This window comes from Leucoraja erinacea, chromosome 24 (assembly GCF_028641065.1).
Source record: "Leucoraja erinacea ecotype New England chromosome 24, Leri_hhj_1, whole genome shotgun sequence".
In the NCBI taxonomy this organism is placed as follows: Eukaryota; Metazoa; Chordata; class Chondrichthyes; order Rajiformes; family Rajidae; genus Leucoraja; species Leucoraja erinaceus.
Window position 1 is genome coordinate 19,474,521 of NC_073400.1, and position 142,839 is coordinate 19,617,359.

A 142,839-nucleotide genomic window follows, 5' to 3' on the forward strand; every position below is an offset into this window, starting at 1 on the left:
TACAGGGCGGACCACGTGAAGGTTGCAATCTCTCACCCCAAATGACCACTGTGCCCTGCCAATGGGAAACGGGCTGCCCTGTATATGGATGGGAGAGGTGGGTGAGAGTTAATGTTCCTGGGATGATTCATTTGTTTGTGTTTGTGGCTCTCTCTCTCTGGTTACTCTGCCACGTTTTGGAAGGAGTTTAATCATTTTTTTTCTTAGTTCTGTTATTTGATCTCCTCTTACAATGCTGATGTTGGCTTCACTCTGTGTCCCAGTTGGCTCAGCTCTCTGTGTGGTCAGTCTTGCGTGTATCGTTCCCCGGCTGTCTGTGGACTATGCGCAGGTGGCCAGACCTTGTTTAATCTCCTTCTTCTCTTCCCACAATGGTGTGGGCAATCTCCTGAGGACAGGTAGAGAGAGAAGGGGGTCAGATATAGGGGAGGAGTGGGGAATTTGAGAAAGAGAGAGAGGGGACAACACGACCAAAGCTGCCTTTGTGGCAGTTTACAAAGATACAGACATCAATTTTACAATAACGTCATCATCATCAACAATAAACTCAGCCTCCCATGGCGAAGGCCTCTAAAGTCCCCGTGGGCACCGCGTGTTCCATCTCCAGGGACACGCGGGCACGGACATAGGCACGGAAAAGGGGCAGGTAGCCGTCCCTGGTGTGGCCATCGACTACCAGCTGCCTGGACCCGCAAATGGCCATGTCTAAAATCAATATACAGCGCAAACAGGAAGTGTTGAAGATTATACTTTTAATTATATAGATAACTATACTAAGTGGGACCCGTTGGGTCACATGTTCACACGGGAGGGCTGGTCCACCAACACAACATTCCACCTCTCCACAAATTCCAAGATTGCTGGCCAGTTGGGGGGGGGGGGGGGGGGCTTTCTGCAGCACTGGCATGGGTGTTGTGGGCCAAAGGGACTGGTTTCCAGAGGGCTAATATGGATATTGTGGGCCAAATGGATTCTTGGGCTGGAAGCTCAGTCACTCAGGCCTGGCAGCTCAGTAACTCAGGCCTGGCAGCTCAGCAACTCAGGCCTGACAGGTCAGAAACGTCCAGAAATTCTGCCGAAAACAGACGAGAGACTGTTAGAGGGACGGGGGAGAGGGTTGGCAATCAATTTTAACCATTTTCATCTTTTTTTACAGTTGCAAAAGGCATAGTGTTGAAATAGGCACACAGTTGCAAAAGGCACAGTTTAAAATACATAAAGGGTACTCACAAGTCAGTATACTCAGTGTTCTGTACATTTCCAGCTCAGGCTGAGAGCCTTTCACTCCCCATCTTGTAGAGACGGAGCTTTTCATTTCAAACCAACCACATTTTCTTTTCAATTCAAACTAACCACCGTTCAAACTTGATTATCAAACGACAATAAGGGCACTCACAGGTCAGTAAAACGACACTCACAGTTTAGTAGACATGTGTTCAGTGTTATTCCCAGCTCAGACTGAGAGATGTGACCTCTCGTTCCCCCATCTTGCAGAGACTGAGGCACGTCCACACTTCCGGGTTTTATAGTCCCTCCCTACTCCCACTGAAAGTGGCATGACCTCCATGACGTGATTGACAGGAGAGAATCTCAACATTTTTTAAACATTAATAAGTTTTTTTTTCATCGATGGGAAAAATCCTCTGGTCCTGCGGAGTGGAGGGGGACTCTGAGTAAGATGGCCAAAAGTCACAGCCGTAAGTGGTAGTGTTTTTTGTAAAATCAATATGCGGTGCAAACAGGAATTGGTTAAGATCAGACTTTTAATTATATAGATATCACTAGCAAAGAAGGTTAAGAAAAATTCCATTTAATTTTATAAATGTGAGTGAGTGAGTGAGAGAGTATCCAGGTGGAATAGTTTGGCCCATGAAGGACCAAGGGAGCAATCTATGCATGGAACCAGAGTGTGAATGAAATCTTAAATTTATACATTAGAGATACAGTGCAGAAACAGGCTCTTCAGCTCACTTAGTCCGTGGCGACCATGTTCTGGGATCATTCTGGGTCTGGGTCTCTGGTGCTATAAGGTCGTAACTCTACCGCTACGCCACTGTGTTGCCCAAAATCCTTCCCATCTGCATTCACTAAGGACAAAGACGTACAGGTGGAGAATTCAGGAAGGGGATTGGGGTTATTCAAGAGTCAAGCGTGTTTTATTGTCATATGTCCCAGATAGAACCATGAAATTCTTACTTGCAGCAGCCCAGCAGAATGTGTGTGCATATACACATACTCACTTATACACAGATAATCTATATATATATATATATATATATACACACACACACACACACACAAACGTACATATAAACCAACAAATAATAATAGTGTCATAATAACAATAATAGTCTATGTAGTTCAGAGCTTATTTGGAGGTTGTAGTGTTTAATAGCCTAATGGCTGTTATTGCAGGACATGTATTCAGAATGTCACCAGAACGTGCGCCTAAGGTAGCAATGACATGGCAATGTGACAGAAGAATGAAAAGCGATTGACCAAAACACACATGGAGGCGAACATTCCAGAAGGATTTGGAAGCCCGGGACGCAAACCTATCGAGGGTGGAAGAGGTCGCACTTAACCGAACAGAATGGTGAAAGCTTGCTGCCCAATGCACTCAACGGAGTGGGAGGAACTGCGTCTAAGTCTGAGTTGTGGCTGTAGGGAAGAAGCTGTTCCTGAACCTGGACGTTACTGTTTTCAGGCTCCTGTACCCTCTTCCCAATGGCAGGGGTGAAATGAATGTGTGACCAGGGTGGTGTCAGTCTCTGATGATGCTGGCTACATTTTTGAGGCAGTTCTTATATGAATCCCTTTGATGATGGGCAGGTCAGAACCCGTCATGGACTGGGCAGCGTGCACAACTTTTTACAGTATCCTTCGCTCCTGGGCATTCAAGTTGCCGAACAAGGCTGAGATGCAACGTCAATATAGTCTATCTACTGTACACCTGTAGAAGTTCATCATAGTTTCATCATTAGAAAGGTGGACGTGATGGCTTAGCAGGCTGAGAGGTGGATAAATCCCCAGGGCCTGATGAGGTATATCCTATTTGTGGAAGGCAAGGGAGGAAATTGCTGGATCTCGACCAATAATTTCAAATCTTTTACCAGCCACAGGTGAGGCATGAGACAAACGACTACAGGACAATGAATATTAAACCTTCATTCAAAGGGACAGCAGGAATAAGTCTGGAAATTATCAGTCAGTGAGTCTATAATATCAATGGAAGGGTAGTCGCTAAAACAATTCCTATGGACAGGATTACGTTTGATTGAGATTTTTGAAGAAATAAGAAAAGGTGTTGATATGGACAGTGTGATTGATGTATAGGCAGGAACTGCAGATGCTGGTTTAAACCGAGGATACACACAAAATGCTGGAGTAACTCAGCGGGACAGGCAGCATCTCTGGAGAGAAGGAATGGATGCGATACGGGTCTGAAGTAGGGCCTCGATCAGAAACGTCAACCATTCCATCGCTCCAGTGTGATTGATGTCGTGTAGACAGACTTCAGCAAGGCCTTTGACAAGGTTCCATGTGGGATACTGCTGGTCAGCAAGGTAACAGCCCACAGGATCCAAAGCAAGTTTAATCCCACAAGTGTGTGATGCACTTTGGGCGGACTAACAAGGGTAGGACATACAGGGGGAGTAATGAGGAACAGAGGACCTTGGTATATTTCCAAAGCTGCCTGGAGGTGGCAGTACAGGGTTAAGAAAGGAGACTTGGGTGCTTAAGAGTAAAGGAGCAGGGAGGTTATGGTGCAACTTATACCACATTATTCAGGCCACATTTGGAATATCATGTACACTTCTGGTCTCCACATTTACAGGAAGGACGGGATTGCACCATGAAGTGAATACAGCAGAGACTCCCCTGGATGTTGCCTGGCATAGAACTGATGAAGAAAGAGAGGGTTTAGGGCTGAGGGGGAGGAGATATAAAACGTAGGAATTATGAGGGGAATAGAGGGGGCATGTAAAGTCCACAGCTGAAGAGTCTGTAGCCAGAAAGCATAGGTTCAGGGTAAGCGGAAGGAGAATTTTTTGTTTCACCAGGATGGTTGCAACCTGGAACACACTGAGTGAGAGGGTGGTGGAGGAGGACATTCTAAATGCACGTGAATGGCCCAGGGATGTATGGTTATGGACAGTGCAGGGTTAGAAAAGTGGAATGAGTAGTAATGGCTACTTGATAATCAGCATGGACACAGGAGGCAAAGATCCCATCCTGGGATACGGGTTACACATAGAGCATAGTTTCCTATGCACTGTTCCATCACATGATGGTCAGACACCCGGGGATCCACCACCCTCCCTAAACCTGATTCTCACTCTGACCAAATGTGGTCTGTTTACAGACGCCCCTCAGCCAGATCTCTGCCATGCCCTCACTGACCAGATTCCTGACCTCACACCTGTACACAACGCCACCGACCTCTGCTGTGTGATCAACCTCTACTGTCTCTCCGTGTCCCCGGGGGTGATGGGTGCTGTCTTTTCCCAGAGGTTCTCGTCCCCTCCAGTACCTGAAGCTGGTGGGGTCGCCGGAGGTCACGGAGGAGGTCAAGGCAAAGTTACAGATCTCAGTGATGTTCTGAGCCTTAATCTGTGTAACTGCCACGGGCTCTGAGGTTGGGGCGGAGAGAAGGAAGATGCGTAAAGGAGATCCTTGTGGACCCCACGATACCCAACACCCCCATCTCCAACATCCACGAGTGAACTTTAAACCAATCCCAGTTCATTTCCACCCACCAGTTTAACTCTTCCCTCACCCCCTTCAGTTCAGCCAGTTGTTTCTGGAGGAAGTCCACAGGTGTGACGTGCTCCCTTCCCGACCACTGCCCGCAATCATCCACAAACTCTACACCGTGCCCTGTTTATAGCTCTGTGAATCCAGGGAATCTCTCCAGTTCCATATCTTTTGTCACTCCTGTGAGTGGTCCAGGTGTCCCGTATACACCTGAGTGGGACCAAGCCCAGATTGGCCCTGAACCATCCTAGACTGGGTATTATGTAATAAGGAAGGATTAGTTAGCAATCTTGGGCAACAGTGACCATAATATGGTAGAATTCTGCATTAGGACGGAGAGTGACACGGTTAATTCAGAGACAAGGATCCTGAACTGAAAGAAGGATCTCGACCCGAAACGATGCCTACTTCCTTCGCTCCATAGATGCTGCCTCACCCGCTGAGTTTCTCCAGCATTTTTGTCTACCTTGAACTTAAAGAAAGGTAACTTTGATGGTGAGACAGAAATTGACAAGGATAGACTGGCAAATGATACTTAAAGGGTTAATGGTGGATTTAAAGATCACATGGATGAATTACAACAATTGTTCATCCATATCTGGCGTAAAAATAAAACAGGGAAGGCGGCTTAACCGTGGCTAACGAGGGAAATTAGGGATAATGTTAAATCCAAGGCAGAGGCATATAAATTGGCCAGAGGTGTGTCCCCTCCCATTGGTACGGAGCTTTTGAATTTTTCAGCTTGAAATTGTGCAATTTGGTGCATACTGTAGCGGGTCTTTTAATTTACACTTGAATGCAATATATATGCTTTAAATTGGATTAGCTATGAATAAGGTTAGACTAAATTACATTCCTAATGACATTCCACAATAGAGCCCAGGCTCTGATCAACAGGTGCAACACATGAATGATCTTAGTGTATTCATGTATGGAAATCAGATTATATTCAAACACTTGGCCCATGTTGACCAACCTGGGTCTCACTGCACACCTGGTACTACTCCTGACCCTGACTCCAGTTGCATACCTTCTCTCATTCCTGACCCTGAGTCAAGCCTTACACCTGGCCCCCCTATTCTACCCTGATCATAGCTGCTTGCCTGCTTAGGTTCCCAGTGCTGAACAACCATTGCAACAGAGTGGTTGGGAATGGAGCCACGCAACTGCTGATTCCCCAGCCCTGGTCCCCAGTGGCATTGCCTAGCACCCCTCACTCTGTTGGGATCTTCCTCCTTCCTCGTCTCCGTTCTTTAACTCAGGCGCCTCAGTGGGGAGGGATGTCAGGGTGAGCAGGAATTTCTAACCTCCTGCAGACAAGAGAGGAGTGTGTAGCCAGGACTGCAGCAGTCAGCAGTGTGAAAAAGAGAAATGCCCGACTGTAATGGGATCTGCCCTGTTGGACAGGACATAGAGACCCGGGCCCCAGTCTCAGAGGCCCTCAGTATATTGACTGGTGGCCCTCAGACACTCTCTCTCAGGGGGATACCTGTACACTGACTGCTGTCTCCCAGTCCCTATCTGAGATGGATATGTGTACACTAGATAGGGAACTTCTGATGGTTAGTGGAGATGTCTTCATGACAGACAAGATAGGCTGATATCCTGCCACACATTGTAAACATCCTTTAATTCTCCGAAAGAAGAATTGAGCAAGTAATGAGAAAAGGGGAAATAGAATGTGAGAAGAAGTTGCCAGAAAACAAACAGTGACAATGATTCAACAGATGACAACATAGAACAGTACAGCTCAGGAACAGGCCCTTCAGCCCACAATTGTTGTGCTTAACATGATACCAAGTGAAACTGATCTCATCTACTGGTACATGATCCATATCACTTTAGTCCTTGCATCTCCATGTACTAAATACCTCTTAAGCACCACTATTGTATCAGCCTCCACCACCCTGTGTCCTGCACATCTTCAACAAACTTTCCTCCTATTACCCTATAGCTATGCCCTCTAGTGCTGAACATTTCCATCCTGGGGAAAATCCTTGATAGGGGACGATCGGCCATGATCACAATGAATGGCAGTGCTGGCTCGAAGGGCCGAATGGCCTCCTCCTGCACCTATTTTCTATGGTTCAAAAAGGTTCTGACTGCCTACCCTTTCTAAGCTGGCCATAATTTTATACGCCTGTATAAAGTTTCCCCTCAACCTCCGATGTTCTTTTTACTGAAACTAGACTGGTGGGAAGCTTAGAAACGAGCAATTGACAACATCACCTACCTCAGGATTGTTCAAAATGCAGCTTCCTCAGCATGTTTCTCCTGCTACTCCTTCCATACAAGTCTTTCCCCAAAGGTCAAACCTAGTTGGGCCCTAAATCAAGCACCTATCTCCAAAGCATCTCAAAATGCCATATGGCCATAAATAGTGGATTTGCTTCCCATTTATGCTTACAGGCGGTTCACAACTCATTCTTAGTCACGTGTGTGACCAAATATATGAAAACTTATTTTGGAATACATCTCTTCTAATTCTGAAACCATTACAGGTATATTGTTTTGTACCGTATATAGGATTCATATTTTTTTCGAAGTTTATCAAGGGAAATTTTTGTTATGCTGACAATGTTTGGTTAGGGTCTGAGGTCAAATATGACTGGTCACATATGTGACCTCACGCAGGAGCATTTTTTTCATAACTCAGTTTTATCTTACAAACTGTGAATTTTAAAAAGCTAGAATGTTCATATCTTTAACAGACATGCATTATTGTTCTGTAGGTAGGGAAATAGTAATGAATGCGATTCATCTCTTCCAAGAATTATTTAATGTATTACTTTATGATGCCATTTGGTCACGTGTGTGACCTTTTGGTCCACTTGCCAAAGAATGGCCCAATACCCTGTGTCATCTCAGAGTATAATTGAATTGAATTGAATTGCATTGAATTGAATACATTTTATTCGCCAATTATGTATACATACAAGGAATTTGCCTTGGTACTTTGCTCGCAAATAACGACACGATGTACAGTAGACAATTAAAAATAAAACATAATTTAAACATGTGAAGAATGAAATAAAATACCAGAGGACAAGGAGGCTACAGACTTTTTGGCTGTTGAGTAGAGCGACTGCTCGTGGAAAAAAAAGCTGTTTTTATGTCTGGCTGTGGCGGCTTTGACAGTCCGGAGTCGCCTTCCAGAGGGAAGTGCTTCAAAGAGTTTTGTGGCCAGGGTGAGAGGGGTCAGGGATGATCAACCTTCTTGGCTGATCGAACAATGCGTTGCAGCCTCTGGATGTCGTGCTTGGTGGCCGAGCCAAACCAGACCATGATGGAGCAGGTGAGGACAGACTCTATGATGGCCGTATAAAACCGGACCATCATTGCCTGTTGCAGATTGTGTTTTCTCAGAAGCCGCAGGAAGTACATCCTCTGTTGGACCTTTTTGATGGTGGCCTCTCATTTAAGGTTCCTGGAGATGATTATTTCAAGGAACTTAAATGACTTCACAGATGTGACTGTGGTGTTGCTGATGGTGAGTGGGGGGAGGGGAGGGGGAGCGCTCCTAAAGTCTACAATCAATTCCACTGTCTTAAGAACATCAAGCTCCAGGTTGTTGCAATAAACAACAGGAATGCAGTAGTAGGCCATTCAGCCTTTCGAGCCAGCTCCGCAAACCTATCGAGGGTGGAAGAGGTCGCACTTAACCGAACAGAATGGTGAAAGCTTGCTGCCCAATGCACTCAACGGAGTGGGAGGAACTACGTCTAAGTCTAAGTTGTGGCTGTAGGGAAGAAGCTGTTCCTGAACCTGGACGTTACTGTTTTCAGGCTCCTGTACCTTCTTCCCAATGGCAGGGGTGAAATGAATGTGTGACCAGGGTGGTGTCAGTCTCTGATGATGCTGGCTACATTTTCGAGGCAGTTCTTATGTGAATCCCTTTGATGATGGGGAGGTCAGAACCCGTCATGGACTGGGCAGCGTGCACAACTTTTTACAGTATTCTTCGCTCCTGGGCATTCAAGTTGCCGAACAAGGCTGAGATGCAACGTCAATATAGTCTATCTACTGTACACCTGTAGACGTTCATCATCATTTCATCATTAGAAAGGTGGACGTGATGGCTTAGCAGGCTGAGAGGTGGATAAATCCCCAGGGCCTGATGAGGTATATCCTATTTGTTGAAGGCAAGGGAGGAAATTGCTGGATCTCGACAAATAATTTCAAATCTTTTACCGGCCACAGGTGAGGCATGAGACAAACGACTACAGGACAATGAATATTAAACCTTCATTCAAAGGGACAGCAGGAATAACTCTGGAAATTATCGGTCAGTGAGTCTATAATATCAATGGAAGGGTAGTCGCTAAAACAATTCCTATGGACAGGGTTAGGTTTGATTGAGTTTTTTGAAGAAATAAGAAAAGGTGTTGATATGGACAGTGTGATTGATGTATAGGCAGGAACTGCAGATGCTGGTTTAAACCGAGGATACACACAAAATGCTGGAGTAACTCAGCGGGACAGGCAGCATCTCTGGAGAGAAGGAATGGATGGCGTTACGGGTCTGAAGTAGGGCCTCGATCAGAAACGTCAACCATTCCATCGCTCCAGTGTGATTGATGGCATGTAGACAGACGTCGGCAAGGCCTTTGACAAGGTTCCATGTGGGATACTGCTGGTCAGCAAGGTAACAGCCCACAGGATCAAAAGCAAGTTTAATCCCACAAGTGTGTGATGCACTTTGGGCGGACTAACAAGGGTAGGACATACAGGGGGAGTAATGAGGAACAGAGGACCTTGGTATATTTCCAAAGTTGCCTGGAGGTGGCAGTACAGGGTTAAGAAAGGAGACTTGGGTGCTTAAGAGTAAAGGAGCAGGGAGGTTATGGTGCAACTTATACCACATTATTCAGGTCACATTTGGAATATCATGTACACTTCTGGTCTCCACATTTACAGGAAGGACGGGATTGCACCATGAAGTGAATACAGCAGAGACTCCCCTGGATGTTGCCTGGCATAGAACTGATGAAGAAAGAGAGGGATTGGGGCTGAGGGGGAGGAGATATAAAATATAGGAATTATGAGGGGAATAGAGAGGGCATGTAAAGTCCACAGCTGAAGAGTCTGTAGCCAGAAAGCATAGGTTCAGGGTAAGGGGAAGGAGAATTTTTTGTTTCACCAGGATGGTTGCAACCTGGAACACACTGAGTGAGAGGGTGGTGGAGGAGGACATTCTAAATGCACGTGAATGGCCCAGGGATGTATGGTTATGTACAGTGCAGGGTCAGCAAAGTGGAATGAGAAGTAATGGCTACTTGATAATCAGCATGGACACAGGAGGCAAAGATCCCATCCTGGGATACGGGTTACACATAGAGCATAGTTTCCTATGCACTGTTTCATCACATGATCCTCGGACACCCGGGGAACCACCTCCCTCCCTAAACCTGATCCTCACTCTGACCAAATGTGGTCTGTTTACAGACGCCCCTCAGCCAGATCTCTGCCATGCCCTCACTGACCAGATTCCTGACCTCACACCTGTACACAACGCCACCGACCTCTGCTGTGTGATCAACCTCTACTGTCTCTCCTTGTCCCCGGGGGTGATGGGTGCTGTCGTTTCCCAGAGGTTCTCGTCCCCTCCAGTAGCTGAAGCTGGTGGGGTCACCGGAGGTCACGGAGGAGGTCAAGGCAAAGTTACAGATCTCAGTGATGTTCTGAGCCTTAATCTGTGTAACTGCCACGGGCTCTGAGGTTGGGGCGGAGAGAAGGAAGATGCGTAAAGGAGATCCTTGTGGACCCCACGATACCCAACACCCCCATCTCCAACATCCATGAGTGAACTTTAAACCAATCCCAGTTCATTTCCACCCACCAGTTTAACTCTTCCCTCACCCCCTTCAGTTCAGCCAGTTGTTGCTGGAGGAAGTCCACACGTGTGACGTGCTCCCTTCCCGACCACTGCCCGCACTCATCCACAAACTCTACACCGTGCCCTGTTTATAGCTCTGTGAATCCAGGGAATCTCTCCAGTTCCATATCTTTTGTCACTCCTGTGAGTGGTCCAGGTGTCCCGTATACACCTGAGTGTGACCAAGCCCAGATTGGCCCTGAACCATCCTAGACTGGGTATTATGTAATAAGGAAGGATTAGTTAGCAATCTTGGGCAACAGTGACCATAATATGGTAGAATTCTGCATTAGGATGGAGAGTGACACGGTTAATTCAGAGACAAGGATCCTGAACTGAAAGAAGGATCTCGACCCAAAACGTTGCCTATTTCCTTCGCTCCGTAGATGCTGCCTCACCCGCTGAGTTTCTCCAGCATTTTTGTCTACCTTGAACTTAAAGAAAGGTAACTTTGATGGTGAGACAGGAATTGACTAGGATAGACTGGCAAATGATACTTAAAGGATTAATGGTGGATTTAAAGATCACATGGATGAATTACAACAATTGTTCATCCATATCTGGCGTAAAAATAAAACAGGGAAGGCGGCTTAGCTGTGGCTAACGAGGGAAATTAGGGATAATGTTAAATCCAAGGCAGAGGCATATAAATTGGCCAGAGGTGTGTCCCCTCCCATTGGTACGGAGCTTTTGAATTTTTCAGCTTGAAATTGTGCAATTTGGGGCATACTGTAGCGAGTCTTTTAACTTACACTTGAATGCAATATATATGCTTTAAATTGGATTAGCTATGAATAAGGTTAGACTAAATTACATTCCTAATGGCATTCCACAATAGAGCCCAGGCTCTGATCTACAGGTGCAACACATGAATGATCTTAGTATATTCATGTATGGAAATCAGATTATATTCAAACACTTGGCCCATGTTGACCAACCTGGGTCTCACTGCACACCTGGTACTACTCCTGACCCTGACTCCAGTTGCATACCTTCTCTCATTCCTGACCCTGAGTCAAGCCTTACACCTGGCCCCCCTATTCTACCCTGATCATAGCTGCTTGCCTGCTTAGGTTCCCAGTGCTGAACAACCATTGCAACAGAGTGGTTGGGAATGGAGCCACGCAACTGCTGATTCCCCAGCCCTGGTCCCCAGTAGCATTGCCTAGCACCCCTCACTCTGTTGGCATCTTCCTCCTTCCACGTCTCCGTTCTTTAACTCAGGCGCCTCAGTGGGGAGGGATGTCAGGGTGAGCAGGAATTTCTAACCTCCTGCAGACAAGAGAGGAGTGTGTAGCCAGGACTGCAGCAGTCAGCAGTGTGAAAAAGAGAAATGCCCGACTGTAATGGGATCTGCCCTGTTGGACAGGACATAGAGACCCGGGCCCCACTCTCAGAGGCCCTCAGTATATTGACTGGTGGCCCTCAGACACTCTCTCTCAGGGGGATACCTGTACACTGACTGCTGTCTCCCAGTCCCTATCTGAGATGGATATGTGTACACTAGATAGGGAACTTCTGATGGTTAGTGGAGATGTCTTCATGACAGACAAGACAGGCTGATATCCTGCCACACATTGTAAACATCCTTTAATTCTCCGAAAGAAGAATTGAGCAAGTAATGAGAAAAGGGGAAATAGAATGTGAGAAGAAGTTGCCAGAAAACAAACACTGACAATGATTCAACAGATGTGAACATAGAACAGTACAGCTCAGGAACAGGCCCTTCAGCCCACAATTGTTGTGCTTAACATGATACCAAGTGAAACTGATCTCGTCTACTGGTACACGACCCATATCACTTTAGTCCTTGCATCTCCATGTACTAAAAACCTCTTAAGCACCACTATTGTATCAGCGTCCCCCACCCTGTGTCCTGCACATCTTCAACAAACTTTCCCCCTATTACCCTATAGCTATGCCCTCTAGTGCTGAACATTTCCATCCTGGGGAAAATCCTTGATAGGGGACGATCAGCCATGATCACAATGAATGGCAGTGCTGGCTCGAAGGGCCGAATGGCCTCCTCCTGCACCTATTTTCTATGGTTCAAAAAGGTTCTGACTGCCTACCCTTTCTAAGCTGGCCATAATTTTATACGCCTCTATAAAGTTTCCCCTCAACCTCCGATGTTCTTTTTACTGAAACTAGACTGGGGGGAAGCTTAGAAACGAGCAATTGACAACATCACCTACCTCAGGATTGTTCACAATGCAGCTTCCTCAGCATGTTTCTCCTGCTACTCCCTCCATACAAGTCTTTCCCCAAAGGTCAAACCTAGCTGGGCCCTAAATCAAGCACCTATCTCCAAAGCATCTCAAAATGCCATATGGCCATAAATAGTGGATTTATTTCCCATTTTTGCTTACAGGCGGTTCACAACTCATTCTTAGTCACGTGTGTGACCAAATATATGAAAACGTATTTTGGAATACATCTCTTCTAATTCTGAAACCATTACAGGTATATTGTTTTGTACCGTATATAGGATTCATATTTTTTTCGAAGTTTATCAAGGGAAATTTTTGTTATGCTGACAATGTTTGGTTAGGGTCTGAGGTCAAATATGACTGGTCACATATGTGACCTCACGCAGGAGCATTTTTTTCATAACTCAGTTTTATCTTACAAACTGAATTTAAAAAAGCTAGAATGTTCATATCTTTAACAGACATGCATTATTGTTCTGTAGGTAGGGAAATAGTAATGAATGAGATTCATCTCTTCCAAGAATTATTTAATGTATTACTTTATGATGCCATCTGGTCACGTGTGTGACCTTTTGGTCCACTTGCCAAAGAATGGCCCAATACCCTGTGTCATCTCAGAGTATAATTGAATTGAATTGAATTGCATTGAATTGAATACATTTTATTAGCCAATTATGTATACATACAAGGAATTTGCCTTGGTACTTTGCTCACAAATAACGACACGATGTACAGTAGACAATTAAAAATAAAACATTATAATTTAAACATGTGAAGAATGAAATAAAATACCAGAGGACAAGGAGGCTACAGACTTTTTGGCTGTTGAGTAGAGCGACTGCTCGTGGGAAAAAAAGCTGTTTTTATGTCTGGCTGTGGCGGCTTTGACAGTCCGAAGTCGCCTTCCAGAGGGAAGTGCTTCAAAGAGTTTGTGGCCAGGGTGAGAGGGGTCAGGGATGATCAACCTTCTTGGCTGATCGAACAATGCGTTGCAGCCTCTGGATGTCGTGCTTGGTGGCCGAGCCAAACCAGACCATGATGGAGCAGGTGAGGACAGACTCTATGATGGCCGTATAAAACTGGACCATCATTGCCTGTTGCAGATTGTGTTTTCTCAGAAGCCGCAGGAAGTACATCCTCTGTTGGACCTTTTTGATGGTGGCCTCTCATTTAAGGTTCCTGGAGATGATTATTTCAAGGAACTTAAATGACTTCACAGATGTGACTGTGGTGTTGTTGATGGTGAGTGGGGGGAGGGGAGGGGAGCGCTCCTAAACTCTACAATCAAGTCCACTGTCTAAAGAACATTGAGCTCCAGGTTGTTGCAATAAACAACAGGAATGCAGTAGTAGGCCATTCAGCCTTTCGAGCCAGCTCCGCAAACCTATCGAGGGTGGAAGAGGTCGCACTTAACCGAACAGAATGGTGAAAGCTTGCTGCCCAATGCACTCAACGGAGTGGGAGGAACTACGTCTAAGTCTAAGTTGGGGCTGTAGGGAAGAAGCTGTTCCTGAACCTGGACATTACTGTTTTCAGGCTCCTGTACCCTCTTCCCAATGGCAGGGGTGAAATGAATGTGTGTGACCAGGGTGGTGTCAGTCTCTGATGATGCTGGCTACATTTTCGAGGCAGTTCTTATGTGAATCCCTTTGATGATGGGGAGGTCAGAACCCGTCATGGACTGGGCAGCGTGCACAACTTTTTACAGTATCCTTCGCTCCTGGGCATTCAAGTTGCCGAACAAGGCTGAGATGCAACGTCAATATAGTCTATCTATTGTACACCTGTAGAAGTTCATCATCATTTCATCATTAGAAAGGTGGACGTGATGGCTTAGCAGGCTGAGAGGTGGATAAATCCCCAGGGCCTGATGAGGTATATCCTATTTGTGGAAGGCAAGGGAGGAAATTGCTGGATCTCGACAAATAATTTCAAATCTTTTACCGGCCACAGGTGAGGCATGAGACAAACGACTACAGGACAATGAATATTAAACCTTCATTCAAAGGGACAGCAGGAATAAGTCTGGAAATTATCGGTCAGTGAGTCTATAATATCACTGGAAGGGTAGTCGCTAAAACAATTCCTATGGACAGGGTTAGGTTTGATTGAGTTTTTTGAAGAAATAAGAAAAGGTGTTGATATGGACAGTGTGATTGATGTATAGGCAGGAACTGCAGTTGCTGGTTTAAACCGAGGATACACACAAAATGCTGGAGTAACTCAGCGGGACAGGCAGCATCTCTGGAGAGAAGGAATGGATGCGATACGGGTCTGAAGTAGGGCCTCGATCAGAAACGTCAACCATTCCATCGCTCCAGTGTGATTGATGTCGTGTAGACAGACGTCAGCAAGGCCTTTGACAAGGTCCCACGTGGGACACTGCTGGTCAGCAAGGTAACAGCCCACAGGATCCAAAGCAAGTTTAATCCCACAAGTGTGTGATGCACTTTGGGCGGACTAACAAGGGTAGGACATACAGGGGGAGTAATGAGGAACAGAGGACCTTGGTATATTTCCAAAGCTGCCTGGAGGTGGCAGTACAGGGTTAAGAAAGGAGACTTGGGTGCTTAAGAGTAAAGGAGCAGGGAGGTTATGGTACAACTTATACCACATTATTCAGGTCACATTTGAAATATCATGTACACTTCTGGTCTCCACATTTACAGGAAGGACGGGATTGCACCATGAAGTGAATACAGCAGAGACTCCCCTGGATGTTGCCTGGCATAGAACTGATGAAGAAAGAGAGGGTTTGGGGCTGAGGGGGAGGAGATATAAAACATAGGAATTATGAGGGGAATAGAGAGGGCATGTAAAGTCCACAGCTGAAGAGTCTGTAGCCAGAAAGCATTGGTTCAGGGTAAGGGGAAGGAGAATTTTTTGTTTCACCAGGATGGTTGCAACGTGGAACACACTGAGTGAGAGGGTGGTGGAGGAGGACATTCTAAATGCACGTGAATGGCCCAGGGATGTATGGTTATGTACAGTGCAGGGTCAGCAAAGTGGAATGAGTAGTAATGGCTACTTGATAATCAGCATGGACACAGGAGGCAAAGATCCCATCCTGGGATACGGGTTACACATAGAGCATAGTTTCCTAGTTTGGGGCGGAGAGAAGGAAGATGCGTAAAGGAGATCCTTGTGGACCCCACGATACCCAACATCCCCATCCCCAACATCCACGAGTGAACTTTAAACCAATCCCAGTTCATTTCCACCCACCAGTTTAACTCTTCCCTCACCCCCTTCAGTTCAGCCAGTTGTTGCTGGAGGAAGTCCACACGTGTGGCGTGCTCCCTTCCCGACCGCTGCCCGCACTCATCCACAAACTCTACACCGTGCCCTGTTTATAGCTCTGTGAATCCAGGGAATCTCTCCAGTTCCATATCTTTTGTCACTCCTGTGAGTGGTCCCGTATACACCTGAGTGTGACCAAGCCCAGATTGGCCCTGAACCATCCTAGACTGGGTATTATGTAATAAGGAAGGATTAGTTAGCAATCTTGGGCAACAGTGACCATAATATGGTAGAATTCTGCATTAGGACGGAGAGTGACACGGTTAATTCAGAGACAAGGATCCTGAACTGAAAGAAGGATCTCAACCCGAAACGTTGCCTATTTCCTTCGCTCCGTAGATGCTGCCTCACCCGCTGAATTTCTCCAGCATTTTTGTCTACCTTGAACTTAAAGAAAGGTAACTTTGATGGTGAGACAGGAATTGACTAGGATAGACTGGCAAATGATACTTAAAGGGTTAATGGTGGATTTAAAGATCACATGGATGAATTACAACAATTGTTCATCCATATCTGGCGTAAAAATAAAACAGGGAAGGCAGCTTAACCGTGGCTAATGTGGGAAATTAGGGATAATATTAAATCGAAGGCAGAGGCATATAAATTTGCCAGAGGTGTGTCCCCTCCCATTGGTACGGAGCTTTTGAATTTTTCAGCTTGAAATTGTGCAATTTGGTGCATTCTGTAGCGAGTCTTTTAACTTACACTTGAATGCAATATATATGCTTTAAATTCGATTAGCTATGAATAAGGTTAGACTAAATTACATTCCTAATGACATTCCACAATAGAGCCCAGGCTCTGATCAACAGGTGCAACACATGAATGATCTTAGTGTATTCATGTATGGAAATCAGATTATATTCAAACACTTGGCCCATGTTGACCAACCTGGGTCTCACTGCACACCTGGTACTACTCCTGACCCTGACTCCAGTTGCATACCTTCTCTCATTCCTGACCCTGAGTCAAGCCTTACACCTGGCCCCACTAGTCTACCCTGATCATAGCTGCTTGCCTGCTTAGGTTCCCAGTGCTGAACAACCATTGCAACAGAGTGGTTGGGAATGGAGCCACGCAACTGCTGATTCCCCAGCCCTGGTCCCCAGTGGCATTGCCTAGCACCCCTCACTCTGTTGGCATCTTCCTCCTTCCTCGTCTCCGTTCTTTAACTCAGGCGCCTCAGTGGGGAGGGATGTCAGGGTGAGCAGGAATTTCTAACCTCCTGCAGACAAGAGAGGAGTGTGTAGCCAGGACTGCATCAGTCAGCAGTGTGAAAAAGAGAAATGCCTGACTGTAATGGGATCTGCCCTGTTGGACAGGACATAGAGACCCGGGCCCCAGTCTCAGAGGCCCTCAGTATATTGACTGGTGGCCCTCAGACACTCTCTCTCAGGGGGATACCTGTACACTGACTGCTGTCTCCCAGTCCCTATCTGAGATGGATATGTGTACACTAGATAGGAAACTTCTGATGGTTAGTGGAGATGTCTTCATGACAGACAAGACAGGCTGATATCCTGCCACATATTGTAAACATCCTTTAATTCTCCGAAAGAAGAATTGAGCAAGTAATGAGAAAAGGGGAAATAGAATGTGAGAAGAAGTTGCCAGAAAACAAACAGTGACAATGATTCAACAAATGTGAACATAGAACAGTACAGCTCAGGAACAGGCCCTTCAGCCCACAATTGTTGTGCTTAACATGATACCAAGTGAAACTGATCTCATCTACTGGTACACGATCCATATCACTTTAGTCCTTGCATCTCCATGTACTAAAAACCTCTTAAGCACCACTATTGTATCAGCCTCCACCACCCTGTGTCCTGCACATCTTCAACAAACGTTCCTCCTATTACCCTATAGCTATGCCCTCTAGTGCTGAACATTTCCATCCTGGGGAAAATCCTTGATAGGGGACGATCAGCCATGATCACAATGAATGGCAGTGCTGGCTCGAAGGGCCGAATGGCCTCCTCCTGCACCTATTTTTTATGGTTCAAAAAGGTTCTGACTGCCTACCCTTTCTAAGCTGGCCATAATTTTATACGCCTCTATAAAGTTTCCCCTCAACCTCCGATGTTCTAGAGAAAACAAACCACTTATCCAACCTCTCCCTGCAGCTGAAAGCCTCTAATCCAGGTAGTATTCTGCTAAACCTCCTCTGTATCCTCTTCAAAGTCTCCACTGTAATGAGACAACCAGAACTGAATGAAATACTCCGTGCGGCCTAACCAAAGCCTTATAGAGCTCCATCATGGCTTCTTGCCTCTTATAGTGAATGCCTCTGGCAATGAAGGCAAGCATACTGAATGCTTTCTTTACAACTCTATCTGTTTGTGCTGCCACCTCCTGTGAGCTATCAACTACGATCCTACTGCACATCAATGCTGTTTAGAGTCTTGTCATTAACTGTATATTTCTTCACTTACATTCAACCTCCCAAAGTGCAGCACTTCACATTTGCTTGGATTATACTCCATCTGCCATTTCTCCGCCCATTTCTGCAGTTGATATATATTGTGCCGTGTCTTCTGACAGCCTTCCCCCACCAATGGACTTGCATAGCATTGACCCTTAGGACGCATGTAATTGTCCTCCAAACCCCCCCCTATGACAAGAACATTGAGTTGTCTAGGTTCCGGTAACCTTTTAGTTTTTTAGTTCTGTTCCCCACCCTACTCTCACTCCTTACTATCCACCTAAGATGTTCATCTGGGAATGAAAGCTTGCTGACAGCGGCACGGTGGATACACCCCTCTCCCCAGGAGTCATGTCTGAAGATGACCCGATGCTCCAGACACCAGGAGTCCACCTGCAGCCAGGTCCTGAGGGCTGGCCTCTCTCACACCGTTATGCCAATTCCATATAGCTCTGGGGAGTCACCGTCAGCAAGCAGGTCCACAATCTCATCACCAGTGAGTTGAAGAAGAGTGTGCCACAAGCCAAATCCTGTGGCATTTGGATCTGTGGCATTGTTAATTCTGGCCAAATTGGAGAGGCTAGGACTTTAAAATGGGGTAAAAGCTTCAGGGCTGCTGGGAAATTTGGTCAATTTGGAATTGCTCTCTGCAGAGCTGGGACAAGCTGCGGGATGGTGCCAGTGTGTCTAGAGCCTAGATTACAATTTGCAAGAAATGAATAAGAACATCTGCAGACCCTGTCAATTAGGTGCAAAACGCATAAAATGGATTGGATGGCTGCAAACCAGACATACAGCTTGTAAATAATTGTAAATAATGTTGCAGAGTTCTACTTTGTTGATTGGATGAGGTATTGAGCCTTGTTTGGGTTCCTTGCAGATCAGGGTAAATGTTTCTAAGTTGGCTTCCTTGAGAAGTCCGGTGTGAATACAATGTATTGAGCTGCTGTATTATTGGGTTAGGGGAATGTCTGTTATGTATGGGGTTAATTGATATCTGTATTTGGATTATTAAGAGACCACCCTCATGTGGTTCGGCCCCTCGAGGTCCCGGGACCTATAAAGGTCCGCTACCATGAGATCTTCTGGGAGAGCGCTAGGGACTGCGTGACTTTCTGGAGTATCTCTGCCTGAGCGAGGCCTAGAGGACTTGATCAGGCAGATACGAAGATCGAACCGCGATGTGATAGATACAGTAGTTGAACTGTAATGCGCTTTTGCTAAAATAAAGATCAGTTGTTTCAAGTGCTTGATTCAGTGTTTTTACTGAAACTAGACTGGGGGGAAGCTTAGAAACCAGCAATTGACAACATCACCTACCTCAGGATTGTTCAAAATGCAGCTTCCTCAGCATGTTTCTCCTGCTACTCCCTCCATACAAGTCTTTCCCCAAAGGTCAAACCTAGTTGGGCCCTAAATCAAGCACCTATCTCCAAAGCATCTCAAAATGCCACATGGCCATAAATAGTGGATTTACTTCCCATTTATGCTTACAGGCGGTTCACAACTCATTCTTAGTCACGTGTGTGACCAAATATATGAAAACTTATTTTGGAATACATCTCTTCTAATTCTGAAACCATTACAGGTATATTGTTTTGTACCGTATATAGGATTCATATTTTTTTCGAAGTTTATCAAGGGAAATTTTTGTTATGCTGACAATGTTTGGTTAGGGTCAGAGGTCAAATATGACTGGACACACATGCGACCGCACGCAGGAGCATTTTTTTCATAACTCAGTTTTATCTTACAAACTGTGAATTTTAAAAAGCTAGAATGTTCATATCTTTAACAGACATGCATTATTGTTCTGTAGGTAGGGAAATAGTAATGAATGAGATTAATCTCTTCCAAGAATTATTTAATGTATTGCTCTATGATGCCATCTGGTCACGTGTGTGACCTTTTGGTCCACTTGCCAAAGAATGGCCCAATACCCTGTGTCATCTCAGAGTATAATTGAATTGAATTGAATTTAATTGAATTGAATACATTTTATTAGCCAATTATGTATACATACAAAGAATTTGCCTTGGAACTTTGCTCGCAAATAACGACACGATATACAGTAGACAATTAAAAATAAAACATTATAATTTAAACATGTGAAGAATGAAATAAAATACCAGAGCACAAGGAGGCTACAGACTTTTTGGCTGTTGAGTAGAGCGACTGCTCGTGGGAAAAAAAGCTGTTTTTATGTCTGGCTGTGGCGGCTTTGACAGTCCGGATTCGCCTTCCAGAGGGAAGTGCTTCAAAGAGTTTGTGGCCAGGGTGAGAGGGTTCAGGGATGATCAACCTTCTTGGCTGATCGAACAATGCGTTGCGGCCTCTGGATGTCGTGCTTGGTGGCCGAGCCAAACCAGACCATGATGGAGCAGGTGAGGACAGACTCTATGATGGCCGTATAAAACCGGACCATCATTGCCTGTTGCAGATTGTGTTTTCTCAGAAGCCGCAGGAAGTACATCCTCTGTTGGACCTTTTTGATGGTGGCCTCTCATTTAAGGTTCCTGGAGATTATTATTTCAAGGAACTTAAATGACTTCACAGATGTGACTGTGGTGTTGTTGATGGTGAGTGTGGGGGAGGGGAGGAGGAGCGCTCCTAAAAGTTAATTGGCTATATTTAAGAGGGAGTTAGATGTGGCCCTTGTGGCTAAGGGGATCAGGGGGTATGGAGAGAAGGCAGGTACGGGATACTGAGTTGGATGTTCTATGTTTCTATGATCAGCCATGATCATATTGAATGGCGGTGCAGGCTCGAAGGGCCGAATGGCACCTAATTTCTATGTTTCTATGTTTCTATGTTAAAGTCTACAATTAATTCCACTGTCTTAAGAACATTGAGCTCCAGGTTGTTTCAATAGACAACAGGAATGCAGGAGTAGGCCATTCAGCCTTTCGAGCCAGCTCCGCCATTCACAGTAATCATGGCTGATCATCCACAATCAGTACCCCGTTCCTGCCTTCTCCCAATATCCCCTGATTCCTTATCTTTAAGAGCTCTATCTAACTCTCTCTTGAAAGCATCCAGAGAATTAGCCTCCACAGCCTTCCAGAGAATTCCAGGCAGAGAGTTCCACAGATTCACAACCCTCTGTGCGAAAACGTTTTTCCTCATCTCCGTTCTAAATGGCTTTCCCCTTATTCTTAAACTGTGGCCCCTGGATCTAGACTCCTCCAAAATTGGGAACATGTTTCCTGTCTCTAGTGTGTCCAAACCCTTTATATGTTTCAATAAGAACCCCTCTCATCCTTCTAAACTCTGGAGTATACAATCCCAGCTGCTCCATTCTATCAACATATGATAGTCCTGTCATTCCGGGAATTAACCTCATGAACCCACGCTGCACTCCCTCAATAGCAAGAATGTCCTTCCTCAAATTAGAGGACTGGAACTGCACACAATACTCCAGGTGTGGTTTCACTACGGCCCTGTACAACTGCAGAAGGACCACTTTGCTTCTATACTCAACTCCTCTTGTGGTGAACTCCTCTTCTCCTGGTGCCATCTTACAATGACACCAGGACGCCAGTTGTGTCACTTCCTGTCTGTAGGCAGATTCCTCCCCATCCTGGATCAGTCCAATCAGGGTTGGCCATCCACAAACTGGAGAAGCTTGACAGAGGAGTTTGTGGAGGTGCAGTCGGTGGTGTAGAGAGTAAAGGAGAGGGGAGAGTATGCAGCCTTGCGGTGCTCCTATGCTGAGGGTCAGCAGGTCTGAGATGTGCTTTCCCAGCCTCACATTGCTGCTTCCTGTCTGTCAGGAAGTTGGCGATCCACTGACAGGGGTTCAGATGCAGTCAATTGGCAGAGTTTGGATTGCAGCTCTGGCACAATGGTGTTGATTGCAGAGCTAAAATCCACAAACAAAATCCTTGCATAGGTCCCCTGGTGGCCTTGGTGCTGGTGGATGGTGCTAAGTGCAGCCCTAGGTCGACTGTGTCATTCACTGATCTATTGCCAGTGTCACAGTGTCAAACAAGGGCCAGTGTCACCCTCCATACCTGGGACATCCTCCTCCCACACATTATTGCAGGACTGTGCGTATCACTGCTCGCCACTGGATGGTTCCCACCATAAAACCGCAGCCGGAACCAAAAGGTGGTGGTCTTCTCCCACTGCGGACCACCCCCACCCTGTTCCCCGACAGCTTCACTGTGATGGGTAAAGGGGGGAATAACAGCGCCACCTGCTGTCAAAGGGTAGGCAAAGTCCCTGTATTGTCAGATTTAAAGTAAATTCAGAGGTCTTGGCGCTGAAAAATGCTGTGACTGAGCTGTTGCCCTGCCCTCACACTGCCAACCCCCAGCCGATTATTGTGCTTCACTGCAGCATGCTCTGTCCGGCCCTGCTCCTGTCTCACTCTACCCAGCCCTCCAGTCCACCTCAGCTTTACTCTGCCAATTCCACCACCATCCTTACATCACCCAGTCACTTCCAATCTCACCCGCTCCTCCTTTAACTTCAGGTCATTTCTGGGTTTGTGGGCTGCCATGAAAAGGTAAGGGTGAGGATCAGAGCGAGAGGGGTTGGAGTCGGGGGGAGGGAGAATTCAATTTCATGGGGTTGTCAGCTACCCAAACAGAATATAGAGTGTTGTTCCACCACTCTGGACTGGAGGAGTCCATGTGACCCTCACACACATCTTTCTCTCCACTTCCCCCACACCCTGTCACCATTCCATTCCCCTCCTGCTTAATACCCATCCCTATTTCCTCCTACGCCCCTCCCCGTTCCCGTATAACAACTACCCCTCACTCCGGTTCCACGCTAGATTCTTCACCGTTCCTTAAACTCAGGGACCGGGTCTCCGTTCATCCGTACACAACTGTAGCCTCAACTTCCTCATTGGCAGACCACAATCATAATGAATTGGCAATAACACTTCCTCTTCAATAACCATCTTCACAGGGGCCTCAGGGCTGTGTGCTCAGTCTCCTGCTCTACTCACTCTACACCCATGACTGTGTAGCCAGACTCTGTTCCAACACAGTGTTTTCATTTGCAGATGACACCAGATATTGGATGAATAACGAGTAAAGATGATTCAGAGTACAGGAGGGAGATGCTGGCTAAAATAGGCACAAAATGCTGGAGTAATTCAGTGGGACAGGCAGCAACTCTGGAGAGAAAGACGGGTAACATTTGAGGTCAAGACCCTTCTTCAGACAGTCAGGAACAGGGGAATGGAGAGATATGGAAGGGTAAGGTGCAAAAATGACAGATCAAAGCAGACGATGATCAAGGAAATGTAGAATGGTTCATTGTTGGCTGAGGGGAAGGTGACAACGAGGTATACAAACAGCAGGAGGACTGAAATATCGGAGAACTAGGATGGGGCAGGGATGGAGGGAGAGAGAGAGAGAGAGAAAGCAAGGGCTACTTGAAGTTGGAGAAATGAATCTTCTTACCACTGGGTTGCGAGCTGCCCAAGCGAAATATGAGGTGCTCTTCCTCCAATTTGCGATGACCTCACTCTGACAGTGGAGGAGGCCCAGGACAGAAAGGTCAGTGTGGGAATGGGAGGGGGAGTTAAAGTGTTTAGCAAACTGCAGATCGTGTAGGCACAGGCACAATGAGCGAAGGTGTTCAGCTGAACGATCGCAGAGAGCCTGTTTTCTTCAAAGCATTGGTGGTGGAGAGAATCAACGACAAATTCCTGGGTGTGCACATCTCTCAAGATCTGTCCTAGGCTCCGCACATTGATGTAGTCATAAAGAAAACCCATCAATACCTCAACTTCCTGAGAAAATTGAGGAGATTCAGTATATAGAGAGAGTGCAGAGGAGATTTACTAGAATGTTGCCTGGGTTTCAACAACTAAGTTACAGAGATAGGTTGAATAAGTTAGGTCTTTATTCTCTGGAGCGCAGAAGGTTAAGGGGGGACTTGATAGAGGTCTTTAAAATGATGAGAGGGATAGACAGATTTGATGTGGACAAGCTTTTCCCTTTGAGAATAGGGAAAATTCAAACAAGAGGACATGACTTCAGAATTAAGGGACAGAAGTTTAGGGGTAACATGAGGGGGAACTTCTTTACTCAGAGAGTGGTAGCGGTGTGGAATGAGCTTCCAGTGGAAGTGGTGGAGGCAGGTTTATTGGTATCATTTAAAAATAAATTGGATAGGCATATGGATGAGAAGGGAATGGAGGGTTATGGTATGAGTGCAGGCAGGTGGGACTAAGGGGAAAAAAAATTTGTTCGGCACGGACTTGTAGGGCCGAGATGGCCTGTTTCCGTGCTGTAATTGTTATATGGTTATATGTTGACAAATACTCTCTTGAACTTCCAGAAGTGTATGATAGGGAGCAGATTGCCTGGTAGCAGTGTGGCCTGGTTCAGCAACTCGAAAGTCCAAGAATAAAGGAGATTGCAAATAGTGGTAAACACTGCCCGGTCCATAACAAGTACTAACCTTCCCATCATGGAAGGATCTATAGGAGGCGTTGCCTCTAAAGGCAGCTGGCATCATCAAAGATCCACACTATCTTGGCCATGCTCTAATTTCCTACTCCTAACACTGGGAAGAGGGTGTTGGAGACTGAAAATTATGGCCACCAGCTTTAAGAATAGCTTCTCCCCAAAAAACATCAAGCTCTTGAACACAACACAATTAACCTTAACCTCTCCTCACTTGAATCTACCTATCATTTGCCCCACTCCTTCCACTCACCTTTTACAATCTCCATTTCTAGACCATCAGTCCGAAGAAAAATCCCAACCCAAAACATAATCTGCCCATTTCTCTCCACTGATGCTGGCCTGCCTGTTGAGTTCCACTAACACACCATTTTGCTCAAGCTTCCAGCATGTGTTGTCTCTAGCAGTAGCGGACTGGGTCTAAAGATATTGGTTGCCAGGAGATGAATGGGGCCCACTTCATCAGGGGCCCACTTGCCATCGGGCAAGCTGACACCCTGTCCAGTCCGTCACTGGTCTCTTGTGTCACCAAAACCCTGGTCAGTTTAATAGAGCTAAACCACAAAGTCTGAGCCTTAACTTTAGAGCTGGGCCTCGAGTCGGCTTTACTGTAAGTTGTTCAAATACAGTGAGGTGCAGGTGCAGTGTAAATCTTGCTTGCAGCAGCATCACATGCGCATAGACCATGGCAGGGGAAGAGGTGATCAATAATGTTTCGTTGCTGAGGTAGGATCAGAGGTTGAAGTTTAGTGTGAGGCCACAAAGCTTGGGCCTGGGGTTTAGAGAGAGGCGACACACACCCTGTGCCTATTGAGTCAACCTCCAGCCTGGAGTGAAGCCTCTTGATAATAATGACACTTGACCACCAGACTATTGCACCGGCTACATTTATTGCACAGAATAAGCTCACATAAAACCGAGAATGAATGAAATGACAGTTGTTCATCAATCTATTCAACCAGGTGTGACCCACCTCCTGCCTCCACCATTCAAAGCGTTACTAACCCCACCCATATGATGTAAATATTATTTAACATGATCCCAGAGTCCCCAGTCCCCGCATTCCCTCCACCCAGTCATCGAGCAGAGCAGCTTCCTTCCACGCCTTTGTTGGAGGAATGAAAGAGGCTGAATGGCCTTACTGTCCCCAGGTGACAAACTCGAGGGGCTCAAGAGCCTCCAGCTGTAGGAGGAAGGACGAGCAATTCCCGCAGTCGCACAAAACACGTTGGTCTTGATGCTGAAGATTGGGTGATCATGAACAGTTACCCCACCCTCCCAGTCCCACCCCAACCCCTACACTCCCACCCCACCACCACTACATCCCCCCCCCCCCCCCCCCCCACCCCCCCCCCCCCCCCCCCCCCCGCCACACACACACACACATGATCTAGCCCCAGCGATTGGCAGCATCACTACTTCTTTCCAGGAGCCTGGCGCTGCAGAGATTCGTACGTATCAACATGGTGCTCTCCCAGACCCTGAGGGGGAGAGAGAGAAAGGTTAGATACAAACTGAGATGGGGGGGTGTGGGGGGGTTGGAGAGAGGGGGGGGGGGGGGGTAGGGGGAGGAGAGGAGAGAGAGGTGAGCAGAGAGAGGGGAATGGGGTTAGAGATCAACTGGGAAGCAGGGAGGAGGAGAGGCGGGGAGAGAGGGGTGGGGCGAGGGGAAGGCTGGGAAGGGAGAGGGTGAGAGGGAGGGGTGGGAGAGAGGGAGGTAGACAGAAGGATAGAGAGAGAGAAAAAAGAGTGAGAAAGAGAGAGAGTGGGAGGGGGGGGTAGTGTGGGAAAAAGTGGAAGAGAGTTCAGAGATGAGCACACAAAAATAGTGAAAGAAAACAGAGAGTGAAAGGGAGATCTAGAGAAACCAAGAAAGTGACGGTGGAAAACATGGATAGAGAGGAAAACAGTGAGAAGATACAACAGAAAGACACGAAAATGCGAGACAGGGAGAGGGGGGGGGGGTCAGAGAGTCGGACAGTAACAGTTAGCGGAGGTAGAGAGAGGGAGATTGACCGAGAGGCATACGCGGAGCAAAAAATACCGTGGCCATACCGTGTAAATGCTCTCTTCTTGCTGTGGGGAGAGAAGAAAGTGAGAAAAATAAATAAATAAGTGATTGCAACAACTGCACCATCTGCCACACACTCGCAGGGCATGCGGCCAGACACAGGGTGAAACTCCCATAGAAACATAGAAAATAGGTGCAGGAGTCGGCCATTCGGCCCTTCGAGCCTGCACCGCCATTCAATATGATCATGGCTGATCATCCAACTCAGTATCCTGTACCTGCCTTCTCTCCATACCCCCTGATCCATTTAGCCACAAGGGCCACATCTAACTCCCTCTTAAATATAGCCAATGAACTGGCCTCAACTACCTTCTGTGGCAGAGAATTCCAGAGATTCACCAGTCTCTGTGAAAAATGTTTTCCTCATCTCGGTCCTAAAAGATTTCCCCCTTATCCTTCAACTGTGACCCCTTGTTCTGGACTTCCCCAACATCGGGAACAATCTTCCTGCATCTAGCCTGTCCAACCCCTTAAGATTTTTGTAAGTTTCTATAAGATCCCCCCTCAATCTATGAAAGTCCTGACATCCCAGGAATCAGTCTGGTGAACCTTCTCTGTACTCCCTCTATGGCAAGAATGTCTTTCCTCAGATTAGGAGACCAAAACTGTACGTAATACTCCAGGTGTGATCTCACCAATGCCCTGTACAACTGCAGTAGAACCTCCCTGCTCCTATACTCAAATCCTTTTGCTATGAATGCTAACATACCATTCGCTTTCTTCACTGTCTGCTGCACCTGCATGCCTACTTTCAATGACTGGTGTACTATGACACCCAGGTCTCGTTGCATCTCCCCTTTTCCTAATCGGCCACCATTCAGATAATAGCCTACTTTCCTGTTTTTGCCACCAAAGTGGATAACCTCACATTTATCCACATTATACTGCATCTGTCATGCATTTGCCCACTCACCCAGCCTATCCAAGTCACCTTGCAGCCCCCTAGCATCTCCTCACAGCTAACACTGCCCCCCAGCTTCGGGTCATCCGCAAACTTGGAGGTGTTGCATTCAATTCCCTCGTCCAAATCATTAATATATATCGTAAATAGCTGGGGTCCCAGCACTGAGCCTTGCGGTACCCCACTAGTTACTGCCTGCCATTGTGAAAAGGACCCGTTTACTCTTACTCTTTGCTTCCTGTCTGCCAGCCAGTTCTCTATCCACATCAATACTGAACCCCCAATACCGTGTTTGTATACTAATCTCTTATGTAGGACCTTGTCGAAAGCCTTCTGAAAGTCCAGATATAACACATCCACTGGTTCTCCCTTATCCACTCTACTAGTTACATCCTCGAAAAATTCTATAAGATTCGTCAGACATGATTTACCCGTCATAAATCCATGCTGACTTTGTCCACTGATTTCACCACTTTCCAAATGTGCTGCTATCTCAACTTTAATCACTGATTCTAGCAGTTTCCCCACCGCCGACGTTAGACTAACTGGTCTGTAATTCCTCGGTACACTGACCCGTCATGTACGGCCGCCCGTCATTTGACCAGGACTCACCTTTTTTCTTCCTCCGCCAGACGGCTTTTCTCCCTTTATCTCCTCATAAATGTCCTTGCTTCCCATCTGCAGGTGCTGCCAGGGACAGATACCGGTTAAAGTCAGTGCAGGCGGCCCGTTCCCCGTCCGTCAAGTTAACCCTCTCCCTCTGCCCATCGGTCTGTGGCATTAACCCCCCCCCCCCCCCCCCCCCCCCACCCCCTTTGGGTTGAGGTGTCAGGCCCGCGATTGGGTGGGGGGGGGGGGGGGGAATTTTAGATTCATTTTTACTTGTGTTTTTAATTGTAAAGTAAAGACACAACGAAATGCATTTAGCATCTCCTTTGAAGAGCGACATAGCAAACGATTTTGAATTAAAAAAAAATAAAAAAAAAAAGAATCTGTTCCTAAATCCAGCCAGATGACAGCCCCCCCTCCCCCCCCTCTCCTCGGCCCAAGCTCTAGCCTCACCTCATAAGCCGCCGCCTTTTCCTTCTTTCGATTCAAGATCTGTCGATTGATTGAGAAAGGTTTACGTTAGCCTTCAGTGCGTGGGCAATTGTTGCAAGATGGCAGCGCCGTCCACCCCACGCCCGTTACTCATTGGATACAACGGTACAAACCACAGACCCATCCAAATTCTTTCATTCAATACCTATCCCAGCGCCCCGTGTCACTGACTGACCATCTCCGCTGATGTGAATCCTCCTCCATCACACTCCCTTAGCGACACCTCCCCTCCAGCACCCTGTATCATTAACTGTATCTTTACTTAATGTTACTCCATCCTCACATGATCCTTCAGCTAATCCTCTCCCCCAGCGCCCCGAGTCACTGACTATATCTCCAAGCGTTGACCAAGGTCCCTCACACTGTCCCCCATCCCTTCGCTCCGTATCAATGCCACACCAATATCTTCACTGATGTTTACAGCTGGGTGGAGTTGTTACAACAGGACGCTGTTGTTGAGGTGTTGTTGAGGCCGAGAGACAGTGTGAGAGAGCTGGATTAACATTACAGCCTTAGCTCCAGAGACTCGGATTCTATCTCATCGCTAGCTGTCCACTCACCTTCAGACGGCAGTACAGAGCCGTTAACACCGTCCCATAGATGAACAGAACGGCGTCCAGGACGTAACAGATCCCGGGCTCCTGCAGTCCAGCTGCTGAGAAAGAGGTGAGTGAGGATCAGAGGATGTCGAACACAGTAGGATCCAAATGAGAGGTACCGGGTAGCTTCCCGTCTCGTGGCGTACAAATTGACGCCAGGCATCAGCGGAGCGGTCCATTGGGAACAGCCCCATTGGGAGAGACCGTTGGTCGGTGAAGTGTAAAGTTTTTATATCTCCTTTTAATGTCTATTTGTAATTGTTTCATTTTATACGTAAGACAATCAGGGGCTGGTGTGTACGAGCAATTTACGTTTAGGTTAGCTACTGTCGGCATATTATATTATTTTGTCTATATATATTTTGCAGTATTATTTTGGACACTTGGGGGGGGGGGGGTTATTAATGCACAGAGGGCATTGTGGACAGGGAGGGGCAGAACAGGCACAGGGGTGGAGAGCATACAGTTTTCACCAGACCGGGACGAACAGCAAGCTACAACTTGTATGCTGAATAAGGAAAACCTGGTACATTCACCTCTTTGTTTGTACAACTACTTCAATAAAGAACCAATAAATAATGACTGGAAAATCTGTTCTATTTGGTCTGCATAAGATCATTCCTACTTACCTGTGTTAGTAATGGCAACGGGAAGTTGGACACTGGAAGAGTGGGAAAGTTGCCATTACATTTAAGCGAAAAACTAGCTCCGTGAAACTGGAGCAAGTGAAAACCTGGGAACAAGGATTGTTTTACTTCACCAGCCTGACGCCGCCATTCCCGATCAAACTGGTCACGGTCGCCACCTTCGCTAATCTGACTAACGGAGATTGGAAACCTCAAAAGCCGACGCGCAGGGAGAAGGAGCACGTACAGCATTAAGGTGTATTAGTGACGCTATATATAAGCTGTATTGGAAACCGGTTACTAAAATGGAGAATTGAGAAGTGACCTTGAGAATCAGAGCGATATCAGCCGTTTGAAATACCAGCCGCAGGCATACGGCTTTCACATCAAGGAAACTTAAAGGGATAGTGGACAAGTATGTCTAAAGCTCAGTTACAAGATGGCGATGTTGGAAAGGATTCTGAAAAGGAAAGAAGAGTTATTAAACACAATGACAAAGGCTGGGACTTGTTCGTGGAAAAGTGTCTGGAGACCAGATACTCGATGTGTAAACAAGCTAACAAGTTAATTGAAAAGTTGAACGAGCTCATGAAATCAAAGGAGAATGAAAATGAAGTACAATCTAACCTGGTTCAATTACTCAAGCTCTATGGTCAGTGAAAACCATCAGTTATTGGGAATGTACCACTGCCTGAAAAGGAGCCTGAAAGGTAAAATCAGTGGTTTGAACTGAAAATGGATTTTTTTTATGACTTTATACAAGATGTAAGGGTGTGGTTATCTGATATTGGACAGCAAGCTACACACCCCATAGCTGAAAGTGCCATGCAACAGTGTTGTAAACTCAGATGAAATTGGACCTGATGACAGCGTCTCAAAACCTAAATTATGCCACAAATCATGAGCATCTTCAATGGCCTCTGCTCTTATTAACGCTCAGGCAGATAGGGGCTGCTCTCTTGGACTGGGCTGCTGCCATATGGGGGGGGGGGGGGGGAGCACAAGTTTGAAGCACAAGAGGGACAGTTGAAAAGAGAGATGGGACAGTTGGAACTAGAGACCGAGCTGGCAGCAGCCAATGCAAGGATCAATATACTTTTTGCCAAGGGATCAAAAGAAACAGCTCGAGTATCTGATGGGATGAAATCTTACTTGAAAAAAAGGAACTGCTCAAAGTGATGCATCAGCTAAATTAAATCCACGTGCAAATGAATACTTACCTGATCAATTGCAACAAAGTCAAAATGTGTTGATGGGAACTGAATCCTCCTCCCAGCAACTGGTTGTTAGACCAAAACAAACAACTCGTGGAGCATCTGTTAGAGCTCACGGTAAGACCCATCTAACTCAATATTCTCTTCATGGGCAAAATGTACAGACATAACTGCTCTTCTGGCTCAACAAAATCTCTCTTCTACTTTAGAGACATTCCTGTTTATGATGGTGATCCTTTGCAGTGTGAAGTTTACATCGGGGCATTTGAGAGAGTAGTGAAAAGCAAAACTAATGATAAGAGTGGTTGGTTGCAATTTCTAGAGCAGTACACAAGAGGGTATGCAAAAGACCCTCTTTGAGTGGCCAACATTTTTGGATCATAGAAGCTAATCGAGCTTTTGCACAGAAAGCTTGATGGGAAGGCAGAAAATTACCGGACAAAAGACTAGTATTCTCTGGCGTACCATGAACCAGGTGAAGCCTGTGATCAGTCACCATATCTCAGGTTTGGAAATATCTAGTCTGGACAAAGACAATGTCATTCAACTATCTGGTGTGTTCACACACAAGACCTTGCCTGTTTCTCAGCTGAACATTCCCAGACGGGAAGAAGGATATCAAGATTCCTGAAATAGACTCATGGGGACAAATGCTTAAAAAGTATTGGAACCTTGGGAGCTGGCCAACAGCTAAGAGAATGGACCATGCGCTGTGAAGACCCCACTGGGGTGGGTCATCTATGGTCCCCTGAGAAGAGACAACAAAAGCAGGGATGAAAATGGCTGCGCTGCTGCTGCTGTCAATCGAGTATCCATTGTAAAGCTAGAGGTGCTACTTGTCAAGCAATATAATCATGACTTCAGTGAAAGAACCAGCAAGCAAGAAATATCCAGAGAAAATGTAAAGTCCTTGGATATTACGAACCTCTCATCAAAGATGATAGATGAATTGTCTAGACTTACCTTTCAAACAAGAGTCAGCATGCCAAATAACTATTGTATTGCAGAGCAGCTCATCCAGAGCCTGAAACGCAGATTAGAAACACAGAAACATAGCAAATAGGTGCAGGATTAGGCCATTCGGCCCTTCGAGCCTGCACCGCCATTCAATATGATCATGGCTGATCATCCAACTCAGTATCCCGTACCTGCCTTCCCTCCATACCCCCTGATCCCTTTAGCCACAAGGGCCACATCTAACTCGCTCTTAAATATAGTCAATGAACTGGCCTCAACTACCTTCTGTGGCAGAGAGTTCCAGAGATTCACCACTGGGTGAAAAATGTTTTTCTCATCTCTGTCCTAAAGGATTTCCCCTTTATCCTGAAGCTGTGACCCCTTGTCCTGGACTTCCCCAACATCGGGAACAATCTTCCTGCATCTAGCCTGTCCAACCCCTTAAGAATTTTGTAAGTTTCTATAAGATCCCCCCTCAATCTCCTAAATTCTAGCGAGTACAAGCCGAGTCTATCCAGTCTTTCTTCATATGAAAGTCCTGACTTCCCAGGAACCAGTCTGGTGAACCTTCTCTGCACTCCCTGTATGGCAATAATGTCCTTCCTCAGATTTGGAGACCAAAACTGTACGCAATACTCCAGGTGTGGTCTCACCAAGACCCTGTACAACTGCAGTAGAACCTCCCTGCTCCTATACTCAAATCCTTTTGGTCTGAATGCTAACATACCATTTGCTTTCTTCACTGCCTGCTGCACCTGCATGCCTACTTTCAATGACTGGTGTACCAGCAGGTTTGGCAAAAATAAGAAATTTCATGATGAATATACATCTTTCCTCACAGAACTTATTGACAATGGTTATGCTGAAATGGTACCAGTGGACTGGTGCATGAAGCCAGCAAGCCTTGGTCAAATCGGATATGCACAGCAGCACCACTTTTCAGATGCCAGTGAAAGTGGCTACATTACTGTTTCATACCCAAGACTGGAAGTTAATAGCAAAGAAGTGCATGTTGCATTCATAATGGAAAAAGCCAGTGGCACCATTAAAACAAATGATGATTCTCAGAATGGAGCTTCCAGCTGCAGTCCTAACTGTCAGAGTTGACAATGCTGCGAAAGGAATTACAATTTCAACTGGACAAATCCATCTTCTGGATCAATAGCACAACGGTGCTCAAGTACATCAACAACAAAATCAAACGCTTCCAAACATTTGTAGCTAACAAGATCTCTTTTGTAAGGGATGCTACTGATGAAGATATGTTCACATAAAGGAAAATCCTGCAGATGAAGACTCCAGAGGACTAACAGCAGACGGCTTCTTAAGCTGTAAGAAATAGATTAATGGACCAATTTCTCTGTAAGCCAGACAGAGAAAGGCCAAAGCTTCACTTGGAATCTGAAATCTCTGCTAATGATCCAGAAATCAAACAAGACATCACAATGAACATCATTGTTAAGGATCCAATGCACCCCACAAATTCTCTGATCACCTATTTCTCACCATGGAGGAGTCTGAAGACTGCTATAGCTTGGCTTCTTAAAGTAAGGAGAACACTTGCAGTTGGCTTGAAAGGGAAAGGAGATTCAGACTGCTACGAGTCATGCTAAACGATGTGAAGAAGGAAGAGAAGATTGATGAATCACTAAAGGTTAGATGGCAACACATAGTACATACCTTTTTGTTGTATATGTGTAAATTTTTATAATTCCATATAATGTTTATTGGTAATTGCTTCGTTATATACGCAAGACAATTAGGTGTGTAGGAGCAATTTATGGTTAGGTTAGCTACTGTCGGCATATATTATTTTGTCCAGATATATTTTGCAGTATTATTTTGGACACTTGGGGGTCGGTCATTAGATGCACAGAGGGCATTGTGGACAGGGAGGGGCAGACCAGGCACAGGGGTGGAGAGCATACAGTTTTCGCCAGACTGGGAAGAACAGCAAGCTACAACTTGTATGCAGTATAAGGAAAATCTGGTAGGTTTCATCTCTTTGTTTGTACAACTACTTCAATAAAGAACCTATTATCGAACTGAAAATAACAACTGGAAAATCTGTTCTATTTGGTCTGCGTAAGATTACTCCTACTTACCTGTGTAGTAACGGCAATGGAAAGTTGGACACTGGAAGAGTGGGAAAGTTGCCATTACAATATCCCTCAACTATTAACTGCATTAAACTCATCCACCTTATTTCGAATGATTCTCACATTAAGGCATAAAGCTTCCAGGTTCGTTTTTCTGATCTCCCTTCTACCTTTTGCATCCGTCCTCCTTTTATGGCCCTCCGTCTCCTTGCATTTGGTCCCATCCCCCCTCCCCCCCCCCCCCCCTGCCCCTGCCCTGTTAGTTTAAACGTGACCTTTCCCTCACTCTCTTTCCCCGTTAGCTGCATGGATACGCTTCCATTTTTTATTTTGGGTTTACACCTAAAATTTGGTATTTTTCAAGGTGAGAGAACATTTTCCACTTGCCTGGGTGAGTGCACTTCTATCAACTCAAGAAGATTGACACCATCCAGGACAAAGCATCTCTCCATCACCCTTCCAAAACATTTCCTCCCTCTGCCCTAACATCCCTCCCTCCACCACTGGTGCACAGTGTCTGCACCATCGACAAAATGTCCCACAGGTACCCACCCAGACCATGGTAATAGAACCACACCATTTACAGTGAATTCTGACACACTCCACAGTACAATAGTACAGCGTACAGGCATGTATCTGATCCAGAATTCTCTGTCCCTGCCTTTTCAGTCAGTATGAGGCAGCTTCGACCTGTGTCTCACCAGTGTCCTAGTAGTGTGTGAGTGGTGTACTTGTCCACTGTTCGGGTCATTGTTACCAGCAGAGCAGTTTGAGACTTCAGAGATAACATACCTCACTTGTGCTCTGGTGCAAGGTCAGAGGAAGGGGGCATGATTGTGATCACTAGCTTACTCTCGCCCTGTACTCTGTCGATCAGATAACCAGAGCTATTTAAAACTGTATTTTCACAAAATGTTTAGGTAGTAATAATTTCCCAACCACTGAAGTTGTGAACATCATACGGTCACCTTCCCCTTCTACTCACCCAGCAGAAAGGCAGCCATTCAGCCCACTGAGTTTGTGCTGGTCCTTTCCAGGAGCCTATCCCTGTCCCATGCTCCCACGCTCTCTGCTCAGCCCCTCCTCTCCACAAGACCCTGCACCCCATCCCCTCTCCAATACTGATCAACTCCCATCTTCCCCTCCTCTCTGCCACAACTAAAACCCGCTCATCTGTGGAACCGTGTTGGGAAATCCCTTGCCCATCCTTTCTGGAACTCTTGCATCTTTCCTAAAGTTAGGATTCTAGGCCTGGACACAGTTGTCTGGCTCCTGCTGCATGCAGACACGGGCTGTTCACTAGCTGAGGAGTTGTGAATGGGACGGAACATTGTGCAATCAATGATCATCCTCACTTCTGACCTTGGGATGGAAGGGCATTGATGATGCAGCTGAAAATAGTTGGGCCCAGGACACTCCCCTGAGGGAGACAGTGACTCGTACCCTCCATTATTTTGAGGTTCAGTGTGAGCTGATGCATCTGGGGAGGTGAAACCAGACAGGGAATAGGCAATGAACAGGCAATGAACAGCGAGCACCGAGCATTGTAAAACAGTAGAGGGAGCTTGGGTTACATCCACAGGTTCTAAAGACTAGGTTGAGAGACGTCAGTACCCTGGATGGTGGGTAGGATCGGTGATGGGAGGATGGAGGAGGTTCTGTGACGATATAGACAGTCCATGTGAATGGGCAAGGACATGGCAGATGGAGTACAATGCGGGAAAATGGCAGGTCACCCACTTCAAGTCAAGTCAACTTTATTTCTCACATACACATACAAGATGTGCAGTGAAATGAAAGTGTCAATTCCTGCGGATTGTGCAAAAAAACTATAGAACAAGAGTAGAACAGAATCAATATTTACATGTTAGAATTTTTTTTTTCAAGAGACACAACACAACAGTAAATTAGTAAATTAGTCCCTGGTGAGATAAGTTTACAGTCCTGATGGCCTGTGGGAAGAAACTCCGACATCCTCTCTGTTTTCACAGCATGACAGCGGAGGTGTTTGCCTGACTGTAGCAGCTGGAACAGTCCGTTGCTGCGGTGGTAGGGGTCCCCCATAATGTTGCTGGCTCTGGACCTGCACCTCCTGGTGTATAGGTCCTGTAGGAGGGGGGGGGGGGGGGAGTGTAGTTCCCATGGTGCGTTTGGCATTACTCTCTGTAAAGCCTTCCTGTCCTGGGCAGAGCTGTTCCCAAACCAGCTTGAGATGTTGCTGGACAAGATGCTTTCTACAGCCCCAGTGTAGAAGCACTGAAGGATCCTCAGAGAGACTCTGAATTTGCTCAGCTGCCTGAGGTGGTAAAGGCTCTGCGTTGCCTAATGCCCCTGTCCCACTTAGGAAACCTGAACGGAAACCTCTGGAGACTTTGCACCCCACCCAAGGTTTCCGTGCGGTTCCCGGAGGTTTTTGTCAGTCTCCCTACCGGTTTCCACAAACTGCAACCTCCGGCAACCACCTGCAACCTCCATGAACCACAAGGAAACCTTGGGTGGGGAGCAAAGTCTCCAGAGGTTTCCGTTCAGGTTTCCTAAGCGGGATAGGGGCATTACTCACCTGTGTTTCAGCGTGTGTTGTCCATGTCAGATCATCTGTGATGTGGACTCCCAGGTATTTAAAGCAGCTCACCCTATCCACAGTTGTCCCATTCGGACTATTCCTATTCCTTTCTATTCCTTCCAACCCATACTGTGGTGGAAGGAATAGAAAGCCGGGGCACTTTTGTTGTGATGGACAGAGACGAGACGGTGTTGTTGTGGAGAGGGACATGGGAGTCCCTGGACACCACTCACTAGACAATCCCCCACAGGAAGACCAGCAGTCAGGAAGGAGACTGTCCGTGGGCCTTCACTGCGAGAGGGTTTGAATCAATGACTCGATGGGGCAGATGTGAGGATGGCTGTGCCTTGGCTGGGGTGTCTAGAGACACCTCAGAGTGAGGGGTAGAGATGGGAGAAATGTTTTCACCCAGAGTGGAGAATTCATGGAATTCCTTCCCTGATGGGCTTTGGGGACTCGGACAACTGTCCTGGGGCAACTGAATATTAAAGCCTTGCAATTGTGCTTCAGTTGTGTCAGGAATTGGTGACACTTGCACAGTGTCAGTCTCTATATAATGAGATGGGCCCCTCTCCCAGCTCATGGCCTTGGGGAACGTTGCCCCAACAGTAACTGGGGCTCAGACCATGCAGCTTCTGGAGGCTGGGCCAGCTCGGGTATGAGAGCGGCCGGGCCCATCTTTCACACACGCTCGCTATCACCATCTCTCCCCCATTTTGCAACAGGAAGAGAGACTGAAACCAAAATAAGATCAGACGGCCATTTTAATCAGGGCTTTTGATCACCATGTCTCGACAGAAACAGCACAGGGAGAATTCAATCACCGTTTGGCAATTGCTAGACTCTCCCATCCCACCAACTATTCCCTGTCAAGGCAGGTGTAGCAGCAAAACCCTCAGGCACACCATGTACACACCCCAAAATATGACAACGATTCACTCAATTCCAAGAGCAGCCTCTCCCAATTTTATTATCCTCAGCAATGCTCGGTACGAATATCGCCCTCAACCCAGTCCCTGTACAACAGTCAGATAGTGATGAACACAAACCACCCTGCCTGCAACCTAACCAGTACAGATGCAGCGGCTGGAAGGGGTGATGGGTAGAGAGGGCAGAAGGGTAGAGAGGCTCACAGAAACAGGAAGGGGTGTAGGGGCCAGAGGCGGGGAAGGGATTAGAGTCTGTAGGGGCTTACAGGGACATAGAAGGATGTCGGGGCTGGAGGGGGTTACAGGGATAGGGAAAGGTGTAGGGGCTGTAACAGGTTACAGGGATACGGCAGGGTGTACGAGCTGGACAGGGTTACGGGGACAGGAGTGTAGGAGGTTACAGCAATAGGGCAGGGTGTTGGGGCTGAACGGGGGTTACAGGGGCAGGGAAGGCTGTAGGGGGTTACAGCAATAGGGCAGGGTTACAGGGACAGGGAAGGCTGCAGGGGCTGGAGAGGGATACAGGGGCAGGGAAGGCAGTAGGGGCTGGCGTGTGTTGTGGAGGGCTGTAGCAGAGTACTGATGGGGTAGATTTTGGATGTCTGGGCTCAGGGCTGGACGGAACGCAAAGTGGCCCTCAGTACATCCCACGGCTCAGTGCTAGTCGGCAAACATGAGGTGTCGGGGGAGGGGTGACCACAGGTCCCAGGACATGTCCGACTTACCAGCTGCGGAGTGGAAGAGAAAGACGAGGGCAAGAACAGCCTTCATGGTGGAGCGAGCAGCCGGGCGCAATGGAAGAGTCCGCACGTTCTGCCTGCTGGGCTGGCCGTCTGTGAGGAGGAAGTAAGACTGGAGAGCCCAAACAGAGATGCGGTCAAAGAGTCACCGACTTCCCAGAGCACAGGAAGTGGCGCAAGATAGGGGTGGGTTGGGCAGGGAGATGGACAGGGTTGAGACATAATGAGGGGGGGGGGGGGGGGGGGGGGGAGAGAGAGAAAGAGGGGGGGAGAAGAAGAGGGGGGGGAGAGAGGGGAGGAGAGGGGAGAAGAGAAGAGGAGAGGAGAGGGGATGGGGAGTGCGGGAGAGAGAGAGACGTTTCAACTCTTGATTTGAGTTCAGAAAGATAGATCCAGAAAGACAGACCCCAGAGAGAGAGAGAGAGAGGGGAGAGAGAGATGATGATAGATAGATAGATAGATAGAGAGAGAGTGAGATAGAGAGAGAGAGAGAGAGAGAGAGAGAGAGAAGGGGAGAGCAAGCAGGTGCAGGAGGGAAGAGCTAGCTAGTTGGGGGTGTTGGGGGGAGGGGAAGAGTGGGAGGGAGAATGAGATAAGTGGAAGCTAGGATGGAGGGGGAGAGTTGGGGGGGAGGCCAGGAGCAGGAGGGATAAGAGGACATGATGGGAAATTGGGGAGGGGTGGGGATGCTGGGGAGAGGTGTTCGGAAGGGCTGAGCATTTTGGATAGATCCCTGCTGAATTGTCTCCCACAATAATGGGCAGTGCAAATCTCATAATGTAACTCCACTGCCTGCAACCACAGGTGGCGATGGCCCTGCAATTAAACAGCTCCATTCCTACAACTAGCAGCCCCACCACTACGGGCCTTTGAGGTCACTCCCCACGGAGAGATGATGTGAACGAGCTTGAGCAATTCCATTTATTAATCCAATGTTACATTGAGGAACATACACACTGAGCAAAGGGTGGCAGGGAGGGGAATAGCCCCGTCTGCCCTCCGGGGGAGCGAGAGACGATTGCGCAGCTGGGCTCCTGGAGTGTGCGCTAGCGATCCACCTCCCCAAACACCACGTCCTGGGTGCCTGAAACACAAGAGGGTGGGAGGCAGAATCATTGTAGACCACATAATCCCCATCCACGATGGCCCACTTACCGAGCCAGTGCAGCTGACGCCATGGGGGAGATATCCCACCACTAACGCAATTGACCCCAAACACCACCAACCCACCAGCTAGGATCATGACAGCGGCATCAACACATTTTAAAATGCAAGTATTTCCGAAGGCACAGAGTGAATTTCCCTCTACACTGCCCCATCCCACTCTCACAGGTTACAGGTCAGGGGGGGGGGGGGTAGTCAACAGCCGCACCGGGGTTTTGTAGAGCGATGCTGATGTACACGGAGCAGAAGTACACTGTCCATCACATATTCCAAGATTAGACAAGGAACAGCAAAAGCTCAGTTATTGGTGGGAAAGAAGTCAGTCTAAGCACAAAACAGCCTGCAGTTAAATCTAGACACACAGCTGAAGAAACCCAGTGACTCATGGAATGGAGGAGGACATGGCAAGGGTTTGAGCTGAGAGCTGGTGCAGGATACCTCTAAACTCGGAACTAGAGTCAGAACCGTAGCTTATACTTGATTTTGATGGGCAGGGGAAGCTGGTTAGGGAGCCAACACAAAGGACAAAGGAGATCTAACATTCAGCCCTTGCTGGGGCCGAGAATCATGTTCCTTCTCAAATGTTTACGTGACTGAGTCGCATAAACCTTATCTCTTCGAAGAACAAGGAAGGAACACGATTCCGCATTCATGTCCCATGCCGACCACACTCTGTCCAGTCACATGCTCCCGGGATATGGTTAGACATGGACTGAAACTCCCTCTACACTTTCACAATCAGGACACTGGTTGGAAACAGAGTGATGTTCTCCCTACAGTCCTGCCATATGTTCACGAGTCACAGGTCAGACATGGAGTGAAGCTCCCTTTTCACTATCCAAAGCTGACATACGCACCAATTATTGCCACCACGTCCGCAAGCATGTGTCCTTCCGCCATCCTGTCAAGGCCCGCCTTGAAATAACACAGAGAGTTAATTCTGTAGTAGGATGAATGAGGTGAGAATGGGAGAATGGGAGGGGGGGGGGGGGGGGGGGGGGAGCGGGAGAGGGGGGGCGGATGAGAGGGGGGGGATGGATGAGAGAGGGGGGGGGACGGATGAGAGGGAGGGGGGGGGGGATGAGGGAGAGAGGGGGGGGGGCGGATGAGAGGGAGAGGGGGGGGGCGGGGGAGGGATGAGAGGGAGGGGGGGGGGGGGGAAGGAGAGAGGGAGGGGGGGGGGGGGGCGGATGAGAGGGAGGGGGGGGGCGGATGAGAGGGAGAGGGGGGGGGGCGGATGAGAGGGAGAGGGGGGGGGGGGGATGAGAGGGAGAGGGGGGGCGGAGGAGAGGGAGAGGGGGGGGGATGAGAGGGAGAGGGGGGGGCGGATGACTGTCTTATGAAGAAAGACTGGATAGACTTGGTTTATACTCTCTAGAATTTGGGAGATTGAGAGGGGACCTTATAGAAACTTACAAAATTCTTAAGGGGTTGGACAGTCTAGATGCAGGAAGATTGTTCCCGATGTTAGGGAAGTCCAGGACAAGGGGTCATAGCTTAAGGATAAGGGGGAAATCCTTTAAAACCGAGATGAGAAGAACTTTTTTCACACAGAGAGTGGTGAATCTCTGGAACTCTCTGCCGCAGAGGGTAGTCGAGGCCAGTTCATTGGCTATATTTAAGAGGGAGTTAGATGTGGCTAAGGGGATCAGAGGGTATGGAGAGAAGGCAGGTACGGGATACTGAGTTGGATGATCAGCCATGATCATATTGAATGGCGGTGCAGGCTCGAAGGGCCGAATGGCCTACTCCTTCACCTAATTTCTATGTTTCTATGAGAGGGGGGGGGGGGGGGATGAGAGGGAGAGGAGGGGAGAGGGAAGAGGAAGGGGGGGGGCGGAGGAGGGGGGGGGGGGAGGAGGGGGGGGGGGGGAGGAGAGGGGGAGGGGGGGGAGGGAGGGAGGGGGGGGGGGAGGGAGGGGGGGGGGGGGGGGGGGGGGGGGAGGGGAGGGGGGGGGGGGGGAGGAGGGGGGGGGGGGGGGGAGAGGGGGGGGGGGGGGGGGGGGGGGGGGGAGGGAGAGGGGGGGGAGGGGGAGGGGGGGAGGGGGGGGGGAGGAGAGAGGGGGGGGATGAGAGAGGGGGGGGGATGAGAGAGGGGGGGGATGAGAGAGGGGGGGAGGAGAGGAGGAGGGGGCGGATGAGAGAGGGGGCGGATGAGAGAGGGGGCGGATGAGAGAGGGGGCGGATGAGAGAGGGGGCGGATACGAAAGAGAGAGAGAGGTGGATATGAAAGAGAGAGAGAGAGAGAGAGAGAGACAAAGAGGGGTTGGGAGAGGGGAAGAGAGAGTACGAGAGAGAGAGAGAGATGGGGAGGGGGTGAGGGGTAAGAGAGTGAGAATGCTGATAACAGGAGCAGGGTGTGGTCTGTATGTGGGCCCCGGCTTGCTGGGAGTCAGCAGTGTCTGAAAAGGCCGAACATGGCCTCCTCCTCCCCCACGTCCAGGAAACGTGAACAAGGGAGATTGTGTGCAGCAGTGGTGACCACAGATGGCCGTGTCCTCAGCCACTTGTCTGCACAGAACTTGTGTTGCTGTGCTGTCTTCCTGTTGGTGGTTTGTATCGAGATGAGTCCCACACTCCTCACTGACCACCAGGAAGCGGAAGGGCAGGGCACTGACCGCGGCAATGGGGGTGGGTACACACGGACTGCGGGTGGTTGGGGGGGGGGGGGAGACTGACGCCGAAGAGAGGGGGGTGCGGGGGGGGCAAGGAGTGGGGTTGTGTGGGACAGGATGAGGCGGGCAGAGCCCGGTGAATGCAGCAACCTACCAGATGGGCAAAGCCGGGAGCTTTGATCTTGCAGCGATAGGGCCGACTGCTGCCGTCAGAGACCAGATACACCCCGAACTCCCCCTGAGAGCGAGAGACACCACGTGTATGTCTTTGGCCTCCTTCAATACCACCGCGAGGCTCAATGCAAACACCTTTTTTTTCTCTTCTCCCCCCCCCTTCTCGCACCTCATCTACCTCCCCTTCTTCTCCTTTGCCCCTCATCAACCTCCCTTCTCTCCCCTTCTCATGCCATGCCAGCGCCTCAATTCTGCCCTCCCCCCCCCCCCCCCCCCCCCCCCCCCCCCCCCCCCCAAAACTCACGCTCGAAGGAGGAGAGGGAGGCGTGGAACGAGTTCCTCTGCAGAGCCTGTACACTCAGAGCCTGTACACTCAGACACGATGGACAGAATGGCCTGCCATCAGACTCTGGAAAAATGCTCTTCATCACACTGTTATCACCACTCTCACTAACTCCCTGTCCTGAATTAATCTGTCTGAAACTCACTCCTTTCCTCTCCCCCTCCCCCTCTCTCTCTCTCTCTCTCTCTCTCTCTCTCTCTACAAACCCCACACAAAGTCATGGCCTTCGGCCCATATCTGTACTCACCTTTGGAGCCTCGATTGCAGTGTAGGTCGCCCCAGGTGGCACTTGGTAGCCTTCTGTGTAGAGTTTGAAGTGGTGGATCAGAGCTTCCATTGAAGCCTGGGGGAGAAAGATAGACAGACAGAGTGAGTGAGTGAGTGAGTGAGTGAGTGAGTACAGTTGGCACAGGATGTGGATCGGAAGGGTTTAGCGGGATGTTGGTCATGTGATGGTAAGTGGGACAAGCGCACGTGGGGCATCTTGGATCGCAGGACTGTTATCACGCAGATAACAATAGTTGTCACCGGGTTTCAGCGGACAGAGTGACCTCTTCCTGCGACCTGCTACTGTCACAGCGTTGCCCCTCCCACCATAGTGCCTCTGGACTGTCACAGCACACCCTCCGAGTAGGTCCCCACTGACAACGGCCCTCGTGCCTACCTTCATCTCACTTCGTTTAGGAGGAGAGATCTTGGCATCGTCCACTTTGATTTCACCTTCAGGCATCTTATTCAAACATTGCAGTACAATGCGCAAACTCTGCCTCATTTCCTCGACTCGACAGAGGTACCTGCAGGGTCGTATCGGGCAATGACTCAGCACAACATTGACCCCGCTCCATGGCACACAACGACACTCGATCTGGGAGTGTCCCATCACACACTCCCAGGGCGCAGGTCAGACACTGGGTGAAGCTCCATCGACACCCCCCCCTCCCCCCATCACATCCCCCCCATCACATGCCCAGGGCACAGATTCAGTGCAGGATGAAGCCGTTTCTTCCCACCCACTTCTGAGCTACTCACACCTCCCGTGCCAATGGACACACCTCACCTGTCGAAGCAGTCCCCTTTGCTCCCGATGGGAACGTCAAACTCCACCTGGTCGTAGACGTCATAGGGCTGGGACTTCCGGAGGTCCCAGTGGATTCCAGAGCCACGGAGCATCACCCCACTGCATTGGACGGGTGGGGGGGGAGGGAGCAGGGGAAAGAAGAAAGGGTGAGATGTGAGGGGAGGCTCCACTGTGAATCCTCCAGCCTATAGCAGAGTACTGTGCCATCCGTTCCAGCATGTGGCGCAACATCCCCGCCCCTACCTAAAGCCGTAGTTGAGGGCCTCCTCGGCACTGATCACTCCGATGTCCACCGTCCTGTTCTTCCATATCCTGTTGGCAGTGAACATCTGCAGCAGAATGGGGGCAGAGGGTCAAGGGGAATGTCCGTTTATTGGGGAACGTGGGTTCCCCATTTCTATCACAGACAAAGGCCTCGCACGTGGTACCCCTTAACTCTGCCTCCCCCCCACTCACAGCAGGGACAGAGTCTCACTGAAAAAGGCTCTGAATCTTTTCATACCTCTAGCTTTCCTCTCCGGACAATCAGTCGGAAGAATAGCCTCGACCGGAACTGGCATCCATCCCTTTATCCCCCACAGAGATGCTGCCTGACCCACAGAGTTACTGCAGCTTCTTGGCTCTATCAAAGAGTTTCACCATTGGGTCACTGGTCATGGGACCATACAGCTTCCTTACTCCCACCTCTGCCAAGTCCACCTGCCCTCTATTCCATCTCCTCTGAACCCCATTTCATTGCCCCCTTACCCTGACCCCACTCGCGACTTCTGCCCCCTCAACCTGCATTGTCTCTTTATCTCAACTTCACATTCTTCAAACGGCCTCCTCCACCACCCGTCATTGCATTCCTCCTGCTACAGACCCCTCCCCCCATGTCCGTCTACACCCGCTTTCCCCCACCACCCCCCCCCCCCCCCCCAGTGCATTTCTCCTCTGCCCATCTACCACCAAACCCACCGCGCTGGCCTGATGCTCTCACCTCCTCCACCTCATCGATGCGGATGGAAAAGTTCTTGATGAACTCGTAGATGTCGTCCATGAGGCCCAAAGGCAAGTCCTGGAGGGGGAGGAAGCAGCAACAGGCAGACAGGCTTGCACTCTCCCCACCGCCATACGCGCTCCGGAACAGGACCATCACCCACTGCCCACCATGTAGCCAGGGCAGAAGCCACCACAGATGCGAATGCTGACCCCCATGCGCTGCTCACCTGATGGACACCCCCCGGTCTGATGTAGGCTGCATGCATGCGGGCTCCTGACGCTCGCTCGTAGAACTCCAACATCTAAGCAGAGAGAGGGGAGAGTGGATAACAAGCTGGTCAGCAGGTCATGAATATCTTTTTTTTTTTTTAATTTATTCTTTTTTTATTAGATATTTTAACATTTTATAAAGTGATAAATGAATCGGAAAAAAAGAGTAAAAAGGAAGGAATGAAGAAAAAGAAGATACAAAAAAGAGAGAAAGAAAAAACCCCTGAACTGACAAAAAAAAGAGAGAAAAAAAAAGAAAAGAAAACCGGGGATATGTCCCACTATCCTTCCCTACCCCCGCTCACCCAAACCAAGCATCGGTTTTAAATTTGTGTTCAACCATTCTGTTGTTGAAGAAATTCAATGAAAGGAGACCATATTTTGGAAAATTGGTCTGATTTATCAGCCAAAACAAACCTTATTTTTTTCTAAATGTAGTGTCTCAGTCATTTCTGTGATATCTTCACAACTCTTCAATCCTGTCCCATGCATTTGTCGTTTATCCCCCACCTTTGGCCCAACTATCTACCTTTCAAACCTCCCCCCTGCCGCATCCACTAATTACCTGCCACCATTTGTCCTGCCTCTCCCCTCCTCAGCTATCGTTCCCCATCCCCACTTCAATTTGTCTAACGAAGGATCGATGCGAAATGCCACCTATCCATGAACGCCAGAGATGCTGCCCAGCCTACTGAGTTACTCTTGCACTGTATACAGATGATAGGCTCACTGGTCTATAGTTGCCAGGCTTTTAGAGACATAACAAGAGCCACCCTCCAATCTTCTGGCATCTCACGTGTGCCTAATGAGGATTAATACATCTCAACCAGGGCTCCTGCAATTTTTTCTCCAGCTTCCCACTGTGTCCTTCAATGCATCAGATTGGGCCAGGTTGATTTATCCACTGTCATATGTCTTAGGACGTAGAGCCGACTATCCTCGAGACATCTCCATTAACTGTCCCATGTTTCTCAGTCGGCATGTCTTTCTCCGCGGTAACAACAGTGGTGAGCACTTTGGTTTCTGAGGGCCCCTGTTCTCACTCTAGTTACCCTCTTTCCCTAAATAAAATCTCTTTAGATTCCCCTTAATATTATCTGTCAAAGGTATCTCCTGCCACCTTTTTTGCCCGGATTTCCTTCTTCAGTATGGTCCTCATTCACCAAAACTTCTCCAGGGATACATTTGCTCCCAGCTACCCATACCTTTCCCATACCACCTCTTTCTTGACCAGAGCCTCAATTTCTCTCATAATCACCTGCACTTCCCATCCGTCTAACGTGCATGCCCTGAAGTCTTGTCATCAAACTTAAAAGCATCCCACTTTCCTGATCTTCCCAGGTGTGCAACCTGCTCCAATCAACGAGAAAGTTCCTTTCTAATACCAGTTACCTTCTCATTGTCATGAATTATGAAACAATTGTTTGGCAATTGGTCTACCAGTCTCCTACTAATCTTCCAAATCTCCACCCCCCTCCCCTCCCTACCCGACTCCACCTGTTAGTAGTATTTCACCATTCCTCGGTCCACCAATCACCCAATGGCCCTTCCCACTGCGCGCCCTCTTCCCTGTGTACCAGGTTTCTTTCCTCTTAATTGTTCTCAATTTTGACCCAAAACCTTAACAATTCCTCTTTCCCTCCAACACACACGCACACTGAGTTCCTGCAGCCAACCATTGGTGCAGACAATTAGCCCAGTTGGCCATCAGCTGGTGGCTCCATTCATTAACTGAAGTACCAATTGTACAAAGCAGATAGCCACCTCATTCATTAACCACTCCTTCTGTGGTGGCCCCTCAGGTTTGAGGCCAACGACAACACTCTTGGTCTGTAAATCCTGAGGTGCCTGATGAGGTCCTTGTGACAACATTGAGCAGAAGTGAAATGTGGTCGGAGGTTGTCCAGTTCATAACTGGAATAATTCCAGATTCTTTGTGTGTACTCCCAGGGGCGGACAATCCGGGAGGGGGGTGGCAGAGGGGACACGTCCCCTCCATGTTTTGAGAGGTGGGGGACATCCCCCCCCAAGTTTTTGTAATCGAGGGCGCCGATTGGAGGAAAGAGACGTCGGTCAGCAGGCAATGGGGGCGGGACATGATTCAGCGTGATGATTGGAGGGAAGAGCGGGGGGGGGGAGGGTGTGGGACTGAGGATAGAGCGCGGTGATTGGACGAGGGAGACGCGACACAGACCTGCACTTCATCCGCAGCCAGGATGATCCCGGCGGGATCTCCGGCTCTGTCCCGAGTGCCCACCCACACGGGTGGCCAGAGAGGTCGGCAGCAAAGAACCTCCGCTATAGGATCTAGGATCTTTGGTTGCAGTCAGACGGGCCAGTGCAGAGAAACAGCACTAAACCCAGCTAACTCTGCCTGTCCCGCCAGGTGAGCTTACAACCGTTCCTGGACATACGGGAAATATGGCCAGTGTGGAGAAGCAGCGCTGGTGTCCCGTCAGTCCAGACAGGGCTGTAGTTAACCCGGTCAGACAGGCAGTTGAGCTGCATTTAGCGCTGGATTGAGCCTCCGAAGCCTCGCACGCGTGTGTGTCAGTGTGCGCGTGGCCGCCAAAAAATAGTGTCCCCCGTCCCCTCCATGTTTTGATAGCGAGTTCCGCTCTTGTGCACTCCCAAGCCACACCTCCAGGTTTACAATCCCATCCCAAACACACCCTCTCCACTTGGAACGGTCTGGGCCAGAGAGTCCAAGGATGTAGTGATTCTTTAGGGGGCTTTGAACAGATCCTTGAATCTTTCCCTCTGTCCTGAGACAAAGCTTGAAATAGAGTGTGCGTTGAGAATATGATCTTTGCACAAGCTGCCTCACTTGCAACAACTGTCCCACAGGAGTCGTCAGAACTCAAGGAAAACAGTTCAACTATAGCAACCACAGTCCAGGACAAAAATCACCCCAACCTCGACCGTGGATCTGCAGTAGGCAGAGGATACTCATATTTGCGTTTGCTCAGAGGCAGAGCTCCAAGACATCCGCTCGGTCAATGAGCACCCAAAGGCCTTACATACATCCTTCAGCGGCAAAACCCCGCTGCACAAAAATCCAAGGTGAGACCCTGCAAAATGAATCACCTCACACCTCAGGAGCCCTCTCTTGCTGAAGGTAGACATTGGCAGTGACATTCACCACTACCTATCAATGCACCAGCCCAGTCATTAGTTGATCATGGAAGGGTTGTTTGAAGGTCTTGACCTCCAATCTGGCACCAACACTGTGCCCTCTCCGCCCAATCTACTGGAAGGATCAGTAACAAATGTCAGTGTCTTCTCCAAGTCCAACATGTCCAGCATTGAAGCTCCAGTTACACCCAGTCAGATCCACTGGTTAGACCACAATGTTCACAGGTTTGACACCAGGTCCCCAAACACACCCTCCATCTTAAGCTTCATCACACGAGGAAAGCACCAGGTGGACAGAGTAAATAAACTATTCGGACAATTGCTAACTGATGGCTTCACTTTTTATTCTGAGCTAGTCAGGCTATTTAGGAGGCACAAGAGACTGCAGATGCTGGACTTTCTAGTGAAAAAAGGCGAGTTGAAGGAACTCAGTGGATCAGGCAGCATTTGAGGAAGGAAATGAACAGTCGACGTTGTGTGTCAAAGTGTCAAACTATTAACTTGTGTGACTTAGTTGATTTGCTGTTTGGACAATTAGTGAATCAATTAATCGCCTAGATAATTCAGAATTTCATTGTCCTCCTCAGACCAATCAACTTCACAGATTACATCATTCACCTACGAATTGGGGGCAATTTACAGCCAAAAAAATTACCCCAAAACATCAAGAAAAATTGCTACATTATTAGTTTATCAATTGTCAATGATCGTCATTCTGAATCCTCCCACAGAGAACACCCACCCTGCCCGCACCGCTCACCTTCTCCCTCTCCTCAAACATCCAGAAGAAAGGTGTCATGGCACCAATGTTCCCATCAATGCCATGAAAATCTACTGCTGTAGATTTGGGAGGAACAACAGCAGCAGCAACAGATTAGCAAGAGATACGACTGATTGGCTCTAGCCCAAGTGTGAGGAGAGGGGTGAAAACAGTGCCCTGTGAGAAAAGTGTCAGTCTTTGGCTCGAGAGTCTTCGGCGAGGAGGCTGAGGAGAGGAGACCACGCAATACGCTTGAGAGGTAGAGACGAAAGAAGGAGATGTCAGGCAAGCTGATTCAGTGCGATACTTGCAGTATGTGGGAGGTCAAGGACACCGCTGGTGCCTCTGGCTGCTACAAATGCGAGAAGTGCATCCAGGTAGAGCTCCTGAAGGGCCGTGTTGGGGACCTGGAGAAGCAAGTGGATGACCTCCGGTTCGTCTGAGAAACGGAGTCGTTCCTCGACAAGTCCTACAGTACGATTGTTACACCTATGGTACTGGAAGAGAGAAGGTGGGAGACAGTGAGAAAGGGAGGGAAGCATGGAATGCCAACGTCCCCGGGTGGTGTACCTCTTGTAAACAGGTTCATCCGCTTAGAAGCTGTTGGGACAGAAGACGTGAGCGGCGGACTGGCCTGTGATGCGAATAGGGCTGTTGAGCCAAAACCAAAAAGGCCTAAGGCAGGCAAGGCCATTGTAGTGGGAGACTCCATCGTGAGAGGTACGGACAGGGGTTTCTGCGGCAACAGACGGGATGCGAGGATGGTGTGCTGCCTTCCCGGTGCCAGGATCCAGGATGTCACGGACAGAGTGCAGAAAATCCTCAAGGGCGAAGGTGAACATCCGGAAGTGGTAGTGCATGTCGGCACAAACGATGTCGGAAAGAAGAGGATGAATATTCTGCAGCGTGACTTTAGAGAGCTCGGAAAAATGTTGAAATACAGGACCTCCAGGGTTGTTATCTCCGGTTTGCTTCCAGTTCCCCGTGCTGGCGAGAGCAGGAACAGGGAGATACGGGACCTGAACGTGTGGCTGAGGAACTGGTGCACGGGGCAGGGATTTAGATTCTTAGATCACTGGGATCTGTTTTGGGGTAAGGGGGAACTGTACAAAAGGGACGGATTGCATCTTAACAGGTGTGGGACCAGCATTCTGGCAGGCAGGTTTGCCACTGCTACACGGGTGGCTTTAAACTGAATAAGGGGGGTGGGGTGCTGAATGGGACAGTGGAGGATGGAGTTAAAGGGAAAGGGTTTCTTAAATGAGTGAGCGTAGAGACCGAAGGGTGTAAAATGAGGGTAGAAGAAATAGGTAGCAAGGTGAAAAGTAAAAGTGGCAGGCAGACAAAACCAGGGCAAAAATCAAAAAGGGCCACTTTTCAACATAATTGTATAAGGGGTAAGAGTGTTGTAAAAACAAGCCTGAAGGCTTTGTGTCTCAATGCAAGGAGCATTCGGAATAAGGTGGATGAGTTGAATGTGCAGATAGCTATTAATGACTATGATATAGTTGGGATCACGGAGACATGGCTCCAGGGTGACCAAGGCTGGGAGCTGAACATCCAGGGATATTCAATATTCAGGAGGGATAGACAGAAAGGAAAAGGAGGTGGGGTAGTGTTACTGATTAGAGAGGGGATTAATGCAATGGAAAGGAAGGACATTAGTTTGGAGGATGTGGAATCGGTATGGGTAGAGCTGCGAAACACTAAGGGGCAGAAAACGCTGGTGGGTGTTGTGTACAGGCCACCTAACAGTAGTAGTGAAGTTGGAGATGGTATCAAACAGGAAATTAGAAATGCGTGCGACAAACGCAAAACGGTTATAATGGGTGACTTCAATCTACATATAGATTGGGTGAATCAAATGGCAGGGGTGCTGAGGAAGAGGATTTCTTGGAATGTATGCGGGATAGTTATCTAAATCAACATGTAGAGGAACCAACGAGAGAGCAGGCTATTTTAGACTGGGTATTGAGTAATGAGGAAGGGTTAGTTAGCAATCTTGTTGTACGTGCCCCCTTGGGCAAGAGTGACCATAATATGGTTGAGTTCTTCATTAGGATGGAGAGTGACATTGTTAATTCAGAAACAATGGTTCTGAACTTAAAGAAAGGTAACTTTGAGGGTATGAGACGTGAATTGGCCAAGATTGACTGGCAATTAATTCTAAAAGGGTTGACGGTGGAGATGTAATGGAAGACATTTAAAGACTGCATGGATGAACTACAAAAATTGTTCATCCCAGTTTGGCAAAAGAATAAATCAGGGAAGGTAGTACATCCATGGATAACAAGGGAAATCAGGGATAGTATCAAAGCGAAGGATGATGCGTACAAATTAGCCAGAAAAAGCAGCATACAGGGAGAAATTCAAAGACCAGCAGAGGAGGACAAAGGGCTTAATTAGGAAAGGAAAAATAGATTAGGAAAGAAAACTGGCAGGGAACATAAAAACTGACTGCAAAAGTTTTTATAGATATGTGAAAAGAAAGAGATTAGTTAAAACAAATGTAGGTCCCTTGCAGTCAGAAACAGGCGAGTTGATCATGGGGAACAAGGATATGGCGGACCAATTGAATAACTACTTTGGTTCCGTCTTCACTAAGGAAGACATACATAATTTGCCGGAAATAGCAGGGGACCGCGGGTCAAAGGAGTTGGAGGAATTGAGTGAAATCCAGGTTAGCCGGGAAGTGGTGTTGGGTAAACTGAATGGATTAAAGGCCGATAAATCCCCAGGGCCAGATAGGCTGCATCCCAGAGTACTTAAGGAAGTAGCTCCAGAAATAGTGGATGCATTAGTAATAATCTTTCAAAACTCTTTAGATTCTGGAGTAGTTCCTGAAGATTGGCGGGTAGCAAACGTAACCCCACTTTTTAAGAAGGGAGGGAGAGAGAAAATGGGGAATTACAGACCAGTTAGTCTAACATCGGTAGTGGGGAAACTGCTAGAGTCAGTTATTAAAGATGGGATAGCAGCACATTTGGAAAGTGGTGAAATCATGGGACAAAGTCAGCATGGATTTACGAAAGGTAAATCATGTCTGACGAATCTTATAGAATTTTTCGAGGATGTAACTAGTAGCGTTGATAGGGGAGAACCTGTGGATGTGGTGTATCTGGACTTCCAGAAGGCTTTCGACAAGGTCCCACATAAGAGATTAGTATACAAACTTAAAGCACAAGGCATTGGGGGTTCAGTATTGATGTGGATAGAGAACTGGCTGGCAAACAGGAAGCAAAGAGTAGGAGTAAACGGGTCCTTTTCACAATGGCAGGCAGTGACTAGTGGGGTACCCCAAGGCTCAGTACTGGGACCCCAGCCATTTACAATATATATTAATGATCTGGATGAGGGAATTGAAGGCAAGTTTGCGGATGACACTAAGCTGGGGGGCAGTGTTAGCTGTGAGAAGGATGCTAGGAGACTGCAGGGTGACTTGGATAGGCTGGGTGAGTGGGCAAATGTTTGGCAGATGCAGTATAATGTGGATAAATGTGAGGTTATCTATTTTGGTGGCAAAAACAGGAAAGCAGACTATTATCTAAATGGTGGCCGATTGGGAAAGGGGGAGATGCAGCGAGACCTGGGTGTCATGGTAGGCATGCAGGTGCAGCAGGCAGTAAAGAAAGCGAATGGTATGTTAGCTTTCATTGCTAAAGGATTTGAGTATAGGAGCAGAGAGGTTCTACTGCAGTTGTACAGGGTCTTGGTGAGACCACACCTGGAGTATTGCGTACAGTTTTGGTCTCCAAATCTGAGGAAGGACATTATTGCCATAGAGGGAGTGCAGAGACGGTTCACCAGACTGATTCCTGGGATGTCAGGACTGTCTTATGAAGAAAGACTGGATAGACTTGGTTTATACTCTCTAGAATTTAGAAGATTGAGAGGGGATCTTATAGAAACTTACAAAATTCTTAAGGGGTTGGACAGGCTAGATGCAGGAAGATTGTTCCAGATGTTAGGGAAGTCCAGGACAAGGGGTCGCAGCTTAAGGATAAAGGGGAAATCCTTTAAAACCGAGATGAGAAGAACTTTTTTCACGCAAAGAGTGGTGAATCTCTGGAACTCTCTGCCACAGAGGGTAGTTGAGGCCAGTTCATTGGCTATATTTAAGAGGGAGTTAGATGTGGCCCTTGTGGCTAAGGGGATCAGGGGTATGGAGAGAAGGCAGGTACGGGATACTGAGTTGGATGATCAGCCATGATCATATTGAATGGCAGTGCAGGCTCGAAGGGCCGAATGGCCTACTCCTGCACCTAATTTCTATGTTTCTATGTTTCTAAAACCCCAGCTCCACCCACACTCCTGCACGACCCAGCAGATAGATTTGGGTATGATATTTTGCATCCATCAGTCAAATATCTCATCAGTGTTGCACTCTGACCTCAGCTGTTGTACAAGGCCATCTATATTTGGAGTACTTCAGAGAACAGATTGGTGTGCAGCCTAAAGCAGTTCAATGTCTTTGAAGAGACACTCCTCAACCCGCATAGCTGGTCTCAAGTGACTGGATAGAGGGGAAGTTCCACCTCCGACAGTTCAATACCACTTGGGTGCTAACTGGCCGGCCACTTCCTTTGCCCATCCCTCTGTGACAGACCTGGAGAGGGTCTGATTAACGAACGAACCCACCCTAATACAAAGCCGCAGTCAGGAGGCCCGCTGACTGTCTGTGGACAGAAGAGCAATTGCAGTGCCTCACCCTGGATGGTGGACTCACCTCGGATCCACTGGGCGCGAATGGGCGGCCTGATGTTCAGCAGCTTCTCCACGGCCAGGGAGTAACACTGCTCGTTGCACATCATGGAGACGTAATCCAGGCGGTCAAAATATGGAAGCGCCTACCAGAGAGGAGGTGGGGGAGCATCAGAGCACAGCACACACTGAGCGCAAACATTAGACTGTGCACCTTCTCACAGAGCATCACACAAGGGGTACCTAACCCTGGCAGTGTGTGCATACTTGCGGACAGCAGAGCATTACACACAACATGAAAGGTCCATGCTTACTAAAACCAAACACCAGCCTAGACGGCGTGTCGCACTCCCCCCCAGGACCGAGTGCGGTGGCGTACCTGCAAGTAGGTCTTGTACTCGATGAGTTTCTCAGTCCCGCGGTGGAGCAGGCCAATATGGGGGTCACACTTCTTCACCGACTCGCCGCTCAGCTCCAACACCAGCCGCAGGACCCCATGAGCCGCCGGGTGCTGCGGCCCAAAGTTAATCACATAGTTGGAGACGTTGCGATCCCTCGGCGGGTCTTTGTCTGTTGGCCGGAGAGTGGAGGAGATAAAGGAAGGGGAGGTGATGAACAATAGATCACTTGGCTACTCGTTCCTGCTGCCCCATTCAGTGAGACCACAGCTGATCTTTTCCCTCAGCCCCACTCTCCCTCACTAACCCCACGTCCCTCAATTTTGTAACATCCCAAACCCCAACGATCTGTCCTAAATTGCCTCTGTGACCGAGTCCCCACAGCCTCAGTTGAATTCCAAAGACCCCCCTGTGTGGGGTGGGGGGGGGGAGGAAAGAGACATTTCTCCTCGTCTCTGCCCTGAACAGCCGACCCCTCACTCTGAGACAGGGACCCCCCCCCCCGTTCCAGACACGGGAAACAACCTCCCCACCCCCTTCCTGTATCTCCAAGTTTGCGGATGACACTAAGCTGGGGGGCAGTGTTAGCTGTGAGGAGAATGCTAGGAGACTGCAAGGTGACTTGGATAGGCTGGGTGAGTGGGCAAATGTTTGGCAGATGCAGTATAATGTGGATAAATGTGAGGTTATCCATTTTGGTGGCAAAAACGGGAAAGCAGACTATTACCTAAATGGTGGCCGATTGGGAAAGGGGGAGATGCAGCGAGACCTGGGTGTCATGGTACACCAGTCATTGAAGGTAGGCATGCAGGTGCAGCAGGCAGTAAAGAAAGCGAATGGTATGTTAGCTTTCATTGCAAAAGGATTTGAGTATAGGAGCAGGGAGGTTCTACTGCAGTTGTACAGGGTCTTGGTGAGACCACACCTGGAGTATTGCGTACAGTTTTGGTCTCCAAATCTGAGGAAGGACATTATTGCCATAGAGGGAGTGCAGAGACGGTTCACCAGACTGATTCCTGGGATGTCAGGACTGTCTTATGAAGAAAGACTGGATAGACTTGGTTTATACTCTCTAGAATTTAGAAGATTGAGAGGGGATCTTATAGAAACTTACAAAATTCTTACGGGGTTGGACAGGCTAGATGCAGGAAGATTGTTCCCGATGTTGGGGAAGTCCAGGACAAGGGGTCACAGCTTAAGGATAAGGGGGAAATCCTTTAAAACCGAGATGAGAAGAACTTTTTTCACACAGAGAGTGGTGAATCTCTGGAACTCTCTGCCACAGAGGGTAGTTGAGGCCAGTTCATTGGCTATATTTAAGAGGGAGTTAGATGTGGCCCTTGTGGCTAAGGGAATCAGGGGGTATGGAGAGAAGGCAGGTACGGGATACTGAGTTGGATGATCAGCCACGATCATATTGAATGGCGGTGCAGGCTCGAAGGGCCAAATGGCCTACTCCTGCACCTAATTTCTATGTTTCTATGTTTCCTGTCGAGCCCTGGAAGGAGTTTGGAGGTTTCAGTGACATCTCCTCTTGTTCTTCTAAACTCCAGAGAGGACAGATTCTTCCCAGTCTGCTTCTTCTCTCCTCCTGGGATAAACCCCCCGTTCCCGGGAATCAATCCGGTGACCCTTTGCTGCAGTCCCTCCCTCACCTGAGGCGGGGAGGCCAGACCTGTCCACAATATTCCAGGTGTGGTCTCCCCTGGGCCCCGGATAATTGGAGCGAGACGTCTCAACTCCTGGACTCAACCCCTCTCGCAGTGAAGGCCCACAGACCGTCCCCCTCCTGACTGCTGCTCTTCCTGCAGGGGAACGTCCAGTGAGTGGTGCCCAGGGGCTTGGCTCCTTCTCCACACCAACAGCATCCATCTCTCACAAAGTAAAAACGACTGTTTTTTTTCCTCTTTCACAGTGTGAGCTGACAATGTTCACATCATGTTGGCCTTCAACCAAGTACTCTGCCTGTGCACATCTCCCTGAAGCTTCCATGGGAAGAACTCAGGGGAAGAGTAGGGGAGGTGGTTGGTATTGCCTTCACCAGGGCAGGGGTTGGAGCAGATTGTTCGGACTGTGGGCTGGTAGCCTCCAGCTGCTGATGGAATTCACCCAAGTATCTTCAAAGAGTAGTCAGTGAAATGGATGATGTACAAGTTCCAATTCTCGAAAATCTATTCAGAAAAGTTTCAGTTGATTCGAAAATAGCAAATGTATTGGCTTTGTGCAAAGAAAAAGAGGAAGCGAGACAGAAAGCAGGAAACTCTAGGCCTGTTAGTTTGACATCAACTGGGAGATGTATGTCCAAAGCTATCATTAGAATCATGCATCTCACTAACTAAAAATATGCAAGGCAGTAAGTATATCTTTGTGAAAGGAAAACCATGCACTTTTTATGCTTGTTCTCAGAAGAACCCGAGCTGTGGATGAAGGGGAAATGGGAGATGTATTTGTAGCATCAGAGTTATAGGCCTTTCTCACGGGGCGGCTTGACGCTAGATGTAACCAGAGTGAAGTGGTCGTGGTGTAGCACGATATCACACGATATAACGGGGGGGGGGGGGGGGGGGGGAGACAAAGAGTTCCCACAGTACTATGCATTTCTGTTATTTGTGCGAGTGACTTGTCCGTCTCCCGAGCTTTCCCGTTAAATCTTGAATGACATTGTAAACTGTCAAGTGTAATTAAATCATCACGTGGCACAAATGATGTCACTTTTTTTTCCCCACACACTATAAATATCCTCCCTTGGTTGAATTGGCTCATTTGGAGACATGCCTGTACTAATGCCGTGACTTTACTGCAGGAAGATGCCACATTACTTAGGAGAGAGGGGGAGAGAGACAGAGAGAGAGGCACAGAGGCAGTGTGATGTACTTCGGTGTGTGACTTGCGGAAAAGAGCGCACATGACCTTGGTCTATCTGTGTGTGGGAGCGAAGAGAGACTAAGCAGAATATATCGGTCTTATTGTGTGTGGGGGGAGAAAGAGAGAGGTGGAGGAGGGGGAGAAAGAGAGAGGTGGGGGAGGGGGAGAGAGAAATGAGGGGAGACGTATATACACGTACAAAGCAGAGCTTTATTGTGTATGTGGGAGACACAGATGGACTGAGCACAGTACCTCGGTCTTACTGTGTGTGGGAGAGGGGGAGAAAGAGACGTACACTCACAGAGGCAGAGTCTCTCAGCCTGTGTGAGAGGGAGGGAGGGAGAGAGAGAGAGGCATACACAAGGTGGATGTGAAATCTCACCTGCCTGTTTCAGTGACAGACACCCGCCGCCAGTAAATGAAGACACCCCCATCTGTCTCCCCCTCCTCTCCCTCGACTCCCCCACCTTTCCCTCCCAACTCCAGTCCCGTCCCGACCCCCTGGGAAACTGAAGGGAGCAACAATCAACTGTTGCCTGCCCGCTGAGTTAAAGAGTTCCCACGGTAGTAAGACCCAAGTTTAAATTTCCAACGTGCGTTTCACAGTAAAGAGTCTTTACTAAAGAGTAAATTTCTTACGGACCATAAAAACGCGGGACCTTTCAGTAAATTCCCTTTTAAAGATTATAGTTATTTTCTTGAATCTCATTAACATAACTCATGAATAAGTTGATGTCCATATGCGGATGCAAATCTTTTTAAATTCAATCCCACAGAAGACCAATTTTTACTCACCTTCTGTCCCCTCTGTCCAGCTTCCTGGTTCACCGTTCGCAGGAGTTCCCACGGTACACGCAAGAGTCAGTACGGATACCGCACTGGCCACTATGTGCATATAATGTTGCAATATTCAACCACAAGTGTACAAGTCACTCTTGGAGAAATTCAAGCTTGTTTGAATTTTCTCCCGAGTCACCAAGTTACACGAGTACCTGCCGTTAGCGCCACGGTGGTCCACGAATGCCATATGGTTATCGCAAGAGGTTCCCACAATGTTCAACTCTGGTTAACTCTTGCGTCAAGTCGCCCCGTGAGAAAGTGGTTTAAAACAGCTTAGAAACAGGCCCTTCGGCCCACCATGTCCAGGCTGATAATCAAATACCGATCTATACTAGTGCCATTTACCAGCACTTAGGTCCACAGCCTTTATTCTTTGGTGATTCAAATGATTGTCTAGATAGCAAAATGTTGGGAGAATCTCTGCCTCCACCACCTTTTCCTAGCGAGTTCCAGATTCCAACCACCCTCCGGGTGAAAAACCTCCAGTGAAATCCCCTCTAAATTTCTTTTTCTCAACTTACGACCTTTAGTTTTTGACACCTCTGCCATGCAGAAACGTCTCTCACAATCCACCTTGTCAGTGGCCCTCATCGTTGTTCAGCCCTCTCTCAGGGTCCCCCACTCAGCCTCTCCAGTGAAAACAAACAGCCTCACCTCGCAACTGAAAGGTTCCATCACAGGCAACATCCCGGTGAATCTGCTCTACACCCTCTTCAGTGCAATCACATCAGCTAGAGAGACAGTGGCCAGAAACAGGCCCTTCAGGCCACCGTTGTTTACGATCCTTCAAGGGCCTGACACACTTGGCGATTTTTTTGGCGACTGCCGGCGTCATTTCAAATTCCAGCGGCGACAAGAAAAATGTTGTGACACTTGAAAAAACACAGCGCGCCGTACGCCATCATGCCGCAGATTTTTCGGCGACCTGATACGTCAGTCAATGACGCCGGCAGTCGCCGAAAAAAATCGCAAAGACGGACAGGCCCTTTAGACTAATCATACATTAATTGGCATTCCTATCCACTCACTCCCAGATTCTATTACACACCTGGGTAAAAACATAGAAAATAGATGCAGGAGTAAGCCATTCGGCTCTTCGAGCGAGTACTGCTAATCATTATGATCATGACTGATCATCCAAAATCAGTATCCTGATCTGGCTCCCCCCCCCCCCATATCCCTCGATTCCTTTAGCCCCAAGAGCTAAATCTAACTCTCTCTCTCTCTAAATCATTGAGTGTATTGGCCTCCACTGCCTTCTGTGGCAGAGAATTCCACAGATTCACAACTATCTGGGTGAAAAGGTTTTTCCTCATCTCAGTCCTAAATGGTCTACCCCTTATTCTTAAACTGTGACCCCTGGTTCTGGACCCCCGCCCCAACATCAGGAACATTTGTTCATGTCCAATCACTTAAGAATTTTATATGTTGCTATGAGATCCCCTCTCATCTAAATTCCAGCGAATACAAGCCCAGTCGACCCATTATTTCATCATATGTCAGTCCCGCCATCCCGGGAATTAACCTTGTGAACCTATGCTGCACTCCCTCAATAGCAATAATGTCCTTTCTCAAATTAGGAGACCAAAATTGCACACAATACTCCAGGTGCAGTCTCACCAGGGCCCTGTGAGGCTGCAGTAGGACCTCTTTGCTCCTAAACTCAAATCCTCCCGCAATGAAGGCCAACATGCCATTAGCTTTCTTCACTGCCTGCTGTACCTGCATGCTTGACGTGACTGATGTACAAGCACACCCAAGCCTCCTTGCACCTTCCCTTCTCTGAATCTGACACCATTCCGATAATAATCTGCCTTCCTGTTCTTGCCACTAAAGTAGATAACCTCACATTTATCCACATTACACTGCATCTGTCATGCTTCTGCTAACTCACCCATCCTATCCAAGTCACCCTGCAACCTCACAGCATCCTCCTCGCAGCTCACACTGCCACCCAGCTTTGTGTCATCCGCAAACCTAGAGATGTTACATTTAATTCCCTCGTCTAAATCATTATAAACAACTGGGGTTCCAGCACTGAGCCTAGCGGCACCCCACTGGTCACTGCCTGCCATTCTGAAAAGTTAATTCCTACTCTTTGCCTCCTATCTGCCAACCAGTCCTCTATTCACATCAATACCCTACCCCCATACCATGTGCTCTAATTTTGCACACTAATCTCCTGTGTGGGACCTTGTCAAAGGCTTTTTGAAAGTCCAGATACACCACATCCACTGACTCCCTTATCCATTTTACTTGTTACATCCTCAAAAAATTCCAAAAGATTAGTCAAGCATGATAGCCTCTTCATAAATCCATGCTGACTTTGACCGACTCCCATCGCTGCTTTCCAAATGCGCTGCTATAACATCTTCAATAGTCGACTCCAGCATCTTCCCCACTACCGATGTATGGCTAACTGATCTATAATTCCCTATTTTTTCTCTCCCTCCTCCCTTAAAAAGTAGAGTTACATTAGCTACCCTCCAGTCCACAGGAACTGATCCAGTCTATAGAACATCGGAAAATGATCACCAATGAATCCATAATTTCTAGGGCCACCTCCTTGAGTACTCTGGGATGCAGACCATCAGGCCCTGGGGATGTATCTGCCTTCAGTCCTAACAGTTTACCCAACACCATTTTCCGACTAATGTGGATTCCTTTCAGTTCCTCCCTCCCACTAGATCCTCAGTCCTCTAGTATTTCTGGGAGATTGTTTGTGTCTTCTTTAGTAAACCCTGCATGTTTAGTTCCCAGCCTTGGTCACCCTGGAGTCGTGTTTCCGTAATTCCAACTAGATCATATCCCTTAAAAACTGACTGCGCATTCAATTCATCCACCTTATTTCGAATGCTCCTCTCATTAAGGCACAAAGCTTTCAGGTTAGTTGTTCTTATCTCCCTTCTACCTTTTGCTTCTGTCCTCCTTTTATGGCCCTCTGTCTCCTTGCATTTGGTCCCACCCCCCTGCCCGTTAGTTTAAACGCAACCTTTCCGACACTCTCTTTCCCGTTAGCTGCATGGAATCAGCTAACGTAACTTACGTAAGAATGCTGTTCATCGATTACAGCTCAGCATTCAACACCATTATTCCATCAAAACTGATCACCAAACTCGGTAACCTGGGCATCGACCCCTCCCTCTGCAACTGGATACTGGACTTTCTAACCAACAGACCCCAGTCTGTGAGGTCAGACAAGCACACCTCTTCAACCCTCACCCTGAACACCGGCGTTCCTCAGGGCTGTGTGCTGAGCCCCCTCCTCTACTCCCTCTTCACCTATGACTGCACACCTGTACATGGTACTAACACCATCATCAAGTATGCAGATGATACAACGGTGATTGGCCTCATCAGCAACAACGATGAGCTGGCCTACAGGGAGGAGGTCCAGCACTTAGCAGCATGGTGCGCTGACAACAACCTGGCCCTTAACTCCAAGAAGACCAAGGAGCTCATTGTAGACTTCAGGAAGTCCAGAGGCGGCACGCACACCCCCATCCACATTAACGGGACGGAGGTGGAACGTGTTTCTAGCTTCAGGTTCCTGGGAGTCAACATCTCCGATGACCTCTCTTGGACCCACAATACCTCTACTCTGATCAAAAAGGCTCATCAGCGTCTCTTCTTCCTGAGGAGACTGAGTCAGGTCCATCTGTCTCCTCAGATCCTGGTGAACTTCTACCGCTGGTTCACCATCGAGAGCAAAATGTTTACCAACTGCATCACAGTATGGTATGGCAACTGCTCTGTCTCCGAAACGGAAGGCATTGCAGAGGGTGGTGAAAATTGCCCAACGCATCCGCTGAGTTCCACGCTCCCCTCCATTGAGTCTGTCCAAAGCAAGCGCTGTCTGCGGAGGGCGCTCAGCATCGCCAGAATTGCTCTCACCCCCAACCATGGACTGTTTACCCCTCCTACCATCCGGGAGGCGCTACAGGTCTCTCCGTCGCCGAACCAGCAGGTCCAGGACCCGCTTCTCCCCGGCCGCTGCCACTCTACTCAACAACGTACCTCGGTGACTGCCAATCACCACCCCCCCCCCCCCCCCCCCCCCCCCCCCACCCCCCCCCCCCCCCCCCCCCCCCCCCCCCCCCCGGACACTTATTATTTTTTATTCAAATCGTTTGCTTTTTCGCTCTTCAAGGGAGATGCTAAATGCATTTCGTTGTCTCTGTACTGTACACTGACAATGAAAATTAAAATTTAATCGGAATCGGAATCGCTTCCACGTTGTTGACTCCACCCCCCTACTTTTTAGTTTAAACCCACTCGTGTAGCACTAGCAAACCTGCCTGTCTGAATGTCAGTCCCCTTCCAATTAAGGTGCATCCCGTCCCTTTTTTACAGGTCACCCCTGCCCCAGAAGAGATGCCAGTGATCTGGAAATCCAAATCCCTGCCCCAACTCCTCAGCCACACGTTCAGATCCCCCATCTCCCTGTCCCTACCCTCACTAGCACAGGGTACTGGAAGCAACCCAGATATAACCACCCTAGAAGTGCTGCTTTTCAGTTCAGATTGGAAGAGCCTCTTGCGGCTAATTTGTATGTTTGCAGGCATCTCTTCATGGTCCACACTGCCACCTAGATTTGAACTATCAGCTATTGCACTGGATCCTCTTAGTCCAGGCCAGTATGTTACCCCCAACACTGCATGTTCAAGTTTGTGAAATAATCTTGTACGGCACATTACTGGGCTTTGAAAGCCCACATACACCACATCAATTGGTCTGCCTTCTCTTAGTCTGCAGAGTAAAACTTCAAAAGATTTTATCTCCAAAACCCACATTGACTTTGCAGAGTCCAATGATTATCTTCAACAGAGACACGAGGAACTGCAGCTGCTGGTTTACAAAAAAAAAAATGTTGGAGTAGCACAGGCAGCATCTCCATCTTCAGCAGTCTGTAGAAACGTCACCTATTAATGTTCCCCAAAAATGCTACCTGACCCGCTGAGATAACCCAGCATTTTGTGTCTTTGTACAGTATTGTTCCCACTTCATTAGTAATATTCCACAATTTACCTGCTCCTGGTGACAGGTTAATAGGTTCAGTCTCCTCTCTCCTACGTTCCCTAGAGGAGTTACATATTCTACCTGTGGAAGCTAGTCCAGAATCTAAGAAATTCTGGAAGATGACAAAAATGTCTACCATTTAAAATCCAGGCATGGAGGTCGCTGGGTCCAGAGGATTTATCATCTTTCCTTCGAATAATTCCCTCCAACACTATTTCTTAAATCGCTATTCTAATTATTTGAACAAGTTCCCTCCACCTGCAGTTTACCCCGAAGATAGACGCAAAATGGAGTAATTCAGCGGGACAGGCAGTGTCTCTGGAGAAAAGGAATGGGTGACATTTTGGGTCGAGACACTTTTTCAGTCTGAAAAACCTGATAACATACTTTGCACCTATTAGCCATCTTCGAGACCTTACCCTCTGCAACCTCCTTGCTGTCTTTAATAAAATCAGTTAATTATGGACGAACAAGATCCTTGGGACAGTCCACTGCTTATATCCTTCCAGCCTGAAAAGACCCATATATTCTGATTCTCTGCCTTCCATGTAATCCATGTTTAACACACTTCCATTTTACACTTGCCTTGTGCACCAGCCTTTTATGTGCAGTTTTTCAAGCGCTTTCTTGAAATCCACATACACTCCATCCAGAAGCTCCCCTGAATTGTCTCAACATATTACAATGATCACCACTGGCCTACCCTACTGCACAAAGATGGTAATTATCCAGATAATACCGAGTTGTTTAACCTATAATCCAGTCTCATTCACAATGATGACCACCCACCCCATTAATAGCCACTCCTCCCTTCCTGGGATGAGCAGCGCTTACCGTTCCAAGGAGGGGGTTTCCATTTTGCCGTGATCTCTGTGGGATACATGACAGCACCCGCGTACTGCTCCATCCAGGCCGGGTCCGGCTGCCATTGCTTGGCACCCCTAGAGAGTGGCAGAAAACGAGAGATAAAAGACAGTAGTTCACACCCCAACTCAGTTGCCGCCATACATCCTTTCCCATCCAGATGATCCTCAGCCACCCCCCCCCCCCCCCCCCCCCCCCAAATATCCCAATCCATCCTGGTAACCCCTTTCTGGGCCCTACACAACCATCATGGTAACTTCCAACCCTAAGCTGGCCCCTACAAACATCCCTCCCCAAATGAGTAACCCCATCCAGCCTCAACAAACACACCTTCTTAACACATCAGCCCCAACAAACACCTCTCCGTCTCTGTTAGCCCCTTTGTGCACCACACCTCTCCCGGCCTATACAAAACCTTCCTGTTACTACACCCATCCCTCTCTCTGTAAACACTAAAGCCACTCCACCCCTCTCTACCTTTGTAACCCCCCTCAAAGTTCCTACACCCCTTTCAACCTCTAGCATCCTGAAGACCTCAAAACCCCACCTCAATGAATGTAATCCCCTAACCCCTCCCCCTCTATAACCTCTAGTCTCTTCACTAGAACCTATCTGGAACCGATACCAAGTCCCTATTTGTGAACCCCTCTCCAGACTCTACACCCCTCGCTATCTCTGTAACGCTCTCTAGCCCGTACACCCCTTTCTATTTCTGTAAAATCCTGCATGCCCCTACATCCCTCTCAATCATTATCAACCATCTAACTACTACACCACTCCCCATCTGCAACACCTTCCAGCCGCAACTCCCCTATCAATCCCTGTAACCTACTCCAGCCCAAAATACGATTTCTATCTTTGCAAGCCCATTTCAGTCCCTACACATCTTTGTAACCCCCTCATAGTTTAGTTTATTATTGTCATGTATAACAAGGCAGTGTGAAGCTTTTCCAGTCAATGAAAATACAAATATAAGTTAAAGGTTATATCATTTAGTGCATGATAAAATCCGATTAAAGGTATCAAATGAGGCTGATGGGAGGTCAGGACTGCACCCAAACTGGTGAGAGGTCAGTTCAGTTGCCCGATAGCTGCAGCACTGTGGCAATACAACCATCCACCTCCTTCGATAAACTCCTCTGGCCAAAACACTCCAACGAACCCACTTCAGAGCCTAAATCTATCCCTATCTCTATAATCCTCTCCAGCTTCTTCACCCCTTCTCACTACTGCACCCTCCCAATCACCGTAGCCCTCCAGATCCTGCTGGCGTCCGTCTCTGTAACCCTCTTAGCTCCCACAGAACTCTTTAGCCCCCTCTAGATGATACACCCCTTAAGAGACAAAATCTCTATTATTCTAACCCCCCATATCCAGTGCCAACATGTCGGTAATCCCCTCCAGCGCAAACACCCATCCCCATCTATTAACCTCTATAGTGCCTACACCTTCCCATCTTAATAACCCCCCTCCCCCTCTCAGACTCCAGTTATCTACCTCCAAGAACCTACACTCGATATACTGTTACCCTGTGCAGTGTCCAGACCTTTCCCAATCTCTGTAACCCTATCCAGCCCCTATATCCTTCATAGAATAGAGAACAATACAGCAATGGAAGAGACACTCCAGTCCACATTGTCTATGGCAAATATCATGTCAAATTAAGCCAATCTGCTCTGACTGTACATGATCAACAGCCCTAACATGAGCTTGTTTAAAAGCCTCTTAAATGTCACTTTCATATCTGCAACCACTACCACCCCAGGCAGCAGACATATCCTTTAAACTTTGCCCCTCTCACCTTAAAACCATGCAATTTAGTATTTGACATTTCCACCCAGGGAAAAGGATTCTGAATGCCTCACCCAACTCACGTCTCTCAGAATGTTATATTCTATCAGATTTCCCCTCAAACACCAATGCTCCAGAGAAAACATCCAATCATGTCCACTTCTCCTTAGAGTTTTATACCCTCTAATCCAGGCAGCATTTTGGTAAATCTCCTCAGCACCTTTTCCAAAACCTCCACGCCTTCCCTATAACGAGGTGACCAGAACTGCACAAAACATTCCAAATGCTGCCAAACCAAAGTTCTATAAATCTGCACATGACTTCATGGCTGTTATCCTCAATACCGTGACCATTGAAGGCAAGCATACCATACACCTTTTTATCACCTTACCTGTTGCCACTTTCATGGAGCTATGCATGGACAGCAGGATATCCTCCATACATTAATGCTGTTAAGTGCCTTACTCTATGCTTGCCCCATGTATTTAATCTTCCAAAGTGCAACACCAGACACTTGCTCAGATTAATTTCAACCTGCCAGTTGTACGTCTATTTCTGTAACTGAAATATGTAGCAAGAGTCCTCACCATCGCCACGATCTATCCTTGTATACACTACCTTTGTATACTTTGACAGCCCTTCTAACTATTCACTAACTCCAGCAATTGTGGTGTTGTATGCAAATTTACGAACAAACCCATCTGAATTTACGCCCAAGTCATTTATATATAGCACAAACTCCACTGATCACAATGGCAGAACGACACCCTTCCACCATAATCCTGTCTTTTGTGAGTAAACCAGTTCTGAATCCAAATGGCCTAGTCATTGCAAATACCATGGATCTTAATCTTCCTTACCATCCTACTATGAGGGACTTACCAAAATCCATATAGAGAACATCCACTGCTGAATACTCAATAATCACCTTTGTCACCTCAAAAAAACTCAAATCAAATTGGTAGGTCACGACCTGCTATTGACAAAGCCATACACAGCCTGCTCCAAATTGGCTCATTTGCTTCCAAATACAAGTAAATCACACCTCATTCCTCCCCTATAGCTTACCGACCAGTAACATTAGGCTCACAGGCCTGTAGTTTCCTGGATTATCTCTATTTTTCTTCTTAAACAAAGGAACATTGGCTAATCTCCAGTCCTTCAGGACCTCACGTGTGGTTACAGAGGATAGAAGGGTCTTTATCAAGGTCCATGCAATCTCCTCACTTAATAAGAATGGATAGACCCAATCAGGCCCTGGGGTTTATCCACTTCAATTTTCTGCAAATGCTCCAAAACCATCTCCTTCTTGATCTCAAACTACTCAGTATATTTGTATTCACTTACACTCAATGTCCTCTATATCTTTGTCCTTGATGAACAGATTCACTCATTTAGTACCTCCCCAACATCCTCTAAGCATTAATTCAAAGCATAAATCCTCTCCATTACACTAGAGCAATTCCACCTTCTCTTTGTTTAAGAAGGAACTGCAGATGCTGGAGAATCGAAGGTTACACAAAAAAGCTGGAGAAACTCAGCGGGTGCAGCAGCATCTATGGAGCGAAGGAAATAGGCAACGTTTCGGGCCGAAACCCTTCTTCAGTCTTTGGTTCCCCTCTTGTTTTTAATATACTTCCGAGAAATCTTGGGATTTTCTTTAATCGGACTCGCCAACGACATTTCATGTCCCCATTTGGTCCTTCCAGTTGCCCACTTGAGTTAGTTCGTTCTTGCTTTATATAATTCACCTTTCGGAACTTTACATACTCTTTCTGTTGCTTTTTGACCAAATTCACAACTCCTGGTCATCTAAAGTCCCTGCACCTTGTCACCCTCATCCTTCCTCCTTGCTGGAATGTGCCAGTCCTGAACTCTGATTAACTGCCTTTTAAACAACTCCCATGTCAGATACAGACATACCCAACTGCTCCCAATTTAGTCACTGCAGTTCCTGCCCAATAATGTTGTAAATTGCTTTACCCCAATTTAGTACCTGTCCAAGGTCCAGTTATCCTTATTCAAAATAATCATTTCAAAAACTTATGGAGCTGTTCCAAAATGTTCTTCCACTGAAACACCAGTCACTTGGCCAGGCTCTGCTCCAGTATAAGGTCCAGTATGTTTCCAACCCTACCTTTGTCATCTCCTCCAGCCCTTCACCCTTCCCCATCAGTTACCCTTCCAGTCCATCACCCCTCCCCATCAGTTACCCTTCCAGTCCGTCACCCCTCCCCAACTGCTGCCCCTCCAGCCCATCACTCCTCTCCTTACTCCCTCCGGCCATGCACCTCTTTGACTGACCCCTGACCATTCCATCCTTGTTTGCCCAAACGGCACACTGATCCCACCCGTCCTCAGTTGATCAGTTCATCGCGAACCGGTGCATTGGCCTGACCTGTTGGGAACCACCGCCGGGAAGAAGGGCCTCACGATCTGGCAGCGCCGGAGCAGCAGCCGCACCGCCGTTCCCACCATGGCTCTGCGACCTTCACCGCGCAGCGGATGTTCTTCCAACGTCATATCCGCCCTCCGCCTTGCGGGGCAAAGGGGTAAACAAGCCCCACTGAACCGACAGGGCCAGCCGATCACCATTATAGTGACGTTCCAACAAACCGGGCGGAGGGGCTAATATCCCGTTGGTTGCCATTATAGTCAAATATCTTAGAGCGAAAGATCTTTGATTATAGTCATGGCCGTAATGTGTGGCCGCACGCCCACCAATGTGTGGATACTCGCCACCATCTTGCTGGGGGGGGGGGCAATGCGCACGCAACCAACAACGAGGGGGCGCTTTCATTGCCATGTTCAAAGTGAATGTCGCCATCTTGTTGAAGGGCAACCCGCCGGAGTAGGCGGTGAGAGCGCCCTGTTGTTGAGGGGCAACCCACCGGTCTCGTCAATGGTTGGATGTCTCAGGAGTAGGCGGTGCGAGCGCCATGTTGTTGAGGGGCAACCCGCCGGTCTCGGCAATGGTCGGATGTGTCAGGCCACAGCCGTACCGCCATCTTTGTGAGGGTAATTCTGTTTGTATTGATATTGCCATGTGTACCGGGAAACAGCGAGGAGTGTTGTTTGTATGGAATTCATTTAAATCATATTTTTCATAAACAACCCACAAAGTACTGAAGGAATTCAGCAGTTCTGGGTAAAGTGACCGAGGGAATGGACAAATGACGTTTCGGATCGGGAACCCTTCGAAGTCCTACAGCAATTGCATTCGCATTTCCAGCATCTGCACTCCTGTGTCTCCATACTACACATAAGTACAATCAAGCCATATATAAGTAAACTGACTGCAGAATATTATTACAATTACAGAGAAAGTACAGATAAAAAGTGCGTCCAGAATGAGGCATTAGACAGATAGACTAGTACCAGCACTTAGAGGAGACCCACTCCACCCACTAAAATAACAGCTTAAATATGAGCCTTTATCTCTGAACGAGTATGCACAAAAAAAATTAATATGGCTGGGAAAAAAAAACAATTATCAGGGATCTTATTACTGATTTCAACAGATTTATGTTTTCATACATTTTGCCTTTGGCACCGCTGTCCGCTGTGCTCTGTGGGTAATGTAGTCCAATTGACTCTAATACGTGTAGAAACAAGTACAAACAAGGAACTCCAGAAGGAATCACGAGAGAATCACTGAAGGAAGATCTCGACCTATCCTTTTTCTCCTGAGATGCTGCCTGACCCGCTGAGTTATTCCAGTAATTTGTGTCTATCTTCAATAAATTGCAGATGCTGGTTTACACAAAAAATAAATAAAGTTCCGTAGTAACTCAGCGGGTCAGGCAGCATCCTTGGGAGAACGTGGATAGGTGACGTTCCGGGTACAAACCATCTTCAGACTGAGAGTCAGGGGAAAGCTGTGACACTCCGCCCGGAAACCACTCATTCTCCTCCGGCTCTGCCTTGTTGACGTTATGGGAATTGTAGTCCCGCACAAAAAAAAGAGCAGGCAAGTCGAAAATAGCCCTTTCTTAACCAGAGTACAATTCCCAAAAGGCAGTTTCAACCATTCGACGAGGCCACTAATCGGCTTGTCCTATGGTATTGCAGGCAATTTCACAGCGACATTGCCGATACAGGTGGCCCTGCACAAACCTACGCCTCTCATTTAACAGCGCACAACCATCATACGAACTGGCCACACCATCTCCCCCGTCCGCACCTTTTCACCAGGATCTTTGCTTTTCACAGTCAACACAGCTGCTTGGTGGGAGTCGTAGTCCAATCCTTTTACGTCCCGTCAATGCTGACGGCCGGCCGCGCACACGGAGACTACAACTCCCGAGCGGCATCGCGGTTCCACCCATTTCCAGCTGAGGAAGATGGCGACGGCAGCGTTGAACAAGCGGAGGAGGCGGTAGCTACGGCGCTGAAAACGAAGGAGATACGCCGCAGACGGACGAGGGAGGTGTTTTGCAAAAAGGACAAAAATATAAAAGGAGCAGAAGATATTGGGTGAAACTCCACCATCCCCCAAGCTCCCACTCCATTGGTCAGAACAACTAAGATATTGAGTAGGAAGCCCCTTCCCATCAGCCTGGGCCTGGTGTTTGGCGTCTTCTCGCTCCCCAACTCTTCAACAAGACTACTCTGGGCTGGTAGCCTGATATTGCCCAGAACTACAAGAGAAACACAATCTACTACGCTGTCCTCCCTCGCTTTCTGCAGCAAGGTTTTGATTGGTTCGTGGGTTATATTCTCCTTTTTCGACCGGTTGCCTTTTCTTGCCATCCATCCACGAAGCTCAAAGTCTGCCTTGAGCAGCCTCTACTGAGCACCCAACTTCCACATTTTAACCCGAAGACTCTGTTTAACCTTCCCTCTCTTGTCAAAAACTTAACTTTTTCGCTCGGTTGTTTTGTTTAGCCTTTAAGCCACTATTGGTAGACTGGCTGGACTTTTGTTACGAAGCAACATATTTATTGGCTCTTTTCATTAGGAGAAAGGTTAAAATCATCAATTTGAAGATATTCTGATCCCCTGATAATTATTACAAAGGAGGGCTCCAGTGCATTGCACCCACATACTTTTTGGTGCTGATTTTAACTCCAAGGGATCTAACCTCTTCCATCCTCAGTCTGAACTCTTCTTCACTACAACAAAGTTACTTTGCCCTGCTAACCTCTTACCCCACCTCTCCTTTAAATCCCATCTGCTAGTGAAGGCTTTGATAACGCCCCCCTCCCCCTTCCCCCCTTTGCAGAGTCTGTCTGGGCTAGGTGTAGTGTAAAAAAGTTGGGAAGGCCTTTCGTAGGAAGGCAGGGATTTCTCCTGAGTTGGTGGGGGAGAGGGGGGGGGGATGTGATGCAACACGAGAGAGTCTGACTGCCCGGTGTCGCACTCACGAGTCCCCCTCTTGCAAGAAAGAGGTGGGGGTGGGGGGAGGTGATTTCTGTGCACAGGGGAGGTGTTTCTCTTCATCGCCCACTGCCCCCTCACCCCTTCCTCCATGGCGGCCAGTGGGAAGAGGAGTGGCCAGCAGTGGCCGGAGGAGCAACTGAGCAAGCAGCACGGGCTGCACTCGTTACACCGCATGTTCCAGATCGTGGGAGCCCAGCTCACCCACCGGGACGTCCGCGTCCTCTCCTTCCTCTTCGTCGACGTCATTGCTGACTACGAGCGGGGACTGATCCGCAGCGGCCGTGACTTCTTCCTGGCCCTAGAGCGGCAGGGCCGCTGTGATGAGACCAACTTCCAACATGTTCTGCAACTCCTGCGCATCATCACCCGACACGACCTGCTGCCCTACGTCACACTTAAGCGGCGCAAGACCGGTAAGCTACTGCGGTGGGAGGCAGGGGGTGGGGTAATCGGGTGAGGGGGGCGTCCTGACTGATTTCGTAGAACAAAGTCGCATAGAGCCGCGGTCATGAGGTCAGAAATGTATTGATCTAGAATGTTTTATATGCTGTTAAGCCAATGCTGTATCGGGTTGTTACACATTGCTTTCCCAGTCTGAGAGAGTACAGGTGAAATCTCCATTCATCATCACTATGGCACCTCAATATCGTGCAGCTTTCCTATGTGAGCTCAATATTCCACTATGAGGCAGTCTGTGAAGTGGTCTACCTACTATAATGGTGAGATTAAAATAAGTGTAGAGAGCATGGTCTCTTTAAAGGGATTGGGGAGCAAGGTCCCAGTAAGTTTAAAATAAGTGGGAAAACCTGGTCTTGGTGAGTGGGGAACAGTGACCGGTGAGTTTAAAGTGAGTGGGGAATTGGGTCCTAGCGGGATAGTCGGACAGTACGGAAACATGCCCTTCGGCTCAACGTTCATGCTGACCACTGCATCATCTGCACTAGTCCCATTTGCCCGCATTTGACCCATGTTCCTCTAAACCTTTCCTATCCATGTACCTGTCCAAGTGTCTTTTGAATGTTGTTATTGTGCTTGCCTCAATTCCTTCCCCAAGCAGCTTGTACCATTTTCCCAAAAGAGTTCCTATTTAATCTTTGCCCTCTCACCTTAAACCTGCGCCCTCTAACTTTTTTATCCCCTGCCCTGGGATAAGGGCTTTGTCCTATGTACTCTCTTCATTGCCCTCATGGCTATTTACATCTCTGTAAATTCAGCATTCAACCTCCTGTATATCAAGGAACAAAGTTCTAGCCTGCGCATCCTCTCCCTGTAGCTCAAGCCCTCTAGTCTTGGCAACATCCTCGTGAATCATCTTTGCACTCTTCCCTCCTTAATGGTATCTTTCATATAGCAGGGTGGCCAAAACTGAATACAATACTCAATGTGCAAATTTGCCTACATCTGTAACGTAATATCCCAACTTTTTTATAAATCAGTATCTGCAATTCCTTGTTTCTACATCCTAACGTCTGCACTCGATTCCCTGACTGATGAAGGCTAGCATGCCACAAGCTTTTTTCACCATCCTGTTTATCTGTGTCGCCACTTTCAGGGAGCTATGTACTTGTACTTCTGGATCCCTCTGATTGATAACATTCCAGGGCCCTTGCACATATCTTAATTAAAATCTTATTAGCCAGTTCTTATGCCAGCTGATTGATAACATTCCAGGGCCCTGTACGTTTTGAGAAACTGTTCACTATGGACTTACCAAAGTAGCCAAGACATCCTTGCACATATACCCTCTAATTAAATTCACCACTCTTGCGTGATTAGCCATTCTTATGCCCCTTTAGCTGATCAGGCTAACCCAATATCTATTTCTTGAGAATAACCATCTTCAGTGAAATGGACTTTAGGAGGAGAGCTGTCCTGAACGGACGTCCTGCAGTCCGTTTCTTTTTGTTTAGCAGTAGTACAATCTTTTTATGTGTGGGGGTTGGTGGGGGGGAGGGGGAAACTGCTTACCTTGGAGTGTACCTTGATAGGGGCCTGCCCAGAAACTGACCTGGTCCAGGAACGCTGGAGGCCCTGTACAAGAAGGGACAGAGCGGGCTGTACTTTTTGAGAAGGCTCTGTCCTTCAACGTCTGCAATAAGATGCTGCAGATGTTTTACCAATCGGTAGTAGCCAGTGCCATCTTCTTTGCTGTTGTGTGCTGGGGCAGCAGGGCGAAGACCGCAGACGCCAATGGGATAAACAAACTCGTCAGGAAGGCTGGCTCCGTCCTGGCTGCAGAATTGGATTCATTGGAGGTGGCCTTGGAGGGGAGGATGCTCCTTATAAACTGCGGAGCATCTTGGACAATACAGCTCACCCCCTCCATGACACACTGGTCAACCTGAGGAGTACCTTCAGCAACAGACTGGTTCCACCAAGATGCAGTACAGAATACCACAGGAGATCCTTCTTCCCTGTGGCTATTAAACTGTACAACTCCTCCCCTTCTGTTGTGAGATAGACCCTCCCCAATCTTTGCACATCCCCAATCCTTTCCACTCGTCACTTTAATTTCATGTTTCATGTATTTTGTGTTTTATGACTGTTGGCAGATCAATTTCCATCCTGGGATTAATAAAGTTCTATCGTATTGTATCACTATCTACGATAGCACCCATTTTAGTGTCATTTGCAAACATGCCAATCGTGCCTTGTACATTCTCATCCAAATCGTTGATATAGATGACAAAAAGTACCAATCCCTGATGCACACCATTAGTAACTGGCCTCCTGCCGAGAAACAATCTTCCACGTTCACCCTCGCTTCCCACCATGAATTCTGTATTGTGAGATTTATATATGCCGATTATTTATACCAAGTAAAAGGCGCTGGATGTCAAATGTTCCTTCTGAGTGAGTGAGAAAGTCTAATAACAACAATCGATTGTTCATGTCCTACCGAACTTATTTCCACATACCTCGACTCCATCCTTTCCCCCCTGGTTAAATCCCTCCCTACCTATGTTCAAGACACCTCACACGCTCTTCGTCTACTCCAGGACTTCCATTTTCTAGGCCCCCATTCCCTCATCTTCACCATGGATGTCCAATCACTCTACACCTCCATCCCCCACCAGGAGGGTCTCAAAGCACTCCGTTTCTTCCTCGACTGGAGAACCAACCAATCCCTGTCTACTGATACTCTCCTCCGCCTAGCGGAGCTGGTCCTTACCCTTAATAACTTTTCGTTGGGACTCCTCCCATTTCCTCCAAATACAAGGTGTAGCTATGGGTACGCACATAGGCCCTAGCTATGCCTGCCTCTATGTAGGGTACATTGAACAATCCTTGTTGGAGACGTACCGTGGCCCTATCCCCGAACTCTGCCTTCGCTACATCAACGACTGCATTGGTGCTACCTCCTGCACCCACACACAACTCACTGACTTCATCCATTTCACTACTAACTTCCATCCGGCACTCAAATACACCTGGACCATTTCCGACATTTCCCTACCATTTCTTGACCCCACTATCTCCATCGCAGGTGATAGACTCCTGACCGACATCCACTATAAACCCACTGACTCCCATGGCTATCTGGACTACACTGCTTCCTGTAAGGACTCCATCCCCTACTCCCAATTCCTCAGTCTACGCCGCATCTGCACCCAGGATGAGGTGTTCCACACCAGGCCATCGGAGATGTCCTCATTCTTCATGTAACGGGGGTTCCCCTCTTCTACCATAGATGAGGCGCTCACCAGGGTCTCTTCTATATCCCGTGACTCTACTCTCACTCCCCATCCCCCCCCCTCCACTCGTAACAAGGGCAGAGTCCCCCTTGTCCTCACCTTTCATTTGCAACTGCAAGAAATGCTACACTTGTCGCTTTACCTCCCCCCTTGGCTCCATTCAAGGACCCAAGCAGTCTTTCCAGGTGCGGCAGAGGTTCACCTGCACCTCCTCCAACCTCATCTATTGCATCCGCTGCTCTAGATGTCAGCTGCTCTACATCGGTGAAACCAAGCGTAGGCTTTGCGATCGCTTCGCCGAACAACTCCGCTCAGTTCGCAATAACCTACCTGATCTCCCTGTGGCTCAGCACTTCAACTCCCCCTCCTATTCCGAATCCGACCTTTTTGTCCTCGGCCTCCTCCATGGGCAGAGTGAGGACCACCGCAAAATGGAGGAGCAGCACCTCGTATTTCGCTTGGGCAGTTTGCACCCCAGCGGCATGAACATTGACTTCTCTAATTTCAGATAGTCCCCACTTTCCCCTCCCCTTCTCAGCTCTCCCTCAGCCCACTGGCTCCTCCTCTTCCTTTCTTCTTCCCGCCCCCCCCCACCCTCACATCAGTCTGAAGAAGGGTTTTGGTCCAAAACGTTGCCTATTTCCTTCGCTCCATAGATGCTGCCTCACCTGAGTTTACCCGATACATGTCAATTAAGTATTTCCTTTGCTTTTTTGCATTCGTTTATTAGGTCATATTAGGAAAGATCATAATGTGAAAGGTTTAGAAGGGGTGCAATTTGTCAAGTGTTCAGGAGAGCTTTCTCCAGCAATATGTAGAGAGCCCCACATGGGAGAGGGCAACACTTGATCTATTCTTGGGAAATTGGGAGGGGCAAGTGGATGAAGTGTTGTTCATGGAGGAGCCTTTTGGGACCTGTGACCACTGCTTGGTTAGTTTAAGATAGTTATGAATAGGGACAGAGAGAGCCCATTAAAATGCTAAATTGGAGTAGGCCAACTTTGAGGGTAAGAGAGAGAGACTTGCTCAAGTTGATTGGAGTAAGTTGTTTGAAGGAAAAGGAACGTCGGGAAAGTGGGATGTGTGCTAACAAGAGCTCAGGACATGCACGTCCCTGTTAGAATCAATAGCACGGCAGGCAAACGTAAGGCAACATAGAAAATAGGTGCAGGTGTGGGCCATTCAACCCTTCTAGCCAGCATCGCCATTCAATATGATAATTCAAAATAGGTGCAGGAGGAGGCCATTTGGCCCTCCAAGCCTGCACCACCATTCATTGTGATCATGGCTGATCATCCACAATCAGTGACCTGCCTTCTCCCCTTATCCCTTGATTCTGCTAGCCCCTAGAGCTCTATCCAACTCTCTTTTAAATTCATCCAAAGAATTAGTCTTGACTGCCTTCTGTGGCAGGGAATTCCACAAATTCACAACGCTCTGGGTGAAAAAGTATTTTCTCATCTCAGTTTTAAATGGCCTCCCCTTTATTATTAGACTGTGGCCCCTGGTTCTGGACTCCCCCAACATTGGGGAAAAAATGTCCTGCATCTAGCATGTCCAGTCCTTTTACAATTTTATACATTTCTATAAGATGTCCTCTCATCCTTCTCAATTCCAGTGAATACAAGCCCAGTCTTTTCCTCGTATGACAGTCCCGCCATCCCGGGGATTAACCTCGTGAACGCTGCACTGCCTCAATAGCAAGGAAGGTACACAAAAATGCTGGTGAAACTCAGCGGGTGCAGCAGCATCTATGGAGCGAAGGAAATGGGCAACGTTTCGGCCCGAAACGTTGCCTATTTCCTTCGCTCCATAGATGCTGCTGCACCTGCTGAGTTTCACCAGCATTTTTGTGTACCTTCGATTTTCCAGCATCTGCAGTTCCTTCTTCAACTCAATAGCAAGGATGTCCTTCCTCAAATTAGGAAACCAAAACTGCACACAATACTCCAGATATGGTCTCACCAGGGCCCTGTACAACTGCAGAAGGACCTCTTTACTCCTTTACTCAAATCCTCTCATTATGAAGCTCAACATGCCATTAGCTTTCTTCACTGCCTGCTATACCTGCATGTTTACTTTCAGTGGCTGGTGTACAAGGACACCCAGGTCTCGTTGCGCGTCCCTTTTTCCTAATCTGACACCATTGAGATAATAATCTGTCTCCTTGTTCAGCCTCGTACTTCATTTTTTCACCCCGTATTGCCCTTTTTGTTACCTTCTGTTGTCTTTTGAAAGTTTCCCAATTCTCTGGCTTCTTTGCTATGTTATACGCCTTTTCTTTTAGTTTTATTTAATCCCTAACTTCTCTTCAGCCACGGTTGCCTCTTACTCCCCTTAGAATCTTTCTTCCCTTTTGGAATGAATTACACATCTTCCGGATTATGCCCAGAAATTCCTGCGATTGCTGTTCCACGGTCATTCCTGTTAGGATCTTTTTCCAGTCAATCTTAGCCAGCTCCTCTCTCATGCCTTCATTGCCCCCTTTGTTCGATTGCAACACTGATACTTCTGATTTAACCTTTTCCCTCAAATTGCAGATTAAAACTCATCATATTATGGTCACGACCTCCTAGCGGTTCCTTTACCTTGAGTTCCCTTATTAAATCTGGTTCATTAGAAATCACTAAATCCAGAATTGCCTTCTATCTGGCAGGCTCCAGTACAAGGTACAAGGTACACAAATTGCTGGAGAAACTCAGCGGGTGCAGCAGCATCTATGGAGCGAAGGAAATAGGCGATGTTTCGGGCCGAAACCCTTCTTCAGACTGATGGGGGTTGGGGGGGGGGGGGTAGAAGGAAGGAAAAGGGGAGGAGGAGGAGCCCGTGGGCGGATAGGAGGGTGGGAGGAGACAGCAAGGGCTAGCAAAATTAGTCAGGCTCCAGTACAAGCTGCTCTAAGAATCCATCTCGGAGGCAATCTACAAACTCCCTTTCTTGGGGTCTAGAACCAACCTGATTTTCCCAATCTATCTGCATATTGAAATCTCTCATAACCACAGTGGCATTACCTTTGTTACATGCCAATTTTAACTCCTGCTGCAACTTGCACCCTATATCCAGGCTACTGTTTGAGGGCCTGTAGATAACTCCCATTCATGTTTTCTTACCTTTACAATTCCTCAATTCTGTCCACAGCGACTCTACATTGTCAGTCCCTATGTCACCCCTCGCAAGGGACTGAACTTCATCCCTTACCAACAGAGCTACCCCACCTCCTCTGCCCACCTCTGCCTGTCCTTTCTATAGGACGTATAACGCTGAATATTCAGTTCCCAGTCCCTGTCCTCCTGCAGCCATATCCTGGTAATCCCTACAATGTCATAATCTACCAATCTCTAACTGAGCCTCAACTCATCCACTTTACTTCTTATACTTTGTGCATTCATATATAATACTTTTAATCCATTACTCACCTCACCTTTCACTTCGATTCCTATTTCAATTGGCCATACTCTCCTATACCTTCGTGAGATTTCTGCCCAGTTAAATCTGGTGTATTTCTTAATTTTTACAATACTCTCTTTCCCTTTAACTCCATTCATGCATTTCCGATTTGTCTTCTTCCCCCCCCCCCCCCCCCCCCCCCCCCCCCCCCCCCCCCCCCCCCCCCCCCCCCATTATTTGTCTCCTCCCCCCACTATGGCTGATCATCCAACATCAGTACCCTGTTCCTGCTTTCTCCCCATATCCCTTGATTCTGTTAGCCCGAAGAGCTATATCTAACTCTCTCTTGAAAACATCCAGTGAATTGGTCTCCACTGCCTTCTGTGGCAGAGAATTCCACAGATTCACAACTCTCAGGGTGAAAAAGCTTTTCCTCATCTCAGTCCAAATTGTTCTTATTCTTAAACTGTGACCCCTGGTTCTGGACTCCCCCAACATCGGGAACATTTTTCCTGCATCTAGCCTGTCTAATCCTTTAAGAATTTTATGTTTTTATAATAAACCCTCTCATCCTTCTAAATTCCAGCAATATAAGCCCAGTCGACCCATTCTTTCATCATATGTCATGCTTGGATGACGATGGAAATAGAGGCTTTGGTCAAGAATAAGATGGAGACATGGGACAGGTATAGGCAGCTGGGATCAAGTGCATTCCTGGTGAAGTTTGGGGAACTAAGGTGCTAGCTAAAAAAAGTAAATCAGAAGGGCAAAAGGGAGACGGATGAAAGCTCTGACAGATGGCATTAAGGATAATCCCAAACAATTCTATGTACATAAAGGAGGGGGGGGGGGGGGAGGTAACTAGAGAGAGAGAGAGAGTGATGCCTCAGGAATCAAAGCAGTCAATTCTGTATGGAGCCACATGAGATGGACAAATCCTCAATTAGGGTTTAGCATGAGAAAGTGGAGGACGGAGGAACTTGGGGGCAGTCAATGGATGTGTCTTGAGAACAGTCAGTATTACGGTCGAAGAGATGCTGAAGGTACTGATGTGTATGAGGGAAGACGCATCTCCTGTTTCGGATCAGAAATATTCAAAGACACTGGGAAGCCAGAGAGGAAATTGTAGGAGGCCTGGCTGAGTTTTATGAGTCGTCATTAAATTGAGGCGAGGAGCCAGAAGACTGCAGGGTGGCACATGAGCCTCTATTCAAGAAGGGCTGCAGGGAAATGGCTGGGAACTATAGGCCAGTGAGCTTAACATCAGGAGTTGGAAAGTTCCTAGAGAGTATTCTGAGGGATATGATGTAAATACAGGTGCACAACCTTTTATCCGAAGATCCAAATAACGAAAACCTCCGAATAGCGACATTTTTTCGGTCCTTGAAGAAAGGTCCTTGAAAACGTTCACCGAGGGCGGCCTGCAGAGGTGACAGCGGAACCTCCGGTCGGTCCTCGAAGAAAGGGGAACTAAATCCTCATTCATAAAAGAGAAGGTGAGGGTATATTGCGCGGGAGGGTTAATAATTGACAATATGCTGCTACCTGCCAGCTGAGTTAAAAAGTTCCCACGGTAGACTCACGATACACAGTGTATCGTGAGTCTTGCGTGGGAACTTTTTAACTCAGCGTGCAGGCAGCAGTAGATTGTCGCTCCCTTCAGTTTCACCCCACCTACACCCCTCTGCTTCCCGGCCATGTGTGTGACCCCTTCCCTCCCCTCTCCAGCTCCCCGCTCATTGCACCAGCGCGGGGGCTTTGTACTGTCTTCACGTCGCGATGCTAGCAGCACAGTGCCAGTCACCGGAGACGTCAGGACCAACGGAACACCGACCCCCAGGCCCACTGCAAGCACGGAGATCCCAGATCAGCAACTCCAGCCCAGCCCCGTTCCAACTCCAGAGGAACACGCTCCCCGTATGGGCAGAAGCTGATGGTGTGCAAGGGGTACGTCTTGTTCTTGGGGTGGCGCAGCTCGGGCTGTGGGCGAACTGCCACTTGTCGCCATAGAGGCCCATCGGGGAGCGGATTCCTCTGGAGTTGGAGGGGGAGGGGGGTATTGTGCTGTTTGATCGCCCCCTACTATCCCAGGGACAGGGAGACAGGACGTTCACCGAGGGCGGCCCGCAGAGGTGACAGCGGAACCTCCGGTCGGTCCTCGAAGAAAGGGGAACTAAATCCCCATCCATAAAAGAGAAGGTGAGGGTATATTGCGCGGGAGGGTTAATAATTGACAATATGCTGCTACCTGCCCGCTGAGTTAAAAAGTTCCCACGGTAGACACGATACACAGTGTATCGTGAGTCTTGCGTGGGAACTTTTTAACTCAGCGTGCAGGCAGCAGCAGATTGTCGCTCCCTTCAGTTTCACCCCACCTACACCCCTCTGCTCCCCGGCCATGTGTGTGACCCCATCCCTCCCCTCTCCAGCTCCCCGCTCATTGCACCGGCGCGGGGGCTTTGTACTGTTTTCACGTCGGCGATGGCAGCAGGCTAGTGCAGTCACCGGAGACGTCAGGACCAATTGGACGTCGACCACCAGGCCCACCGCAAGCAAGGAGAACCCAGGGACCCACAGCCAACAGCAGCCCAGCCCCGCTCCAACTACAGAGGAACCTGGGTCGCAGCTCGGGGCGTCGTAGGGGCCCATCGGGGAGCGGGTTCCTGTTGGTCCTGACGTCTCCGGCCACCTGCTATCCTCCGGGAACTGTACTGCCCTTGCAGGAGAGTGGGGTTGTTTGCAGTTACAGAGGGAGGGGGCAAGGGCGGTACAGTTCCCAGTCTCAGCTCCAGTCCAGGGGGGTGGCCGGAGACGTCAGGACCAACGGGACAGCGACCCCCAGGCCCACTGCAAGCACGGAGATCCCAGAGACCCACAGCCAGCAGCAACTCCAGCCCAGCCCCGCTCCAACTCCAGAGGAACACGTAGGGGCAGAAGCTGATGGTGTGCAAGGTGTTCTTGGGGTGGCGCAGCTCGGGCTGTGGGCAAACTGCCACTTGTCGCCGTAGCGGCCCATCGGGGAGTGGATTCCTCTGGAGTTGGAGGGGGAGGGGGGTACTGTGCTGTTTGATCGCCCCCTGCTATCCCAGGGACAGGGAGACACAGTGGCTTTTTAGACTGGTGGGCAATCACTTCCAAAGTTCTGCCCACACAGTCAGTACACCTCTCCTACACTGCATTTCATACAAACATTTATTCTGCAAGAAAAAACGACATTGAAGACTCAAACTCGCGACCGAGTAACTGCCGGGATCAAGGCGCAAACTCGCGACCTTGCGGATATGAGCCGAACACTCTACCACTGAGCCAGCCATTAAAATCTACGCTAAAAAAATTCCATTCCGAAGACCGACAAATTCTGAATTACGAAAAGTGTCTGGTCCCAAGGCTTTCGGATAAAAGGTTGTGCACCTGTATGTGAAGATGGATGTTAAAAATTGCAGCAGGATCTTGATCGGTTTGCCAGGTGGACTGAGGAATGGTTAATGAAATTTAATATTGAGAAATGTGAGGTGTTGCATTTTGGAAAGTCTAACCTGGGTGGGACCTATACAGTGAAGTAGGGCTCTGTGGATTGTCGTAGAACAGAGGGATCCAGGAGTGTATCATTCTTTGAAGGTGGAGTCGCAGGTAGATAGGGTGGTCAAAAAGGCTTTGGGCGCATTGGCCTTCGGAGTACTGAGTATAGAAGTCTGAAGAAGGGTCTCGACCCATCACCAATTCCTTCTCTCCAGAGATGCTGCCTTCCCGCTGAGTTATTCCAGCATTTTGTGACTACCTATTGAGTATAGAAGTTGGGAGATCATGTTGCAGTCACATAAGAGGTTGGTGTTGCTGCATTTAAAATATTGTGTTCAGTTCTGGGCACCATGTTATAGGAAAGATGTTGTCAAGTTGGAAAGACTCGAGGGTGTGGGCTATAGGGAGAGGTTGAGCAGGCAGGGACTCTATTCCTTGAAGCGCAGGAGGATGAAGGGTGATCTTGGGGCTGAACAACTCCCCACCCTTCTGTCATGGGGTAGATTGACTCCCCTCTGTCTATGGATATATGTTTAATCTATGTTTGGTTCATAACGCAGGGAAATATAAAAAGTTCAGGAAAGAAGGTGCGTGAGTGGTAGGTGCTGTGAAAAGAGTGATTACAACCCACGGCGATGCGGGGGGACCAATGCAGATATTCCCAGCTGGCACAAACTACAGAGAGAAAGGGAGGATGAGGTATGATGGATGGAATGATTGGATTGTGCAACGAGGGAAAGCTTGCGATGACTCGCCTTCCGTCTTCTCCCCCCTTCCAGTATCGCCGGATCCCGTGGATAAATACCTGGAGCAGAGTTCCGTCACCTATGTCATGCCCCGAAGCTTGGCTGCTGAGGGAGCGACAGAGCACAACAAACCAGGTGGGAAGTAGCACGAGGCAGGTACACACTCTACGCTGTCCCGTGTTGTGTTCCCATCTCTAAGGCTATGGTGGGATATTGTTAAGGCTCACATTTGTCGTTTCTGTCACAAAAATGCATGGGTGTCGACCAAGGGCCAAGCTCGAGTAACTTGAGAGACAGGTGCTTGACTTGGTGATTCGCCAGGGTTAAACTGTTGGGGACTTACTTCTGTGGAAAACGTACCAAGAATGGAAGGAAGCATTGATGGAGTTGCAGCTTGAATGATCCTGAGGCATATCTAACATGTCTCGCTCCAGATATTGCATGGTTTCAACTGCACTTCATACATCTAGTTTCTGGAGAAATGGTGAGGAGCCTGAAGGGAGTCAACAAATACAAGATCCATGTTGTACATATCTCTAAAGATCTGTCCTGAGTTCAGTGCAATGCAATCACAAAGAAAGTCCATCAAAAAAGGGCAGCAAGGTGGTGCAGCGGTAGAGTGGTCAGACTCTATGTGCCAGAGCCCCAGGTCTCGAGTTCGATCCTGACTGTACGGAGTTTGTACATTCTCCCCGTGACCTGCGTGAGTTTTCTCCGAGATAGAAGAAAGGTGCAGGTGGAGGCCATTCGGCCCTTTGAGCCAGCACCGCCATTCATTGTGATCATGGCTGATCGTACGTCCCCAATCAATAACCTGTACCTGCCTTCTCCTCATATCCCTTGATTCCACTAGCCTACAGAGCTCTATCTAACACTCTTAAATCCATCCAGTGATTTGGCCTCCACTACCCTCTGTGGCAGGGAATTCCACAAATTCACAACTCTCTGGGTGAAAAAGTTTTTTCTCACCTCAGTCTTGAATGGCCTCCCCTTTATTCTAAAACTGTGGCCCCTGGTTCTGGACTCGCCCAACACTGGGAACATTTTTCCTGCATCTAGCTTGTCCAGTCCTTTAATAATTGTATATGTTTCTATGAGAAACCCCCTCATCCTTCTAAACTCCAGTGAATACAAGCCTGGTCTTTTCAATCTTTCCTCATATGACAGTCCCGCCATCTCAGGGATCAATCTCGTGAACCCACGCTGCACTGCCTCAATCACAAGGATGTCCTTCCTCAAACTAGGAGACCAAAACTGTACACAATACTCCAGATGTGGTCTTACCAGAGCCCTATACAACTGCAGATCTTCGGTTTCCTCCCACACTCCAAAAACGCACAGGTTTGTAGGTTAATTGGCTTGGTGTAAATATAAAGTTGTCCCTAATGTGTGTAGATAGTGTCAATGTGCGATGATCGCGGGTCTATGCGGACTCTGGGCCGAAAAGGCCTGTTTCCGCGCAGTATCTCTAAAACTAAAACACTCCTCGTTAAGGAAAAATAGGACCCAGGTTAAAGTTCATGTTATAGGAGTAGAATTAGGCCATTCGGCCCTAATTTTGCGTCTACTAATCCCATTTCCTGCCTTCTCCTCATTACACATGCCACCCATTCTAATATGCACTGTGGCAATGAGTTCCACAGATTAACTACCCTCTGACTTAAGAAGTTCGTCCTCGCTTCCTTTCTAAAAGAGCGCTCTTTAAATTTGAGGCTATGACCTCTGGTCCTAGATTCTCCCACCAGTGGAAACATCCTTTCCACATCCACTCTATCTATGCCTTTCATTATTCTGTAAGTTTCAATGAGGGTCCCCCCTCAATCTTCTAGACTCCAGTGAATAGAGCCCCAGTGCTGTCAAATGTTCATCATATGCTAACCCACTCATTCCTGGAATCATTCTTGTAAACCTCCTCTGGACCCTCCCCGGAGCCAGCACATTCTTCCTCTGTTAAACATCGAGTGTGCTCCCTCTACACTGTTCCAGAGTTGGTCAGACACAGAGTGAAGGTCCCTCTAAACTGTCCCATCGCACACTACCAGGGTATGGGTTAGACAGAGTGTAGCTCGCTCTAAGTATGGCCTTCTGTCCTCATAGGTCGGCTGTTGTGCTGTTCCCCTGTTGTGTCCCATCCCCTCCGACAGAGACTGTACCAGGGCCGTGGTGCAGGGGGCCGGCGGGGAAAGCAGAAGACCACCGTGCTGGACAGCAAGGAGAAGCAAACCTGTGGTGAGTTCTGTCTGGAGCTGGAATTCTGTTGCCCCTCGTTATCTGTCCACAATGACTAAGATTGAGGCAAATTCACTGCTCGCTTCAATGCCAAACCCTTCCCCTTAGCCCATCGTACCCCTCCGCTACTCCGGTCCTCTTCCTAAACTCTCCCGTGCTACCACTTCTCCCTCACCCGGCTTCTACTCAACCTCCACCTCCGAGGATCCCTCTCTTGTCTGGTGTTGCTCTCCCTCCCCTTCCCCAGATCGCCCCTTACTTGTTCTGCCCTCCCTGCAATATTGTGCCTTGCTCATTCCCCTAATGCCCTCCTTAACCTCCCCCAACTGCACACCACCAGGACTCCCTCTTCCCCCCCCCCCCCCCCCCCCTCCCCACTCAGATTGCCCCAACCGCACTACCCCTGTGCTTTCCCATTTCCACCGCATTCCCTCTGCCATCGATGGCCTCCCCACCCATCTTTACCCTTGATTACCCCACTCCCCTGTGCTTCCTCGCTTCTCCCGATTGCTCCTGGCTTGCTACCCGGGACCAACCTGCGCTCTCACCCCCAGACATCCGGCTTCGTGTGAGGGCCGAGTACTGCCAGCACCAGACAGCGCTGGAGGGCAACGTCTTCTCCAACAAGCCGGGCCGGCTGGAGCGCCAGTTCGAGCGCTTCGCCCAGGCTAACACCATCCTCAAGTCCCGGGACCTTGGCTCCATCATCTGCGACATCAAGTTCTCCGAGCTCACCTACCTCGACGCCTTCTGGAGGGACTACATCAACGGCTCGCTGCTCGAGGCCCTCAAGGGCGTCTTTATCACCGACTCCCTCAAGCAGGCCGTGGGCCATGAGGCCATCAAGCTGCTGGTCAACGTGGACGAGGATGACTATACGGCAGGCAGGCAGAGGTTGCTACACAACCTCATGCTGCAGCACGGGCCCTGAGGGGCAGGGGCGTGGGGGGCACCTCCAACACACAGGCCTGGAGGGTGGTGTGTGCTCCGCTCTTCTCCCCTCTAACCCCCTCCCTTTATCTAAGCCCTCTCCTTCTCTCTATCCCTGTCACTGCTGCTCCTCTAACTCTGTTCCTTTCTCCATCTACTCGCCATTCCTCAGGTCTCCCCCACTCACTCACTCCCCTCCACGTTTGCTGACTAAACCCTCCATCTCACGCCCTCCTCCCCCTTGGCACCCGCCTCTTGCCCCCCACCCTGTGCCCATTTCCTCCCCCTTTTTCCCCCCCCCTGTGCCCCCCTCTTTCCCCCCCCCCCCCCCCCCCCCCCCCCACCCCCCCCCCCCCCCCGAACTTGCGCCTTCCAGCTCGGAGCAACAAATTGTGAGAGGGTGCTGCCACTTCTGCAGTGACGTGAGTGAGGAGCGAGCCCAGCTGGCTAATCTGCACCCTGGGACAGACAGATGACATTCGGTGCACAGCCAGCAGAGGGCCTGGGATCCCTGACCTCCAGCCCCAAACTGGGCTGCGATTGCTCGTTCAACAACTCAATTGTGGTATTAAGGAAATAATCAGAACTGTGAACTGCTCTTCCTGTGAGAATCTCTTCCATTGCTCATTGCAGTTTGAACAAGCAAAAGGCCAGAGAGGTTGAGACCGTCTTTCTGAGACAGTCACTCATACAGTGTCTGAAGCTCCCCCCCTATACTGTTCCATCACACACTCCCAGAGCACTGGTTAGACACAGAGTGAGGCTCGCTGTGCACTGACCCGTCACACTCACCAGGGCATGTACTAGATACAGAGTGAAGCTCCTTTTGCACTGTCTCGTAAATCACGCTATGGTTTCTGACAGAGGAGACATTTAAATGGATGCTTCTCCAAAGGGGTGAATTGCGGATAAGTGATGTTGACCCGGCCCACAACTGATCTGCTAGTTTACAGGGATTGAACAGGCAGTCTTGAGTTTACATGTTCAGAGAGAGGATGAGTTGGATATCGGAAATGTTCTGGACTGAGGATTTGTCTCGGGTTCTCTTATATAGATTTATAGCCCAGAAACTGAGCGGATTCTTCAGTGGGCTGAATGACCTCCTGACCTTATGTAATAGACGAGAGACCTCCTATCCCCATAAGAGCTGAATGGGCTTTTCCCCCATAACAAGTGGGCTGTGGTCTGAATGGCTTCCTTTCTGTATCCTAAAGACTCCACTTCTTTTAAAAGGCTGGAGAGATTAACATAATCCTCAGAATTGACAGTGAGATAAATGCACGCAGTAGCAGATTGCCACAATGGCGTCTCGAGGAAATGCCCGAGAGAAGAATGTGCACTTTGGGAAGAGTAGCTGTGCCTTGATCCTCCCTTCTCCAGTTCGCCTTAGGAGGGTGAAACTGATGCAGTTTGTTTGGACTGAAAGTTGATAAAAGACTTGCACAAGAGCTTCTGAATGTTCCACACTTCTCGTTCTGAGTGAAGTACAATAAACGGTCAGAGATATTTACACAGAGCCTAGACCTGGCTAGTGTTAGCAGGAACAGAATGGTTGTGAAAACTAGGGGTGGTGGGTTCTTCACTGAATTGTCCTAACTCCTTGGACAGGGTAAACACCCAAGCAACATTGTGATCCTGTCATGCCTGTTCTCTGCTGTTGCTTAAGACTTGAGGTCTAGGAGTTATCATTCACTTCTGGAATAGGGACCCTTCTATTTAAGGAAGGCGGAACTATAGGCCTGTCATTGGAAATCAGGAATATTGTTAGGAAGTGGTATGGAACAATTATGCAATTATAGAACAGTGAAGAATGACTGGAGCAACTCAGCGGGGCCACGCAGCATCTCTGGAGAAAAAGGATGGGTGATGTTTCGGGTTGGGACCCTTCTTCAGTGTTGGTCTGACCGGAGGCATTGTGGATTTCTCAAGAGTATGCAGAGACATTTGTAGCTGGTTGGATAGTGAACCGTGAAGCAGGTGATGTGTGGGCTTTCAGAAGACCTTTTGAGGTGCCATGCAGGTTATTACACAAATTGAGTCGTTGCCACAATGATGTGCCTTCAGCGGTGGGTTGGGGACAATCCAGTAGGAAGAATGGGAATGATTTCTGGTTGTGAGGCTGTAGGAACTGCAGGAATTGTTGTCGGGGCCCCAGCCGTTCACGATCTACATCAATAGTTTGGGTGAAGGGACCAAATGTTGCATATCCATGTTTCGTGAAGGTAGCAGGCTGGGTGGCAAGGTAGGTAGGGTGCAAAGTTAAATGCATGGGTGATCACACCGTGTATCTATAATGGAATGGGGAAGAAAATGAGAGGCAATTCATATGTCAACATAGTTTTGAGGGAGGGATGTGTTGGTGTTGAGAGGAACTCTTCTCTGTGAAATTTAGAGGAACACAATATGATCTCATTAAAACATCTGAAGTCCTTCAGTACTCGAAAGAGTGGACGTGGGGAGGAGGTTTCCGCTGTCTGCAGTGTCTGGATCCAGGGGTCCCCATCTCAGAGTGAAGGCTTGGCAGTTCAGGGCAGAGACGGGAGAAGTTTCTACACCAGAGGAGCAAATTCTCTCGCTCTCTCTGCCAGCTCATTAGGAAACTTCACAGCGCCTCCTCTGTGTTTACATTAACCTGGTTTGTAGGGGCTGAGGATTGGAGGTGAGCTGGACTGTACAGCTGGTCAATATGACCTCCAGATCCTCTCTGGCAGGATCATGACATGGGTTCCTGAATCAACGGCTGGATCGAGTAAATAGTGGCCCACTTCACCAAGGAAGCAGTCATGGTGACGGCTTTCAGTAACGTGTTGAGGAAACTGTTTGACGTAGTCTTTTCACAACCACCGCTGCGTGATTTCTCATAACACTTCAGATGACTGACTTCCTTTGGAAAGTCCTGTTTGAATCAGCGTCCGCTGCTCTTTCAGGGGGGGAGGGGGGGATGATCACACCACAATGGTTCAATACCTAAAATGAAACTTCAATTTCCTTCTTTCAATCACCCCCCCCCCCGGTGACTTGGAGCTGGTGAGCAGGGTATAATGCCAACACAACCAGACCTGGTGGCCCAGTAAACAATGAGGAGGGCAGGAACAGAGAACAGAACAGTGGCTGGAAGACTAGGCTGGTAAGTTGCAGATGCTATTTGGTACAGAAAACTCTGAACCAATGCACTGAACAAAGGGACTGTCAGGGCTAAAGCACAGCCTGGGAGGGTGAGCAAAAGCAGAGCGTATACCCCAGCATAAATGTTGGGAAAAGTCAGGCCCCGGGATCCATACTCGGAGAACACCAGGATCTGTGGTTAGGTGAGGTTCCCAATCCATGGACAGGGAACAAAGCGTCCTGAGAGAGGTGGGTGGGCTACCAGATCCACAGATGGAGGCAGAGGATATCAAGGTATGATGGGGAATGACCTTGGGCAGCCAAAGGCAACATCTGGGCCTGTGAGGAGAGAGATGGGGGAAGGTTAGGGGTCCCTAACCCAAGGGTCTTGACCAGAAACATCACATCCATGTTCTCCAGAGACACTGCCCAACCCATGGAGTTACTCTAGCACTATCTCCCCCACCCCACCTTGATTCATGAATGCAGAGATTAATGGCCTGAGAGTTTAACAGCAATGCACTCACCACTGATCAGGTCCCAATCCCATCCCAGTGCTCTGACTTCAGGAAGGATGGGATCTTTCTGGAGCAGGTGTGGAAAGGGTTTTCTCGGGATAAAGAGTTTTAGCCCCAGGAAGGAGTCCGAGTTGCCCAGCCTCCCACAATGTTACCCTCCCCCTTGCCACAATTGCTCACTCCTTCCCTTTCATGCATTCTCCCTTAACCACTCCTGTGGCTCCCACACACACATTGTTCCTCACTCCTTACCACCCCCATACACTAATGCCAGCCCACAACCTCCCATCTACTGTGCTTCACTGCTCCTTCACAAAGTGCATCATCTTACTCGATCCTCCATGGATGAGGGCAGTGTGTATAAGGGAGCACTCCTGCAGGTTCTCCATCAAGTCCCACTGGGAAATATATCTTTTATCCTCCATCGTCACAGGATCTCAAGCGTGGAACTTACTCCCCAACCGCACTGAACATATCTTCACCAGAAGGATTACACAAAGGAGGCACACCCAGTGGCCAAAAAATAAATCTCTTCCTCTGCAAGGGTAATTTTGTCTACAGATCCCTTCCGAGTGGAAGTTGAGAATCAAGGTGAACTTCTGACAGTCATTTTAATCAAAGAATGATACCCTCCTGCACAAAGCTTTCCCCAAGAGCATTTATCATTGTCACGTGTACTGAGATACAGTGAAAGGTTTTGTTGCATGCTGTCCAGTCAGCGAAACGACTACATGATTACAACCGAGCCGTCCACAATACACAGATACCGGATAAAGGGAATAATGTTAAATGCAAGGTAAAGTCCGACTGAGGGTCTCCAATGAGGTAGATGATAGGTCAGTACTGCACTCGAGCTGATGAGAGGTCTTCAGTTGGCTGATAACAGGTGGGTAGAACTATCAGTGAATCTAGAGGTATGCGTTTTCACTCCTCCATCTCATGCCTGATGAGAGTGGAGAGAAGAGCAAGTGACCAGAGTGTGACTCATCCTTGATTATGCTGCTGCTGGCTTCACCGAGGCAGCGTCAAGTGTAGATGGAGTCGATGGATGGGAGGCTGGTTTGCATCATTTCCACAACTCTGATTTCTTGCGGTCTTGGATGGAGGATCTGTTCCCAAGCCAGGTTGTGATGCATCACGGTAAAATGTTTTCTGTGTTGGGAGACCCCTGGGGATTGACATTGAAGGGTTCCATGATCCAGTGGTTCCAGGAATCGGGAAAGCCTCAGTCTGCTCATCAATGAGAGCTGGATGTTCTCTCCCTCCATCGCAGGTTTCCTGTGGCGAGTGACTAACTTCTGGACACCCCAGGAATTCCCCCATGTACAAAGGAGTGGTATGGAATGCTCCTCTCCCCAGGCTGAGTGCAGCCCCGCCATCTCTGGAGACAGAGAAGCTATTTGATCGTTTCTCCCATCACCACACTGCATCAACGCTGCAGTGACCAAGGCAGGTCAGCAAAGCCAAGTATCTTCAGCCCCCCTCGTGGAGGCAACCTGTGAGATATCCAGTTGGTTCCTTCCCCTCATTGCGGTAGAGGGGCGGGTTGGTGCAGTTGCTCTCTGCCTCTCAGGGGTGGCGGGGTAATGGATCCTGGTCACCGTGGGTGGGGTGGGGAAGGAGATAGGCTGGGGGCTGTCCGTAGCCTTGCATGGACCTGGTGTGGCCACTGTCAAGACCAAGAGGTGCTCACTAACTATAATTCACATGAACAGTGGCATAGACTGTTTCAACCTGGCTCTGAGGAGTGGTGTTCTCCTGTCAATAAAGATATACAGCCTGTTACTAGGACTACTCAAGGAGATTCTCACCCCTTGCACTCCCAGCTGTTAAAGCAGATGAGCCTTCACCTGTGTCCCGACAATACACTGTGCAGCACAACTCATCCACGTTGCTGCAGTCACGTCAGCAGCACCTCCCGACTTACATCCCACCGCCACCTGTCCCCCTGAAACCTTAACACACAATCCCAGGACCCTCACCCCAGAACCCCCATCCCCACCCCAGACCACCCCGCCCAACGCAACCGAAGACCACCCCCAGAAGCTTTACCATGTAACCCCAATCCCACCACCAAAACCCTCACCAATCAATCCCAGACCACCATCCCAAAAGCCTCGCCACATAACCCAAGACAACTATCCCAAAATCCTCACCGCACTATCCCTATCCTATTCCATCCCCATCACCACCCTCCTTCTGTTCCCAATTCCCTTCCCCTTCTGGTTGATTACCAGGTCCCTGTCCCAACCCACCCCATCTGATGCCTCGTCCTGTTCCCAACTGCATCTGCCTACATCACCAGATCGTATCTCTGGTACCCCTCCATCCCAATCACCATAAACCTCCCGACCCATCCCCATTTGTATAGCCCTTGCAAGGATCCAGGTAACAACTGGCACTCACATAGTCATTGCAGATACTTGCTCCGTTATGTCTGGGTCCCCATCTCCTACCTGTAATAAGAATAGTCCACAAAGAATCACGGATTGTAGCTGAGGACATTACCCATGGTGAATGGGGCAGATTCATGTTTGTCCACTATGCCAGTGGCTGCCTACCCCATAATGCGGGACCCAACACACTATCCATTGAAATATATGGGATAGAAGCTCGAAAGGCCATTTGGTCAATAATCCCTGCTGCCCCATTCAGTGAGACCATGGCATCTGTTACCTCAGCCTCCAACTTCTGTACTAACCTCACCAGTTTGGCAACAACGCTTGCTCCTCGATACCGACCAGGACTTCAATGTTAGACAGCATCTCTGGAGAAAAGTCTGAAGAAGGGTCTCAACCCGAAACGTCACCCATTCCTTCTCTCCAGTGATGCTGCCTGTCCCGCTGAGTTACTCCAGCATTTTGTCACTATCTTTGGTTTAAACCAGCATCTGCAGTTTCTTGGGTACACAAAAAAGCTGGAGAAACTCAGCGGGTGCAGCAGCATCTATGGAGCGAAGGAAATAGGCAACGTTTCGGGCCGAAACATTGCCTATTACCTTCGCTCCATAGATGCTGCTGCACCAGCTGAGTTTCTCCAGCTTTTTTGTGTACCTTCGATTCTCCAGCATCTGCAGTTCCTTCTTAAACTCTGCAGTTTCTTCCTACACAAGACATCAATGTAGTCTGCTCAGTCACTCCTCGTCTTTATAGTCATGTGTATACAGCTCCAATATCATGTTTAACTTCGCTGACAATACCACAATTGGTGGACAAATAATGGGTAACAATGAGTCAGAGTACTCGGGGAGATTGCTAATCTGATTGAATATCTTAGACCCACTATCTTATTTCACGACTACCACCTGGAAGCGGGTACAAGAGCCTGAAAACTGTCCACCATCTTCAGGGATTGCTTCTTAGAAACATAGAAACTATGTGCAGGAGGAGGCCATTCGGCCCTTCGAGCCAGCACCGCCATTCATTGTGATCATGGCTGTCAATAACCCGTGCCTGCCTTCTCCCCATATCCCTTGACTACACTAGCCCCTAGAGCTCTATCTAACTCTCTCTTAAATCCATCCAGTGATTTGGCCCCCACTGCCCCCTGTGGCAGGGAATTCCATAAATTCACAACTCTCTGGGTGAAAACGTTTTTTCTCACCTCAGTTTTAAATGACCTCCCCTTTATTCTAAGACTGTGGCCCATGGTTCTGGACTCGCCCAACATTGGGAACATTTTTCCTGCATCTAGCTTGTCCAGTTCTTTTATAATTTTGTATGTTTCTATAAGATATCCCCCTCATCCTTCTAAACTCCAGTGAATACAAGCCTAGTCTTTTCAATCTTTCCTCGTATGACAGTCCCGCCATCCCAGGGATCAATCCCAGGGAACCTACGCTGCACTGCCTCAATCACAAGGATGTCCTTCCTCAAATTAGGAGACCAAAACTGTACACAATACTCCAGATGTGGTCTCACCAGAGTCCGATACAACTGCAGATGTTTTCTTCCCAGCAAACATTAGGCTCTTGAACATCCTACAACACTAACCAGTACCTCAACAACTATTATATTCTACACACTTTGTTTTCAAAATATGGGCTTAGGCTTTATCTTGTATTACTAAGAAATAACCTCCCACGCCCACCCTGTCAAGCCTTGGAAGGAGTTTGAAGGATTCAGTGAGATCACCTCTTGTTCCTCTAAACACCAGAGAGGATGGACCCAGTCTGCTTCCTCTCTCCTCCTGGAAAAAAAACCCCTATCCTGGGAATCCATCCGGGGACCCTTTGCTGCACTCCCTCCCTCACCTATATATAAAATTAGATATAGATAGGATAGACAGTCCGAAACCTTTTCCTGGGTGGAAAAGTCAGGGGACATTGCTTTAAGATGAAAGTGGCAATGTGTACTCCTCTGTCATGATGTCCTCCCCTCAGGTGGGGGGGGGGAGGGGGAAGGTTCCCCAGTTGAAACTTGAGGAAGGGTTGGCATAGAGGTAGGTGTAGGGAGCAGGTGTAGGCTGGTGAGGAGGGGCAGGACCTGAGGCCATCAGCGTGAGAGGGCCCCGGAGAGGCCTGCGATAGATTCAGGGGCTCTCCTGTCCAATGATCTGTGAGATGGTGGGATTGGCCCCAACAGGGAGGGGCTGCGAGCAACACACTCGGTGCAATAGAGGGGAGCATTGGGAGGGGGAAATCATAGAAAGATTAATAGCAAGAAAGGACACACATTCTTTGTGGTAGAACGGACATCTTACCTCGAAGGGACACACTCTGGCGTCGTCTGCAGAATATATACACTGCAAATATGATACAGAGAAATACACAGATGGACAAAACGATGGCTACGATGAAGATCACACGATTCATGGAAACTAGAGAACAGGAAACAGAAAAACAGGACAACTGAGACATCAGTGGCAGTCAAGTTCCAGCACAGGGTTGACAGTCTGTGGTCATAGAGTCTGCAGGTATTCTCCCTTGCCTTTCTATATGTTGGGAGGGAACCTTATACTGTCTATACCTCAATGCCTTCCCCATCACAGTCGCGGACTTCATCAAGCTGGTTTGAAGAAGTCACTTCGTAAGTACCACCAGCATGTGACTTGCTGCACCAGAGGAGCAAATATTCACAACCATTGCCAATCCACCATCAAGGATGCTGCTCACTCCATTCCTCACCCTCACTAGGCATATTCATAGTCATAGAGTCACAGGCAGAGAGGGTGATTAACAAGGCTGTCGGCACATTGGCCTTCATCAGAGTATTGAATATAGAAGTTGAGAGGTCATTTTACAGTTGTACAAGACATTGGTGAGGTGAGGTTGTTAAGCTGGATAGGAGCAGAATTAGGCCATTCGGCCCATCAGGTCTATTCCACCATTCAATCGTGGCTAATCTATCTCTCCTAACCCCATTCTCCCCATATTTCCTGATACCTGTACTAATCATAATCTATCCATATCTGCCTTAAAATAATGGTGCAGAGAAGATACTTCCCTGGTCTGCGTTCCCAAAATGCAACACCTCACACTTCTCTGTATTCAAATCCATGAACCATTCCTCAGCCCACCTGCCCTAACGGTCCAGATTGTGCTGTAATTTTTGACAACCATCTTTGCTATCTAAAATACCACCCACTTTAGAGTAATCTGCAAACTTATTGATCAAGCTTTATACCTTTCTTTCTTGTACATCCCTGGGATACAGCGACGGTAGTGTCAGTGAGAGTGTGTGACGGGTCTGTGTAGAGGGATCGGCACTGGATCTAACCTGTGCCCTGAGTTTGAGAGAGCTAATCAAGTTTTATTCCACTTTAGTGAATAAAGACCTAGAGTTACATAGCACAGAAATAGGTCTTCAACCATATGCATGCTGATCATCAAATACTCATCCATATGAATCCCATTTTCCAGCGTTTGTTTCATTCATTACATGCGTGCACTCATCTATGAAGTTGTAATAGAGGCTCCTTTCACCCTCCAATTGTAACCATTTCACTCCTCACGTTAAACCGATGCACTCTGGTTCTGGACCTCTCTATTATCAGTAAAGACGATTCATTGGAGATGTGCCATATTTCCTCAGTAAGTAGAGGCATTAGTGTACATTTTTAGCTTTTGCTTCAATGTGGTTCATTCACCAATATTATCATCATTGGTAATATTTACTCCCAAGGAACTTGAAGCTCTCAACCATTTCCACTTTAGCACAATTGACGCCTTCTGAAGACGACAAATAGCATAGAGAAGATAGTTAGAGGCGTTTTCCTTGGGCAGGACAATTTAGTAGTAGAACAGCTACTACTTAGTAGTACTACTCACCTTAGCAGTAGAGCAAATACATTCAAAGAAGATCAGAGATGTAAGCTTTTCACACAGCTTTGGGTATATAGGAGTAGCCAGAGGAGGTAGTGGAAGAAGATGCAGCCACATGGGTAGGAAAACCCTAGAAGGCCCAATGCAGGCAAATGGGATCAGGCATAATGGTAGGCATGGACAAGTTGGGCCGAAGGACCTGTTTCCATGAGCTCCTCCTGTGGAATGTGTTACCCTGCTGCCTGTCTCTTGCTTGCCCACTGTTGCCCTGTTCCCACCTTTGTGCAGACCTACCTGAATGCTGCTCACACACACGTTCCCTGGTGAAGTTGGCGGACTGGCGGCTGACGGGATTCCACACCGTGCAGGCGTAGTCGATTCTGTCGGAGGCCCCCAGCGACAACAGGAGCTCGTCGCCCAAGTCGGACACCTGCCCGAGGGGGGAGCCGGCCCCGGGGCTCCAGCCAAAGTTCAGCTCGTCTCCGGCCGCAGCGGAACACCTGAGGGTCAAGTTGCAGGAGTGGCCTAAGCTGCTGTTGGCCACCTCCACCCTGACTCCAGACACCGGCTCTGCAGGGAAAAGGAGGAGAGGGATATGGAGCATCCAGGGCACAATTCTGTCTCTGGTTCAGGACCTCAAGGAGCCAGACCTCTCCGCCCGGCTCGTCTCATTTGACCACCCGCATGCCTCTCACCCCACCACCTTGTGTGCGTGTGGCCCCAGTTCCCCATCTCGGATTGGGACCCTTCTTCAAACAGAATCAATCAACAAAATGTCAGACCGAAAAAGTGTGCTATGCATTCAGTCTCTCCACGCAGGTTGTGTTTCAATTCCTTGACCGTGTGGGTTTACATCGGGTGCTCCGGTTTCCCACCACATCTCAAATACGTTAATTGCCTGCTGTAAATTGTTCTGTGCGTTGGTGGAATCTAAGTGCAGCTGCTGTGTGTGTGGGTGGGTGTGTGAGTGAGTGAGTGAGTGAGTGAGTGAGTGAGTGAGTGAGACAGAGAGAGAAACAGAGAGAGAAACAAAACGAAAAGTTGCTGGTCTACATGGAAACACGGAGCAGAGGAATGGGACTGTGGGATTGTTCCCTGGGGCCCAGCCTGGTCCCAATGGGACGAATGGCCTCTTGCGGTGTGAAAAGCAAATCCATTATAACGCTGGTTACACAAAAAAGCTGGAGAAACTCAGCGGGTGCAGCAGCATCTATGGAGCGAAGGAAATAGGCAACGTTTCAGGCCGAAACCCTTCTTCAGACTGATCGGGGGCGCGGGTGGGCGGGGACAAGAAAGGAAAAAGGAGGAGGAGCCCGAAGGTTGGGGGATGGGAGGAGACAGCAGGGGGACTGAGGAAGGGGATGAGACAGCAAGGACTAACAAAATTGGGAGAATTCGATGTTCATGCCCCCGGGGTGCAGACTCCCCAAATGGAATATGAGGTGCTGTTCCTCCAATTTCCGGTGCTGCTCGCTATGGCCATGGAGGAGACCCAGGACAGAGAGGTCGGAGACGGAGTGGGAGGGGGAGTTGAAGTGCTGAGCCACCGGGAGGTCAGCTTGGTTATTGCGGACCGAGCGGAGGTGTTCGGCGAAACGATCGCCCAACCTCCGCTTGGTCTCACCGATATAGATCTGCTGACATCTAGAGCAGCGGACGCAATAGATGAGGTTGGAAGAGATGCAGGTAAACCTCTGTCGCACCTGGAACGATTGCTTGGGTCCTTGAACGGAGTCGAGGGGGGAGGTAAAGGGACAAGTGTTGCATCTCTTGCGGTTGCAAGGGAAAGTGCCCGGGGAGGAGGTGGTACGAGAGGGAAGGGAAGAATTGACAAGGGAGTTATGGAGGGAGCGGTCTTTGCGGAAGGCAGATATGGGGGGAGATGGGAAGATGTGGCGAGTGGTGGGGTCACGTTGGAGGTGGCGAAACTGGCGGAGGATTACTTTTTGTATGTGAATCCATTATAACGCTCCTCCTTCAAGGGGAAAGAGAGGTAGCGAACGGAAGATTATTTTTAGTTTGCCGAACAATGAGAAATCTGTAGAATCCCTAAACCAATGATTCGGAGCAGGGAATCACAGTCTGAAGAAGGGTTTCGGCCCGAAACGTCGCCTATTTCCTTCGCTCCATAGATGCTGCTGCACCCGCTGGGTTTCTCCAGCAATTTTGTGTACCTTCATTGATATAGATGATCTGACTAGGAAATCTCTCCTCCACCCCAGGTTTAAGCAGTTCCCATTGGAGAGAGGAGAACATCAGAACATGGAATAGGAGCAGGAGGAGGCCATTCCTCACTGGTCTGACGCTGGCCTCAGCTCTATTTTCCTGAGGACAAGTTCAGGCAGTGAGTGGGCAGCGGGCAGGAGGGAGTGCGTTGCCGAGGAGTGAGGGTATGGATTGATCACACACACACACACACACACACCCTTCACCAGCATTGCCCCGTCTCCATGCAGCGGGAGAGAAGCGGAGGGGCAGGGTGAGGCATAAAGGGACTGACCGTACGCCTGCAGATACACATGTGCTTGCTCCTCGGTGGGGGTGGCGACCGACACGGTGTACGTCCCCACATCCTCCAGCCTCACGCTGTCGATCTCCAGGGTAAAGTTGTCCAGCAGCTTCACCCGACCTTCGAACTGCCTGCCATTGAAGTACTTCATTCGCTTCTCCGTGGCTTCGTAGCGAACGATGTTGGAAGAGGAGGTCCCTCCCTTGCCCGTGAATTTCCAGGTGATCTCGGCGTCCGGGGGCAGGTCGCCCACCTGTACCGGTAACCAGGCCGGCTGCCGCAGGCTGGCGTTGACCGGGTACTCCGGGGCCTTCACGTCCAGGGCACCAACAGCTGGGAGAGCAGAGACACCCTCAGCATCAAGCACCACCTCTGCCTCCCCAACCCACTCCCTCCCTTCCTCCATCCCACAGCCCCACCCTCCCACACAGCCCCACCCTCCCCTACCAGACACCTCCTCCCTCACCAAGCTCCTCCTTCCCCCCAGCACCCCGCCCTACCTCTCACTCCCCACACACACACACACCACTCCCTCTGACACCCCCCCTCCCTTCCTCTGTCTCCTCACACACCCCCACCCTCCCTCTCCCAAAACCACCATTCCACATCTCTCCTCACACCCCCAACACTGCCTTCCCACACCCCCCGCTCCACACATCCCCACACTCACCCTCTCTCCCTCCCTCACTCCTTCTCCCTCTCTCTCTCTCTCTCCTTTCTCCATCCCAGTCCTTTCCCTCTTCATCCCTCCTATACCCCATGGATTTTCTCACTCCCCATCCCACATCCTCGTCACCCCGCATCCTCCCCCCGCTCTGTCTCAAACTCTCCCCCAATCTCTATGACTCCCATGAACATTTGAATCAGGAACATGTGGCCAATCAGCCCATCAAACTTTTCATTAACTTAGATCAAGGCTACTTTTACTTCAGTCTCTCCCATCCTCTCTCCTGGTTTGTATCTCTCCTATAAATGCGCTGTCCATCACTGCTCCTCCAGAATGCTCCGGTTCTGAGGAAGCACTGAACTGCACGATAGGCGATGCTGTGGGAGTGCCACACTGTGGGAAGGGCAATGCAGGCACACCACACTCTGAGAGGGGCGGGGAGGGAGCACTGCACAAAGGGAGGGATGGAGAGCTCGGTGCCATGGGGTGGGGGAGTGGGCAGGGTGGGAGCTCCATGCCAGTGGAAGTGGGTCTGGGACAGAGTGGGGTAGGGAGCGCCATGTTGTGGGATGAGTGGGGACAGAGCACTGTGCTGTGGGAGGGGCAATGAGGGGCCGCTACAGTGTGGGATGTATGGTGCTGAGAGAGCTCGGCACTGTGGCGGAGTCGTGACCTGATCTTTTGCTGTGTGACAGGAAGCTGTGGGCTGAATACACAGCATAATGTGCGTATGGTAGACAGGAAATAGAGTGAATAAAAGGAGAAAAAGGGAGAGAGGATGGAGGTGCATCAAAGAGAGACCCTGAGCCAACAAATGAGATGGAGATCAGAAGACAGTCAGAGTAATAGAGTGATACAGTGTGCAAACAGGCCCTTCGACCCACTTGTCCACACCGGCCAACATGTCCCAGCTACACTAGTCCCCACCTGCTCTCATTTGTCAATATCACTCCCTGACGAGCTCAATGCGTTTTACGCACGCTTTGACAGGGAGAGTACTGAAGTGCCTTCCCGATCCCCCATTCGCTGTGATGGCATTTCAGTCTCAGTCACAGAGGCCAACGTCAGGAAATCCTTCAGAGGGGTGAACCCCCGAAAAGCACCTGGACCTGATGGTATACCCGGTCGTGTTCTAAAAACCTGTGCGGACCAACTGGTGGGAGTGTTTACGGACATTTTCAACCTCTCACTTCTGAGGTCTGAGGTTCCCACCTGCTTTAAAAGGGCATCAATTATACCGGTGCCCAAGAAGAGTAAGGTGACGTGCCTCAATGACTATCGACCAGTTGCATTAACGCCGGTGGTGATGAAGTGCTTTGAGAGGCTGATCATGGAGCAAATCAACTTATACCTCGACAAAAACCTCGACCCACTGCAGTTTGCTTACCGCCAGATCAACGGTGGATGCGATCTCGCTGGCCCTCCACTCCGCACTGGACCACTTGGACAACAAAAACTCATATGTCAGGCTGTTATTCATCGATTACAGCTCGGCATTCAACACAATCATCCCCTCCAAACTGGTTACCAAACTCGCAGAACTGGGTCTCTGCGCATCCCTCTCCAACTGGATCCTCGACTTCCTCATCCACAGATCATAGTCTGTTCATATTGATGGAAATGTGTCAGTCTCGATAACAATCAGCACGGGAGCACCTCAAGGTTGTGTGCTCAGCCCCCTGCTGTACTCACTCTATACCCATGACTGCGTAGCCAACCACAGTGCGAACTCCATCATCAAGTTCGCTGATGACACCACTGTTGTGGGGCGTATCACTGATGGGGATGAGTCAGAATATAGAAGGGAGCTTGAGCAACTGTCCATATGGTGCCAGCGCAATAACCTGGCTCTCAACACCAGCAAAACCAAGTAACTGATTGTGGACTTTGGAAGAAGTAGGAGGGGGACCCACAGCCCCATTTATATCAACGGGTCGATGGTTGAAAGGGTCAAGAACTTCAAATTCCTGGGCGTGCACATCTCTGAAGATCTTTCCTGGTCCGAGAACACTAACGCAATTATCAAAAAAGCTCATCAGCGCCTCTACTTCCTGAGAAGATTACGGAGAGTCGGTTTGTCAAGGAAGACTCTCTCCAACTTCTACAGGTGCACAGTAGAGAGCATGCTGACCGGGTGCATCGTGGCTTGGTTCAGCAATTTGAGCCCCCTGAGAGGAAAAGACTACAAAAAGTAGTAAATACTGCCCAGTCCATCATCGGCTCTGACCTTCCTTCCATCGAGGGGATTTATCGCAGTCACTGCCTCAAAAAGGCTGGCAGTATCATCAAAGACCCACACCATCCTGGCCACACACTCATCTCCCTGCTACCTTCAGGTAGAAGGTACAGGAGCCTGAAGACTGCAACAACCAGGTTCAGGAATAGCTACAGGTACTTCCCCACAGCCATCAGGCTATTAAACCTGGCTCGGACAAAACTCTGATTATTAATAACCACTTTCTGCTATTTGCACTTTATCAGTTTATTTATTCATGTGTGTATATATTTATATCATGGTATATGGACACATTTATCTGTTTTGTAGTAATTGCCTACTATTTTCTGTGAGCTTAAGCCAAGCAAGAATGTCATTGTCCTATACAGGGACACATGACAATAAATTCACTTGACGACTTGAATATCCATCCAAATCTGTCCTATTCATAAACCTGTCTAACTGTTTCTTAAATGTTGGGCTAGTCCCTGCCTTAACTCTCTCCTCTGGCAGCTTATTCCATGCACCTACCACCCTTTGTATGAAAAATATACCTCTCAGATTCCTATTAAATCTTTTCCCCTTCACCTCAAACCTGTCTTCTGGTCCTCGATTCACCTACTCTGGGCAAGAGAGGCTACCCGATCTATTCCTCTCATGATTTTATACACCTCTATAAGACCACCCCTCATCCTCCTGTGATCCAAGGAATTGAGTCCCAGCCTATTCAACCTCTCCCTATAGCTCAGACCCTCTCATCCTGGCAACATCCTCATAAATCCTCTCTGTACCCTTTCCAGCTTGACAACATCTTTCCAGTAACATGCTGCCCAGAACTGAACCCAATACTCTAAATACGTCCTCACCAATGTCTTATACAGCTGCAACATGACCTCCCAACTTCTATATGCAATACTGGCTGATAAAGGCCAATGTGTCGAAATCCTTTTTGACCACCTGCGACTCCACCTTCAACATTCTACAACATTCCCCAGAGACAGACCATGCACGTTGTATGTCCTGCCCACAATGCACCACCTTACATTTCAGAGAGAGAGAGAGAGAGAGAGAGAGCCCAGAGAGAGAGAGAGAGAGAGAGGAGAGAGAGAGAGAGAGAGAGAGAGAGAGAGAGAGAGAGAGAGAGAGAGAGAGAGAGAGAGAGAGAGAGAGAGAGAGAGAGAGAGAGCGAGAGAGAGAGAGGCATACAGAGAGAGAGAGAGAGAGAGAGAGAGAGAGAGAGAGAGAGAGAGAGAGAGAGAGAGAGAGAGAGAGAGGGGAGAAGAGATAGAGAGAGAGAGAGAGAGAGAGAGACGAGCGAGAGAGGAGAGAGAGAGAGATCTTCCTTGAGAGAGAGATTCTACCATTCCTGAGAGACCAGAGGGTAAACCTTAGCAAGGACAAATAAGACCAGGAATAAGGGACGCAGACAGGAAGTTGCAGAGCAGGAGAAATAATGTGGGGGTGGGAAGGAAGAGACTGACGATGAGATGGACAATCTGAGGGCAAGTGAGCTGAGGGACTAGAAGGCTGTGGGTCTGTCTTGGCATCTGTCCTTCCTGTGTGGTGAAAGAAATGCCCCAGGACATGGCCCAGATAACCTCCCTGAGCCAGGCAGCAGAAACGGAGGGCAAAGGTCTTCTTACCTGCAGACATCAGCCAAAGCAGGAGACCACCACAGGGAATGCTCATCCCTGGCCCTGACTGCGATGCTTTACCCCGTCTGTGCACCAACGAGTTGAGCTGCTGCAGTGTCTGGAAGAAGGGAGTGGTAGTCAGTTGTAGCTTCAATGACTAACTGCAACCCCTATGCCAACTTCTCTGATACTGCAGAGGGAGGAAGTGGTAATTGTACATTCATGTGTAAACCTCGCTGCTCGCTGCTGTTAACCTGCACTTCCTGCCCTTTAGTTGATTTGACAATGTCAGGAAGCTACGAAGAAAGTTCTGCCTTTCTCAGAAATTAGTCTTCTTCTGATGGAGTCCACACACAAGATTAGAAATTGTTCAGCCAGAGCTGAACACACTTCTCGGCATCTGCATACAATGGTGTCATAGAAACATAGAAAATAGGTGCAGGAGTAGGCCATTCGGCCCTTTGAGCCTGTACCGCCATTCAATATGATCATGGCTGATCATCCAACTCAGTATCCCGTACCTGCCTTCTCTCCCATACCCCCTGATCCCTTTAGCCACAAGGGCCACATCTAACTCCCTCTTAAATATAGCCAATGAACTGACCTCAACTACCTTCTGTCCGTCTTGCGTTTCATGTGTGTGGTGGTGGATAGATTGGTGAAAACAGGGCCGCGACGTGAACGTTCTTTCCTTGATCCCTCAGAAATAAGTGTACAAAGTCCTATTTCCAAATGTACAGATGCCATAAGCCTTGGCTCTGTAGTGAATTGTGAGGGAAGTAATAATCTTTGAGGGGAATTTAGGGGGGCCAGTGAATGCGCATGTACTGTAGTTGGTAAGTGAAATCTAATACTGAGAAATGTCGTGTGTGAGAAGAGAACGTGTAAAGGAGACATGAAATGGTTACAGGAACAGAGATCCTGTGGTATCTGCTGTCAAGGGTGCACTTGCATGTCCTGTTGAAAATAGTGAGCAGGTTGAAAAGGTGATTAAAAACACAAGTAAACAAAGAAAGAGTACAAGGGAAGTAATGGTGAACCTTTATAAACCAGTGGTGCCCTTTTTGAATTCAGCATAATTTTCTTGCACCATCCCCATTGCCCTTTTTTCCTTCAAACTCCAGGAATATCTCGCTCTCTGCTTTGAATGAACTCAATGACTGCGCCTCCTCAGGCCCAAGCATTGGAGTATTCCCAGACTGGGACCCCTAATCCTAGTCTTCTCAGCCCGGGAGACGCGCCCTCCCTGCGTGCAGCCTGTTAAATCCTGGGAAGAATGTTGTACATTTCCATGAGCATATGAGGGAGCACGGGCCCAGTCCACTTCATCTCTCCTTGTGAGACAAATCCACCATTCCTGACACCAGTAGGGTAAACCTTAGCTGCACTCCCTTGATGGCAAGATCACCCTCCCTTGGTTAGGAGACGAAACACAACACGGTATTCCATATTCTGACAGAAGCCCTCTATTAAAAAGGATCAATTCCTCCCTGTAATAGGGAGACGAGAACAGTACACATTACCCCAGCTGCAGCTTAACCAATATTTTATAAGCCTGTTCCCTAACTTCCTTTCTTTTATATTCAACATCCTGGCTAATTAGGGCAGGTATCCCATACACCTTCTTCTTCACTTTGCCGTCACCTTCGGGGATCTGTGAATTGTCGCCCCAATTCCTCCGTTCGTCAATACTCCCTAGGGCCTTACATTCATGGTATATGTCCCAGTGTTATTAGTTTATCCAAGCTGCATGACCTCACACTTATAGGATTGAATTCCATCCGCATTGCTCTGCCCATTTTATTAAGTGATCAATATCTTCCTGTGGTTTAAGATTATCCTCCTTACTATTAACATCAATTTTTATTACCTGTTTAAAAATGATTGAATGTAATGTGAACCTGCATCATCTGGCACATGCATGAAGAAACGGGTTGAAAAACATTAATTGCTTATTTATTAGCATTAAAAAAAAATTCAATTAGAGCAAATTTTATTTACTATTTAAAAATATTTCGGTAGTGATTTGTCAATTTTGTGAGGACATATTTCACTAATTAGAATGTCCCTAAACAGGGCTTACCTATAATAAGTTCTAGAATATCACTGTTTCCCTCCCTGAATTCTCCAAATAAAATGTTCTACTCTATATGAATATAAATGAAAAATATTTGTTAAAGGCCTTGCCTAGATCCTTTATCCCTTTGGTCCCACTCAAATCTTAATTACCCCCTTGCTCTTAAATGTAATTTAAATGGGCTTTGGAATCTTCTCCACCTGTAATATCTTTGATTTCCTAATCTGTTTTCCAATTACCTCCCTACACTTTTGATTTTCCTGTAGAACTTCAACTGTTTTCACCTCTTTAGTCCCAGATGCTTCTCTTTGTTTTATCCAGGTCTCGCTTTCCCTGGACAAGCACAGTGCCTTGGTCTTGCTGTCCTTGCACTTCATAGGATCATTCGCTCCAACCTCTCATCACTTTAAAATGGCTTCTGTTCCCATTACTTGCAGACAGCTACTCACGGTTTACCTTTCAAGACCTTGCTATTAAATCTTGATATTAAACTCCAGATTCTGGACCATGATCTCTAGAACACCCTTATCCCTTTCTGTTACTGACATGTTCGGCCTCTTTTTCTGAAAACGTTACTCACTGACTTGCTCGGTTTCTCACCCTACGATTGGTGCTATCTGTTCATAAGAAGGACTGTCTACGTACTGTCTAGAACCATTCTCATGCATGCACCTCTAAAATATCCATCCTTTAACTTTTTGCATACTGAGACATTCCCAATTCATGCTGAGAATGTAAAAATATTGTAATCTCCTGCCTACATACCTGCGTCTTGATATCCGGCTGACTAACAATATAACGTATAACTCTAACAAAGCGAACACCCCTTTTAATTTCTAAGATTTAACCATATGACCTAATTTGAAGAATCTTCTAAAACAATCTCATTCATGACAGTTTCCTTGATTAACAATGCACTGTCTTCTCTTTCACATCCCCCGTCATGACTGAAGACTCTACCCTGGAATGCCAGGTTGCCGGTCCTGATCTTCCTTCATCCATGCCTCTGTGATAGCAACATCATACTGCGTTTAGCTGCCTTACCAGCCAGTCTCATTATAATGGATATGAATTGGCCATCCCATCCTGATATACCTCGTGTCCATGCTCTACTCTGCACATTCTACCTAACCTTCTCACCAGCTGCTCATCGACTCTGTATCCCATGCCTCTGCCTATTAGTTTAAACCTTCGTAATAGCATGAACCTCCCTCTATGCAATGATATTCACCTTGTTCCAGTTCGTGAGGAGTTGAATGGTCTCTTCCTGAGCCATCTAAAGATGTTCAGTCTACAGACTGGTGTGCTCCAAGCACCAAACCTTGGGACCCATAAAGCCCCCCCTCAAAATTGTGGTACCCCTCACCCCCCTAAACTGCGGGACCCTTCACCCCCAAACTGCGAGACCCCTTACCCCCAAATAGTGGTACCCCCAAAACTGTGGGGCCCCTCACTTGCCAAAACTGTGAAATCCCCCAAACTGTGGGAGCCCTCATCCCCAAAGTGTGGGTTCCATCACCCCCCAAAAGGGACCCCTCATCCCCCAAACCGTGGGACCCATCACTTTGTTAAACACCTCTACCCCCCCACATACCCATCACCACTCTAAACCGTGAGACGCCCTCACCAGAGCTCCCTTGCACCCACCATAATCAGGCACAAAACGAAGATGTCAGTTCTTCATACGTTTAATATTTGGCGGTTTTATTGGAACGTCCAGGTGTCTCCATCCAATGCCGGCCCTTATGCCACCCTCTCCCTCACCGCGATGCTTGACTTGACTGATGTTCTAATTTGGACCTCTTTCATTCCATCCACAGGGTGAATGCTGGAGAAGGTGTCACCTCCTCTATCAATTACCACAACCCCAGACAGGAAGAGGGACCCTTCCCCTTCACCCAGAGTGAGTGGTGGTGCAGACAGGCTGAGTTTGAACTCCCCTCCACCCCATGGGGTCCTAATGGGGTGAGGGCAGGTGGCAGCAGGTGGCATCAGATCGAGATGTCAGATGGGGTTCCTGGCCCAGTGTCACCAGGGTCTTGCAGTCACTCCCAGCTGTCCTGATTCACACATTTCCAACGGAAAGGGCTTCGGCTGCCATGGCGAGAAGATCCTCAACCGTCTGCTGGGGCTCATCTGCCAGGGTCATGGCTCAGACTGGGACATCCTGCGGGAAAGCAAGAGTTGGCAAAACAGTCTGCTGAAGAGGCACTCGGAACATAGAGGTAAATACCATTTCAGCCAGGGAAACTCGGAGAAGAGGGACTGGTGTCCTTGGACCGTGGGAGGGGATTCAGTGGATGGGGACAATCAGTAATGAGGCACTGGTGTCCATGAACTGAGTGAGGAGAATCAACGGGTGGGGAAGTTGGTCCTAAGGAAGATAAGTCAATCTGTGGACCATGGGAGATACAGAAGGTGGGAAGTCTGAAAGGGGAGGGAGCCTGAGCATTGGGCAGATTAAAAGGGCGGATGAGAGGTAAATGCCATTTCAGTCGGGGAAAGTCAAAGAAGAGGGACAGGTGCCCTTGGGCTGTGATAGGGTATTCAGTGGGTGTGTAGTCAGTGAGGGGGAGAGAGTCCATAGGCAGGGGGCAGATTCAGTAGGTGGGGAGTGTCAGTGATGGGAGAGAACGTCCGTGGGCTGTAAGGGGGGGGCGGTAATTCAATGGGCGGGCAGAGTTTGCGACAGGGGAGTGAACGTGGGCTATAGATGGGGAGACTATAATAGCGGAGATTGGTGGTGGGTTGTGGGAGGGTATTCAATGATGGGAAGGGTCTGTGATGAGGAGAACATATGGCCCATGAAAGGGATCAAGTATTGCTTTTACCTTGATCTGCTTATCACGAAAAACACTTCCAAACCAACAGAGCAGTAATGAGTGAGAGGGAACAGGGTATGATCCGTGATGATAATGAGCCTAAAAAGGAGGCAAAGAGCAAATAAACAAATGTGACCGCGAGACGTTCCCTCTACATTCTCCCATCACACTTGTCCAGGGTCAGACACCGACAGAAGCTCTTCCACTGATCTGGGAGGCACTGATACAAAATTAGGATCATTTGTTGTGGGGCAATAAAAAGTGGTGAGACTTTGGAGAACGGATTGATACCATTCTGCAGAGGCTTTCTTTTGAAACAGTTTTTTACTTTTCAATGTTTTTAACTCTGTATTTTGAGCATCGTTGGGGCATCTGTGGCTGCCGGATTGCCAAGTGCGCTTGTAATGGTGGGAGCCCACTCCTGAATTCATTGTATGGACATTAACATTGACGTTCTCCTTCCTGCCCCAGATGCCGAGCCAGGTTTAATTCGGTGAGGACGGTTTGATCAACGACTTGGATTTCTGTGAAGCCTGGGGTCCTTGGACTTACATGAGGAAGAATTCCTTTGTCATAGTCATAGAGTGATACTGTGTGCAAACAGGTTCTTCGGCCCAATTTGCCCACACCGGCCAACATATCCCAGCTACACTAATTCCACCTGCCTGCGTTTAGTCCATATCACCCCCCCCAAACCTCTCCTATCCATGTACACGGTGCCTAACTGCTTCTTAAACGTTGGGATAGTACCAACCTCAACTACCTCCTCTGGCAGCTTGTTCCATATACCTATCATCCTTTGTCTGAAAACGTTACCCCTCAGATTCCTATTAAATCTTTTCTCCTTCACCTTAAACCTATGTCCTCTGGTTCTCGATTCACCCACTCTAGCAATAAACTCTGTGCATCTACCCAATCTATTCCTCATATGGTTTTATACACCTCTATAAGATCACCCCTCATCCTGCTCTCATGCGCTTCAGCCAACCCTTCTTATAGCTCAGGCCCTCTAGTCCTGGCAACATCTTTGTAAATCTTCTCTGTACCATTTCCAGCTTGACATCTTTCCTATAACATGGTGCCCAGAACTGAACATAATATAGAACCTTCAGCACCTCTGGCGTAAACATAAAACAGGGAAGACGGCTCAACCATGGCTAATGAGGGAAATTAGGGATAGTGTTGAATCGAAGGAAAGAGGCATATAAATGGACCAGTGGAAGCAGCAAATGGGAGGATTGGGAGACAAAGGGGTTAAGAGTGGGGGAAATAGAGCATAAAAGAAAGCTTACGGGGTATAAGAAAACTGACTGTAAAAGATTCTACAGATATGTGAAGAGGAAAAGAATAGTGAAGACAAATGTAGGTCCCTTAGTAAGAAACAGATGAGTTTATAACGGGAAACAAGGAAATGGCTGACCAGTTAAACAAGTTTCTGTCTTCACTCATCATCGTGACTATCCTTCGAGGTTGAGCATGATGTTCTACATTCTGTTATATTTATGGACTCTCAGGTGGCTTATGTCCAATCCTGGCTTTGAAAGTTCTTCGGCATTCAGGACAGATAATTCCAGATGGCAGAACAGGCTTTGGTTGTTGCTGCCTCTCTTTCCGTTTCCTTCTCTTTTCTTCTAATTCTGCGCATCTCTTGGCTTCGAAGGTCACTGTTCCTTCTTGGATGATGGTTCGCCAGAGTTTCCCTTGATCTCCCTTGATCAGGATCACCCCTTGACAGGGTGGATCTTTTTGGGACTGCAAGCATTTGGGCCTGGGCTACATTTTGTGGCCTGATGCCAACTTATATACCCTGCCGTAAAATGCCCCATAAAAGGTTGACAGGTCCTTGATGGCACCATTAGTGGATGGAGAGGGAAACAAGATGTCCTGTTTGCTCAGTTGTATGCAGTCAGTAGGGAGCCATTCCTGTGATTCTGGAAGGTAGTCAGTATATAAATATACACATTCTTCTCTGACCACTACCTCCTTTGGGCTTTCTGGCACCTACAGGAGGGCCAGGAGACAGTAAGGGGGATGTGGAAGTCAAATGTCAAACTGCTGTCCCCAGGGGACGCTGAGGAACTTGCAGGTTAGAGAACTGTGAAGCCCCTCTTTGACTCTCCGGTACACTGGTAGGAAGCAATCAAGGATAAAATCAAAGGATAATCCCAAAGGTGTACAGAAAGCAAGACAGGGTCAGAAGTCAGAAGGAATTGTGCCAACTCCAGATATACTTACAGCAACTCCTCCTTTTGCAGTCTGGGAGCGGTGGGGAGAAATGTATCTGAGAGGAGGAACACTGAGAGGCTGTAAGCCGGCAAGTTGATTAATCTACAATCAAAGGCAAGATCACCTTCATAACCAGAGCCCACTCCGTGGAGCAGGTTCACAGGGGGTGCTCAGTGATCTGCCAACTGGGTCAGGATCATCTCAGGCAGCCTAGCACTGCGTAGGGATATCATCACCCATGTTTAAGACAGAAGTTTGGACACATGCCTGGTCAGCGTGGACCAGGAGAAGGCCTTCGACAAGATATCGCACACATATAAGATGGATGTGCTGTAGGCAATCAGGAATTGGATCCAGCCGCTCTACACTGATATCGGTACTGCAGTCCAAATCAATGGGTGAGAAATGGAGTTTCTCCATCAGGTATGGAGTCAGGTAGGGTTGCCTAATCTCCCATCTTGTTTGTGCTACATAAAACGTTGTGAATCCATCAGGAAAGATGAGCATATAAGGGGGGGTCAAAGATGGAGCAGGTCCAATGGGTCACGATGCACGTCGGCACACATGGGGGCAATTATGTGCCCAATGTTGCCCTCATCCTGATGGCCATCTTTGTGTGCGGCTGTATCAAGCTCTGCATAGAGTCAAAGCATCATTACCTGCTGAGCTCTACCTGTCCCTGGTGTTGTGAAGGTTGGATCTGTCATTGCTGCCGTATAATGTGCCAGTCAGCTAGACATTGGTACAGCCCTCGGGACATTGCTGCAGAGAGGAGACATTTAGGGACAGACGTCTAGTAATGCTGTAAGATCATCAACTCTGTGAAAGTCGCTCTTAGGTCTGTCCCACACTTGTTAGCCTCCCAGCACAGCGAGATGTCCATCAGGGAATGTTGTCGACTGGGCCATTCCAGACAGCAAGAGTACGTGATGAGGGATATGCTGACGTTTGGTGCAGTCAACACTAAGGCTTGTGGGGGATGATCAGTCTTGGAACCTTTCACTGCTGGACATTGAGGGGCAGAGTACAGTGGGGACATTCCTCAAACAAGGGACGGGATATCCCTTGAGGAGGCCACATGAATGGCAAGGATGGTTTGTTTAAAGATAGATGTGAACACTACTGAGTACGACACGACAGTAATGAATGTATATGCACTGCGAATATTTTAAGTTTTTGTTTTTGTTTTCTATATTTTTTTATTCTGAAGTTATATCTTGGAAGTTAAAAAAAAGTTGCTGTTGTGGATGTTGTAATTTTATGACTGATGTTTTCGAACTGCAGGGCAGTTTTGATCTCTGCAGTGCATTGTAACCGTGTTTATGCAATAAAAGCTGCTTGTTAAGGAGAAAAATAGCCATGACCGTCTGTCTAACTATTTGACAGCGAGGAGGGTCCCCAGTGGAGATCTCAACATGGGAGTCCACCAATTTTATATTGAGGACAGGGTGGAGAATATTGCAGAGCAGGGGTGTGTGATAGCTCTTTTAAATTGGTTCACCAACTTGCCAGCCTTCCATCACTTCTCTTATGTGCCATGTGGAGTGTGAGAAGTTGCAGCCCTGTTTGTATATATAAAGAGGATGTTTCTCAAGGTTTAGCTGCATTTCAGCCACATGCTCTTGACGAGTCATCTCCTCTGTGAACCCTCTTCTGGGATTACATCTGTGTCCCTTGAGAGGCAGCATACGATGTCCACAGGATGCTCAGTGGCCCTCCAAGAATGGTGGGTGCCGGGGGGGCCGAGATGCGTCATGGACATGGCTGACGTTGGAATTTAAACGCTGTTGTTTGCAAACGGCATAAATAGCGGTTTTAATTGATGAAAACGTGATTATTGAATAAAAACCTTTAAAGAAAAAAATTTACTCTCTCGATGAGCTGGGAGGCACTGAAACAAAATCAGTAGTAATCAAGATCAGCTGTCAGAGAGCACTAAAAAGTGGCAACACTTTGGAAGTCAGTTTGACATCACACTATAAAGGCTTATTTTCAGGGAATCCTCGGATTTGCAATGTTTTGTCTGTGATTTCAGTTGCCGGCGGATTGCCAAGGTAAAGATGCAAGCTCTGCTGGAAGCTGAGCTGAGACTGACTTCATTTTGATCATTATCATTGGTGACTGCCCTCCAACTCCAATTGTCATGCTGGGTGAAGATGATTTCAATGATGCCTTGGAATTTGGTGAGGCAGGGGTGGCCTCAGGTTGACCCAGGTGCAATGGCAACATTTAAAAGTAATTGAATAGGTACATGGATAAGAAAGGTTTAGGGGGAGGTAGACAAAAGTGCTGGAGAAACTCAGCGGGTGCAGCAGCATCTATGGAGCAAAGGCAATAGGCAACGTTTCGGGCCAAAACCCTCTTCAGACTGATGTAGGGGGGACGGGGGGTGGGGAAGAAGAAAGGAAGAGGAGGAGCCACAGGACTGAGGGAGAGCTGAGAAGGGGAGGAGACAATGAGGGCAACCGGAAATTGGAGAAGTCAATGTTCATACCGCTGGGGTGTAAACTGCCGAAGCGGAATATGAGGTGCTGCTCCTCCAATTTCCAGTGGTGTTCACTCTGGCCATGGAGGAGGCCCAGGACAGAATGTGAGGGGGAGTTGAAGTGCTGAGCCACCGGGAGATCAGATTGGTTATTGCAGACCGAGCGGAGATGTTCGGCGAAACGATCGCCAAGCCTACGCTTGGTCTCATAGAAACATAGAAATTTAGGTGCAGGAGTAGGCCATTCGGCCCTTCGAGCCTGCACCGCCATTTAATATGATCATGGCTGATCATCCAACTCAGTATCCCGTACCTGCCTTTTCTCCATACCCTCTGATCCCCTTGGCCACAAGGGCCACATCTAACTCCCTCTTAAATATAGCCAATGAACTGGCCTCAACTACCCTCTGTGGCAGAGAGTTCCAGAGATTCACCACTCTCTGTGTGAAAAAAGTTCTCCTCATCTCGGTTTTAAAGGATTTCCCCCTTATCCTTAAGCTGTGACCCCTTGTCCTGGACATAACCCCCTAAACCTCGCCGAGGTTTAGGGGGTTATGGGTTAAAGCAGGCAAATAGGACTAGCATGGTTGGCATGAATGATGTCGGCCTAAGGGTTTGTTTCAGTGCTGTATAACTATGATTCTAAGTGATACTGATGGTACACCATCAACTGCTTGTAGACCATGGCCTGGTGGTCCCATGAGGTGGGGTGACATTAACAGAACACCTTGAACTGGCTGTAGACCGTGGCCTGATGGTCATATAGGGTGGGGTTCAGTACTCACCATGCACGGACAGGTGCAGCCTTCTGCTCAGCACCCTGTTGAATCCCATGTTGGCAATGAGATAGTACCAGCCGCTGTCAGTGTACCGCAGCCGCAAGATGGTCAGGGAGCCATTGGCGTGTGGCTTAGCCCGCTTGATGTAGGTCCCCCAGCATTTGATGGGGTAGCTAAAGTACCAGATGCACACTGGTGTTGGCTTCGAACCTGTCGCTTTACGGAAGGTCCAGGTAAGGGAGAGAGCTTCCGTGTTCGTCATGGGTGGGAAGAGCACTCTTGAATTAACGTTCGCCATCAAATACTCGGTGTGGGACATCACAGCCTCCGTCCTGCCTGGAGAGAGGGTATAGATAGTGGGGGGGGGGGGGGGGGGGGGGAGGGAGAGAGATAGAATAAACAAAGAGTTAGAGTGGAGGTAGAAAGAAAGGGGAGGGAATAGAAAGAGAGGAAAGGGGAGGGGGTATAGGCAGATAAGGGCGTGAGGACAAGGGGGCGAAGGGCAGCAAGGGGGAGGGAGAGGGTTGGAAGGAAAGGGGTGGAGGCAGAGGCAAAGGGGGGGTGTGGAAAGGTCAAAAGAATGGCAGAGAGAGTGGGAAATGGGTATAGAGAGCTGAGTAGTGAGACAAGATACAAGGAAAATAATGGAAGAAAGGGTGAGAGATGGAGACATGGTGTGGGGTAAGAGGTTGACAAGGAGAGAAAGAGATAAAAAATTGAGAATGAGGGACTGAAAAGAAATGGCACAGAGAGAAATGGTTCCAGAAAGGAATATGGTGGGTGAAAGATGAAGGTGTAACAGAAGAAGAGTGGATGGGGAGAATTAACTGCAGGGAGCAGGAAGAGGGGAGAAGTGTAGAGAGAGAGAGGATGATGAGAAAAGAGAATGACGAGGGAGAAAGAGGGAGGAGGTAGGAGCATGGATATGTGGTTGAAGATGAGGTTGGAGGAGAATTATAATAATAGCAGAATTATAACTTTTGTTGGCCAAGGAGCAAAAATACAACTGTTGAAAGAGCTTGGAGTCTAGCAGCATCTGTGGAGGCAGAAGGATGGTCAACATTTTGGGTTGAGGTTCTGAATCAGGACTGAGAGTGGAGAGGGGAGAAAGCTGGTGTAAAGAGATGAGAGGGAGGGGAGCCAGGAGCTACTAGGAGGAACCAGTTGAGATGGGGGATGATGAGAAGTTGAAGCCAGGTGGGCATGGGTATTGAGCTAAGTAACAAAGCTGGGGTGGGGGAAGGGATGGAAAAGATAAAGAGAGAAAGATCCTGGGTGAGACAAATCCTTGGGTATAGGGAGGGTCAGGGGGTTTTGTGAGCGGGGTTGGTGGGTCACGGGAAACATGTTGTTGGGGGTGGGGAGCCAAGTGGTGGGTGGTGTTGGTTGGTCTGGATGGGTGTGGGGGGGGGGGGGGGGGGGGGTGGTCCATGGGGGATGTTAAGGTGTTCAGGGGGTGTGGAGAGGTGGGGGAGGTGTTGGGCGCCAGGGGTTCTGGGAGGGGCCATTGAGGGAGGGTGTGGTAGGGGCTGCAGGAACGTGTCAGGGGGAGCAGTACTGGAGAGATCGGTACAGAGGGACAGGATAGCCAGGGAACAGATGTCATGGTCTTAAAATGGCTTTTCCTTTATCCTCAGGTCATTGACCCACAATTCACAGCCACCGAGAACTTTTCTCCTGCATCTATTCTGTCTGGATCTGTTTGACTTTGGTTGGTTTCTCGAAGAGCCTTTCTCAGTTTTCTAAATTCTAGTGAAAATAAGCCTAGCTATCCCATTATCTGTTCATGCATCAGGTCCTGTCATTCTAGTTATCGATCTTTCCAGTGAACTTTGTTGAACATCTTCTAATGCGTATACATAAATATCTCTCCACAGCTAAGGAAACCAAAACCCCAGGACAGTAAAAGTCTATTAAATTAGCAAATTCAGGACTTTGTTGGTGCAGGACTAGAATTTCCCCATTAATACCCCAACATGAGGCCCCAAAGAGTGAACAGCGACCATGGGAACAGGAACCCTGGCAAGTGTACAGGGGGCACCAGAACCAGAGCCTGGGCAAGTGTACAAGTAGGTCAGGAACCCTGGTCATGGACAGTGGTTGGATGCAAGGAAATTATGGCTCTAGTGAGCAAACAATGAGTGTGGGAACTCAAGTCCTGGTGAGCTGGTGGGTGGTGCAGACACCGGCGAGAAGTACTGTAGGAGGTAATGGGAAAGAGCCCAAAGACGCATTAAGGTGGGATTAAAGGAACCACCGAGTTAGAAGGATGGAGAGATGGTTGATGGGAGGGGATAAGGGCTGGAAGAAGTGACCAAAGGATGGGGAGGTAGGAATTGAGGCTTGAATGAGAGTTGCAGGAAGAGACTGAAGTTGTAAGGTTGGACTGAATAGGCAGAAAATAGAGAAAGAAATTGAAAGAGGGTTAAAAATATTGATCTAAACACCTTTGGCGCGATCAAGGGAGAATTTGTGCAAAGGTCGGAGCAAGAGATTGGTTTTACATTGAAGGAGGCCAAATTATTAGAACGTCGGAGGAGAGGATTATAATTTTGAGAGGATGTGAGGGAGGACCACTCGAACAAACTGAGGCCGCGAGTAGTAACCACTATGCAGGAACTCCTCTCGACCATGAAGGAGACTTACCAGTGACTACCTACGACCATGTGTCAACCATGCTGCGAGCTTGTGGCGAGCGCAAACTCTCCTAAACTCGCAAATAGTGGGACAGGCCCTTTAGGAAGTTTGGCATGTCCCCAACAACTCTCACCAACTTTATCAGGATGCATCATAGCTTGGTTTGGGAACAAATACATCCAAGACCACAAGAAATTGCAGTGAATTGTGGATGCAGCCCAGACCATCACACAAACCAACCTCACTATCAATTGACTCAATTGATACCTTAGGCTGCCTCAGCAAGACCAGCAGCATAATCAAGGACGAGTCACACCCTGGCCACTCTCTCCTCTCCCCTCTCCCATCAGGCAAAACACATATAGAAGTGTGAAAACGCACACCTCCAGATTCAGGGATAGTTTCTTCGGAACTGTTATCAGGCAACTGACTCATCATACCACTATAGTTGTCCTGAACTACTATCTACCTCGTTGGTGACCCTATGATCGAACTTTACTGGCTTACCCTTGCACCAAACGTTATTTCCTTATCATGTATCCATACTGTAAATGGCACGATTGTAATCATGTCTGGTCTTTCTGCTGAGTGGTTAGCACGCAACAAAAGCTTTTCACTGTACCGAGGTACACGTGACAATAAACGAAACAGAAACGGAGAGGAAACAAGACACAAAGATTCGAACAGAAAAGGGAGTTTGAAGAAGCGTGTGGTTGGGGAGGCAAATAGGACACATGGGGAAGTGTGGACGGCTTGAGGGAAGGTTTCTCAAGGTCCATATACATCACATCCACAGGTTTTCCCTCATCTGCTAGTTTAAAAAAAAATCATTTGTCGAGAACAGTTTGTCCTTCATTAATGTACGTTGACTTTGCCTGACCATGTCACTTTTCTCCAGGTGCCCTCCTATTCCTTGAGAAGGAGGAATGGAAGTCGGTGGAAGGCTCTGAGACAGGGACCAAGGCAGAGTGAGTGGAGTTTGGAGGGGAACGTTGGGGGTGAAGACCTCGCCTTACCGGCCCAAAAAGCCAAGAGGAGTCCGAGGACGGCAATCATGGCGAAGGCCGGCGGATGGTCCGGCACGTGCACCGCCACCAATCACATCTTCCCTCCGCCTGGCCAGCTGTAATTGGTCTACGGTCTCCGCCAATTCCACCAACCACGACGGACTCCCACCTTTCCTCCAATCGTCGCTAACCCCGCTCCATCCAATCGGCATCCTCCTCGTTCCGCCCGCCTCCTCCGATCGCAGCTGGCGCAGTGCCAGTCACCACCAAAAATCCTATAGCATCTTTGGTCACCACAGCTGCTCTCCACCAACCACAGCGTGTTCTGACCTTGGCTCTGACCAAAGATTATAGCAGCTCTGACTCTGCCAGACCGAGCAGGCCTCGTCTGAAGGGACTCGATCCGAAATGTCACAATTCCTTCTCTCCAGAGATGCTGCCTGTCCCGCTGAGTTACTCCAGCATTTTGTGTCTATTTTCGGTTTAAACCAGCACCAACACAGCCCTAGTCGTTGTCCTTGAATCACCCATCCGGTGCTCTCCTGCCCAAAGATCATAGAGCGGAGCTCCTGCCCTGTCTCAGCGGACCACCTCCACCTCCCTTCCTCCCGACAGGTCCTACATTTCAAAACTCGCGACGAATTCCAGTGGCTTTGGTTGCTTCGTTTTGCAGTCTCGGCCATCTTTGATCTCGGCTATGCCAACGAAGTGGTGCAGTGCTGATGATACAATGGAGTCGCTGCCGACTTTGGATACAGGCAGTTTCCCTTACATTTGCTGTAGGCACTTACAGAGATGGTTAACTAGGCGGGGGGGGGGGGGGGGGGGGGGGGGGGGGGGGAGGAGGGGGGGGGGGGAACATTCCTTATGCCTTCTTCACCACCTAGATCCCTCTGCTCCTCAATACTACCTGAGTCCAACCATTCAGTGTGCATCCCGCCCTCTAAAACTGTACATCAACACACCCATTCAATCTGCCATTGCTCCTTGTTTTATCATCTGATCAACATCTTTCTGTAACTGAAAAACAACTTCCTCATCAACAGTTTTCACAGTGATCAAAAATAATGGATCAAAGGGCACAGGAACTCTGATCAAGAAAAGTGGACCGCAGGTTCACTAACCCAGAAAATTGGCCTCAGAGCACAGGGCATTAATCAAAAACAAGTCACTGATCTCCGGTCTACAATACAGTACAGATGCATAATAGTTTAGAATGGCAGGTCGTGGGGAACAGGATCTCTGATTCAAGACAAGTTGCAGCGTCACTGAGATCTAGAAAAGCGAGGCAAGGGATCAAAATGATCGAGTACAGTGGTTCACAGTACATATGGTCACTCTGATTCTGATAGATTCAAGTGACTGGAGTTGTTTACCCTGAACCAGAGGCCACCAAGGGGAGGCAATCAAGATGCATGATAAGATGTTAGTGAGAAAAGAAGCTGCTATCCCTGAAAGGGGTTCTGAGCTTCACTCCCTGACTCTCCGTATTTAATCTGCACATGAAATTTAACTTGAAAAGGCAGTATCTACAGTAGTGACAAAGTGGGAAAAATTAGTTCAGGTTCATTAGAGTAACAAGGAACTGCAGATGCTGCTTTACACCAAATATCAACACAAAAAAATGAAGAAGAATCTTGACCCGAAACGTCACATATTCCTTTTCTCTAGAGATGCTGCCTGATCCGCTGAGCTACTCCAGCATTTTGTGTCTATCTTCAGGCATATTAGATTTGTCCCAAGCAGGATAAACATCCTTCATTGCACAGCTTCCCCATATCGTTAATTTTCTATACATCGAAAAGGAATTGTGCTACTTTATCTGCTTGGATGTAAGATTGCCTTATCTCTGCTCGGCGGTTCAACTAAGCAGTTGATAACCACTTCCGACTTCAGAGTGCTTCCGCATGGGCGTGCATCTTTGGTCCAGTAAGCCTGCTCATGCAAAAAACATGATGCGCGCCGGGTGCGTGTCTTTAAAGTGAGGTGTTCAAGAGAGGGAGGTGACAGCGATGTTAACAGGCCATGGTCAGAATACAAGGAGGTAGCTACAAGCAGTTTTCAATGCAGAAAATATCAGGAGTGAACTGCGAGTTCTTGTGTCCTCTCCACCCCTGGTATCAGCTGTATGGCCTAAAATGAAGAGGAGCGGACAATGAGAATCCATTAATATCTAGCGTTTTATTTGGATGTGTTGAAGCTTCCCTACACCCCAATCCAGGAACCCTTCCCACACCCACCCCAATCCCACGACACTTTCTCTTCTCCACAACTCTCCCACAGTCTCCACAGAGGGTAAATTCTGGAGGTACTTCACTCTTTCCGCCCAGGGTAAGTATAAGTGCAGACAGGCAGAGTTTGACCTCGGGAGGGGTAGGGGAAGGAACTGCCCCACACTCCATGGGGTCTAATGGGGTGAGGGCAGGGGGCAGCAGACAGCATCAGATCGAGATGTCAGATGGGGTTCCTGGTCCAGTGTCACCAGGGTCTTGCGGTCACTCCCAGCTGCCCATATTCACCTTTCCAATGGAAAGGGCTACGGCTTCCGTGACGAGAAAATCCTCAACCGTCTGCTGGATCTCGTCAGCCAGGATCACGGCTCAGACTGAGACGTCCTGTGGGACAATAAAAAGGCAGGAGTTGTCAAACAGTTTGCTGACGAGGCACTCAGAACACAGGGGTAAGTGTCATTTAACCCGGGGGAAATCGGAGAAGGGGATGGGTGTCCTTGGACTGTGGGAGGGGATTCAATGGATGGGGACAGTCTGCAAGAACTGAGGGAAGAGAATCAATGGGTTGGGGAGATGGTCATAAGGGAGCAAATTCAATTAGTGGACTATGGGGGATATAGTAGGTGGGAAGTCTGAAAGGGGAGAGCACTTGAGCATTGGGCAGATTAAGAGGGTGGATAAATCCATGGGTTCTGGGACTGTCAGCTGTTGATAATGCTCTGGAACCTTTACCTTTAATCCCACTCAGTCACTACAGGGAGCATTTCAGCAGCATCAGTCCGAGAAGCAGTGGAAGCGGTGATCGAACTGTCCGCGATGAGGAGGCTGAAAAGGAAAGAATGGTCTTTAGTAGTGATCAAAGCAGTCATGGGAGGGTGGGAAAAAAGTTATGGCATAGGAGGAGGAGCGGTTTGGGCAGGTTATGCCGAGGAAGGATGGGTGGGGGGTTTGTCCAGATGGAGGAAGGAGTGGTGGGTTGGTGAGGTCTGCACCGCGGAGGTGACAGTTGAGGGGGTGAGGATTCTGCGCCTAAGGTGAAGCGGGTGGATGGGTGGTTAAGTCCACCTTGAAGAGGGAGGAGTGTCCGTGGGGGGGGGGGGGGGGGGGGGGGGGGGGAGTGAGGTCTGTGGAGTTGTGGGAGGGGGAAGTCTTTGGCTTAGGCATGGGGGAACAGTTACAGGGTGTGGGGAAAAGTGGGTGAGGGAGAGAGGTGTGGAAGATGTGGTGGCGGATGTGGGAGGTATGGGTGGGGGGGGTGGGCAAGGGGTGAGGAAGGGGCGTTTTGGGGGAGTGGCGTGTGGGGGAGGGAAGGCTGTGGGGGGGGTAGGGATGCGTCTTGTCGGAGGTGCGATTGGGTGACGGAGGTGCAAGGCGTGGGGGAGGCGTGGGGGAGGTGAGGGTGAGTGGGAGATGGACGAATGGTGGGGAGAGGCGAGTGGTGGAGGGGCGAGATGTGACTGGGTGGGCAAGGTACAAGGCTTGTTAGAGGGGTAGATGTGTGGGTGAGGTGCTGGGCATGGGCATGGGCGACTTGTTGCTGAGGCAGGGTGGGGAAGTCCATGGCAGCGGAGTGTCTGGTATGGACGGCGGCTCCAAATTTGGGGGAAAGGTTGGGTCAGAGTGGGGATGGCTGGATCAGACACTGAAGGACAATAGGACAGATACTCTGAGGGACTGAGGAAGCTAGAGTGTGATGGAGAATGATGTAGGTGCCAAATAGAAGTAGCAATGTGTAATGAAACAGAGGGACATGTAAGAGTTGTTTGGAATGATGGAATGTGGAGTTGGATAGAGGTAGGGAGATCAGGAGTGGGACGAAGGGAGCGATGTAGAGAGGGACAAAGGTAATGATGTGGAACAGGAGGGGTAAGAAAGGCAGAGAGCTGCAGTAAATGGAGGGTTCATAGTAGGTTGAAGAGAGGAGGACAGAGAGACATTTGACTTGTGTGGAGTGGAGGTGATCAGCGAGGTCGTCCAGTGGTGAGGATGGCAAGGTGGAGCTTGATAGCAGGAGGATATAGAGGCAGTAGCTTGGGGCTTTAGGGGCGGACTGGAATTGAGAGCGGGAATGCGCCCTGACCCACCAAAAACATATAGCTGCATGTTCATGTAGATGCCTTTCCCTTTGCTAAACTTGGCTTGTAGGCTGTACTAGCCAGCGTCAGCTGCACGGACTGACTCCAGCATCAATGTGCCATTGTCGTACATATGCGCCCGATGCTTGTAGATACCATGGCATTCCAGCTCGTCAGGCAGGTTCCAGGTACAGATGACAGAGGGCAGGGATTTCGGCAACTTGCGGAAAGTCCATTGAAGGAAGGTGGGCGCCTTTTCCAGATGGACGGACAGGGTGGTATTGACGTTCACCCGACTACATCTGTAGTCATTGACCAATGTAGCTGCAGAGACTTGGCCTGGGAGCAAGGGGGCGAAGTGAGCAAGGGGTGATAGTGTGGCATAGCAGTCTACCTATGTCCCCTACTGTCAACCCTATGCCCTGACAAACTCATGACCCAGCTATCAGTGAGCCCAAAGCCTGACCCTAGACAGTGATAGAATGTCTCCTCATCGCAGGCAGTGACCCCAGCTTTTCACCCCAATCTCAGACTATGACTGGATCATTACCCCAATCCCTCATAGCAACATTGGACCATTGATCCTGACTCTGGAACATGACTGTCACCCTTCACCCCAACACTCGACTATGACCCTGATTCCTTACCTTGGCCAGTAACTGCATGCCAGAACCTTAAACCTGGCCATAGGCAGTGGCTACAACCTTCCTTTTATCTTCATCCCAAGAACCTGTCAACTCGTAGCAGACCAACAATGACCATGACCTCTTACTTTGAACTGGACAGTGATGTGCTCCCTTGCTGAATCCAGACAGTAGTATGACCCATCACACTGACTTCGGAGTGTTGTGACCCCCTCATCCCAACTCTGGATAGTGACACAAACCTTTCACCCTAATTCCAGACAGTTACATTCCTTACCCCAGCCCTGGATAGTGACATTATGCCTAATCCTGATGCAGGACAGCTACAGAACTCACCCTGATCGAAGTGATAGGACCCCTCGACCCCCAACCCTGGGTTGAGACAAGGTCGATCCCTCGCCCTAGTCATTACTTTGATCCAGGACAGCAAGACAGAGGGGGGGGATTCAGCTGAGATTTGTGGATAAAGGATGTGAAAGTGGGACAGGGGGAAAGGATGTGGTGCACAACACAAGCAGAGTGAGGTGAGAGGGATGGCAGACATTGAAGGAAGTGCAAGGAGGAGAGGGGTAGTGATCAGGAGGATGAAGTTTGGATTAGGATTAACTGACAAAATGTTGAGCAGTATATAGGGATTTTGAGCAGGATGGAGGGAAGGAATATGAGGGATGAGTAAGAGTGGGACAGGAGGAGGTTGACTGGCACAGTAAGTTGCCAGAGAGGCAGTGAGGTGGCACGGAAATAGAGAAGGGACCTTATGGCAGGAGACGGCAGAGAAGCAGTGGTTGGTGGGGATGGATGGGTTGAATGGGATGGAGGGAGATGCAGCCTCACCCACCGAAAACATATAGCTGCACTCTGTGGTGGACGCCTTGTTTGTGGCTGAACATGGCATGGAGGTAGTACCAGCCGGAGTCAGCAGCACGGATTGAGCCCAGCAACAGTGTGCCGTTGATGTAGATGTGCGCCCGGTTCGTGTAGCTACCCCGGCACTCCCGCTGGTCGGGTAGGTACCAGATGCAGATGATAGAAGGTGTAGAGCGAGGCGATTTACGGAAGCTCCACTCCAGGAATGTGGGCTCCTGCTTCAGACTGACAGGAAAGGTGACTTTGGAGTCCAACCGAGCACATGCATAGTCCGTCGCAAGTGTGATGCCGTGGACCAGCCCTGGGCGTGAGGATGACATTGTTAGTGGCACGAACCTTCACTCCAAACTCAAGACAGTGACATGACACTTTATCCCAAACCCAGAGAGTGACACGACCGCTCATCTGAACCCTGGACAGTGATATTGTCCTAACACTGACCCAGACAGTGAACAACCTTAATCCTGTGTGACACGACTTTTCACTCTGACCCCAGACAGTTATATGATCACCCCCTCCCACCACATTGCGACCCTAAAGTGTGACGTGATGTCTCGCCCAAACCCTGCGTGGCGACACAACATCCCATTGTGACCCTAGGCACCTTAACCTCTCTTATAGACCTGGACAGTGACACCGCAACTCCCCCCTTCCCCCAAATCTGGACAGTGACATAACCCTCCAACATTAATTTGAAGAGTGATATAACCTTTTACAGTTAGGCGTCTTTTCACCCTAACCCAAAACAGCAACAGAACTCTCACCCTGATCTCATCAAACTTCACGACCCTTCACACTCAGACAATTAAATGACACCTTATCTGACTCCAACAGTGATACTTTACACCAACCTTGGCCTGGAAACAATGCATTATCCCAAACCAGACAGTGATATGGCATCTCACCCTGAATCAGAACAATCATATATTCCTTCACCTGACTCAGACAATAACATAGAAACATAGAAATTAGGTGCAGGAGTAGGCCATTCGGCCCTTCGAGCCTGCACCGCCATTCAATATGATCATGGCTGATCATCCAACTCAGTATCCCGTACCTGCCTTCTCTCCATACCCTCTCATCCATAGCCACAAGGGCCACATCTAACTCCCTCTTAAATATAGCCAATGAACTGGCCTCAATTACCCTCTGTGGCAGAGAGTTCCAGAGATTCACCACTCTCTGTGTGAAAAAAGTTCTTCTCATCTCGGTTTTAAAGGATTTCCCCCTTATCCTTAAGCTGTGACCCCTTGTCCTGGACTTCCCCAACATCAGGAACAATCTTCCTGCATCTAGCCTGTCCAACCCCAACATGGCCCCTCTTGCTGACACTACACAGTAGCATAGCCGCTAACCCTAATCCTGGATTGTGATACGAACCCTCACCCTAATCCCAGCCCGTAACATGATTCCTCACCCTGAATCCCGACCCTGTCAAGACTCCTCATCCCAACGCCATAAACGACATGTCTCTTCAAACCACTTCCCTCATACAACCCCTATCTACGATGAACTCCCTTGCACTTACCCCAATCCCAATCTCTTTATTCATTGTCTGTCATCTGTGAACATTCTATGACCCCACCTCTCCACTAAGCGCACCCCTGATCCATCCCATCTGACCATGACCCTTTCACACCACTGACCCACATTTAGGTCTACCTACAGAACCCCATTCCTGACCCCTCCACTGATCTCTTCAACTCCCATCACTAATTTCTCATCTGACCCCCCCTCCTTCCCATGACTCTTCCTCTCCACTGACCTTAAATCACCCCTTCCTTTCCTTTCGGCTGACCCTACCACTTTTCCCTACCCGACCTCCCCACCACTGAAGCCATCCCCCAGACTACTCCACAACACTGACCGTGATTAGTGATGCCCTCTCCCTTCTCACCCTCACTCTTAACTCCTCCACTTTACCCAGATTCCCTAACTCTCCCTGATTTCCTCCTACATCAACCCCCATCACTGACCCTTTCCACCTCTCTCCTTTCCCCCTGACCCCCACAATGACCCTTCCCCTCCACTGACTCTCTCCCCAGACCATTCCCATCCACTGATACCATCTTATATGATCACACCCCCCCCACCCTCATCGCTGACCCTCCCCCATTTCCTCCTCCCTTGATCCCCATATCTGATCCCTCTATTCCACTGACACCCACTGACCTCCGCACTCAAAAAACACCTCATCAAACCCCTCACCCACCCTCCCCCTGGCCCTCAATCCTGACCTTTTTGCTAACTCCCATCTCTGACCCACCTCCCCTCCACTGATGTCCATTCCTGACCTCTCCTCTCCATTGACTCCACCACTGAACTCTCTTTTCCACTGGCCCTCTTTTCCACCCTACCCAAGTCTCTCCTCTCAACTGGTTTCCATCCCTGACCATAATCTACCGAACCCCATTCCTGGCTCCACCACTGGCCCAATCCTTGACCGTTCCCATGAGCACCACCCTAACCCTTCCACTCCTGACCTTCAGCCTTGACCCCTCATCTCCACTGAGCTCCATCTATATGACCATCTCCATTGATCCCCTCCCATGTCCCACCCTTGACCTTCCCCACTCATCCCTATCCTTGACCTTCCTCTCCACTATCCCATGTATGACCCCCTACTCCACTGACCATGACCGTTGACTCTTCCACTGAACACAATGTCAACCCCTCCCCTCCTCTGAACCCCATCCCTGTATCAACTCCTTCTCTGATTACCACTTGCTGATCCCCACACCTGATCCCTCCACACTGACCCTCCATCGACTCACTTCTTTGACACCTCTCTTCCACTGACACCCACCACTGGCTCACTCCCCACATCTGCTCACTTTATTCCACTGACCCCACGTTTGATCCCTTCCCTATATTTATCCCCACCCGCTGACACCACTGACCCTTCCCCACTGATGCCACCGTTGATCCCTCAACACTGAACCTTCCCGCCCTCCCCTTCCACTGATATCCATCACTAACCCTGCCCAATGACCCCCACTACATCTGATCCACTTCTACTGACTGCATCCTTGACCCCTTCCCATTGTCCACCACCCGACTCTTCTGCTCCCTTACCCATACCCTTCAGTTCCCCATCCGATATTCTTACCGGTCTTCACTCATTGCCCCCCTCCCTCCCATCCCAGTCCCATTCCACCGACCCATACTGCTGGCCTTTCCCTGCTTTTCTGGACTTTCATTAACTCACAATCATGAACCCTTTAAATGACCCCTACCCGTGACTCTCCAGACCCCGGTCCTCCCTATCCTCACTCCTTCCCTCCCAACGACTCCCACCTCTACACCTCCAGATGCCTACTCATGACCTTTCGCTAACCCCCTACCCACTGACCCCCACCCCTCCTCACTCTCCACATCTCCAACCCTTGACTCCTTTGCTCCTCCCCACTCCCGGGCTTCACTTGGCCCCACGGTAGTCACTCGCCGTGCACCATGCCCGCTCCACCTTACACCTTACCGGCGCACAACGCCATGAGAACACAGAGGGCGGGGAAAGGGGCGGCCATCGCGCGGCGCCAACTGACAGCCCCGATGCCCCCGCGCCCCCGCGCCCACTCCCGCCTCCATCAACCAATGGGAAGCGCCCGCTCGGTCGGGCCAACGCCCTCCGGGGATCCGCCAATCAGAGCCCGCTTTGGATCCGCTCGTGCCCACGGTTTAAACCGCTGCTTCAACTGTCGACGCTCGAGGGTGGAGATGGGATGGAGAGGAGAGGTCACGGGTGACCCCAGACCCCGACTCTCCCAAACTCCTCCCCAACTCTCCTCTCAACCATTAATTCCCACCGTCCTCAAATCCCCCCAATTAAAGGTGTCCTTCGCTCCATAGATGCTGCTGCACCCGCTGAGCATTTTTGTGTACCTTTGATTTTCCAGTATCTGCAGTTCCTTCTTAAACCCCTGATCTCTGATACAGATTAGCTCCAAATCCAAGATCCTAACTCAAATCCCAATCCCTAATGTAGAAACGAAAAACTGCAGATGCTGGTTAATACATAAAAAGACACGAAGGAGGGTCTAGGTCCGAAACATCGCCTATCCATGTTTTCCAGAGATGCTGCCTGATCTGCGGAGTTACGCCAACAATCTGTGTCCCGGATCCATAACCCCAGATTTTGACCCCTAACCCCAGACCCTGATCCCGAATCCCAGATCATGACTGACACAAACTCCAATCCTCAACGATAGACTCTGACCCCTAGCCCCAGTGTCTAATCCCAATATCAGTTTAAAACCATAAACAATAACTTTGTGATCCCTAATCTAATCGATATGATGAATTTTAATCCCAGATTATGACCCTTAATCCCATCCTGGACTGACCAATAATTACAGACAAACTTTCCATTTCAGTTCTAGACCCCAACCCCTCATACAGACCCTGATGTCTAATTGCCAATGATTCCAGGCTCTGACCCTAATCTAGCCAGAATCCTCACCTCTTGGTCAGGAGTATTTCAGCAGCGGACAGGCTGGGCAAATTTATGCAAGATTACTGACAGTCCTCCCACCCTTTGTGGACCAAAGAACATAATTTCCCATAGATATCATGCAGATACCTTTTTTCCAGAACATTAACATATCAGTGCAGCATTAGGCTTTCACTGTCCATCCCCTTCCGAGTCAAGACACTATTCAAGTTCAGAAATTATTTTTACTGGAGAAAGAGTACATCAGGTTCAAACAAAGAGTGCACCCGCACCTTTGAACTGAGCTAGGTTCCCACACCCTGCATCTCCCCTCCTCCTCAGTGATGGAGCAGGTGTAGAGGAGGTCCTCCACATCAGTAAGGTGATGGCAGCGATGATGTGGTGGTCCTGGTCCTGGAGCCTTGTGACGGAGAGGTGGTTTTGCCTAAGCGAGAGGCCATAAGCAGCATTTCTGGTCCTCTCACACCCTGAGGAAGTAGCAGAGAGGACTGGTTTTAATGCAGACTATAAGAGGCACACACTAGATGGATGAGCAGTATGGATGGGACAATTGTGGGACTAATTTGCATATGCATAGTTAATAACAGTCAACGCAAGAGGCGACTAGACTCGTTTAGAAGAAACAGGGATAATCTCAACAAATTTAGATTTTTTTTTGTGAGGGATCTTGGTATCATTGGCCAGCATTTATTACCCATCCCGTGTTCTCTTGAGAATGTATGAAAGAACCACCTTTTTGAACTGCTGCAATCTCTCTGGTAAAGGTGCTTCCACAGTGCTGTTGGAACAAAGTTTGAGGTTTTAGCCTAGTGATAACAAAGAAATGGCAATGTGCCAACATTAATATTGTCAGTCGATGGGTTAAAATAAAGTGTTGGCCATTTCAGACTGAGGTGCGAAAAATCGTTTTCACCCAGAGAGTTGTGAATTTGTGGAATTCCCTGCCACAGAGGGCAGTGGAGGTCAAATCACTGGATGGATTTAATAGAGAGTTAGAAAGAGTTCTAGGGGCTAGTGGAATCAAGGGATATGGGGAGAAGGCAGGCACGGGTTATGATTGGGGACGATCAGCCGCTGGCTCGAAGGGCCGAATGGCCTCCTCCTGCACCTATTTGCTATGTTTCTAACTGTGGTCAGGCATCATCTGTAGAAGGAAAGGACAAAATGGACAAGTAATAGCGAGGTATCGGTGAGGGAGAGGGAGGTGATTGGCAGATGAGTGGAGTAAGTAACAAAGGCTAGAGGTGCAAAGAAGACAATAGGGTGTCAGATAAGGGCAGCAGAGGAGTGAAATGCAAAGCAATGCAAGAAATGCAAAGAAGGGGGTAAAAGGGAAATATGGGACTCGGGGATGGGAGGTGAGTGTATGGAGGTGAAAGGAGCAGAGTGACTGGGAAAGGTGGGAGATAGTGGGAGAAATTTGCGTGTACCAGGTTGCGTGTACCAAGAGACATAACAAAGGGGAGGAGGGTGGATATTACTTGAAATTGTATAATTCAATGTTCATACCAGTGCGTTTTAAGCTACAAAAGCAGAATATGTTCCTCCGGATTGCTTGTGGCCTTAGTCTGGGAAAGGCGAGGGTCAAGGACAGAAAGGTCGGTATGGGAAGGGAAAGTAAAATGGTTGCAACCGGGAGCTCCAACAGGCCTTGGTGGACAGAGTGCAAGTGTTCAGCAAAACAGTTGTCTAGACTACGCTTGGTCTGGCCAATGTCGAGGAGGCTACAGTGGAAGCACTGAATGCAGTAGATGAGGTTTGAAGAGTTGCACGAGGCCTTGTCTCACCTGGAAAGACTGCTGGAGTGTCTGGATGGAAGTGCAAATGGAGGCGTGGTGACGTGTGTTAGCAAGTAAATTATCAATAATTATGCAGTGTGGGGAAAATATGTGTTTATTTAATTGGAAGTAGGAACAAGCTTAAGGACCTAAAAGACCTCCTCGTTCATGAAACTGAACAGCCTCATCCTGTTCCCGTATAACAGGCTGGAGAGGGAATGAACGGTCCTCCTGTCCCCAACTAGCAGGCTGGAGATGGACTGAATAGCCTCCTCCTGTTCCTGTATGACAGGTTGGAGAGGGACTGAACAGCCTCCTCCTGCCTCCATATTTATAAAGGAATGGAGAAGGGTTCCTCACACAAGGCAGAGCCACATTGGAAGTTCAGAGTAGTCTGGCTCAGTGTCCTAAGGATGCCACACCAGATCCATGTATTCTACACCAACCCTCTTCCAGCCCCATCCTGAACTCTCCCAGTCAGGAGTCAACCTCACCTTCATGAAGTTACTTGGGTATTCTGAACAGCCACAACGGAGCTAAAAACCGGGTACTGGGACACTGGCGGACCGAACCAGGCTAAGGAAGGAAAAAGGTACAGGTGAGGCACTGGAGCACTACTGCAGGCATAGGGAGCTTACATTGTCATTCTTCTTCACTCACACATTGACATGGGCATGAACACACGCCTGCCCGCACACGCACACAGAGTCTTTTTTAATTACACATTGGAATGGGCATTCCCTCTGCCACACACCGAGGCTTATATAAGCATACACACAAACACAAACATATACAGTATGCACATGTGCACACTATCATTAAAATGGCAAGCATGTACACACATTAAGCTCTTCATACACTGATAGTCAGAAAACACATTCATATGCATACACACACACACACACAAACGCTATACACACGCATGCACACAGATTCACAATTATGTACAAACATTACAGATATTCCTCATATACAGTGGCTTGCAAAAGTATTCATACCCCTTGAACTTTTCCACATTTTGTCTTGTTACAACCACAAACGTAAATGTATTTTATTGGGATTTTATGTGACAGACCAACACAAAGTGGCGCATAATTGTGAAGTGGAAGGAAAATGATACATGGTTTTCAAATTTTTTACAAATAAAAAACTGAAAAGTGTGGCGTGCAAAAGTATTCAGCCCCCCTGAGTCAATACTTTGTAGAACCACCTTTCGCTGCAATTACAGCTGCAAGTCTTTTGGGGTATGTCTCTACCAGCTTTGCACATCTAGAGACTGAAATTTTTGCCCATTCTTCTTTGCAAAATAGCTCAAGCTCAGTCAGATTGGATGGAGAGCGTCTGTGAACAGCAATTTTCAAGTCTTGCCAGAGATTCTCAATTGGATTTAGGTCTGGACTTTGACTGGGCCATTCTAACACATGAATATGCTTTGATCTAAACCATTCCATTGTAGCTCTGGCTGTAGGTTTGGGGTCGTTGTCCTGCTGGAAGGTGAACCTCCGCCCCAGTCTCAAGTCTTTTGCAGACTCTAACAGGTTTTCTTCCAAGATTGCCCTGTATTTGGCTCCATCCATCTTCCCATCAACTCTGACCAGCTTCCCTGTCCCTGCTGAAGAAAAGCATCCCCACAGCATGATGCTGCCGCCACCATGTTCCACAGTGGGGATGGTGTGTTCAGGGTGATGTGCTGTGTTAGCTTTCTGCCACACATAGCGTTTTGCATTCAGGCCGAAAATTTCAATTTTGGTCTCATCTGACCAGAGCACCTTCCTCCACACGTTTGCTGTGTCGCCCACATTGCTTGTGGCAAACTGCAAACAGGACTTCTTATGGCTTTTTTTCAACAATGGCTTTCTTCTTGCCACTCTTCCATAAAGGCCCGATTTGTGGAGTGCACGACTAATAGTTGTCCTGTGGACAGATTCTCCCACCTGAGCTGTGGATCTCTGCAGCTCCTCCAGAGTTACCATGGGCCTCTTGGCTACTTCTCTGATCAATGCTCTCCTTTCCTTGCCTGTCAGTTTAGGTGGACGGCCATGTCTTGGTAGGTTTGCAGTTGTACCATACTATTTCCATTTTCAGATGATGGATTGAACAGTGCTCCGTGAGATGTTCAAAGCTTGGGATATTTTTTTTATAACCTAACCCTGCTTTAAACTTCTCCACAACTTTATCCCTGACCTGTCTGGTGTGTTCCTTGGGCTTCATGATGCTGTTTGTTCAATAATGTTCTCTAACAAACCTCTGAGGCCTTCACAGAACAGCTGTATTTATACTGAGATTAGATTACACACAAGTGGACTCTATTTACTGATTAGGTGACTTCTGAAGGCAATTGGTTGCACTGGATTTTATTTAGGGGTATCAGAGTAAAGGGGGCTGAATACTTTTGCATGCCACACTTTTCAGTTTTTTATTTGTAAACAAAATTTGAAAACCATGTATCATTTTCCTTCCACTTCACAATTATGCGCCACTTTGTGTTGGTCTATCACATAAAATCTCAATAAAATACATTTACGTTTGGGGTTGTAATGTGACAAAATGTGAAAAAGTTCAAGGGGTATGAATACTTTTGCAAGCCACTGTACACACTTGTGCTTTCACTCAGAAAATGATATTTTTGATACACACCCTCACAGAATGAGATTAAAAAATGACAATCAATGGGAAGATGACTGTAGACGGGAGAGAAGAATGAATTAATTCCCAGCCAATGTGTCCAGCCCCAGCTCACTTACCTAGTCTGCTACGAAGGAACCATCTCATGTCCCTGCACCAGAACAAGAAGACGAAAAAGAACAGGAGGAATGTTAGGATAAAGCCAAATATACCGATCAGTATAAAGGCCCAGATTGGTAATGACTTCACATCAAACCCTGCAATGCAAAATACGAGGTGTCCTTTATTCTCTGAATGGGTGAAATCTCACTGCATTGTCCCATCACACACTCCCAGGGCACAGGTTAGACACAGAATGAAGCTCCCTCTACACTGTCCCATCACACACTCCCAGGGCACAGGTTACCTGCCCCATTTCCGGGGTTACGTCCATGCCCGCATTGCCCTGGAGAGGGAACACGCGGTGTCCACGGGGACGTTGGAGGCCTTACGCGAACGCTGGTCGCCGCGGGAGGTTGATTGTATTATAGATAAGGATGGCGGAATTTTAATTTGAATTTTTTGTCTTTGTTTGTAAACTGCCGATACAGGCAGTTTTTGGTATGAACGACATACTACTTTGTATGTTGATTTTGTTTTTTGCATAAAGTATTTGTAAAGAAGAAAAAAAAGGGCACAGGTTAGACACAGAATGAAGCTCCCTCTACACTGTCCCATCACACACTCCCGAGGCATGGTTTAGACACAGAGTGAAGCTCCCTCTATGCTTTCCCATAACACACTTCCAGGGCATGGGTAGATAAAGAGTGAAGCTCCAACCAGGTTCTCACATTAGAATGCTGGAATTAGAGAACAAAATAAACTGCTGGAAATATAAATGGGTCAATCAGCATCCATGAAGGCAAAGGGAATGTTGATATTTCAGGTTGAGACTGCATTAGGACTCACCTACTGGGCATGCCTTGAATTGGCATGCATTTCACCTATCCTATATTATTTCACCCGTGTTATTCTGTCTGTTCCCACTCTCCCACTGCTCCCATTAATTCACTGATCAGATAACCTTGTTTCCATTTTATCCCCGTGGTCAACCTGGAGGTCATGAATGAACCAAGGTCATTGGAGCAGTGGAGCAGCAGCTCTACCTGCTGTGCCACTGCGCTGCCCCAACTGCACCTCCTGTAACTCTTACTTTCATTTCATTTAGTCTGGATGTACCTGGATCAGCCTTGCTTTTGTTCTGGTCACTCTGGTTTAGTCTGGGCCAGCCTAAATTTGACCCCTCCTTCTCAGGTGGGTTCGTCTGGGCTTAACCAGGGGCAAGAATAGGCCAAGCCTAGGCTGGCTCAAGCTAACCAAAATGAGATTACAGCCAAGTACAGGTAGACCCAGACTATTCTTGGTGGGCAAAAAATAAACTGCTGGAGGAACTCAATGTGTCAGGCAGCATATGTGCAGAGAAATTGACAGATTATGTTAATTGAAGAATGAGAGGAATCAAAAGGAGTTGTTGAGGATGAGGACAATCTCCCCTACATGTAGGGGAGTATTAATTAGTCATGTGGCATGGAAGCAGGCCCTTCGGCCCAACTTGCCAATGCTGACCAAGATGCCCCATCTACACTAGTCCCATCTCCCCACGTTTGGCCTATTTTCCTCTTTAGTTATAGGAGCATAATTAGGCCATTCAGCACATCAACTCTACTCCGCTATTCAGTCATGGCTGATCTATCTTCTCCTCTCATCCTCATTCTCCGCCTACTCCTCATAACTCCTGAAACCCATACTAATCAGGAATCTGTCAATCTCTATCCATTATGGCCTCCACAATCTTCTGTGGCAATGAATTCCACAGAGTCACCACTCTTTGACTGAAGAAACTCCCCACCATCTTTCTAAAGGTACGTCCTTTTATTCTGAGATTATGGCATATGGTCTTAGACTTTCCTACCTGTGGAAATATCCTCTTCACATCCACTCTATCTAAGCCGTTCACTATTCGGTAAGTTTCAATGTGGTCCCCCTTCATCTTTCTAAACACCAGCGAGTGCAGGCCCAGTGCTGTCAGAAACACTCATCATAGTTTAACTCAATCATTCCTGGGATCATTTTCGTAAACCTCCTCTGGACCCTCTCCAACTCCAGGACATCCTTCCTCGGATATGAGGCCCAAAACCGCTCACAATACACCAAATGCAGTCTGACCAGTGCCTCAAAAAGCCTCAGCATTACATCCCTACTTTTATATTCTTGTACTCTCAAAATTTTTGCTAGCATTGCATTTGCTTTCCTTACTCCCAATTCGACTTGTAAATTAACTTTTTGGGAATTCCGTGCCAGCACTCCCAAGTCCCTTTGCACCTCCGATTTCTGAATTATCCCTCCATTTAGAAAATAGTCTATGCTTTTATTCCGACTCCCAAAATGCATGACTCCACACTTTGCTACACTGTATTTCATCTGCTACTTCTTAGCGCACTTTCCCAACCTGTCCAAGATCTTCTGCAAAGTCCCTGCTTTTTCTACATTTCCAACCCCTCCACCTATCTTCGTATAATCTGCAAACTTGGCCACAAAACCTTAAATTCTCGCATCCACATCATTGATATAGAATGTGAAGAGTAGCGGCCCCAGCACTGACTACAGCGGAACACCATTAGTAACTGGCTGCCTACCAGAAAAAGCCCCCTTTATTGCCACTCTATGCATCCTGCCACAGCCAACCTGCTATCCATGCTACTAATTTCCCTCTGATACCATCTTCTTTAGCAGCCTCACAATGTGGCACCTTGTCAAAGGCCTTCTGAAAATCTAGGTAAACAATATTCACTGACTTTCCTTTGCCTATTCTGCTATTTACTTCCTCAAATAATTTAAATCGGTCTATCAGGCAAGATCTCCCTTCCACAAATCCCTTCCTCTAAAACTTTCCTATCTATGTACCTGTCCAAATGTATTTTAAATGTTGTTAATCTGCCTTAACTACCTCCTCTGGCTGCTCAATACATATACCTGCCACCTCTGTGTGAAAAAGTTGCAGGTTAGGTTTCTATTAAATCATTCCCCTCTCACCTTAAACCCATGTCTGCTGGTTCTCGATTTCCCTACTCTAGGTAAAACACTGTGCATCTACCCTATCAAATCCCATCATGACCTTATACACCTCTATAGGATTACCCCTCCTCTGCTCCAAGGAATAAAGTCCCAGCCTGCCCAACCTCTCCCTACAGCTCTGGCTCTAAAGTCCTGGCAAAACCCTCATAAATCTTCTCTGAACTCTCTCCAGCGTAACACCATTTTTCCTATAACAGTGGCCAAAACTGAAATCAATACAGCCAACTCGCATTTTACGTGTGTTTAATTTTTACATTTTTGGAATAACTCACTTGTTTAATTAATACCAAAGCTTAATTTACATGTTTGTATTTTTGAAATACCCTGTAACATATGTCTGGCAGCATCGTGGCCTGTGATGCCTGGCAAGGTACTAAATAGAACAACATTGACTCGCTGCCAAAGCCATCTTAAGTGTTTATTGACAATGTTTATTTAAGATTTATTTACTGTTAGTTTTTCCATATTAACTGTTTTTTTCCTTTATTAATGAGGAAGGTAAAAAAAATAATGGAGTCATACAAACTATTTATGCAGATTGTTATATGACTTTTCCCCTAACCTGTAACATTTACAGACATTCTTACAGTAAAAATATGTTTAATTTACACGCTTTTGAGATACACGCTGCTTTTCCAAAATGCAACCCTTGTGTAAAATGAGAGGTAGCTGTACTCCAAAGTGGCCTCATCAATGTCATGTACAAATGTTACATAACATCCCAACTTTTATACTCAGTATGTGTAGGAAAGAACTGCAAATGCTGATTTAAATCAAAGATATTTACAAAATGCTGGAGTAACTCAGTGGGAAAGGCATCATCTCTGGAGAGAAGGAATGGGTTCTCTCCACTCCTTCTCTCCTGAGATGTTGCCTATCCCGCTGAGTTACTCCAGCATTTTGTGTCAATCTTCTATACAGTACCATGACTGACAAAAGCTAATGTGCCAAAAGCTGTCATGACCACCCTGGTTATCTATGATGCCATTTTCAGGGAACTATGTATCTGCACTCCTAGATCTACTTGCTCTACAACACTTCCCATGGTGCTGCTATTTACTATGAAGGTCCTGCCCTGGTTTGACTTCCAAAAATGCAACACCTCAGACTTAACTTCATTAAACTCCATTAACTATTCCTCATTCCACTTGTCAATTGATCAAGATCCTCCTCTACGTTTTGATAACCATCTTCACTAACTATGATACACCTGCTTACTAAAGCAAACTTACTAATCATTCCTTGTACATTGTCATCCAAATCGTTGATATAAACCACAAACAGCAATGGGCCCAGCATCAATCCCTAAGGCATACCACTAGTCACAGGCCTTCAGTCCAGAAAACAACCTTCCATCACCCTCTGCTTCCTTCCATGAATCCAATTCTCTATCCAGTTGGCAAGCTCCCCCTAGATCCAGTGCGATCTCACCTTTCTGAGTAGCCTACCATGCGGAACCTTATCAAATGCTTTGCATTGGACATAGACGCAGATGCTAGAATGAGGGGAACTGGTTAGGTCTCTGTTCCAAGAAGAAACTGAGGGCCAGAGGCCTTCCTGTTGAGAATGGAAATGTAAAGGTATTGAAGAAAGTGAGAGGAATCAAAAGAAAAGTTGTTGTGGGACCATTTCCCTGCACAAATGCACAGATACTAACTAACAGCTGAGTTTGCTCTAGCAGTTTCTCTCCGCCCCCCCCCCCCCCCCCCCCCCCCCCCCCACTTACCTCCTTCCCTCCCTTGAACTCATGCTGATCTTGCATCTGTTTATCCCCACCCCCACCATGTGCACCATTTTCAATGGATACACAATTGACAACTTTTCTATCCCTGTGCTTAACAATTTGCAATTCATTATACGTTTTGGGCTCTCACCTGTCTCTTCATCTATGGCCTTTGACCAACAGTCTGCCCATAAATAAAAAAAACCCTTGCCTGTGTTCACCTACTACCGGTCAAGCTTTGTCCTTCTCCATCTCTTTTCCAGCTTTCTTTCCAACCCCCTTGAAATCAGCCGATAGGAGGGTTCCGACCTGAAATCCGGCCTATCCATGTTCTCTAGGATGCTGCCTGACCCGCTGTTACTCCAGCATTTTGTGTCTTTCTTTGGCAATAAATAATTTCCCTATTATTAAATGTTTGATAGATCAGGAACAATGAATCTAGAGCACCCATGGAGAACAGGGGTCAATTTGGACAATCCTTGATGAGACCAAATTAAGGCACTCCCAGACCATCTTGGGAATGAACAGGTCAACCCTCACTCCATCCCACTCTGAGCAGAGTCTGACACTGCCAGACCTGTCCAGTCCCTTCCCCAGTGAAAGTGGGCCAGACCCATTTGCACCTGACCTGTCCCATGCCAATTGAGGGGGAGGTGGGTGACAAATCTGTTCCAAACCGATCCTGTTCTGCCTACAGTGAAGAGGTCAGACCCAACTCTTCTCCAGTCTGTCCCACCTCCTACCTTGGGGGCCAAACCTGGTGAGAGAAATCAGGGCTCGCTTCCACCTTGCCCTGTCTCCAGTGAAGGGGTGATGATCTGATCATCCTTCACCCTGTCCCATCCACAATAAGAGGAGGGTGGGGGTTCAGGCCTACCCTGCTTCAACCCTGCCCTGTTCCTCATGAGACATTCCTATATTGCCTCCACCTTGTCCCACCCCTAGAAAGACAGACCCGTCCCCTCCATGAAAATCTGGTCCCATCCCCAATGAGACCTAACCCTAACCCACCCTGACCCGTCCCCAGTGCGACAGACCTGAACCTTCTCCATCCTGATCCTCAGTGAGACAGACCCAAACCTCTCCCATCCAGTCATTCCTCAGAGACATATCTAATCTCCCCCACCCTGTCCAGCCCTGACCCATCCCCAGCGAGACAGACCAGATACTTCTCCACCCTGTCCCACCCACAGTGAGGCAGGCCTGACCTTCTCCCACCCAGTCTTGCCCAAGTGAGACAGACCTGACCCTTCGCCTCCTGTCCCATTCTTAGTGAGGGGTCAGACCTGTGCTGCAATCCCGTTTCAGGTTGACCTCCATGCTCTGCTTGCTGACAGGGTTGGAGACGGTGCAGCGGTAGAGTGAGTAGATCATGGAATACATGGCGGCCGTGGAGACGGTGAGGGAGCTGCCTTTATTGGTGATGTTGTGCAGCTTGTCGGAGGTCAGCTCACAGCCGGCAGCCTGCCACATGAAATGCAGCCCATTGCCATGCGACACCTGGCAGTGCAGTATGCAGGCCCTGGAGTCCGCTGCTTGACTCACCAGGATAGACACGTTCTTCACCGGCTCTACAGGCAGAATATAGAGAGTCAGAAGGGTGGGTCCCAGAAGGTAAATTGATATTGCCCCGAATAAGAGAGGAGGGGAACTAGACAGTGAACATATCTTGGACAGGGAGAGAGGGGGAACCAGTCAGTGAACAGATATCTCCTGGACAGGGAGAAATTGAAGGCATCGCATTTATTGAATGGATATACTCCAGGACATGGAGACACCAGTCAGAGTCACAGATATCACCCTATGAGAAAAGGACTGAGAGACATCAGTCAGTGTACAGATATCTCCCTCTCCAGTAACTTGCCCGCCACAAACATTAGGCTAACTGGTCCCAGGCTTTTCCATGCAGATTCTTAAATGCAGGCACAACATTAACCACCCTCCAGTCTTCTGGCATCTCACCTGTGCCTAATGATTCATATTTCTCAACCAGACCTCCTGCAATTTCTTCCCAAGCCTCAAAAAAGTGTCCTCAAATTTTTCTGATCAGGCGCGGGAGATTTATCAACCGCCATATACCTTAGTAGATCCAGCACCCACTGGACTGTAATACAGACTGCCCTCAAGACGTCTCCATTAACTGCCCCCAGGTTTCCCAGTCTTCATGTCTTTGTCCATGATAAAAACAGAGAATAAATACTGTCAAGTCTTCTAATGTTTTTGTGCAGATTCCCCGCTTGAAAGGGATCTGATTCAAACATCCTGAAATGATGAACTGGATTTCACTCAATGACCAAACACTTCTTTTCCATTTTTTTTTCCCCTTTTTATTTTGGCAGATTCAGCAATTAATTTACAGTTCCACTTGATTTATTGCTTCAGCCATTACCTTGAAGGCATTTGGATGTTGTAGGTCTTAAGGTGTTTAACAGTTTAGTCTTTTAGCAGGTGAAAAACCGGCTGCTAATCGGGTGTTGTATATAATCAGTCCTGCATGCCTTTGCTGGCGATCGCGGCAGTTTTTAGGACAGTCTCTTAGATTATACTGTTCAAGTTTTAGCCGCAAGTCAACTTCTCTCACGGGCCTGTCCGTTTTACTGTTCACGGTTGGGCTGACTCTGATCCCGACCGGGACTTTCTCTGTTTTCTCCCCCCACTGGGTTGACTGTTCCCGGTTGGGCTGAAGACTCAGCCTCTGTCGGTGGTTCTCTGGACCTGTCCGTGGCCTACACGGTACCAGGCCCTCACCTGACGTCTGTGGCTGCTACTGGGGCTGGCCGTGGGTTACACGGTCCTCTTGTCGGTGGCTTCTCTGAACCTGTCCGTGGCCTTCATGGTACTAGGCCCCCACCCGACGCCTGTTGCTGCTGCTTGGGCTTGGCTGTGGGCTGCACAGCCCTGGATACATTCCAGGTAAGCTGACACAGTGCTTGGTGACCCTTACTGGCCCTGCTTGTTTTCCTAGCTCTTCCCTGAGCTATTGCTTCCCGTTCCTACCTTTTTTCTTTTTGGCGCCATTTCAAAACCATTTGGCTTGGTGCTGTTCCACTTGTTTCCAAATACTACTTCTATTTTTAACTTTTGTTTTCGATTCTTCTTGCTGGCCTTGTTCTTATCTTCGTTCTTTTATCCTCGTTGCCAATTGTTGTGTATTCGGATGCTTTGAACTGTCTTGAATAAAGGCTTGGACACGGGAGGAATCATACAAGCTTCTTTACTGCAGGACGCCACCTCCAGTCTCCCCCTGCTCATGCGTACTTGCCCAAGACATCACAAGACACCAATTACTTATTCTAATTATCCCATACCTAACACTCCTCCCCCTTTAACTTGGAGGCAGGTAATAACATTTCTATTACATACATAATACTCCTCCCCTTTTCACCTGTACGGTATATGCTCTTTTGCTACTATTGTGTGCTTGTGATTTTCATTTAGCATTAGTCCTTTCATTACAGTTTGACTTGACAAATACTGATTGAGGACCTTATCCATCTTCCGCAGTTGCACACAAAGATGACAAATTTGATTTCTGAGGAGGCCTATTCTCTCTCTCCCACTTTCTTCTAATGTACTTATTAAATCTCTTCGATTTTCTTTAAGATTATCTGCTTTTTCTCCTTCTGATTTTCTTTTTAAGTCTGATTCTCATAAGGTCATAAGTGATAGTAGAATTACATCATTCGGCCCATCAAGTTACTCCACCGTTCAATCATGGCTGATCTATTTCATCCTCCTAACCCCATTCTCCTGCCTTCTCCCCATAACCTCTGGTCTGTACTAATCAAAAATCTATCTCTCTCTCCCTTAAATATATTCACTGATGTACCCTCTCCAGCCTTCTGTGGCAAAGATTTCCACAGATTCACCACTGTCTGACTAAATAAATGTCTCCTCAACTCCTTCCTAAAATAACCTCCTTTAATTCAGAGCCTGTGACCTCTAGTCCTAGACTCTTCCACTAGTGGAAACATCCTCTCCACATCCACTCTATCCAAGCCTTTCACTATTCTGTATGTTTCAATGAGGTCCACCCTCATTCTTCTAAACTCCACCGAGTACAGGCCCAGTGCCGACAAATGCTCATCAGAGGTTATCCTACTCATTCTGGGATTATTCTTGCAAACCTCCTCTGGACCCTCTCCAGAGCCAACACATCCTTCCTCAGATTTGGTGCCCAAAGTTGCTCCCAACATACCAAATACGGCCTTATCAGCGCCTTATAGAGCCTCACCATTACATCCCTGTTTTTTATATAAGCCCTCTTGAAATAAATGCTAGCATTGAGTTTGCTTTCTTTACTACCGATTTGACTTGCAAATGAACTTTTTGGGAACCATGCACCAGCACACCCAAGTCCCTTTGCACCTCCAATTTCTGGATTCTCTCCCCATTTAGAAAATAGTCTATTACTTTTTTCTACTATAAAAATGTATGACTCCACACTTTGCTACACTATATTCCATCTGCCAATTCTCTGCCCACTCTCCCAACCTGTCCAAGTCCTTCTGCAGAGTCCCTGCTTTCTCTGCACTACCTGCCCTTCCACCTATTTTCGTATCATCTGCAAACTTGGCCACAAAGCCTTCAATCCCCTCGTCCAAATCATTCATGTACAACGTGAAGAGTAACGGCCGCAGCATCGACCCCTGAGGCACTGGCAGCCAACCAGAAACAGCCACCTTTATTGCCATACTTTGATTTCTGCCATCTAGTCAATCTGCTATCCATGCTATTAACTGGCTTATATTGCTTGTACAGCAAGGTAATATTGGCAATTTTACAATCATCTAGGACCTCTCATGTCTCTAGTGATTCTTGAAATACCACTGTCATTGTCTCCACAATCTCTAAAGTCACCTCTTTCAGAACCCTAGGCTGCAGTCCATCTGGTCCAGGTGACTTATCCACCTTCAGCCCTTTCAGCTTCCCAAGCACCTTCTCCCTAGTAATAACCACTCCACTAACTTCCACCCCTTGACTGCCTTGAATTTCAGGCACATTGCTGGTGTCTTCCACTGCGTAGACTGATGCAAAAAAGTTATTCAACTTCTCTGCCATTTCTTTATTCCCCATTGTTACTTCTCCTGCATCATTCTCCAGCGGCCCAACTTCCATTCTTGCCTCTTTCTTACTCTTTATATAACTGAAGAAACTCTTGCTATCCTCTTTTATATTATTGGCTAACTTACCTTCGTATTTCATCTTTTCTCCCCATTTTGGCTTTTTAGTTACCTGCAGTTGTTCTTTAAAAGCTTCCCAATCCTCTGGCTTCCCATTAATCTTTGCTATGTTATATGCCTTCTCTTTTAGTTTTATACTGTCCTTGACATCCCTTGTCAGCCATGGTCACCTCTTTCTCCCCCTAGAATCTTTCTTCCTCTTTGGAATGAAAAGAGCTTGCATCTTCCAGATTATTCCCAGAAATTCCTGCTATTGCTGTTCCACCGTCACCCTGTGCTAGGGTCCTTTTCCAGTCAACTTTGGCTAGGTCCTCCCTCATGCCTCTGCAGTCCCCTTTTGCTCAGCTACAATACCAACACATCCAATTTCACCTTCTCCCTCTCAAATTGCAGATTAATTCTCAATTCCCTAAACTCCTCCAGGGATACACTTGATCCCAGCTGCCTATACCTGTCCCGTGCCTTCTTTGTTTTCCTGATCAAAGCCTTAATTTCTCTTGTCATCCAAGCTTCCTTATACCCACCTGCTTTCCCCTGCACTCTAACAGGAACATGCATGCTGTGAACTCTTGTCATCACACTTTTAGAAGCATCCCACTTTCCAAACATTCATTTTCCCACAAACAAGCTACTCCAATTAACTTGTGCAAGTTCCTTTCTAATAACATTATAATTGTCAACATATGACAATTAAACTCTCTTGACTTATGACTCCCCCTGAGAGGCAGAAATTGAAAGGCACTATTCATCTTGAGAAGATGGTGCTGAAATCTCTTAAATTTCTGCAGTCCTTCTGGTGGAGGTGTTCTACAGTGCAATTGATATATTTCCTAAGATAGACACAAAGTGCTGAAGTAACTCAACAGAACAGGCAGCATCGCAGGAGGTGACGTTTCGGGTCCAGACCCTTCTTCAGACAGAGTTGGGGGAAAAGGAAATGAGCAGTCATATTAGTGTGGGACTTGGATGGGAACTTGCTGGCAATGGTATAGCCCTGCAACTACAACCCTTATTCTTAAGGTGATAGAGGTGGCGGGTTTCAGAGGTTGGGTCAGATTAGATTGATCATTTATCAGTCCCATTAATGATTCTGTAATGTGTTGGATGCTGATTATCTTGACTGCACATCTCACATGAATCTGCTCTCCTCCACTCTCTTCCGAGGTTTTCAATGACTTCCTCCACCAAGAAGGCTATAAAATATTTGTTTTATTCCTGTCATTATTCACCAATACAATATCTCCTACCTCAGCATGAAAGTGGCCCAGGTTATGTTTCCATTTTCTTTTAACAAATCTGTAGAAGCTCTTATAGTTTGTTTTTGGCTTCTCACTTGCCAACTCTCCTTTACCTTTCCTCATCAATTACCTGGGGAGAGAGAGCTGGCTACTCACCGTACACTTGCAGTTGTAGGACACTGCGTGTCATCTCATCCCAGATATACCAAACTACCATGCGATACAGCCCATTGTCAGAGGGCTTGACCATGAACAATTGCAGTCCATAGTCAGGCAACAACTC

At 48.3% G+C, this 142,839-nt stretch overlaps 5 protein-coding genes across 9 annotated transcripts in view; 1 reads left to right on the top strand and 4 right to left on the bottom strand.

Annotated features, from left to right (window-relative positions):
- Positions 1–26,361: 26,361 nt before the first annotated feature.
- On the bottom strand, positions 26,362–39,027 carry fcer1g (Fc epsilon receptor IgFc epsilon receptor Ig). 2 transcript variants are annotated; one of them, XM_055654675.1, is made up of 6 exons: positions 38,785–39,024; positions 29,633–29,727; positions 29,034–29,072; positions 28,584–28,658; positions 27,055–27,075; positions 26,362–26,480 (listed from the first exon to the last, which is right to left on the bottom strand). In XM_055654675.1, the coding sequence occupies exons 1-6, from the start codon at positions 38,828–38,830 to the stop codon at positions 26,415–26,417; spliced, it is 342 nt and encodes a 113-aa protein (XP_055510650.1). In that variant the 5' UTR covers positions 38,831–39,024; the 3' UTR covers positions 26,362–26,414. The 2 variants fall into 2 exon arrangements, with proteins under 2 accessions (XP_055510650.1, XP_055510651.1); XM_055654676.1 differs by having other exon boundaries at positions 26,370–26,480; positions 29,633–29,724; positions 38,785–39,027.
- A 679-nt stretch (positions 39,028–39,706) lies between these two features.
- On the bottom strand, positions 39,707–68,542 carry ndufs2 (NADH:ubiquinone oxidoreductase core subunit S2). The gene is made up of 14 exons (XM_055654689.1): positions 68,196–68,542; positions 63,977–64,083; positions 54,400–54,590; positions 54,028–54,166; positions 49,320–49,396; positions 45,382–45,456; positions 45,153–45,230; positions 44,417–44,502; positions 44,153–44,272; positions 43,760–43,889; positions 43,343–43,438; positions 42,733–42,816; positions 40,821–40,878; positions 39,707–39,883 (listed from the first exon to the last, which is right to left on the bottom strand). Exons 1-14 carry the CDS (start codon positions 68,390–68,392, stop codon positions 39,846–39,848), a joined length of 1,476 nt encoding a protein of 491 aa, XP_055510664.1. The 5' UTR covers positions 68,393–68,542; the 3' UTR covers positions 39,707–39,845.
- A 762-nt stretch (positions 68,543–69,304) lies between these two features.
- dedd (death effector domain containing) lies at positions 69,305–85,979 on the top strand. Of its 2 annotated transcripts, XM_055654677.1 has the most exons (4): positions 69,305–71,592; positions 82,560–82,661; positions 84,624–84,755; positions 85,310–85,979. In XM_055654677.1, exons 1-4 carry the CDS (start codon positions 71,268–71,270, stop codon positions 85,684–85,686), a joined length of 936 nt encoding a protein of 311 aa, XP_055510652.1. In that variant the 5' UTR covers positions 69,305–71,267; the 3' UTR covers positions 85,687–85,979. The 2 variants fall into 2 exon arrangements, with proteins under 2 accessions (XP_055510652.1, XP_055510653.1); XM_055654678.1 differs by lacking the exon at positions 82,560–82,661.
- A 3,924-nt stretch (positions 85,980–89,903) lies between these two features.
- On the bottom strand, positions 89,904–104,460 carry LOC129708728 (SLAM family member 6-like). 2 transcript variants are annotated; one of them, XM_055654679.1, is made up of 6 exons: positions 102,605–104,460; positions 98,071–98,412; positions 95,865–96,140; positions 94,010–94,126; positions 91,715–91,764; positions 89,904–91,066 (listed from the first exon to the last, which is right to left on the bottom strand). In XM_055654679.1, exons 1-6 carry the CDS (start codon positions 102,648–102,650, stop codon positions 91,001–91,003), a joined length of 897 nt encoding a protein of 298 aa, XP_055510654.1. In that variant the 5' UTR covers positions 102,651–104,460; the 3' UTR covers positions 89,904–91,000. The 2 variants fall into 2 exon arrangements, with proteins under 2 accessions (XP_055510654.1, XP_055510655.1); XM_055654680.1 differs by having other exon boundaries at positions 91,715–91,757; positions 94,003–94,126.
- A 22,645-nt stretch (positions 104,461–127,105) lies between these two features.
- LOC129708730 (uncharacterized) overlaps positions 127,106–142,839 on the bottom strand; it is a 16,561-nt gene continuing 827 nt past the window's right edge. The window contains exons 1-5 of one of the 2 annotated variants that reach the window (XM_055654687.1): positions 142,713–142,839; positions 137,422–137,706; positions 131,418–131,555; positions 129,168–129,249; positions 127,106–127,362 (exon numbers count right to left, since the gene is read on the bottom strand). The exon at positions 142,713–142,839 is cut by the window's right edge and continues 827 nt beyond it. In XM_055654687.1, the coding sequence (XP_055510662.1) occupies positions 129,170–129,249; positions 131,418–131,555; positions 137,422–137,706; positions 142,713–142,839 (630 nt within the window). In that variant the 3' untranslated portion in view covers positions 127,106–127,362; positions 129,168–129,169. The remainder of the gene's footprint in view (positions 127,363–129,167; positions 129,250–131,417; positions 131,556–137,421; positions 137,707–142,712) is intronic. The other variant, XR_008725399.1, reaches the window with a different exon arrangement.

What these genes read in the sequence shown, in the direction of transcription:
- LOC129708728 (XM_055654679.1), bottom strand. Translation starts at nt 102,650, where the DNA reads ATGAGCATTCCCTGTGGTGGTCTCCTGCTTTGGCTGATGTCTGCAG. An exon ending in TGTGTATCTGCAGGCGTACG is followed by an intron (nt 96,141 to 98,070) that starts GTCAGTCCCTTT and finishes TTTTCCCTGCAG; the next exon opens with AGCCGGTGTCTGGAGTCAGG. An exon ending in CAAGTATCTGCAATGACTAT is followed by an intron (nt 91,067 to 91,714) that starts GTGAGTGCCAGT and finishes CTTTATTGACAG; the next exon opens with GAGAACACCACTCCTCAGAG.
- ndufs2 (XM_055654689.1), bottom strand. Translation starts at nt 68,392, where the DNA reads ATGGTGATCGGCTGGCCCTGTCGGTTCAGTGGGGCTTGTTTACCCCTT. An exon ending in AGGTGAGTCCACCATCCAGG is followed by an intron (nt 49,397 to 54,027) that starts GTGAGGCACTGC and finishes CCAAATCTACAG; the next exon opens with CAGTAGATTTTCATGGCATT. An exon ending in GGACGTGGTGGCAATAATTG is followed by an intron (nt 39,884 to 40,820) that starts GTGCGTATGTCA and finishes CTTGTGTTTCAG; the next exon opens with GCACCCAGGACGTGGTGTTT.
- dedd (XM_055654677.1), top strand. Translation starts at nt 71,268, where the DNA reads ATGGCGGCCAGTGGGAAGAGGAGTGGCCAGCAGTGGCCGGAGGAGCAA. An exon ending in ACTTAAGCGGCGCAAGACCG is followed by an intron (nt 71,593 to 82,559) that starts GTAAGCTACTGC and finishes CCCCCCTTCCAG; the next exon opens with TATCGCCGGATCCCGTGGAT. An exon ending in CAAGGAGAAGCAAACCTGTG is followed by an intron (nt 84,756 to 85,309) that starts GTGAGTTCTGTC and finishes TCTCACCCCCAG; the next exon opens with ACATCCGGCTTCGTGTGAGG.
- fcer1g (XM_055654675.1), bottom strand. Translation starts at nt 38,830, where the DNA reads ATGAAGGCTGTTCTTGCCCTCGTCTTTCTCTTCCACTCCGCAGCTG. An exon ending in CTGGCGGAGGAAGAAAAAAG is followed by an intron (nt 27,076 to 28,583) that starts GTGAGTCCTGGT and finishes CTCTCCCCACAG; the next exon opens with CAAGAAGAGAGCATTTACAC. An exon ending in AAGAAGAGAGCATTTACACG is followed by an intron (nt 26,481 to 27,054) that starts GTATGGCCACGG and finishes TCTCCCCCTCAG; the next exon opens with GGTCTGGGAGAGCACCATGT.